The following is a 144,179-nucleotide window of genomic DNA, read 5'->3' as shown; positions in this document are numbered from 1 at the left end:
AATTTTTATGCTTAGAATATATTGTTTGCGCTATACCTCTAAAGGTTCGCAACCCAAATTGGATTGAATGGCTCATCTCATAGGCATTTTTCAAAATTTTAATGTATATATAACTAAATATGTTTAGGGGAAAAACAAAATCAGTTATCTGCATGATGGAAGAGGTACACAATTCAAAAACTATGAAGATAAATTTTTTGTTACGTTAGGTGGTTACATTTTTACTATAAATTGATTTTGTCACATGAATTTATTAAGTGTAATTTGCAACTTCCGGTCAGTTCTGACGATAGATAGCAGCAGCTGCTAAATATAAAGCATAATCGTGTAATAAAATTTGCATAGAGCTGTGTTGGGAAACGCTTTTTAGAGCGAGCCAAAAAACAAAAAAAAACTTTTTGTGGGCCGGACACATTCGGATTTTGATTCGTAATCGGAATTTATATGCTTAGAATATATTGTTTGTGCTATATCTCTAAAGGTTTGCAACCAGAAATACAATGGAATGGTGTCATCTCATAGGCATTTTTCAAAAATCAAATCTAATGACCACACCGGTTTGAACACCTCTTCCGGTCTGGGTATCAGGTTTGATTTCGTAACGAAATTGTTTTACGTTATTATCTCGAGAGGTTCACAAAGGAAATAAAAACCTATGCTATCGTCTGTTAGCTATTTCAAAGGCAAATCCGATGATACTAATTTCATTATGTCAGAACCTACCATGGCACAGAGAACGTATTCACGTCAAATCTTGCGGCCGTGTTTACGTCACAGCCTACCCCAACTTTTTTTTGTTTTATAAGCCTACTTGTTTGTATAAAGCAAAACACTTCAAGAGTAATTTACACAGTAAATTTTACGACTACAACAAAAGAAAAAATCCGATTTTACGACCATATTTTTAAACCAGATAAATCTCAGTTACACGAAACGTGGTAAAACACAGCACAATAAATTCCAAGATTACTTTCAAAATCATAAAAATAAAAAATAATCAAGTTCATAAGAAAAGACAATAATAATGAATATAATATTTATAATACGAACAAAAATGCTCCAATTTCAAAGATTTCACGCAAAAATACGTAATAATCCCATTAACAAAAGAAACACCCTCACATTATGTGACCGTCATTATTTAAAAGCCCCCAGTATAAAAGAAAAAATTCCGCGACTTCCAATTATAAAATTTCACCTCCGAAAGAGAGCGGTACCTTTCTTCTCTCTTCCCGATGTTATTATTATAACCATTTCCAGAGAGGTTATAATCCGATTATGGCGCTCCCATACATTGGAATCGTAAAACCGACAGCTTTTTACACGATTCCGAAACATAACCAAAAAAGAAAGGTTAACGGGAAGAAACCAATAACGGCAATACAACAAACAAATACCACCAGGAAAGTCATTAAACGTCGAGGAAATAAAATAAAATAGTGGCCCTTTTCTATATGATATAGCCCATGTGACACAGCCTCAAACCGAATAATAATAAAGAAAAAAAACCGACTTTTTAAGAAAATATCCAGCCATAAAAAGCATTAGATTAAGGATATATTTATTCAGCGAACGGGGAAATGAGAAATAAGGTTATTGCTATAAGAATTTACGCTTAGTGTTTGTTTGTTGAGGGCTTAAGGGAGAAATTTCACCCTTCGTCCGTGGAAACATTAAATATATAATATATGTAATATTTTGTTTTACGGGTCGAAAGGATTAGCTCCGGGCTGTGCGTGTTTTTTCCGATGAAAATTGAGTTTTTTCGCAGCATTTCGCCTAAAAATTTTCGTTTTAAGGCGGATATAATCTTGTTGATTATTGGCTTGGAATTTTTTTATATTAATTTTTTTGGATAGAAATTTTACTATTGCTATTTTATTGGGTCAGATGCTGCTATGGCCGTTTTTGTGTAAAAATAGTGTGTGTGCGCGCGTGTGCGTGTGTTTTTTTTGAGATTCTGTTAGAACTTCAAACAAGAAACATATGATTTCAAGTATTTTGGGGGAAAAAATACATGATTTTATTTAGTTTAATTTTTAATTTGCATTGAAAAATACTTAAGTAAGCTACTGTGACTTGTATTTTTGAGAAATACGCAAAAACATATTGAATACAGTGAAACCTCGATATAACGAAGGTTTCTAATAGCTGGCTGATGCGAAGATCAATTTAGGAAAGGAAGGATATTCAGCCACCCTTGCGGGGGAATCGAACCCACGTCGTCTCAGTTGCCGGGTGAGTTCATCTTCTCGTCAACCGACTGTTAAAAACCTTCGAATGGATCATAGTTTACCAAGCCTTTTGTGTTCCAACGTCCCCCTTCTTCAGAAATTATTCTCTCTTATCGCCCCCTAACTCAAGCGAACCCATAGGATCCTATGTTATACTTCGCCTTATGGCTATATTGAAATTTACTGCCATTAATGAGATGGGTTAGAAATGAAGGCGCTATCTATCGGTGGTCGGCTCGAACTCGTTTGGGAAATTATCGTATCTATATCCTCCATCGGGTTCGAACCCGGAACCGTGACAGCATCTTACCACCACGCCACTCGGGCACTTTTAACTTCTATCGTCCCCCCCCCTTGACCATTCCATAGCTCATAAGGGAGCGATATTGTCCACTGAGGAACACTAGTATAGATAGCGAAGAGTGACATCATCCTTGGATAACGATACTCTGCGGCAGGGCCGGAACTGGGGGAGGGGGCAAAATTCAGGGGGCGACAGTTTTTGGTTGTAGCAAAGAACACTGTTATAAATTTATCGAATTTTCAAAGTTGTGGGGGGGGGGGAGGGGTGTCGGCAAATATCGTTACGGCCTTGCTCTGCGGACCAAGAAAAAAATATCGTAGTAGAGGGATTATCTTTATATCGAGAGGCAACATTGTAATCACGTGCCGCTGAACTTATGATGTTGCTGAATTTTTTTATAAATCTGCGTTCTTAGTACCACTACTAAACCGCATATGCACCTCGTCCATACTCCTCTGCGGAATCTCTAACGAATTGGTACATTCTGGAATGCGCTCGTACGTGTTATTAACCTGACGTGAAGTTAGTTTCTGTGAAAGCGAATACGGGAAATTCGCGAATAGCCGAAACCATCGTTTGTCTTGTATATCTCGTTTATTGAACAACATGAGAAGAGTAACGCAGACGTATAGAATGTAAAAGAAAGTGCAGAGATTGTTGGCGATGTTTCCTGAAAAAACATCGTGATTTCTGTTTGTCGTTTCTTCTCCATACCATCAAGTATGTCGGAGTATGTTGAGAAGACTTCCTCTACCAATTTTTCTACATGTGAAGAACGCACCATAGAGGGATCTATGGCATGAAAACAATCCGCTATGTTACTCATGGTGAATTTGTCTTTATCTTGATCTTCTTCATCTGGTACCGCTCCAGTTTCAGGAGCAGTTAAAAGCATTAATTCCTCCTTGGACAATGCCTCTGAATTGCCATTAATCAGTTGTTCGACTTCTATATGCATATATCATTGAACCCTTCTCCACCCACCTGTTTCGCTAACGTGACAATGTCTTTTATAGTCTCTTCAGTTGGCTCTGTGGAAATGGTTGTGTCCATTGTGGCCAAAGGTTAATCCAACCCGAGGTGACTGTCTCTCTCTCTTGGGAGGTGCCACAGCTCTAGTGATGACAGTAATGTCATTAGCAAGCCATCTTAAACATGCACAACCCAAATTTTCTAAACAAAACACATGAATGATGATTTCTGAGTGTCGCAAAAAAAAAAAACCCCGTGAATACGGAAACCGCAAATATGGAAACCGCGAATACGGGGGACCGACTGTATATCGAATCATGAACCCATTTTAATGAAAATTAAACATTAGTCCATTTATTCATTTTTCATATGAAAATAATTAAATAGATACCATATTTTAATTATTTTTAAACTACAAAACTAATGATAATTCTCGTTATTAATCTCGTATCGTGTTCTGCAGAGCTTTCTAAATGCATAAACATGCTTTTATGACGGTCCCTTGACGTCTGGAGTGTGTTTTACGCAGTATAAAAAAAAATTAATAAAATTCAAAAAAAAAAAAGTATTAAAAATTTATTTTTGTGGAAATTATCTATCTACGAAATTATCTCCACGTTTTCGGTGCGAAGAAAACAAGCGCAAGTTGTGGGAAAGTCTTCTTCCCCGCTAGTAATTAATTTTCTAATTAATTTTCTCCAGAGTCGGGAAAAGAGTCTCGAGAGATCGTCTCTCTTTTGCACTTAATGAGAGCTAATTTAGGAGCGATAATTAGTGACTTCGAGCCGCTTTTCGCCTTCGGGCCCTCGACTCGATCGAAATACCGTGCCCTGCGCTTGTTTTTCAAGAGGAAAAGAAATTAAAAAAAAAAATAAAAAAATTCTGCCTGTGCCTCGAAGGCATTAAATGGAAGGTTCGAATTGTGTGCTATTAGATTATGGAGGGACCGGGGGATAGGACGGAGTTGCGCGGATCGCATTGGATCGCTCTCTCTTCTCTGCTATTGGTGGGTTAAAAGTGACTGTATAAGGAAGGGTGTAGGGATATAAAGGCGGATATCCGTCGCTTTTATCCCGTGTAAAGCCCAATTTTTGTGTTCGGGAGATGGGAGAATCAATCCGTTTTTACAACCCTCCGGAGAGGAGGAAAGGATACGGGAAAAGATGATGATTTGCGAAAGGGTGGACGAAGAGGAGAGTCCTTATAGTCTTTCTTGATGCACGGGTAGGGTTGTAGTAAGGTTAACAGGATTCTAGAGCCAGTTGCCAAAAAAGGCTTGGCTAGAATTCCTCAGTATCTAGGCAGAATATTCTAACTTCTCCCTAATAGCAATATTGGAAGAAACTGAATCACGGAATCAAGTTTCTTTCCGTAAATTTCGAAGTAGAATTGAATGTATTTGAGAAATTTCATAGTGCAAAATTTAGTAGAATTTATCTAAAAAATTTATATACATTTTTTTCAATAATTTTGGTCATTCCCCATTAACACTAATTAGTATCATTTCAATTTTTGCTTGCAGTTAGGATCAGTTTTTAATCCTTTATGGTCCAGTGTGTATTTGGATATTGTAGTATTGTAGGATATTGTAGTATTGTAGGATATTGTAGTATTGTAGGATATTGTAGTATTAGAAGTATTGTTCGCACAATACTTCTAATGTATTATATACCTTTTTATACTGTAATAACCAATTAAGTATGCAACTTAAAGCAAATTGTAGCTACTCGTCAGCTATGTAGATGCATAATATCGTTTCTTGTTTCCAAAATTCATATTTCTTTCATAATATAGACTTTTTTAACTTCAAAACATGGAACACATTCTTACACCATACATTATTCTTATACAATACAGCCTACTAAATTTATGATGGATCTTCCACCCTTTCGAGAACCGTATTTGCCTCCCATCATCGGTAAAAGAGCACCCACGTGGCAATTTCGGATAGTAGGCTATCGAATAGCATGTGCGCTCGAACTCAAATCAGCAAAATGGTAGCCAAGGTGCTTATAGAGGTATAGGCGGATACGGGAGGTGGAGGGTCGAGGAGGGTGATCGCTCCCTCCCCCCCTGTGAAAAAATTGTATTATTGGCATAGGTGGAGATAGGTGGAAATTTACCCCGCCCCCCCCCGACCTCCGTTTACTATGCACACCCTCGGTGATTTATCCTCCACCCCCCCCCCCCCGCACTTCGAGGAGCCTGTATCCTCTTATGTGTAGATATGTCAATAAATACTTCCGAATACGAAATCGGTAACAAAAATTCGACACTCTCTGGTACTGAAAACCTATTGAGCACCACAGTGCTCGCGAGCAGGTTAAAAATAACTTTCGTATGCATGCTTGATTTCCTTCCGGTTTCAGGTTTCCACCAGACTGCATAATAGCTTTCATCGATTTCATCTACAACATACATTTTAAACTAAATCAAAGAAATTCTCGTGAGAGAACATATTAATTAGAGAATCTCCCTCCCTTCTAATTTTCCATCTAAAAAATTACAAAAATTTTCACTGAATTTTGAATTACAGCAATTTTTTTTTTCTTAATGATAAATAACATGGCATGTAGGCCTATAGCATGTTATTCTTCTAAAACCTTTTAACAATCTCTCACAGAATAGAATGCAATAGAACCTCAGTTTAACGAACTAATAGGGGTTAAAGGTTTCCGTTTTAATGTGTGTGAAAGTCTAGTTTATAACAAATATCTCTTATAGGGAGTGTTGTGCGACAAGGTATACATCAATAAAAGTACAATAGTTTCGTTATAAAAAGTGTTTATAATACATGAAATAAATGAAGTCTCAACCTAGGTTGAATTGGAAAAGATGTGTGCGCATTAATGAGTGGCGAGTGGTACGATTCATGCAGGGCACCCATATTTACGCTAAACAACACAACGATTGGTGTTTAACCGCTTGCTTGGAAATGTAAAACTCGTCGCATCAAAATAAGCATCCTTTTCCATTATTGCAATTTTTCAACTGTTCGTTATAATCAGGGCCGGAACTAGAAAGGGCTGAAACTGCCCCGGATGGCAAAATTTAGGGGCGGCAGTGTTAGGGGGGGAACAAAGAACGCCGTTATAAAATTATCGAATTTTAAAGTTGTGAGGGCGGCAAAAGTCCTAGTTACGGCCCTGGTCGTACTGGGGGGGGGGGGGGGGTTCTAAAGTAGCTTACATGACAAAATTTTAATAACAGCTTGAAAAAATCTTGGATTATTTCCATCATAAATGGAATTTGCCGACACAAATTTGATTCCTTGAAAAATTTCTAATCCAAATTAAAAAGAAAAATCCATTATTTTAATGACTATTGAAATTTACACTTAACGAATGAACTTATGTGTAATGTTTCGACGCGTAACGGGTCAATAACATTTAAACGTCAAGAAGTTCTGCCGTACATTGCATTTCTATAACGCAAAAAAAAAAAAAAAACTCACAAGGGCAGCATGGAATCGGCGCTAAATGCCCCGGAATGGCAACCTCCATCCACGGATGCCCAAGATGACTGAGAGAGAGAAGAGAGGAATTTGCGCAAAACACTCGAGGTTCAACATCAGCACTCAGTTGCCATGACAACGGCGACCAATAGCATCGCCCCGTAGGCGGGACAAATGCTAAATCTCATTCATTCTCGTCTTTCCCCCCCCCCCAACACCCTCAAACACCCATGTCGATTCCCGACATGGCGTACAGCATGGAAAGGAAAGCAATGGAGACCTCGTTCTCGAATCCGGAACCCACAATGGCGTTGAGGCGGAGGGGGAGGGAATAACGGAACAATAGGTACTTGTAAACTGCCTGGCGATTGCTTTGATTAGTAATATTGCCCTGGGGTGCGATGAGTGGCCGCGGCCCCAACATTTGCTCGCGTATTGCCCTCTCTCTCGCTCTAAAGGAGGGCCATTTCACGATGCCTTGTTAATTGAACGTCCAATTGAAGCGGTAGGGGACCCCAACGGAACCAGATAATCGAAGACGGGAAATTGACGGGAATGGGAGCGAGTTAATGGGTTAAAGGAGAACGTTTCCATTCACGGGTTCTTTCCCCCCCCCCCTCTTTTTAATACCTTATTTGAATTGCATTCGCTTAGGCATATATTATGAAGTCTCCAATCAGTATTGTACTAATAATCGCGAATATCGGGTTACGCGAGATGATGTTTGGCCTGAGAGACGTTTTGAAACTTAATTACACAGGGTGTAACGAGGTGGTATGGATATGAAATGTCCCTTCTTGTGTGCATCGGAGGCGTCCCGTTTAAATGTGTTTATCAACTAGCGCTTGGCCTAAATGCTAATAAGCGCGAAATTACTTCTTATTATTCGCGTGGAATTGATCGATGGCTATATCAATGATGTCCGACTTTGCTGGATTGGATGAAATGATCAGAGTTCCCTCTCTGTGTGTACATATAATGGGTTATTATGAATATTTGGAACATTTATAGCTTTAAATCACGAAAACTTACTAAAATTGTCTACATAGGTAAATCTAAGGCCAAACGTTGGTGCGTGTGAACGGTGGGGCTGGAACATCAGGCACTAAAAATATTTTTTAATACACGGACTAGGCACATTAATTTATCATTTGGACTACGAAAATGGCCTGCTTAGAGTTTCCTAACCTTTCTTAGTCCAAGGACCATTAAAATGCCTAAAACCATTGTGACGGATCTACAACTTACATTATGTGTGTGGGTCCAATCTTTTATTTCAACCTGTGTGAATCTTAATAACATTTGTGGCATAATATGAGCAACATTTATTTAATTAAAGTGGACTTTGGAAGACTGTGGGCCAACTCTGGTTCGGGGACCGTAAGTTGAACAACACTCTACAAGTCTTCCGTAAAATTCCATAGATTTGAAGATTATAACACCCCCCCCCCCCATTTCTAGGCCAGAGTTTTACAGCTGATCTCCACACAAGATTTTTAGCAGGTCCTTACACTGATTTTGAAGTAAATTGGTAAATTAATAGAGAGAGAGATAACAAGAGGAAAAACCAAAATAAGGTCGATCAGCGGTCTTTAGGACAGAGCTCTTTCCTTTCCCTCGCAGGTATCGTGCAATACCGCAAAATAATTTCCACGCCAAATTCAGCAAAATAGTTATTCGCACCGAACAAAAGAAATGCCTAAGAACCGCCCTGTATGATTCGATTATGAGTCTCACTGAAATTTTACCCCAATCCAATAGGCCTACCGTATTTCAGTGATTGTCAACCTTTCTAAGTATAAGAATCAGTAAAATGTCTGGAAACAATCCGACGGACTATTCGCTATATGTGTGGATCGTATCCAGTGTTTCTTAAAATGTGCATCTCGAGGCGCCCATGGACATTAGCAAACCTCGTCAAGCCGGGGAAATATTGATACACAACTACATAGTAATCAGTAGAAATTAGATTTCACTCGTTTTATCTGGCCTGCTTTGAGAGCATCGCGTGTATAGATATGGCATATAGGGCAAGGAATCGCGCGTAAATGAGGGCCAGGGAAAGGAGCCCGTGGGTAAATCAGGGTAAGGGAACCACGGGTGATAGATTGCTGTGAAAATAGACCCAAAGTTAGGCCATATGATTCATCGGGCTTAAGGTAAATAAGACTTTAGATAGCAGATTCACACACACACACAAACGTACAGTAGGCCCCGCTTAAACGGAGAAAATCTTGCTGCAAAAAAAATTGAATACGTTGGTGCAAGAACCAGACAGCTCCAGTTTTCCAGTGAAATTAGAAGAATGAAGCTGTCTGACTTTTTCGGATGCGGATTACAATACAAATACAACGCCACAACAGGCAAAATGCCCAACGAGGTGGCTAAAAAAAGATGCCCATAAAAATATGGATGCCATATATTTAAAAAATACAGCGACCCAATTAAAAATGCAATTAACACAAATTATAAACAATATATACACATGATAAAATATTATACAATGCCCATAAAGAATACTTATGGTTGTCTTATTCTAAGAATGGATAGCTTCTCGATTTACCCCAACATGTTTATCGTATTTCTTTTTCAACGTGTCAATTGTGTTACAATTTACTACCTCCGGGGGTAAGCTATTCCATTTATTAACAACCCTATTGGAGAAAAATTCCCTGCGACACCATAACCTTGCATTGTCCCTCACCAATCGATACTGGTGTCCCCTTGTAAAAGCACAAAATTGATTGGCGGTGTGCGTTCGGCGGTAAAAGTTCATGGTCCATCCTATTCATCCCATTGAAAATTTTGAACACTTCGATCATATCTCCTCGACACCTGCGTTCATCCAATGTAAACATATTCAAAAAATGAAGTCTTTCTTCATAACTCAAGCCCTGTGTGCCAATAAGGACACGCGTAGCTCTTCTCTGCACCCCTTCAACCAAGTCTATGTCCCTCTGTAGGTATGGTCTCCAAAACCTTACAGCATACTCCAGTCCAGGACGAACTAAGCCTGGAAAAAGCGGAAGAATGACTTTAGGAGAACGCGAAGAGACCTTTTTAAAAATGAGACCAAGCATTCTATTCACTTTTTTGACCACCGCTGAACAATGTTCAGAAAACCTAAGTCGCTCGTCAATGAGAATTCCCAAATCGGTGACCCTAGTTGCATCAGGGATAGTGACACCATTCAACTCGTAAGAGAACCGTGGGTTGTTCGAACCAAAATGACCGACCATGCATAAGGAAGCCACAAGTAAATATTCTCTACGACTTTGAATAAGGTCAAACTTGTTTATGACTATTAGGGTAACGGGTAAGCGCGGGTAAAATGTTTTTGACGAAGGGAGCCAAAAGTTCCGAGAACTACTTATCTAATATTTTTCTCAGGCGAGGCGTGGATCCAGGGTAATGTGTTCCAGGGTAAGATTCGTAGGATCATCCAGTATTTTAAGGGTCAGACAAATTTTTCTCACATTATTTGACTCTTAGGAGGAGCAACAATAGGCCCCCATCTGCATCGACGCCTCTAACTCATACCTATGTGAATATTATATCTGAGCCATATAATTCAATATAATTTGCACGCAATTACAAGTGAATTTTCAGACTGCATGCGGTCCGCGGATCATACATCAGATCTCGGGAACACCGTCGAATTCATGGAATCAGTAAGAATCACAGGATCGGTGACGGAAAAAATCGGTCTCCTATTTCAAACCCCAACTGAAATGCTGATAATTTTTGCCACGAGGTTAGATCACTGATACGAAATCCATATCTTAAATAGACTCGGTCGAACCAAGGATGACACAAGGGGGAAGAAATCGATGACGATGATGGTGATATAGTTCTAGTGTCACCATCTCCTCTCGATACAATGGGCCAAACGACAGCGGGGTGTAAAAAAGAATACAAAAAGAACGTTCCTCGCAGCTTGCGGTCTGTACTTCCAACAGCGCGGCAACACACAAAATACTCGACGTTTATACACTCTTCAAGAAGTCTCTTTTGAATGGGAAGAGAGAATAGAGTGGAAGAAGATTCCGAACAACCAAAAACCACACATGTATCATCCATTCAAGCACACACACACACAAGAAAAAAGAAGTGCTAGATTCCACAAGTTCTAGTCCATACATAATACAACCCCGGCAAAGTATCGTATGTGGTAAGTAACCTGAAACTGGCTCCAAGAAGTGATTCTTCAACGTCAAATTGGGGTTTCTTTTTTTTTGGGCTCCTCCTTCGATCCATTATAAACTAGAAGAAATAGACTCCAGTGTTTAGAATCTGGAATGAAAGGACTATGGGAGTATGTACATGTACCTCTCCTTATTATGCTCCTCAAAGAAGTATAAAAATTTATAGTCGTTGAAAAGTACGGACTGCGGTCGTGATGTCGCCCCGTGACAAAAGCGACTGACTGCCCGTAGTCACACCGCAAAATTATTGCCGACTCACCTCAACAATGTATTAGCGACGGTCTTTTTTTAGTATTATGTATTATCGGCAATAATTTAGGATTTATTTTATTACCGGGGTATGCATCATGCCGATGTCCAGTTCCGGTTTTGGAAGAGTAGATGGACAATACGCAACGTCCAGCAGAAATACTATAACGATATACGTGTATTAAGCACAGCTGCGATGTTTTATGGCTGCTGTACGCTTGACTCGTTTCCAAAGGACTGTATGAAGACGTTAACTTGCCGTGGTGTATTAAATGCTGACATTATTGGCTGGAAATAGTGAGCTGGTCACTATTGTGAATGCTTTTGTAGCCTGAATAGTCAGTGGTTTTTTTTTTCGAGAACATAATTGAGAGTCAATTTATTATTGAGAACTATCGATAGCTTCGATCTATGATTTTCAGATTCTTTGAGCTCGATGAAACACCAAACTCCTTTCGGGATACCTACCCCCCCCCCCCGTTTCTCAGTTTTCACCAGGGCCGTCTAAACAGCGCCATGGGGCACCATGTAAAGGGTTCCTTACCAGATCGAAGTAGACTAATTTCGGTACAGTAAAATCCATCTTAACGGGAAACCCCCAGATGCGGTCACCCCTCTTTTACTGCCAAATAAAAATTTCCCATTACGTAACACAAAAGTATGCATTTTAAACACCTAATTAACGGTCACCTCTGTTTTTATCATAGACTTAAGATATAAATAGACCGCGCACGCTATTCATAAAACTTGTCGAACGTGAAGAAAAGATGAGCAGTATTGTCGGGGAAAGAACAGGTTCTGCGCTATTACATTTGGCGCGTTTTCGCAGAAGCTACGATGTTGCTGTAACGAAATTTGACTCAATTCGATCAAGTTGATGAAAACTTTCCTTTATTTTTTCAATGAATTTCACTCATTTTTATGTGAAATATTTAGGGAGTATCAGATTTGAAAAAATAAATTCTATAAAATAAACAAATATTGGAAAACCGAATTTTTTTATTTTCCATTAAGGGATAATTCTTAATAATTTCTTAACACATGTTGAAGGAAGTGAATATAAACAGTATAAATTTCATGAAATAAATTTTTTTGGCACAGTTTTTAATAGCTTTCTAAATATCTATACACACACAGGAAACAAAATATTGTATACAACAAATATATAATGTTTATGTTACTGTAAATTTGATACATTATACATAACATGTTGGAGTAAAAATAAATGCTAGAAAATCGTATATGTTGTAAAGCCTAATTCATTTATATTTTTAAATATTCTCTTCATTCACTTTGTCGCTTTTAATTTCGAAAATTTATTTATACTAGGGGTTATTGAAACAAAAATATATCTTTCCAGAACATTACAATTACTCTATATACTCATGATTAATGTATAATTAACTATAATGCATCATATTATGTTATGTAATGTAACACATTCACACTCATGCCATATTCAGTCATGAAATAATATTCAAACAATAAGAAAAAGTTTCATTTCTAACATTCCTGAAAAACCTTTTATAACCTCATCACACAAAACTGTAAACACTTACATAATATTTCAGGATTAAAATAGATTTTACTCAAGAAAATTACAGAATCTCATCATCAATTTCTCTAAATTATAAGAATTAAAATTCCATGTAGAATTAAAATTCCATATATATATATATATACACACTTTAAATTATTACATATATACTCTACATGGAATTTTAATTCTTATAATTTAGAGAAATTGATGATGAGATTCTGTAATTTTATATATATATATATATATAATATTTTAGGATATAATATTTCATATATATAACATAATATTTACACATGCCACACATATATATATATATAAATGTGACATATGTAATCTCTTCGCTCCAAAAGTATGCATATGTTAATCTTAATTTAAGGTATTAAATCGTTTTTAGAATGATTCTTTTTCAAGATAACATCTGAGGTACACAATATATGACTTCAGGTCTTAGTACAGATATTGACTCAAAAAATCAATTGAATAATTAATTTTCTTGTTTGAAGAGGCAATTTCACATACAACAAACATAAATTAATGAATAAAAATATTTCTTTTCTGTAATAGTTTTATCTCAGGTGTGAAGAGGGGTAAAAATACTATTATTTTTAGAGGTTGTTATGCATTTTTATGCCAAACTGCAATTGTCTAGAGGGGGGGGGGGGAAGTTTTCCTCCCATTCTATTTAAATAGAATATTTTTCATAAATTTCTCCTTCTGAAAAGCATATTTTCTTCCAAGTTGAGCAAAACTCGAATGAACTCACTAGCTCGCCAAATCTCGCCAAATCTTGCGGAGACGTATATTTCAGTTAAAACTTCATAAAACTCACAATTTCAATCATTTATTGCCAAAAATTGTATTAAAACATTTAATAATGATTCATGACATTTGAATTTTACCAAAACTTGGAACTTTAATTGAATTAAATCCAAAATGGAGTTGTTAAAAACTGAGATTACGTCAGAAATCCATTGCATCGTCAATTTAATATTCCAATTTTTAATTTATAAGAAGGGGAATAAGCAAAAAAGTATTCCCTTGTGAAAGGATAATGTTCCTCCTTTCCTAAACCGTTCAGAACATCCGAAAGCTGCACACGTGGTGACCATTCTAATGAAAAATAAGACAGCACGTGTAGATCGTCATACGAGTAGCCATAAGGAAAGCATTGCCAGCGAGATTCCCTGACCAGCCTTTCGACCGGAGTCACGTGACTCCGGATCTTTGCTTCACATTGTAACCCCTCGCGCGCACTCTATAGTATTATTACTCTGTGGTTTTTATGGACGAATCCCCCCCCCCCTCCCCGTTGGTGTCCGTAAAAGAGAAGTTCTACTGTACCAACTAAGTAACAACCTATTACTATAGGCTACTTTTCTCCGAAAGTTATTATATCAAAAGACCCGCTCTGGATCATGTCCGAATGGGTCCTACGCCATAAGCGCATAACCCCCCCCCCCCGAAGCAAATTGCTGAAAGCATAGGCCTACATAGTAAACGGGGGGCGAATATCCCCTCCTGGAATATGCATAGGTGTCTAATGATTCCGATATGAAAATAATTTCGACTCGGATGAAAATTTACTCTGATGGAGACACAAAATGGGTCGGGTCATGACCCAAACTTGATTCGCAGGGGCTTCTGAGATGGATCTATCAAATCCACTTACAGTCCTGTTATAAACGCACTTACAGCGTCTCTGGTTACACTAATTCTGATAAACAAGCAGTCCCATGGGTCGCCAAACCGATCGCGTTATTTATTTTTTGGTGGCCTAAACTCCTAATTCACGGATTTTTCAGATTGATCAAAGAGTGTAATGAAAATGATCCAAAAATCATGGGCATGAATGAGAAAAACGAGAAGCGGTGAAAATTTGGCGGTCGAAAATATAAATATGATAGCTTATATCACGAGTAAGGGGGTGGCTCAAAAGTAACATATACACAACCTATCACGATCCTTCGCACCAAGTTCTTTACCAGAAATCGTAAAATATCCCAAGAGTGTGGTCATGGGTCATATATCTGTATTTTCTACAACCGAACCATAATTTAGAATCGCCCCATCTCATTATTACATGCGCTCCAAACCACTCCCGTGTGTGAATTTCTCCGACTACCATTGAAAATGCTATTCCATTTATATATTATATGAATGGGAAGAATGGGGAGTCTTTTCGTATATAAATGGAGGAAAAATACTCCATGATTCTTTTCCGGTTGTAAAAAGGCAAAAAAAAAAAAGAAAAAGAGAGCACCTCATGCACATTCAAACCCGACCAAAAGCGGCAGATGACTGTATTTGATCACCGAAATTGAGGACAATGATACGGCAATGAACCAAGGATCACTATTGGACCCGCAGGAAATGACGTCATTACCCTACGGAATCGGTGGTTATGTGATTGGAGGGGTAAAGGGACATTACAATAGCCACACATATCCGATGTATTAATATTATACGTCATATTTCTGGGAATCATAAATAATTTCTAGCTTCGGATTTATTCGGAATATATACACGGAGTAATATCATTCCCCCCTATCAGAATGCAGGAGAAGCATGATCCATCTTGGGCCAGCGGGGTTTCTTAGCCTTCCCAATGGAGAACCATGGAATCCAAGATAGAACTTCCATTACTCAAGTGTAATCGAGATCTACTTTAAAACACTATAGAACGACGGGAATTTTAAACTCAGAACTACGAAAGCGGTCATTTTGACCGCTATATTCGATAGTCGATTTTCCTTCACCGAACACTGATCAGTATCAACCCTTAAATCAGTATCTATTCAGTCTCTTTGAGTTATTTTTTGCAATAGACCCTTGTTTATATACGTTCTTTTTTATATAGCGCTAAAATGACTAGATAGACCTACTTGCAGGGAAGTTGGAGTTTTTTGAACCTGTAGGTGTTCGTCTTCACTTCCATGTGAAAAATTTTGATCTATGAACAATTTTCAAGAATGTTTGGACCTGTTCTACAGATTTCCGGGGATGTTGGAGCACCTACAGAACTCTCGCACTGCCTACTTAATCATGGTAGTTTCTGAAATTTTGTTAATACGTACTGTTTCAGTGATGGGCAAACTACAGTTCGGGGTAGAACAGATGCGGTCCGCTCCTAAAAAGTTCGCCCATTAGGCCTACTGCACTATTTTATCATTATTATTTCCAGGACAGTGGCGCCGTATTGAGGAGGCTGAAAGTTACTGGTCGTCCAGTTTATACGAGGCTCAAGCGCGCACGTAAGAGAGAGAGAGAGAGGGTGCACTGCATTGTTTTTGTAGAAAGTATTGGTAAGGGAGGGAGGCTCAAATTTTTTTCCTTAGCCTGTAGGTTTCGGCTCCTATGGTACGGGGCGGGGGTTCCTACAAAAAGAGAAGTGGCAAAGACTTTTAAAAGTGTGCAGAATTTCGACTCATTCAAGACTGACTGCTTGAGGAGACAAAATTTTCCAAGGGATGTCGGGCCTATTGCCCCCCCCCCCCCAGGTTGGGGACCTTGTTTGGACCAGGTTATAAGGCTTTAAGCTTCATGTTATGGGGCTTCCCAAGTTTCAGGCTTCCTCCAAATGTGTTTTTTTTTTGGGGGGGGGGGAAGAATAGACTAATTCAATGGTTTCAGAAAAGCACAGAGACAATCTCTCCAAAGAAAAATTTCAAGATTTTGACCTCCAAAAACAGTTTTAAATTCATAGAAATTAATAAAAATTGCAAAAAAAAAATTTTTTTCAATACTTCGACTATTTTCACATTTTTTCCCCAAACTTTCGCCAAACGCCGCATATTATCCCCCTTGTATATGTCTTTTTTAGTGTGGGGCACGGCGGAAAAAGAATGGGAAACACTGCCGTAGAGCAATTTCTGATGTGATTCCGATCTTATGTCACGATACATTGTTAATTATTTAATTTTTTTTCAATAATATATTTACTTTAAAATCAGTTGAAAATCTTAGATATTTGACTAGATTCAGGCCCCAGAGACTGAACTGAAAACGAAAAAATGACGTAAAAACAAAATCATTCAGATTATTATTAATCATTTTCATTGCTGAATATAATGATCAATGAAAAGCTGTCCCATCTGTAAAGAAATTATTATGAATTTTTGCGTTATTTTTTGTGGATAGATGACGCTTTGAATGAAATTCTGGTTTGGAATTTTTATTGTTGCGCAGCTCCGTTGGAAATTTTCTAATTTGCCTAAATGTGTATGGGCTCATTGAAAATAAGCCTAAAATTATGAAGCTGATTAGAAAGTTCAAGATCATTTTTCAATCAATCCAGGTGCATTCGGAAAATGCTGGCGCTGTTTGAAATAAACCGGATTTTTCAATTAGAGAACCACATAGGCTACCGGTATATACAGAATGATCATAATGTACGTCCCTGACCGGGCCCACCCCTGTTTCCAAGTTAGCGAACGACCTCATATTATTGAAAACTAAAATTATCAGTAGAAAATTTTTATTATTTCTGAACTTGTTTCTTTCATTAATTATGAAATTTTTTCCACCAATATAATTGTGAAATTATTTTCATAATTCTAAAAAATGTTCTTTCTCCAATAATTCTGAAATTTTCTTCTCCAATAATTCTGAAATTATTGCTTTCATTAATTTTGAAATTTTATCTTCCAGATAATTCTGAAATTATTTGAAAACCATACCAATGAGCAGGACAGTAACTAGGCAGGTGCACCCGGGGAAGGAGGGGTCCCAGAATGGGTCTAAATGGGCCCAAAATGGGCCAGAAGGGGCCTAAATTTAAATTCCTGCACAGGAATGGCTAGCTACGGCCCTGCCAATGACAGTTAAAACTCCAGATTTCTCACAGCTTCCTATTGAGGAAAGATCCGAACTAGAATTAATTCACCAAAAAAAAAGTGTGAAATTCCCTATAAATTTTTTACGACCGTCCACGAAAACATGTTGAAATCTTCACGCATATCCGCGGTACAAAGGGATTAGAAAAAAAAAAATATGAGGGGCTAAAATGTACACTATTTCCTAAAAATCGTATCTATTTGGGTAAAATTGCCGAGATGAAAGCTTTCAGTTGATATGGCTTTTCCCTCAATAAATATATGAATGAGGCTGTGAAAAAAAGCTGTGAAATATTCATGGGGTTATAGTTCACACACACCAAGATAGCAATGGGAAGTGTACTTTTTTTTATCCGTGGAGTGTTTTGCACAAAGTAGTGAGAGATTGAGCTGTCGATATCAGCACTTCGCCATAATAAAACGTCCCCACCTTCTTCTACCAAAAAATCCCCCCACCAACCAACCAAACAATTTCGACTTAACTCCGACACAAAACGTCCTAGACCCGTCACAATTGGCCTTTGTCCAATTCACAATGGTGTCACAACGGGCGGAACTTGCTTGGTTTATGAGACTACAGTCATTTTTTTTTTTTGGTTGTTGGTGCGCCATCTATAACCCAGACAGAGTCAGGGGCGCAACTCCGAGGGAAACATCTCCATTTTGGCGTTGGTGTAGATTAGAGGTGGACTGTTTTCTCGAGTCGTGAACACTGCCCATGCTTATCATCAAAAAGAGAACCCTTTACGGAAAAGGTGCTCAACCTTAGAAGAGAAAAAGCACCTTTTAAACTATTTCATTGATTTTAGAAGGTGTCGAGGACCAAATAAGGGATTTGTAAATGTGCTGCAGGCCGCTAAAGCGATCTAATATTGATTCGTAGGCCGCTTGAGTGATGTGTAGATGTGCGCTGCGGGTCACTTAAGTAATCTGTAAATATGCCGCTGGTCTAAAGTGATGGAGAACTGCACTACGGATCACTTAAGGGCCGTGTTCACCGACATGGTTTAACTGTCACAATTTTTTCGATAAGAGATAAATATAGATTGGTTAAAAACCTGAATTTCACCAATCCGTGTCGACCTCTTATCAAAAAATTGTGACTATAGTTTAGACTATGTCGGTGAATACCGCCCGAAGTGGCGTAGAACTGTACCGCGGGGTCACTTGAGTGATTTATAAATACACAGCCGCTTAGATCATTTAAAAAAAATTAGGGATTAGGTTACAACATCATATTACTCCGAAGGCCATATCAGGCCCGTGGACCGAGAATTCAGTATGTGTGCCTTTTCGGCAACGTTTGCATATTTATGCTTGAAATCTGCATAATCTTAATATTCGAATGCAATTTCCACAGTGTATTTAGTTGAAGAATTGATGAGAAACGCTCGAAAGCACGAAATCTGACATGAGCATTGAGCACTCTTGGTGCTTCAGGGAGCACCATGGTGCTAGCGAACAACAGGTTGAAGATGACTGGTGTAAAGACCGTAAACAAGGAGTCTTCAACCTTTCAAGTATGCGGCAAACTTTTCAAGAAGCCCGTGGGCCTCCAAGTCATGCCGTGGTTATTAAAAATTATTGAACGCTTTAATTACCTCTGAATTTATTTATTTCATTTACAACTTTCATTGATTAATTAATTCATTAATAAATTCTTTTCAATTGACTATTTCTTTTATTAAATCTGTAATTTGCCCGATAATTCTGAAATTATTTTTCCATTAATTTTTAAATTTGCATTAATTATGAAATTATTTCTTTCAAAAATTCTTGATAATTTTCATGGAAATCATTACTTTTCACAATTCCAAAAATGTTCTTCAACAATTCTGAAACTACTCTCAATAATTCTGAAATTATTTCTATCACTTGTTCCGCAATTATTTTCTTCTGTAGCTATTTTTTCATTAATTATAGTTTTTCATCAATTATTAAGAAGTATTATTTTTTTCAATAATTCTAAAATTATTTCTTTCATTAATGCGTTTTTTTAGTATTTCTGGGAATTCGTAAATTCTGTGATTACGTTCACCTTATGGATGCCGAGTTTGTCCTCTCGAAATATGTTGCTTATATGAAATCACGTGCCTCAAAAACTTGTTTTGGCTCTAGGTCCCTGGACCCGGGCTGTAACGGCCCTTTTGATGTATCAAACATTATTATTCAATCTTTAAAGTATATCACAGTTCTTAAATACAGCAAGGGCAGGTTGCAGGGGGCCACAGATCTCTTAAACGAATTTTAGTTTCGGAATTTTGTCGTTTTTCTATAAAAGTAGCTACTTTCCTAAAATGGTCAGTGGACCACAGCAAAAAGCTCGGAGGACCACATTTCTTCCGTGGAAAATGAGTTGAAGACTCCTTCCGTATACCAAGAGTGCTCAAACATTTTGAGAGTGCAGGCTGCTTCATTGGCTTCGAAAAGTGTTGCGGGCCACTCAAATTATTCGAAATTGTGCCGCGGGCCGGAGAGTGACCTAGAAATGCGCTTCGAGTTACTTAAGTGGTTCTCAACCTTTGGAAGCTCCGTGGCCCGGTGGATTCCTTTTTGTGTGAGTGCAAGGTCCCAGTCATGCACACGACCAATGTGCAACAAATGACAAAAACAAAATGAAACAGTGAATCACTCACGACCCAGTTTGACTAATGTCAGGGCCCGGCGTTTTCTCAACACTAACTTAAATCCTCTGTGAATGCGCCAAGAGTGCAACCTACTGAAATCTATATATATAAAATTGATTTTCTGTGTGTCTGTGTGTCTGTGTGTGTGTATGTTCTCTATACAAATCTACAATTTTAGATCGATCGTCGCCAAATTTTGCATATATACCGAATGGGACCCGACTTGAACGATAGGCTACTTTAAAATTTCGTCAGACCAGGGCAAATGCCCCAAACGGGCAAAAAACTGTAAGCAACAATGGTTTTTGGGCCTCAACAATCACTTTCCGAACGTTTACTTTGGTTACCGTGGTTCCCTAGCGATGAGTTTCAGACGTGTTTATGTCTTTACAATGGTTTGTCACTTCTTTAATGCTGCCAGTTATGTATAATAGTTTATGCCTTTATAATGGTTTGCCACATTTTCAATACTCTCAGTAATGAGGCTTTTTGAATAGACGTCATAATCATCACCATCATCGCTTTTAGGGTCAGGAAAAGGGTGATCCTCATAGAAATCTCTATTAAAATTGCCGATTTAACTGCATAAATACGGAAATTTAGTGGGGGGGGGGGGGTTCCCTGCCACATCAATAATTTTAAAAATTAAATTGAATTCTCGATTTTTGAAATATGGAATTCACTTGGAGATACGAAGCCCAGAAAATTAAAAATATGAATAATTTGCCGGATCTACTTTTGAGTTGGATATCCATGTAATAACATTGATTTCAACTTTTTATTTATATCTTCTCAAGCATGAAAATTAAGTTCTCCGTATTGTCTTTTGATATTTATTTGCATAAATTCATATAGTTTAGGATGTTTTTAAAATTAGTTATGGGCCCCGTAAAGTGCATCGAAAAAATTCCACAGCTTTAATTAAGCATTTTTGGAAGCTCAAACAGGCAGAAATAGATAACTTGAAGTTCAGGGGGAGGGAATCGAAATACCTTACACCCATAAGAAAAAGAGGGGGGGGGGGCTATTCATTTCTACGTTTCTTTAAATTTATATTTATTTCTTTCATGAGTCGCGCAGGACGTCGCCATATTGGTTAACTTAGACACGGTTTGCATGTCCCTCAAAGAAAGAGGGAGATATCGCATGATCCAAAAAGCCTCATTGAAGAAAACCCGGGCAGCGCCGGGTATTGTAGCTAGTGATCTATAAAAATGCTGCAGGCAGCTTAAGCAGGACCGTAACTAGATGCTTAGTCACCTGAGGCAAGGATCAATTTTGGTACCCCGTTGTAATATTCAAGGAAATGTTATGGGTGAACTTCGTGCCCCTCCGGTCTATCGTCCAGACCCCCTCCCCCATCGCTTTTTTGCGGCCGCGCGCTTACGTGGACTGTAAATGTGAGGCGGACCACTCGAGCAGAGCTGATACTAAAAACGAAAATTGACATTGTTGCCCAGGGTTAGCATAAATTTTTGTCCCGTCCCCCGTTATTTTGAACAGTGAAGAGTAAGAGGATGCTCGGCCAGGGCCGTAACTAGGATTTTGCACAACTTTAAAATCCGATGATTTAATAACGGAGTTCTTTGTTCCCACCTAAAACTGCAACCCCCATCCTAAATTTTGCTGCCCAGGGCAGTTGCCCTCCCCCCCTCCCCCCCACCGCCTCTCTCTAGTTCCGGTCCTGAGCTGGTCGCTCTACTGGGTCCAGTGTCCAAGGCACCAGATCCCTCCATTGCTCTCCCCTAGTTGCAGCGCTGCACTCGAATGATCTGAAGTTGTGCTACCAGCCACTTTAGTGAACCAGAGTTTCACCGCGGGTCGCTCAAGTGACCTGAATATGCACCATTAGCAGCTTAAATGATCTGGAAATGGGCGGCCAGGCACTGAAGTACCACGGACTACTTAAGTGATTTGATAATCTTTCGTGTGCCACTTTAGTGGTTTAGTTAATAGTCTTTCGTGTGGTTCACTTGATCTTATAATCTTCCGTGGATCACTTGGGAGGTTTCGTTAATAGTTTTCCTTCGTATATTAAAAGTTTCGTTATTAGGCCATTGGTTTCGTTATTAGTCGCGAGCCTAATAAGATAACTCCGGAGGCCACATTTGGCCAGCGGGTCATAGATTGAGCATGCATGCAGTAAGCAGCACAACACCTTGGCGAAGTGATTCCCACTCCCGCGGAAAGCTTCACCAACAACCCCTGATGGAGGTGTCACAAAAGGTGTTTATTTATCACTGTCGAGAGGACCAGGGGTTAATACACACACACACACACACACATACACATATAGCCTACCCGTGAAAAATGTAGTACGCGGGAGGAGGCGAAACCGACCACAAAAGAAGGGATTTATGGTAGATACAGATTTCACACTGGCGCCAGACGCTAACGAGGAAACCATGAACCCCAGTACAAGGCGGGTACAGATTCGGTCTGATGCGTAACATTGTTGGGTTACAGATCACGGGGGACATACGTACATGCGTACATTTACGGGTGTACGACGCTACGGCCCTTTTTTTTTTATGTCCCCTCTTGTACTCTTGCTAACAGAGCGTTAAAAGCTAGAAAAATGATTTAAAATAGACGTCCTCTCTTTCAAAAATAGATGTCATTTTCCCCCTTAATAAAGCCTATTTTTCTTGCCATTCATGGACCCCCTTTCACGCGGAAGCTTTGCCACCAGATTTTTCACCTCCTCAGCCCCCCCCCCCCCCAGAAAACTCATTCTATGGAACTTATATCCGTTTTTTGAAGAATAAATACGTATATTATGTACGCATTGACTATATCTGAAAAATCGAATTTTGAGCTTTTCTTCCCGAAATCTACACTTGATGTGAATGAATGATCGAAGTGTTCAGTTTCGTACACCAAAATGAGGCCAAACTTCTCATTCGAAACTATGCATGTTGGATATCCAGAGCCAGTTGTTTGATCTGACAATCCAAGTCTGCTATATCCAAGTCTCTAGTCTCGACACGTCTCATGTTATTTGCTTTCGAAGAGCTAGTAGTTGAACTAGCTCTCTAGGCGTTAATTAGGCGTTAATATAGTGCTTCCCAAAATGGGCAATATCGCCCCCGGTGGGCGATAGAATGATCCGGGGTGTGATGGAAGCTAAGAGTATAACATAGAGTCTAATGGGTTTACTTGAGTCGGGGCGATGAGGGGGAAAAGTTTCTGAAGAAGGGGGCGATGGAACAAAAAGTTTGGGAAATTTTTGGAGAAGAGGAGGGAGAGTTGTCATATATATAAATTTTCAATGTTTGATATATCTGCGTCTGTTTGAACAGTTGGCGTGTACTTGAGCTTTTTCGCAGTCACAAAAAATCACACTTTGTATAAAATAAAATTTTTTAAAAATTTCTTGTCGAGTGTGACAACCAAACGCCATATACGGGTCAAGTTATCACTGACCAAGGGGTACGTTGCCACACAACATTAATTAGGCATTCACTCATTATAAAACATTGAAAATGGTAGAACTAAATAAGCTTTATAAAGTTTATCACTAATTCTCTTGTTCAACTCTATTCTATTATCAATCTGCCCATGGGTTAGAACCTCAATTCCCCCCCCCCCCAACGTTTGTGTATGCCAATGCTGATTACCACTTTCGAACAGTAATTTCAGCTATTGTGACAAGCATTGCCACTTGTACACAGTGGTGTGTCTTTTTAACAGAAAGTGGGGGAAGGGCTGGTACAAAACTGGTCCCGTACCACACAGAGTGAAGAGCCTCCATATCATTGAGAATTTTTACTAATACACATACTCAACATTTTAAATAAATAAATTCAAGGGGCTCCAAAAAAAAAGGTACCCCCTGACTCGCTTTTGGCGTCAACGCTGGTGGTATATATCAGAATGTTCTCTGAAATTGTAATTTCTCAGGCTACATTGAAATAAAGTTGATGGATTCACTATAATATAATGTAGTATCATATCTACAAGTGAAGGCAACTAACACACTGTAATTCCCTTAGGGGTAAGTTGTCACATGAGACAACTAACCCCGTTTCGTCTGGGACAACCAGCCCCGGATCCACATTTCTAAAAACTCAATCCAACGGCAATTTTTTTGTTAACAACTAAGTTTGCAACTAAGCAAAACAATAGTTTATATATTACTTCATAATAGACATAATTGATAAAATCGATAAATAAAGGCATGCCATTGAAATAGATCAAAAACTGCGACAATGAAACATTACTAATACGGTTAAAATTAAGAAAAGCCTTTCTAAAAATTTACGAGTATCAGAAGCAGAATAATATTAGTCACTAATTAATAATACTACATTAATTATATATTATTACTGCCCTTAACTGTATAGATCATAGTTTCCCAACCTTTTTCGTCCCGCCGCCCCCTTCTTCAGAAATTTTTTTCTCCCATCACCTCCCAACGCAATCTAACCCATAGGATCCCATGTTAGGGTACGTCCATAGTGAACCGCTTCTCGCTACTCGCTTAATCGCGGCTGAAATAAGATCGTGAAAACTCATTGGGGCGGCCATAGTGCGCCCGCCTACCTGCTTTTACCGGCTCAAACTGCTTTTACCCGCTTTAACCGGAATGAATTATTATTTCTTTTTCTCGCTTGACCGGCTCACCGCTTGCAGTTTAAAACGGATACTTTCCACTAAAACTTGAGTAGTTCGTTTTATAGTGGAATAGTAAATCGACGGAGTTTTTGTAACGACAATTATCGTTATTACTAATCATTGATTAATTATGGCATAATAAAAGCGAAATCGTTAATCATTAAGTAATTAAGGAAAATTAAAAATTACACTAAATCCAATTGGAGTTTTTGTGACGATTAATTATTGTTAATACTTATCGTTAACTAGTTATGGCATAATATAAGCGAAATCGGTTATTAATTAAGGATCATTAATGGTCATACTGAATCCAACGGAGTTTTTATGACGAATAATTATTGTTAATACTAATCGTTAACTTGATATAACATAATAAAAGCGATATCGTTGATTAATCATTAATTAAGGTTAATTAACGATTATACTGAATCCAACGGAGTTTTTGTGATGGATAATTGTTGCTAATACTAATCGTTAATTAGTTATGACGTAATAATAAGCAAAATAGTTAATTAATCGTTAATTAATTAAGGGCCATTAATGATCATACTAAATCCAACGGAGTTTTTATGACGCCTAATTATTGTTAATACTAATCGTTAATTAGTTGACATAATAAAAACGATATCGTTAATTAATCAAAATACCGTTGGATTTCGTTTTATCGTTAATTAGTTAATTAACCAAATTAATTAACTAATTTTCGATTAGAAAAACTAAAATTAATCGTTACAAAATTCCGTTTGATTTAGTTTTGTCGTAATTAACTATTATAATAATCATGATCGATAATTAGTTAATTAACTAATTAACGATAAAAGTAAATCAAACGGAATTTTGTAACAATTAATTTTCGGTTTTCTAATCGAAAATTTGTTGTGGCACTAAAAGCGAAATCGCTGATTTATTATCAATTAATTAATTAACTATAATTAGCGGTTACACTAAACCCATTGCAACTTCAAGGCGAGTCCTATTCATTTCATGTACATTCGTCATTCTTTCATATTTAAATTTTATGATAAATATTTTTTGTTGTCAACAAAAACACACACAATAGATCCCCCACGTGATAGCTCCATGATGCCAACTGCTCATGCAGGCAGACGCTCCCGCGAGCGGTACACTATAACCACCACCGGCTAGAATCGCGCGGGATCATCTCGCCTTCTACAACTGCCGCGGTTTAAGCAATAAAGCGAGAAGCGGGAAGCGGTGCACTATGGACGTACCCTTATACCCGTACCTTCTACCGCCCCCAAGGAGGCGTTAACGACCACGTTGGGAATCACTGATATAGAAGAACAAACTGTACTATTTTGGACAGTGGACACCATCTATGCTCTAACAAATAATGCGTGTGACCAGTTACGCCTACTAACGACTCCTGCGAATGTCTAGGGATACACGAGTCTCCTAAGCATTTCCAGTTGTAGGTCTTTGCAGATACGATAGCTTGCGAAACGTATACTAGGGGTTGAGATTAAGCACACTCCAAGTTGTAAGTAGGACTTTTATTCATTTCTATGGGGGGAGCGCACGCCTGTCACAGGTTTCTACGCAAGCTTACTATGCAACTCTAAGATTGAGTAACAATCTACGCATATATACGGGGTACCCGTGGCTTCGGAACCATGAATGCATTCTAAGTATTTTTATCGGTGCGTACATCTCCTGTATATTTCCAGCAGTGCGAGAACTTACACAACGCATACCTAGAACTGCACATTGCACTGTTCTTACTCGCCAAGCACTGTGGGCATTCGAAAAATAGCGGACTAGTTACTCAAAAAACATTAGACGGGTGACAGAGTTGTTAAATCAGGAAATAATCTCCAAGATTGTCCAGTATAGGTTTTCAGGATATCATTATTTATTTCATACCATACTATATTTTGACGTTATAAGAGATCTAAGTTGATTGGTAGCTGGAAAAGTGAAAGTTATAAGCCCCAAACCTTCTTCCTGTAGAATCCTTAGGGGGGCCTTTCCCTTCAAAGACATTGTCGTTGACGGACATCAGTCCTAATCCACGAGGTCGGTCCTTCAACCTCGTCTTCTTCATGTGTGGTCCCGCCGGTGTCCTATGGTATACTGATCCCTAAAAACTGATGACTCTGTAAGCTTTCTTTCTAAAGAGTGATTAGTATTAACTGGGAATTGAAAGGGGCCCATTGATTGACGTGGGCGTGACAATGTTCAGCACGCTTTTGGCTTAAAAGAAATAGGAGAAAATACACCCTGATGTCACAGAAGTATATGCCTCAACATTGTAAAGAAAAGAGAGCTTATCTTTTTTCTACTGTTCCTTTAGAAAAAAGTTATTACCGACGCTATTTAAAGCAACGTTGTCTAAACGGGTGGGCCAACTAGGCTCGTGCAAATGCCCACAGTCGAACACCCTTTCCCCAGCAGCTTATTGAAGACTTTTTATTAATAAAAGCTCTTCACCAGAGAAAGTCTTACATATAGGGGCCTCCCTTGAAAAATCGACGAAAATTTGTTGTAATCGTACTTTGCTGAAATCGGTGATAGTTGTTAACAATCAAAATATCATAGATAAGCAATACGAAATTCATGGAACACGGAAAAACTTCGTTATATGTAACAATTCGTAATACCGGTGTTCGTTATAAGCAACTATAAATGTGTATATATATATATTCATTCAGTTTCTGTGAATGGTATGATAGTTAGTTATTATATATATATATATATATATATATATATATACAGGGTGATTATAAAAAAACTATCCCGACATATGAGCCCCTAACTATCATACCATTCACAGAAACTGAATGAAATTTTGGAATAAGGTATTTTGAGGTATGCGCTCAAGAATGATATGGAAAACAACAGTGTCACTCTAACAGTTACGGTTACAGTGAGAAAATTTCGAAAATATCAAATGGCAACACCAAGTTTTTTGTATTGGAATGTGATCTCCATTGTGCAAAACCCTAAATAGCGTTCGAACGGCAACTGTAGCATGAAAATTACCGGCGGTAGATAGGCTAAAAGTGAGGACAACCAATAAGGACAGAGAAGCAGCATAAAATAAAGCATTTGATTGTGTTTCCCACATGACCTTGTGGAGGACTAATCAGGCTGGGATCGAAGAAACGGTGTGACGAATGAAACGAACATTAATGCTCTGGTGCACGGCAAAGTCCTTTTCCCTTGCCTAGCTCCGGGGATTTTCGTGCTACAGGTGCCATTCCAACGCTATTTAGTGTTTTTCAGTATGGAGATCACATTCCAATACAAAAAAATTGGTGTTGCCATTTGATATTTTCGAAATTTCCTCACTGTAACCGTAACTGTTAGAGTGACACTATTGTTTTCCATATCATTCTTGAGCGCATACTTCAGAATACCTTATGCCAAAATTTCATTCAGTTTCTGTGAATGGTATGATAGTTAGGGGCCCATATGTCGGGATAGTTTTTTTATAATCACCCCGTATATATATATCATCATATCCAGAAAATTGATTTTTTTTGAGGGCCTTAATTACCAGGCTCAATTGTCATGAATTTTTTTCCACAGATTTTTCAGTTTTCCGTACATTTCACACAATAAGGCCATGTTAGCCCTAACACCGCGTAGCATTACCAATATCTAAAACTTTCTCTCACTTCACTCAGTTGCACAGTTTTATGTATACACTGTTTCTCCTACACATAATCAATACTTAAAACACATATACTGCCCGTCATGTCCTAATATACACATCACAAAATGTAATTTTTATTCGAGCACAAAAAAAAAACAACCCTCCTCCATTATGACTTGACTGGACTCTTCCGTGACAATTCGGCTAGAAATACCCGCCTAACAATTTGCACACTTGAAAATTGTAAACAGATCGCATTATCACGAGGCCCTTTTTGTATTTGAGTCTCCCTGACCGTGCCCGGATCGGCCCATGCGTAAGTACCGCACTGTATTGAAGGTATATAATGCGTGATTCACGTCATTTTTGACAGAAAAATACCAATACTGGTGATCCGCCATCACAGTGAATCCTGTCTGTAAACTAGTGGTGGGATCAGTCCTCTTCAAATCGAGTAAAAGCTGTAGCAAGATTGCTTGCGCACAGGGCCGCAACTACAAACGGAAATTTGTTCTGTCACCCGGGGGCTAGTATCAATTTGGTCCCCCGTTACTTTTAACGTAAGCTTTTTTCAGCGCCCTTCCCAGTCCAGCGCTCGAGACACCAGACCCCCCCCCCCCTCTGCCCTCCCTAAGTTGCAGCCCTGCTAAGCGCACGACCTATAAGAATCCATTCAACACAGTGAAATCTCCAATGTTGATCATTCCTTCCGATAAGGAAAAGCAACAAATGTGTCCATCGAGGCGTATGGTAATTGGATGGAAGTGGGCAAAGTCAAACAAAGAAAAGAGGACGTCAAGGAGTCCCACCCGAAAATCGCCCTCGTATATCCCTTACCGACCACGAAGCATGTGGTCCACATTTTCTTTCGCCGACTGAATATTTCCACAAGACGTACTCAGAAATGACAGCGGACACCTTTTCTGGTGGGTGGTCGGGTCCTAACTTCGAACGGATTACGCCTCCAAACATACCAATTCGATTCTTGCATGGACAGAAAGCCACCGCTTTCAATTTCACGCTTGTTAAGCAGCTACTCAAGGAGTACTTGGATGAACCCTTGAAAGGGCAATCGGCTTAAAGAAAAAAGTAGAGGAGGTGCTTTTTCGTGGGCTCCCTTTTTCCATTTCTTCAAACAACCGAGTTGTTATTACAGTTTTTCCACAACGGAATTGGTCCAAGACGGCAATCTGTTCCTATCCATGTGTCCATCTAATGGATTAAACACCCTAAGATGAGTGGGTCCATGGAATCGGAAAGATCACTTAGCGTGGAATTCTCCGAGGACATTTCAGAATTGGATTTGGATGATTCACGCTTCAAGACCTCGTGGAGTGTGAATCTCAAGCTGAACCACCATGCTTCTTCAGCATCTTGGGATCCCAGGGCCACCCCGATTGAAAATCATTGAGTCGATTGTACGATTCTGTAGAATTATAGAATTAACAAGGTGTTCAACCAATTATATTTTCAGACCCAGTACCATGCAGGAAAGTGTTTCGAGACCTTGGTAAGAACTCGGCCTGGTTAATTTCTTTTCTTTTCCGAATGGAATTCCTGGTTTCAGACTAGGCCTCATTGGTGCACAAAAATATCACTGGAAACACGGGAACCCTAAATTTTTCCCGTTCGTAATTTGGTAATTTCTGTCCTAATTGCAACTTTCATGCCACCCCTATATATAGTATTCATTTACTCAAATTTGGTAACCTGATTTACTTGGGCTCTTTTTCCCTAATAACCATTTCGCATGCATGGAATTCTTTACCCTACTCCTGAAGCATCCCATGGCCCTGACAAACCGGAATCAGGCTCCTAAGCGCTATCTATACGGACTCACCCGCCAGTATTTTTCACTGGTCTTTCTATGAGAAATTTATAGCACAATGCAACAGAAAATAAGATTCGTCCCAGGCTGCACCTCTGTTCTGGGAGAATGGGGGTCTTTAGAAATTTTACCTGAATGATTCTAGTCACTCACTCAATTTCATTTAACTTAGGGTCCTTCAAATCCCACGTCAGTCCCCACCCCGATTTTATTTGCACACACTCTCGCACTCTCTTCTGTAACATTTATTGCAGTCAGTGCTCAAAATTTAGGTACAACAACAAAAACTAAAAATTCTACTGCTTTAATTAGAAATGAAAATAAGCGTCTTAAAACACAGGGATACGGTAAATAATGGGGGTTAAATACATATTTTCAAAGAGTACTCTAGTCACGTTTAAATAACGAAACCACCCCCTCCTTTTGAACTCCCAATTTGGTTTTGGGAAGTCCTCCTCCTCTCTCTCTCTCTCTCCTGAGTTGGGACCGCGAAAATAAGTCGTACTAAGCGGGAGAACGTTCTCAATGGGAATATTATAAGAGATCGACTGTACGTCTAACCTCGCACAAACTTTTTGAAATTGTATCTGAATGGGCATGACTCAAATTCCTGTAGGTCCCACGCCAGGACCATCTGATTTTCTGATTTAATTGTACACAAATCTCGCACTTTTATATATATTACCAAAACATATGTTTATACTTGTATTCGTTACTGTGAATCTCATATTTGATTGCATATTGTCAAAGGATCCTCTGGCAGTCCCAGAATAGCCCCCTCCCCCTGAAATCCTTGTATAACCTAATAATTTTCGTACATGCCTGACCTTGCCATGCTTTTTGAAATTATATCTGAATGCACACGCATGACTTTGGGTACTTTTGGTCCACCGATAGGACCCCAAATTTATTCATTTATTTTATTTTTTTCTGTCTGTAACTCAGAATTTTCTCCACTTATCTCCTTCCAGACCCGAGAATTCGTTTTTTGGAATTTTAAAAATGTTTTTTTTGGGTTTTTGATACTCAAAAAATGCATTAAGCCCGAAGTTGGCCAGTTCGCAAACCGGACCAATTGACCCGGCCAGTGTCCGAAATTCGGGCTTTTACCGACCCCTTACATCCTTATACATTCCTATATATCGATCCCTATGCTTCGTGCTTATCGCCACGTGGGTGTATTTTTTGTGATAATTGTGCATTTATAATTAGCCATAGCTCACCATAATAATTATGGTTAGCTTTGGGAACCTTAATGATCAAAGGAATCTGAATATCGACATCTCAGTGATCCATGCATAGGGATTGACATCATATAGGGGCCTGCGAAATACCTGAAATTCGGCTATTGGCCGTATCAACTGGGCCGGCCAGTCCACGAATTGGCCAACTTCGGGTTTAGGCAACATATATATATATATGTAATATTTATAGAGAGAAATAATAAAATTTCAGCCCAACCTTTACGACAGATATTGTCACTCTTCAGTGACAAGTCGGTGTTGGGTTCGGTTTTCGAAGTTCGAAGTGAGGAAAAGCAATCCACATATTTGCGGTACTTGCCAAATATCTACGGAATGTGGAAGACATGCAAGAAACACCACAAAGTGGCACAACAACATCTTCGGCTCTGCACGCCGGCCTCCCCCAGGAGCCACGATTTACACTTCGAGCAAACACTAAACCCTTTTAGTATGATATCAGAAGCCGATCCCATTCGTATTTTATCGGTCAATACAATCCAGTACCGAAATATTAATCCACTATGGACTATTCCAGGGGAATAATTCAGTTATAAGGAGAGAGAGAGAGAGAGAAGAGATAAAACTAAAAAAAAATTGCTGTTATCATCATAAAATAATTCCGATTTTCCTCTCACACGGAAAAAGAAAAACTATTCCTCTCCTCATTTATAGTCTGGATAATGAACTGGCGGTAATTAACAACTTGATTGCGCCTAATCCTGCCTCTAATGCCTTGGCATTGGAAAATTGTCGCCAGTGTCTCTTGAGAGAGAGCTGTTCAAACAAACGCGTATCAATTAACTTTTTATACCAACAGCTATTTTTACTCGCGACATCTTAATTAAACAAAGCGCTATGTCAACAGATAATTAATTACCGGCATTTAATTAATTGCTGGTGCCATTAACCAGGATTATATTTCCGAGTATAAGGAGAGGAAGACTCTTCTATAATTTTTCTCAATTATCTACGGAGAGAGAGAGGGGGGGAGGGGGGGGGAGGGGGGAATTTTTCCTAAAATACATCAAACCGGGAATTAATTTTCCGCCATTTTTGAAAAATGTTAAATTCGGTTCTGAGTTAATCGCTTTTAATCCCCACGTTAATTGGTTTTTAATCCCGCCTAGGTAATGGCGATGGAATTTTGAAACTGAGAAGGGGCTTTATAAGGTGAGTTTTAAATAGATTCAAGGCGAAAATGATGATGATTGGGGGGGGGGGGGACTGTTCTTGGCTTATTGAAATTTTCACAAACCTGCCTCCGTAATTGCTTCTCCATAAACACTGCGCCTTTTCCCGGATGGAAATTTCTATCCAATTTAGGTCTAAGTGTCTTGGAAATCGCGGCTCCGGAAAATAGACGAGAATATTTTTGATTTGATGCTGAAGAGTTCGGAGTCAAAAACTATGAAGTGATTAAAAATTAGTGGATCTTGTTAATAACGTTCTCCCCTCGGAACATTTCTCGGCTTGATACGATTCATTTTCGTGGTCCTAAATCAGGCATATTTCAAACCGTTGCTCGCGAGCACCACGGTGCTCTATGAAACTCTCATAGTGCTCGATGACAGTGCTCGCGAGCACTTGATCAAAAATCCTTTTCAATATCCTCAAAATCTTCCAAAAACCTCCAACCGATGTCTTCTAGATTTAAGAACAATCCTTGTTGGTGTTTTCAACAATCTCTATAATTGATGTCTTCTATATCTGAGAAAAATCAATGTTTTAAAAATGTCTTCAAGATCTTCCAACATTCCACACACACAATCGATGTCTCTTTGAGATCTTCCAACAGACTCTAACCGATTTTCTTCCAGGGCTTCCTCAATCAATACGTATCTTCCATATTTACGCGAACAACCCTTATTTATTTAATGCTAATTTTCCAAGTTGTCTCGGACCGGCATATATAAGTTTGAGTTCATTATCAATGTTTTTTTTTCCCATCATATAGGCTACTTTACTAACTTTGCCCATGTCGCTATATTTTAATATACTGCTATTAATGAGATAGGTTGGAAGTGAAGGCGGTGTCTATTGGTGGTCGCCTCAAGTTCGTTAGGAGAATATCTTATCCATATCCTCCTCCAGCGGGTTCGAACACAGGACCACGACAGCAACCTTCACGGTGGTAGACGAGCATCTTACCACCACGCCACTCGGACTCATCATATAGGATGGTGCCTTCAGAAGATTTTTCAAGAAGATGCCAACCTGTAGCCGTTAGCAAAACGTTGAGCATTAACACATTCTAACGGCCCTACAATCCGAAAAATGGTCGTTTAATTGACGATTACCGCGGAAGCCTAATCATTCACGATTTAATTACAGCAAAACCCCTCTTAACGGACACCCCTCGGATGCGGTCACCCCTTTTTTACGGTCAGATAATAATTACCACCGTATAATAAAAATATGCATTTCAAACCCCCCTAATTAACGGTCACCCCTCTTTTAGGACGATTTTTTTTTGTCCCGCTGGTGTCCGCAAAAGAGAGGTTTTACTGTATTACTTTCTATGGAATCTAAACCCGCAAAAAAATCCTCTCTAATGTCCTCAAACATCTACGACTTACGATAAATAACATTTAGTGACACATCTATAAGATAATAATCAAATTCGATTGAGATACAATTTTTCCAAAAATTTAATTAAAATTTTAGTTTAAAAAAAAAATATGTAATTACCAAAGCAAAAATAATCATAATCTAATAACTGGAAGCTTCAATTAATTAATTACCAAAAATATAAAAATAAAATACGGAATAATAAATGAATAAATCACGAATAATAATTGTCCTTGGATCTGATTTTAATAGATTTTTCTTTTTTCAAAGAACTTCAAACCGAAGCAATTTCCATTAAAAACTAATGGGAAACATTTCGAAAAAAATATATATATATCGACCATAAATTACAAAATCTTTAAAAGGAGGAAATTTAAAAATTTATCTTGGAAATTTAAAAAAAAAACGCGACTCGCAGGAGAGAAATTTCATCAGGTACAGCCGGAGCACCTAATTATTTTATTACTCGGATATTTTCCAATACGAATCCAAATTAAATCCCTTTAAGAAACAAAAACTTGGGAAAAATAAAATACCCTCCTAAAATTGCTCCAAGGCACAAAAATTTTCCCTCTTTTAGATAATTACGATTTTAGGAAAAATGGAATTACAATTTTATTTATTTAACAATATAATTTTTTTTTTTTTGTTTTCGGGTAAAAACCGGGGAAAAAATCTCATCAGGGATATTATCTCTTTAAGACTCGCAGATACAAAATCCCTTCCGGGCGGGAAAAATTATATTTAAAAAAAAAATAATAATAAAATTTAAATTGGAGGGGGGAAAATTTTTCTCTTTTCTTATAGAAAAACCTTAATCATCCCTTTATTAAAAGCAATAAACGGGAATTTTATTTATTTATTTTAGGGATTTTTTTTTTGTTTTTTTAAACGATTTTTAAATCATGTTTTAGTAATGTAAAAGACTCATCGCCGCAAGCCTTAAGCTCTCATTGTACTTTGAGAAAATTTTTCCAGAAAACTCATCAAAAATCGACGAAAAATTAATATGGGTTTGTAAATATTTCTCTTGGAAATGTTTTGTTGTTTGGTTGTTTTGTTTTTTTTTCCCGAGGAATTTCTGGAATTCGCCGGAATTGTTATTCTCAATGAATGTTTCAATTAATAATTTTTTCTTCTGTTTTCGGGAAAATATTTGAAAATACTTTTGCGGTTTTCAATGATAATGTGTGAATTGTATAAATTGTTGTTTTTTGTTTGTGCGTGTGTTTGTTTATATCGTGCGATGCGTAACATCTGTTTTTAGTGTTTGGAACATCGGCGGTAGTATTAAAGCGAATTTATATCGCGAATATTTTTCGTGATATAAGTAATAATTTTCTTTTTTTTTGTTGTTTTTCGGAAATTTCACGCAAAAGTGGTTGAAGGTTGGTAAACAATATCAACTGTTTGTTTGATGATGTATCAAATCTTTGCTTCCGTTCGCGTTGAAAAATATTATGAAAATTTGGAAATTTTATGTTTTAGTCCAAAAAAGTGTAGGACTACGTATGGTGAGTAAAATAAATTTCCGAAGGATGACTGATCATGCCCGTATGCGATAGAATATTTAGGGGGCGGGGGCATTAGAGGGCCTTGCCCATTGCGGCAAGTTAAGAGAGGTGGCAAATTCAGGAATGATTTGCCAAGAAAAGTAGTAGAATGGGAGAATGGCGGCAAAATTTGCATAACCCTGAATAAATCCACCTCTGCCCAGACAGGTAGAGGGCTAGGTCGGTGAGTAACAAAGAAAGTGGCCTAGGGAGTTTGCAAGCACGTGAGTGAGCAAAAGAGTGACCTAGAGAGGGTACAAGCTTGTAAATGACCAAAGCAGTGACCTAGAATTCGTGTAAACAAGTGAGTGACCAAAAGAGTGACGTAGATAGCGTGAAAGCATGTCGATGACCCAGAGAGTGATCTAAAGCGTGTGAAAGCTTGTGAGGGGCCAAAAAAGTAATCTAGAATTACTTTTTGGCCCCCTTACTTTGAGATCTAGTGCAAACATATGAATGACCATAAGAATGGTCTAGAGCATGTGTAAACGTGTAAATGATCAAAAGAGTGACCCATCAAGGAACCATATCAGTGAGCAATCAAAAGAGTGACCCATCAAGGAACCATATCAGTGAGCAATCAAAAGAGTGACCTATAGCGTGTGCAAACACGTGAATGACTAAAAGAGTGACTTAAGGAGTGTCTGAGCATGGGAGTGACCAAAATAATGACTCAGCAATACAATGTACTTGAAGGAGTGGAGGGAGGCCGAGGAGAGTTATAGGGCGGTGAATTCGAGGAAAGAGTAGGGCTAGTCAAGAGACTAGAATGGAGGAAGCGCGACTCTGCTCGTATTTAGGCTAAGTTTCAGATGAATTCTTCAAAATCGTTGTGACGGGTCGAGACGAATGGACTATTTTGACATTCTTGATAATGTACCCATTAGACATGTTGCAATATATGCTTATCCCAGGGGTTCTTAACCTTTTCCAGCCGTAGCCAAAAACCAACTACACTATCAACTTCGCGACCAACCGGCCTATTTTATGTTTAAGAACTGTGTTACTAAAGGAGGAGCTTATTTTTCCACTAAAAGGAAGATTGTTTTTCCACTTTCACTAAATTTAGAGTGGAAGTAAAAAACGTATTCCCTCCGGAATGAACTGCTTTGAAAAAAGTGGGAAATACTCCAACAGGTAGCAAACATACGGGAGAGTTGTATAAGAACATTTAAATATTATGTTTCTCTTGATCACCATTCAACGGAGTTCTCTACATTTAAATTTTGGAAATGTCCCGTTTTGAAAGGAAATTAGTGAAAATGTTACTTTTCGATTAAAATTAGAGGTGGTCAAGTCCGAAGAAGTGGAAATTTCTACGGCACCTGTTGGTTCCAGAAGGCTTCACCTAACCAAAGAATGCACCCTTATTACGCCTGCTCTCTCGGGAATAACATAAGAAACACGATCATTCCACACCAGAACTTCCCATAACGGACACTCCCATTAGCGGACACCTCCACAAACGGACGCTTTTTTGAATTACGTCGAAAGGACTCAATGTACATACAGCATAAGTCCGTATAACGACGGCTCGCAATCACGGGAAAAATACTGGTTATAACGGATTTCTCGTTATGTTTTTTTGTTACATTAGCTCTGACAATCACCTGCAGATCACTCGTTATATCGAAATTGCCTTCACAAGCCATACTCGTTATAACAGACTTTTACTGTATTTTAGTATCCCTTAACAGATACTCCCTGACGGGACTCAATATACTTTACTATTGATTAACAGACAGTCCTCGTTAGCGGGCAAAATTTTCGGTCCCATAAGGTGCCCGTTATCGAGAGGTTCTACTGTAGAATGCGACTTTGAAAGCGATTACGAAAAATGCGTTTTGAAAAAAAAAATCCCTCAACTTCAATAGGATAACCGCTGTGTTATTTTCCCTTTTGAATGAAAATGTACAATATATATATATGCATATATATGTATATGTGAATTGACATCATCGTCATCGTGCCCCCCAGACTTCCAAGTCTATCTCCACCTATGGATAGCCCCCTTTTGAACGTATACATCCCCCCTATCATGCTCCCCCCCTTTTCTTGCTATGAACGACTAACTTTGCATTGTAATTTCTACGAAAAAGGTTCCCGTTTGAATAACCCTGTTGCATAACCTGACAGATCTCATCTCAAAGATTCAGAAACCATTGAAAAGTGCATTTCGAAAAAAAGTGGAACTGTTCCCTTACGAAAATAAGCTCCTCAAATATTCTTGATTATTATAATGTGCAGTTTTCGAAGTTAGTAATACCAGTCCGTGGATTCTTAACAGGTGGCCCAACGTACCCTGAGCCCCAGAGCCTCGTTTGCGTCAAATTATCGAAATTTTTCACTAATTCTAAAATGAATACCTTTCATATAAATTCTGAATTTTCTACGATTGTGCATCTGAATTTTCAATTATTTTTCATTATCGGGAAATCTTAATGAGAATATGTTAGGATTAGGACCACGAAAATAAGTCGTACTAAACGGGAAAACGTTCTAAGCGGGAACGTTATAAGTGGGATCGACTGCATTTATCAGAAAGCGTAAAATTTCGGGAATTAGAAATTCTGTGATTTTTTTTTAATTGCAAAACAACACACATTTTGTAAATTATTATGATTAGAAGGATAAATAATTGATAATAATAATAAATGAATTAATGATAATAATAATAGGTGAGTGTTTTCATTTTGAGGATTATGCTCAATTATGAAATTTTGAGGGTAATATGAAGTTATTAAATTGCAAAATGTTAGAAAAATTATAACATTTTCAAGAATATGTTAAATTACTAAACAACGAAATATTAAAAGAATTATGTAATTTTTAAGATTACGAGAGATTATTAAATTTTAAAATATTGAAATAGTTACTTGAAGAGTTGGGGGATTATGTAAAATTATTAAAAACTGCAAAATATAAGAATGATTATGACATTTTCTTGACTAGGCCTGCTCTTTCTCCGAATTCGCCGCCCTGTGCTATAACTCTCCGCGGCCTCCCTACACTCCTTCAAGAACATTTGAATTGCTGAGTCACTCTCTCTTTTGGTCACTCCCATGCTCAGACACTCTTTAAGTCACTCTTTTAGTCATTCACGTGTTCGCACACGCTATTGGTCACTCTTTTGATTGCTCACTGACATGGTTCCTTGCTGGGCAACTCTTTTGATCATTTAGACGTTTACGCATGCTCTAGGCCAGCGGTTCTCAACCTTTTTTGACTCGCGGAGCTCTTTTTAGTAAAAAAATTCTATGGCGGATCCCCGTAGGCCCATTTCTTAATTATTCATCAAAGTTACTGATTTATTTTTACTATTTAAAAATATTTATATATATATATTTTTTAATTTTACTCTTTCTTTTATTTTCCTCAAGTGGGGGCTCCGCGGACCACCGGTTGAGAACCACTGCTCTAGGCCACGTCTTTCTTCTCCATACTTATTTCAATTTTGGTACACAATTTCGCAGCTGTGAATGGCCTACAAACCTACTGCTCTCGGGATAAATCAAAAACAATTTCACATATTTGCATGAAATTTAGCAGGCTGATGGGGGATAAATAAGGGAAACAAGCGTTGTTGTTCTTTCCCAATTTTTCTCAATTTTTTTAGTTCAAATTTCTCTGCGAATATTTAAAACGTGAATTTTTCTTTTTCGTTGAACTATGCCTAAGGGGAGACAGAGCAACAACTTGCTTATTGTGTTTCTGAGGGCAGGGTGTCCTTATAAAAAGTGAATTTTTATTTTATTTTAATAACTATACAACCCTGTGCAATAATGAATGACGTATCGGAGTCCTATACACGTTATTTGGATAATTTTTCCAATAGGAAGTACGGCTCTAGGACCAACGGTTCGCCAGTAAAATGCGGCAAAGGGGAATTATAACGGCTGTTGTAATTAGAAATACCACGGCATTTAAACGATTCTCAAGAGATTTTCCCAAAACCTCGCGTACCAATGTATTCGCAGCTAGAAAATTTCAGGAACTATCCCCACACGATTTTTAATAAATAGCTGTTCCGTGTAGACATGACTGCCTCGAAATAGCGGCTGTTATTCAATGCAAACACGGGAATAAAAATTAAATAAATAACGTCCGGAAAACGTGCGTTTGCATAAATAGCCATGGATGTCTCGTTTTTTTTTCTTCCCCAAACGGAAGTCTAGGCTGCTCTAGCAAATAGAGTGAGAATGATGTCTGATAATGATAATTCGTTATTTACATCTCCGAATATCCATAATCACGAGACATAACCAAGCGTGTATCGGCATATTGCGAGACACAATCAAATACGTATTACGGTTATAAATTTATTTTACTTAAGCACACAATTTTACGTGAAGGCCGGGAAAATCCTATAAAAAATGGATGTCAGTGGTTTTTCTGAGAAAAATAGAAAATCAGAGACACGCGTAGGTATTTTCTGCTCTCTCTAACTGTGTTTTTTTTTTTTCCCATAAAAAAAAGTGATCCCTCAATTTCACGCGGAACAGCAAAAATACACGAGCCTGGACACATTCCTGAGCATTCCACGGGGGGGACCACCCCCCCCCCTTCCCCCGCAATCATTTCTTACTTGTTTTTTTTTTTTGTCTTGACATCCACCCAGAAAGGGAAAAGGGGGGGGGCGTTCGGATCTTGATCGCGGGGGTCGTCGCGAGGGTCGTGAATGATTTGGGCCCTCCCCTTTTCAGTGACCCTTGTCAGCTATTATTGTTTTTTTTTTACTGCTAAAGCTTGGAGAGCTCGTGCGTGTGTGTATGTCGTGGGAGGTTAACTAGCTCAAAAAATAACTCGCAAATGTAGTCCCCCCCCCCCCCCCACTATTTTTTCCATCGCACGAAATACGAGAGATATTTGAGAAACACAGATCATCCCACTTGTAACGTTTTTCGAAAAACCGCCAAGGAGAAACGCTGTAAACGGGGAAAACGCTTTCAACGGGAAATGTTAATGAGGATTACTTAGAGTTGAGACAACAGAAATAAGTCGCACCAAGTGGAAAAATGTTATAAGTGGGAACGTTGTAACCGGGATTGACTGTATTTCGGAAAAAAATATTCAACCCTTTTAATGATGATGATGAATTGAGCGGTCCTGGATTATTTGGATTTGGTTACACTGAGCCATAAAAAAACAGCCGTATTTTCTTTTAATGATAACCTATATCCGTTGGCGTACGCAAAGCCGTGGCCCCCGAGCCAAGATTATAGTGTTATTTTGCACGAAAAAACGTAACCCCCCTCAGAAGGAAAGAAATCTGAACCCCCCCCCCCCTCCTGAGAAAATTCTGCGTACGCCTATGCCAAAATCGTATTTTTGCTAAAAATTTGATTTTTGCCCCTTCATATAGCATTTTATATGACATGTATCTGCGCTGGGCCTCATTTCTATGTAAGGAAAGTGGGCTCTTTTCCAGGGCCCACGTAGCATTTTGGCTTTAAACGTGTTCTCGGTAATATTCATTTTCTCATCATGTTTTTCGCATCCGGTAACCTCATGGATATGGACGACCTACATCGGTGTTTCCCAAAATGTTCGTCGCGGCTCTTGGGGAATTATGGAAGCATGTGAATGAAAAAAAAAAGACTCACAGCAGTGTTTCTCAACCACCGGGCCGCGGCCACATCAGTCAAGCCGGGCCATGAGTGATTCCGTTTCATTTGCCCGCATTTATTACTCAATAGTTGTGTGTATAATCGGGCCTTCCACTCGCAAGAAAGCAATCTACCTTGCTGCAGGCATTCTAAGGTTGAAAAACCACCCATCTAGAAATTGTGCAAGCATGAGAATGACCAAACAGTGACCTAGAAGTTGCGCAATCATATGAAGGACAAAAGAGTGACCTAGAGATCGCGCAAGTATGACAGTGGCCGAAACAGTGTGCAAGCTTTGCAAAAGAATGACTAAAACAGTGAACCAGAGATTCTGCAAGCATGTGAGTGGCTAATCAGAATGACATAGAGCAGTGTTTCTCAACCGCCGGGCCGTGACATCATTCATACCGGGCCCCGACTGATCTGCCGTTTCATTTTCCATTAGTCGTGTGTTTGACCGAGCCTTGCACTTATAAAAATAATTGAAACCGGGCCGTGGGCTTCCAAAGGTTGAGAACCACTGACATAGAGAGTATGCGAGTTTATGAGTGATTTACAGAGTTTGCAAGGGAATGAATTATTTAAAGATTGTACAAACAGGAGTGAACAAACCAGTGTGCAAGCATGTGAATGACGAAAGAGTAACCTAGCAAGTGAGGGACTAGGTCAGTGAGCGACCAAGAGATTGACCTAGGGAGGGTTAAACCACACGAGTGACCAAAACAATGTGCAAGCACGTGAATGACCAAAAGAGACCTAGATAGTGAGGAACTTTGCAAGTGTCCAAAAGATTGCCTTAAAAAGTATGCGAGCAGAAAGAATAACTCAGGGACAGAGGCGTATTTACAGAATGGTGGACGACAAGCGAGTCCTGGGTGGCAAATTCAGAAGGGTGGCTAATATGAGGAATGAATGGTGAAAAAAAATAGACTGGGAAATGGCAGAAGGGTGGCAAAATTCGCACAAGCAGGAAAGCCATAAACCCTCCTTTGATCATGGGTTGAAAAGTGTATGAATCAGGAGAGCACAACCATTTGAGTCCGCGGGCCAAATATGCGGTAATTCTGCCGTTCGCGGGCCAGAGACTTGTATCTATAGAGTGACCATATAACCGGTATTTTTACAGAACGTTCCCATGATTTTTGTTGTCTAAACTTTTTCATTAAAAATATGTCCCGTTTTTTCCCCTCATTTTCAACGATACTTGAATTTTTCAAATCGAATCTAGACTCGAGATAATTTTCTTGACATAATAAAAACTTTTGACAATTTTTTGGCTGTAATTGGCAGCTTTACTTACCTTCGATTATTCTTTTGGCTGTAACTGGCAACCTTTCTTGACCTGGACAGTTTTTTTTTTCGCTGTAATCGGTTACTTAACTTGCCTTTGACAAATCTTTGGCAATAATTTGCAAAGAAATGGAAATACTTCCAGAATTGATGAAAATTCAAAATTCCATAATGGATGAAAATTCAAAATTCCATAATGGATGAAAATTCAGAATTTATGAAAGAAATTATTATTACCATAAGTGCGGTGAAACACAACTGTCACACACTCCTAAGGGCGGCTCTGCGGTCAGCCTAGACTCATAGTTTCCCATAAGGGTGGCGCTAACAGGGCTCCAGCCCAGGGGGCCACGGGACAATAATTGTTTTTTTTTCACGCTATAAATTCACTGCAGATGTGCCCGTGAAAACTCTCGCTCACGGGCATGCAAAAGATCCCGGCCCAGTGGCCCTGATCCGGAATGTGGGAGCCATGCCTAGACGGAACCCCTTGGCAGGCCGCACTTATCCCACAGGCCGGAGGTCGTTGCACACCCCTGGTTTAATTTTCCTCACAAAGAAATTGAATTTGAAAAAAAAAAAAGTTTAGTAATAAATCGATTTTTGATTTATTTCGATCAAAAAACTCTCATCGTTAAGGTCTTTCCATCGGGGGGGAAAAAAACGTGGCCAGTGATCTCCACCATCCCTCAACATCATCCCATCCAACGAGAGAGAGAGGCGAAATCAGCGATCCCGCCAGAGGCCGCCACCATTCGACGGACTTCGGCTCTCTTGCTCCTCCCGTTTCTCTCCGAATCTCCTCCCAGATCTATTGTTGTACTAATACGCGCGCAAACCACTTCACAGAGACGTCAATCCCAACAACAACAGCAACAAAAAAAATATTTCTACGCCAAGTATAAGTAGTACCTCTTTTTCGTGTGTGTGTGTGTCCTATCTCTATTTATTTCTTTTTTTGCGTATTCCTTTTCTTTGCGTCCTCATCCGAACACACACACATACACTGAGGACACTTATCGCTACGTGGGGAGTGGATGGGAGGGTAGATATATCAAGCTGCCGGCCAATCAGCGGAAAGTTTTCACGCGCTTAGTCGCCAATAACATGCTTAGACCTTCAATTACACTTTTGACTGGTGCCAACCTCTATTTTTCCTCTATATCTATTTATTTATTATTTTTTCCTCTCCTTTTTCCTCTCTCGATATATTCTTTTTATATATATAATATTATTGTACGCCTAAACCTAACAGTTTAGGCACTTTTTATCAGTGCGAGGAAGGTCTTTTGATAACGCGGTCGCAGAATATCGTGTACTTTTTTTGTTTTGCGTTTTTTGTATTCAGGCACATTCCTGATGACAGCGATCAATTTCATTAATTTGTGAGTCATCACTTTGAGGTTTTCGACTCGACCAGCAGCCCTCTAGTGATGATGATGGCCAACCAACGTGGATAATACCCTCGCCGGGAGTCGCAGCAACAGGTCGCTCTCGTACGGTCCATGTGGTTTTAGCACCTTAAAATGAAGCGGTGAGTTCGAAAAAAAAAAGAAGAGGGGAATAGGGAAAATTCGAATAGAAGATTTTTGATCCGGTTCACCACAGCATGATGCCTCTGGCTCCAGTCCCGGTAGTCGCGGTACCGACGAAGCCCAAGTTAGGTTTCAGCATCGAGTCCATAGTCGGGAAAGCGAGTCCCGACGCGGACAATCGTTGTGCGAGCCCGCCGAATTGCAAAGACAATGCCGGTTCGCCGGACAGTAACAATTCCGGTAAGAGAATCCCGAATCCGGAACCTGTTGCGCCGGTGCCGACGTTCCCGGTGCAGGCTTCGATGGGGCTTTCGGCTGGAGGCGCGAGTTTCCTCGAGGCCGTGAGGCCCGGGTACTACCCGCAGCAGGCGCCGCCGCCGACGCACCCTCACCACTTGACCGGACAGCACGAGCACGGGCCCGTCGGGCCGGTGTACGCCGGGCTTCCGCCTCAGTGTGGGCCGCATGTGCCTCCGTTCTTCTTGGGTAGAGAGGCTTATCCTTTGTATCCGTGGCTTCTGACCCGGCATCCGAGATTCCTGACGCATAGGCTGCCCGGTAAGTAACAATCACGTTTGTTTTTTTTGTTGGTGATTATCACATAAAATGATAATCGTTAGGCTGCTAAAATTTCAGAAACTGTAATTATCGGGGAATAACATAATTTTTTAATTATTTTACCAATTTTAATTTTTTTAAATTTCAAAATTCTCTAGTTTTTGTTTTGTATTTTCGTCTTATATATAATAGCCTATTATAATTCCACAAAATCCTAAAAATGTCAAATATTTTAATAGTTTGCAATTCAATAATTTTTGCATTATCCTCAAAATGTAATAATTCCAATATTTTGCAATTAAAAATTTCAATTCGCCCAATTAATTTGCAATTCTAAAAACTTCACACAATCCTCAAAATTCCGTTGTTCTTTTCAACAGAATTTAGAAATTTCGTAATTTTACAATATTCTCAAAATGCCATAACAGTAATATTTTGCGAAATTTTACGTAATTCCCAAAATGTCATAATTCTACTAATATTTTGCTTTTTAAATAATTTTTACATATTCTTAAGAATATCATGCAATATTTTAAAATCTCATAACTCTTCTAATATTTGACATTTTATAATTTCACGGAATGCTAAAAATTTAATAACTATTCAAAAAATTTGAAATTTCATAATTCTTCTGATATTTCGCAATTTCCTAATCCTTGTAACATTTCGAAATTTCATAATTTTAAGTAATCCTGAAAATTTCTTAATTCTAATATTTTGCAATTTAATAATCTTACGTAATCCTTAAAATGTCATAATTGTTATTGCAAATATTTTAATGCTTAATAAATTCATTATTTCGTAATCCTCAAAATTTCATAACAGTGATATATACACTGAAGTGCCAAAAGTCAGGGGATACCTCGTAACATTGCTGCACTTCGCCAGGTAAAAGGAAGTCCCGCACGATATTAAGAGGTATCCCATGACTTCAATGCTAAAGTGCCAAAAAATCATGGGATACCTTTCAATATCGTGTGGGACCCCCCTTTTACCCGGGGAAGTGCAACAATATTAGGAGGTACCCTATGACTTTTGGCACTTCAGTGTGTATTTCTACTTATTAATTTCACATAATCTCCTTAAAGTTTCATATTTCCTTATATTTTACCGTTTAATAATTTTACACGTATTTTCAAAAATGTCATAATTATTCTTATATTTTTGCAGCTTTTAATAATTTTGCATAATTCCCGAACTCTTTAAGTAACTATTTCAATATTTTAAAGTTTAATAACTTCATTTTACCCTCAAAATTTCATAATTGAGCATAAACCTCAAAATTAAAACCCTAACCTATTATTATTATTATTATTATTGTAATTAATTAATTATTATCATTAGTTATTCATCTTTCTAATAATAATAATTTACAAAATGTGTGTTGTTTTGCAATTTAAAAAAAATCACTGAATTTCTAATTCTTTGAAATTTCGAAACTTCTTTGTTTAAAAAAAAAATTATTACAGGCTTACTGTGTATAAAGGCGATTTCTTTTACAGAATTTCACTGAAAAAAAAATCGTGGAAAAACAATTCGATTGTTATTCTAATTATTAATTAGAATAACAATATATACAGGGTGTCCTGTAAGTGCTAGTACGGCCAGTTTAAGTTTGGGTCATATCCAATTAGTCAAGAATCCCTGCCCATAAGTAGATTCGTATGACCCATCTCTGAAGCCTCTGTGACCCAAGTTTGGGGCGTGACCCATTATTGAAAAATCCCTACTTTAACTGATTCTTCTACACCACACGGGGCGCCGAAATGAGTGCTTGCTCCGACTGATAAAGTATCTAGTTGCGGCCCTGCCCGATCATACACTCAACTAATGAGAAATAAATAGGAAAAATGAAACGGTGAGAATCACCCGTGGCCCAGTCTGACTATGTCAGGACCCGCTATCAGGCTGCGGCCCGGTGGTTGGGAAACACTGACCTAGGACCATAGGTTGAGGAACGTTGATATAGCATATAGTAGGCCTACATAATATTGCACTCTAACTATATAGCAGTGTAGAAATTGTATTATACACTAATTCTATATATTCCCTGTATACACTAATTCTATAGTGTATACAGGGTGTCCTGTAAGTGCTAGTGCGGCCTTTATATTATGAACCGCCCGTCGTATAGAGGTATATATATGATTCCAGTTTAAAAAATGTCCAACAAAAATTACCCTGTAGCACTTTTGAGAGTGAAAATACAGTGTGTAACAAAATAAAAAAAAAATCTAAATCTCCATAAAGTCCCCCTGTGCTCTAAATCCAATTAGAAAGTTGTTGCCCTGCCTCTTCTGATTAAAAAAAAAAATCATCTTTCCAAGTGCACAGAGAGAGCCACTGAAAACGGAAGAGATTTGGGAAAGAGCGACGTTGAATGCAGAAAAAAGCGTTTCACTCGCATTCAACGCTGTTTTTTCCCGAATCTCCTCGGTTTTTCGAATATCTCTGTGAATATTACATTTAGAAACGTGAAACTTTTTTGTGTTGGCATCAGGAGATGCAGGGCAACAATTTTCTTATTGGAATTTAGAGCACGGGGATAGATTTTTTTTATTTTGTTACACACTGTATGTTCACTCTCAAAACTGGTACAGGGTAATTTTTGAACGCCTGTTGAGAGCATTTTATAAACTGGAATCATACCTCTATACGACGGACGGTTGATAATATAAAGGCCGCACTAGCACTTACAGGATACCCTGGTATACAATATGGAATAAGTGTATATAGGAAATATATAGAATTAGTGTATACTACAATATGCACTACATGCTATATAATTGGAAAGCAATACTTTATTATACACTACAGTGTTTCTCTACCGCCGGGCCCTGACATCAGTCAAACTAGGCTATGGGTGATTCACCCCGTTTCAACATTTTTCCTATTTATTTCTCATTAGTTGAGTGTATGACCAGGCAGGGCCGCAACTAGATGCTTTGTCAGTCGGAACAAGAACTCATTATGGCACCCCGTGTAATGTAGAAGAATAAGTTAAAGTAAGGATTCTTAAATTATGGGTTGCGACACAAACTTTGGTCACAGGGGCTTCAGAGATGGGTCGTACGAATCTACTTATGGCCAGGGATTCTTGAGCTATTGGCCATGACCCAAACTTGATTCACAGTGGCTTCCGAGATGGGTCGTACAAAACCATTTACAGCCAGGGATTCTGGAGCCGTGGGTCACGACCAAAACTTGATTTTCATGGGTCTCTGAAAGGGGTCGTACAAAACCCACTTACAGCCAGGGATTCTCGAGCTAAGGGTCACAACCAAAACTTGATTCGCATTGGCCTCCGCTGTACAAATTCACAATGCGTCGCTGGTTTCACTACTTTGAAAAACGAACGGTTTCATGGATCACGACCTGGTCTTGTTGATTTTGGGTCGCAGTTGAAAAAGTTTAAGAACCCCTGAGTTAAAGGGTGAATTCGGACCCCCCCCCCACTTTGGTCCAGCGCCGGAGGCATTAGACCCACCGGTTTCAGTCTAGTTGTAGGCCGGTGACCGGCCTTCTACTCACAAGAAAAAATCAACCGGACCGCGGGCTTCTAAAGGTTAAGAACCACTGATGTACTGTATAATATTGCGTGTATCCCATTATATAATACTAATTACATGTTACAGCAGTGGCTCTCAACAATTTTTGACCCATAAGCCCTTTGCGCTCCGCAGCACCGGTTGAGCACCCCTTAGAGAATAGGCTTATTTATTTATTCATTCAGCAATAGGTGCATAGCATCTTCGACTGAAGAAATGCTTAAAATGCATAAGTATTATTTTGTTTTTAAGTAAATAATTTTTTATTTTGCAAATGTCTGAAATTAATGTACTGTAATTTGTGAGTAATCTGTAAATATAATCCGGTAAAGAAAAAGATCTAATTTTTTGCAATGCAAATTATTTACCGTTGTAAATCATCTAGTTTTTTCCTTCGGGAAGTTTTGAGAAAAATGAATATTTAAAAAAATTAATTCGTAAAATTTTATTATTTAAAAAGTTATAGATGGCGCGCTCAGGCAAGTCAAAAAGTCAGAGGCGTAATTAATAAAAAATTCATAATAGTGAGTAATATTTCATTGTTGGTAAATGAAATTCGCATATGCGGATTATCCACCGCTACGGATTATATGATGGTATATCTTTTTTTCCTTCAAAATTATTAAAATTTCTTCCGTAGATTATACGTGGGAAATACTTCAAGTTTATGTGTAAATAAGAAGAATCAGGGCCGCAACTATGGGAGGGGTAGATGAGCCTGTTCTTCCGGGCGCCGGACAAGAGTGGGCACAAGTTCCGCCTTTAATTCTACATTACAAGGGGATGCTAAATTACGTGCTTACGCAATGTCTGACCAAGAAGCATCTAGTTGCGGCACTGAGAATAATGCTTTTCGCCTTTGAATTGGTTTCGAAATGAATGAGAGTGATAATGACGAAATGTCCTCCAAAACATACGGAATGATGGTCAGTCGTTGAAACTCCTTCAAAACGATTTCTTTTCTGACGTATCATTACAGCGACCGTCAGTCTTTTTCGAATAACGAGCACTGCCTATCGCAGTGTTGCTTAATCTTTGGTTCGCGACCCAAACTTGGGTCGAAGGGGGCTCCTGAGATGGGTCGTACAAATCGACTTACAATCCGGTTACAGATCCAGTTTTTCACTCACAACTGGTTTTGGGGGGAGGGGGGGGGGATTCATTTTTCGGGCCCTCTTGAGCCATGATGGGAGGAAGTCTGCATCCCAAAAAGACTTAGAATTATTACAGAAAGCACAGGAATCCTGAAAATTATCGACACAAGAATACGAACACTAGACAAATTAATGAAAATTTAGAATTGATAAAAATCTGAAATTAATGAAACTAATAGATGATTCCAGAAAATGAAAAACTTTTCCAGAATAAATAGAAAAATAATTCCACATTTCGTGAGAATAAAATAATTTTAGAAATGATGGAAATTCAGTATTTATGAGAGAAATAAAATTATCGAAGCAGTGAAAACTTTCAATAATTTGGGGCCCCTTATTTGAATCAGGACCCTGTTATCAAACATGTTAAATTACTGTTAATTGCTGAAAACAATAGAAAATTAATAAGGTAAATAATTCCAGAAGAGTAAAGAAAATATAGAATTTATGAAAGTAATAAATTCAAAATCAGTGGAGGCTTTCAATAATTGGGGATGGAGGGAGGCTGTTTGATTCATGGACTCCTTAAGAGCATCATAGGGACCCAGGGCAAGTGATTTTTCCCTCTCCTACATGGCTAGAAACGCCTGTGACTACGAATTTTCATGTTTTACTCTCAAAAGTTTTAATTGGATCTCATTTTCATGAAGCCCTCTCTGCATATGGGGACCCCGGTCCTTGTCCGGTTGAGCCTATGCGTTAAAACGGCACTACCTGGGCTCGGCCCCTGTTGATAACTGTAAAGAAGCCACTGAGTAATCTCTCTCTTTTACGGATTTCATAAACTAAACATTTTTTGACGTGAGATTTTTGCGAAATAAAAATGGAAGAATGGGTCGTGTTATTTATATTGGATCACGTCTAGAAAAGGTTAAGGACCCCTGGCCTATCCCCCAGAGGTGGATTTATGTCTCTGCTACGTTGGGCTACTCGAATTTTGCCGTCCTTTTATCATTCTACTCCTATTTTCTTGACCCTCATTCCTCAAATACTCTGCCCCGTACTGTAATCCGCTTGGTCAAACTCAGTAAATAAGCCTCGGAATCCAAGTCATTGTTTTGGTCACTCACATGTTTGCGTAGGGTTTTGGTCACTCCAATGCTCACACATTCTTTTGCATATTCGCATGATTGCACACGCTCTGTATCACTCTTTCGATCAGTTCTATGTTCACACATTCTGTGGGTCACTCTTTGTCACTCGTTGACTTGTTTTCACGCTTTCTAGGGCCCCTCTTTTGAGCATTCTCATACTTGCACATGGTCTTGGTCACTCTTTTGTCATTCACATGCTTGCTCACACTCTAGGTCATTCTTTTTTGTCAATCACGGACGTGGTTCCAGGCTTTTTAAGTCACTCTTTTGATCATTCTCATGCTTGCACACACTCTGGTTCACTTTTCATTCACATGCTTGCACACACTCTAGTTCACTTTTCATTCACATGCTTGCACACACTCTAGTTCACTTTTCATTCACATGCTTGCACACACTCTAGTTCACTTTTCATTCACATGCTTGCACACACTCTAGTTCACTTTTCATTCACATGCTTGCACACACTCTAGTTCACTTTTCATTCACATGCTTGCACACACTCTAGTTCACTTTTCATTCACATGCTTGCACACACTCTAGTTCACTTTTCATTCACATGCTTGCACACACTCTAGTTCACTTTTCATTCACATGCTTGCACACACTCTAGTTCACTTTTCATTCACATGCTTGCACACACTCTAGTTCACTTTTCATTCACATGCTTGCACACACTCTAGTTCACTTTTCATTCACATGCTTGCACACACTCTAGTTCACTTTTCATTCACATGCTTGCACCCACTCTGGGTCACACTTTTCGACAATCACATACTTGCTAAGATTAATTAATCTTAATTAATCTACATTCATGTAATAATGTAAAATAGCAAGAAATTTATACTAAACTATATATTAATATCAAATCGATAATATAGGAAAACAAGCTATGACCTGTGGTATTTTCGTTCGGTTTCGAAATATAGAAAAATAATATATAATTGGATTACTTTCAAAACTGCGTAGAGAAATTAGTAGAAAAATGGGAGGAGAAAAATCACAAAGTCACATTAATTTTCATATTCTCGGTGAAGAGATGGAGAGTTTAATTTTTCTTAAATTTTAAAATTCTAATATTAGCGAAAGTTCGCTCATAGGAAATACTGTAAATGAAGCAAAGATAATAAAACATTTAGGCTTTATGAAGTCTTTGTAAAATTATGTAATTATGGCAATTTGATTTCACATAAATTCCAAAAAACCTATAATTATTTAACGGTTCCATGGTGTAAGAAACGAAAATTTTCTCAAAAAAGAAAGTTTTCAAAATTTATTGTTAATTTTGAAATAAAAAGAACTTTATTAAAATTTTCCATTTTTTCATAATTTTTTATGTATAAATTTATGATTTTATGGACATATTAAGAAATTTTAATTTCTTCGAAATAGTTCGAAATATTAAGACTTTTTTTTTTTCTCAAAAGTTCGATAATTTCTTTTTCATTATTTCTTGAGAGTAAAATTAAATTCGAAGAATAAATTTGAAAGAAAAAGTATGAATAGTTCAGTGTTAAATATGTTGTGGCACAAAATAAATTATTGTAAATAATTTCGTCTTCCCTTGGAAACTCTCAAAGTTTGCATTAATGCATTTTTAAAATATAAACAAATTTAGAATAATCTCAATTTTAAAACGCCTGAAAATAATCTGAAAAATATATTATTTTACTTCTTAAAAATTAAATATTTAAATAGTATTTAACTATTTATTTATAAATATTACTTATTAACTACAAATTATTCTTAATATATGTTATAAAAAATTTCCAGAAAAGTTTGAAAATTTCACAAAAATCGCATTTCCGTATTTAGTTAGCAAAAAAATCATATACTGTGACAAAATTGTATTAAAACTCTACACTAAAATTTCATTTTTTTATGAAAATTATAAACCTTAAAAAATTTTTTAAAATTTATATGTACAGTGGAACCACGATATAACGATCCTCTGAGGATCAAGAAAAAAAATCGTTGCAGAGGGATTATCGTTGTACCGAGAGTTAGCATTATCATCAGGCGCCACCAAATTTATATTATTATTGGCATCTCTTGTCAAAAATGGCGTTATTAACACCACGATAAAATGTATTTGTTAGTATTTATTCGCTGCAAAAAAAAAAAACTCGATTACTTGACGAATAAAATTCAGTTAGTTTTCAACCCTTTAAAGTTGTTTCCCACATAACACTTTTGTGTACTACACAGAAAGTAGCTTCACGAAAACTTCATTAACACTTTCGAAGTGTTAATACCAATAGTGTTAAATACCAATGTTATTCAAAAACTCTCGAAAGTAAAAACACTGGTGAGGAATTTTAAAATATATTGAAGGTGATTTCAAGTGAATATAAAAAAATATTGTTGCAGCGGTTTCGAAATATTCTCATAAAATATCGTTGTATCGGGATTTGTAGTAGTTAAGGATATCGTTGTATCGAGAGGAGCTTAACATTAGACTTTTGGCAATTCCAAACAAGATCCGAAATTAGATATTTAATCAAATATTCATGCTATGTTTGATCGAACTTTAAAGGTGCTTTATTAAATCTTTCAGCAATGTTTATTCGAATGCAGTGAAACCTCGATATAATGATGCTTTGCGGACCAAGAAAAAACAACGCTGTAGAGGAGTTATCGTTATATCGAGAGGTAACATTATCATCAGTCACCGCCGCATTTATGCTGTCATTGGCAACTCTTCTTAATTGGCATTGTTATTACATCACAGAATGACTTCATATATAAGCATTCATTCGCAACAAAAAATTCTACTAGATTAGTTGATTAATAAAATTCATTTAGTGGTTTCACACGCTAAAGTGGTTTACTGTGCAATACTTTTGTGTGCTGCATAGAAAGTAGTTTCGCGGCGATTTAATCAATGTACCCACGATATTATGAAACTTCCACAGAAGAACAAAAACTGGTGTGGAATGTGAAAATATATTAAATGTGATTTGTAGCGAAATCACAAAAAAATATCGTTGTAGGGCAGCGTTTCTCAACCTTTCTGAAACCAAAGGCCAGTAAAATGTCTGAAACAATTCCATGGACCACTTGTGTCCCGTATTACGGGACATTCTTGCATTTTTAGTTATTCCGAATTGTTTTATTCATCTGTCCCGTTTTTTTTCAACGATGCTTACTTGAATTTGTAATGTTTACTAAACTCGTGAATGTGAAAGGTGTTTTCATAACTTATTATGATAATTATAACTGTAAATACAAATATTAATCTTCCACATTTGTCAGGTTCAAAGTTTTCCCTCAATTTTTCAGCAATTTTAACTACGATAGAGGATTTGGTCGAATTATGTCTTTTATGGCAATTTGCGACGTCTCATAGGTTCTATACCAGTGTTTCTCAACCACCGGGCCGCGGCCCGGTACTGGGCTCTGACATCAGTCAAACAGGACCGTGAGTGGTTCAATGTTTCAATTATACCTACTTATTTCCCATTGGACGTGCGTATGATGGGGCCTACCTCTCACAAAAAAACTGGACCGTGGGCTTTCAAAGCTTGAGAGCCACTGTTCCAGAGCAATGTTTCTCAACTACTATTATTAAACCACACATGTACCTCGTCCTCTACGGAACTTCTAACGAATTGGTACATGTTGGAATGTGCGTGTCCGTGTTGTGAAACTAACGTGAAGCTTGTTTCTGTGTAATATTTCAGTGCTGTAGTGGTGGGTTGGTAAGATACGGGGTTAGAGATGGGAAGAGTTCAGGGTACATGGGTTCAAACCCACCCACCTCCAAATAATTACACTTTTTGCCGCTGTGGTGGTCGAGTGGTTATAGTGACGGACTCGCGATGCGAGGATCCGGGTTCGAACCCCACAGTGGTGGTCGGCTGAAGTTGGTTTTCTGTGGTTCCCAACTTCAAGGCGCAAATGCGAGCCGATCTCCCCGTTAAAAAGTCTCGCCACAGAGAGCAACAGTCCTACAACGATAAATCATTCAATCATAACACTTCACTCATAGTTAGAAAAACTGGTGGCAGATGGCAGCACTACACATAACAAACATTACACAGAAACAAACTTTACGTCAGGTTGCACTACACACACACGCACATTCCCGCATGTACCGATTCGTTGGGGGGTTCCGTTCCGCGGGGGGGGGGTGCATTTGTGGTGTAGCAGTAGTAGGTAGGGCCTCCAAAAAACATGGCTCGGGGATCCATGATGTTCTTAGGTCAGCCACCTCGTTGGGCAATTTGCCTGTTGTGGCGTTGTATTTGTCTTTGTAATGCTTCTTATAGTGCTGCCATCTATCACATATTTTTCGAACTGTGAGTGAAGTGGAATGTTTGATGATTTTAGCGTTGTAGGCCTGTTGCTCTCTGCGGCGAAGACTTTTTAATGGGAAGATCGGCTTGCATTCGCACCTCGAAGTTGGGAGCCACAACTTCTCAACTGCCGGGCCAAGGATCAGTACTGGGCCCAGACATCATTCATTCCGGGCCGCGAGTAATTGGCCGTTTCCCTTTTCCCCCATTCATGCGTCGTTGGTCGGATGTGTGATCGGGCCTGTGATCTGGTGACATAGAAAAATAAATGAAACTGGACCGCGGGCTTCCAAAGGTTGAGAACCTCTGTTCTATACCACCGCATTTAAATGATCCCAGTACCACAGTTATTTTTCTCAATGAAATTTGGTAATCTAGTCATTCGAATGGTTTTTTTTTCGTCAAATAAATTTTCGTTTACGGTGATTTGTAGCCACAGCCTATCATTTCCTCCACCCTTCATCCATTTTTGCAGTAATTAGCCAACTTGTTGTAAATTGCGTCTTTTGGGTGATATCCCGTATTTAGGATCGCAATTCCTCGTGTTTTCCTTGGTGATGTATGGTGAACCTAAATATGAAGGTACAATTCTTATTTGAACCCATATGGATATAATTAATATCAATTACAACAATTGAATAATTTTTTCATTCAGTTATAATCGAATTATCAAGCCTGCCTGTCGACCACCTATGCCATCGTTGCGGACCGGAGGTGGGGAAACGCTGTTGTAGAGCAATTTCAAAACCTCCTCATAAAATATCGTTATATAGCAAGGTATTTTAACTTGTGGGTCGCAGGAGCACCAGAGATGGATCGCTCAAATCCCTTAACAGAGAGCGGCACTTGAGCTATGGGTCCCGACTCAGACTCGATTCGTAGGGTTTCCGAAATGGGTTGTACAAATCCACTTACAGGAAGGGGTTTTATGGGTCACGACCAATGCTTGATTCGCAGGCCTCTCTCAGTCACGGGCTCTTGCGCCATGGGTCGCGACCCAGACTTGATTTGTAAGAGCTTCCGAGATTAGTTGTACAAATCCCCATCAGTTCTGTTATAAATGCACTTTTGAAGTCACTAGTTTCACTAATTTCGAAAAAAAAAACCAGTCTAATGGGTCGCGAAACTGATTTTGTTGGTGATTTTGGGTCGCGGTCGAAAAGGTTCAGAACCCCTGTTATAAAGTTAGTATTTATAGTATTGTTGTATCGAGAGAAAGAGATAAAGAAGGAGTATATAACATTAGATTTCTGGCAATTCCGAAAACAAGATCTGAAAAAATACCGTTGTAGAGAGATCAGGGCCGGAACTAGTGGGGGGGGGGCGGACGGTGAGAGGAACAACAGCCCCGGGCGGCAAAATTTAGGGGGGCGACAGTTTTTTGGTGAGAACAAAGAACATCATTGCAAAATTATCGAATTTTAAAGCTGTGGGGGCGGCGGTGAAATATCGTTTGCCCTGGGTGGCTGAATTATGTTTGCCCCGGGCGGCGAAACTCCTAGCTACTTCCCCGAGAGAGATTTACCGTTGTATAGAGTATTGTTGTAGCGGGATTTCACTCTGGCATCCCGAATTCGATGACTTCCAAACATTTAAAACAAACTTCATATCAAAAAATCCAAAAAAACTCATATTAAAAACAAAATCAGAACCTGATAAAGAATACCGACAAAACAAATATTATTATTATTATTCTGAAATTGAAGGGAAAATTAACAAAATGCCGAAATACGGGAAAAGAAGCATTAGTTTTATTGATACGGTATTCATTGTGGAGGGGATTGAACACGGAGTGGGAAGAAAAATGGCAGTTTTGGTGAAGCAGGTGAAAGATTCCAGATTAGAAAATAATTTACTTTTTTTGGCAACAAAACACGTGCCTGATACTAATAATCACACCATCGTATGTATGTATGTATGTATTTATTATTATTTTCCTTTCCTAGCCCTTGAAGCATTTCCGGGATTTCATCCATTATAACACAAGGCCATTCATTACAGCTCTAATTACTTTACGAACCGTTATATCGGGCTTTTAGAGCAAAGCACCTGTCTCCAAAACCGATAAGATAACTATCCCTTCCACCTTTTTTTATTATTAATTTAGAGCAAGTGTTTTTCTGTAACAACGTTCTTATTTTTTACAGCGTTATTTGTGGTTGAGCAGATGCTCAATAGACGGCTTGAAAAACGATATAATGAACTTCCTAGACTTATAAAAAAAATTTAACGATTTTTTTAGGAAATTTTTGAGTTTAAATTTCGTGGTTGCGACACGCAGTTTACTTCCGAGATTTTTAGATTATTTGTTTTTAAGCCAGCGAGTTCGGTTTGTACGAGACTAGTTTGTGCCTTTCCGGTTTGTACGAGACCAGTTTGTGCCTTTTCGGTTTGTACGATACTAGTTTGTGCCTTTCTGGTTTGTACGAGACTAGTTTGTGCCTTTCCGGTTTGTACGAGACTAGTTTGTGCCCATGGCCCCCACATCCTGAAGCAGGGCCCCTAGGCTGGATCTTTTACGGGCCCCCCGACCAGACTTTCATGGGGCCCCCTTTATGATAAATTTATAGCGTGAAGAAACAAAAAAATGATTAAAATCCTCCCGGGCCTCAGGGCTGGAGCCTTGTCAGCCCACCCCTTGTGGGGGCCATGTTTGTGCCTTTTCGGTTTGTACGAGACTAGTTTGTGCCTTTCTGGTTTGTACGAGACTAGTTTGTGCCTTTCTGGTTTGTACGAGACTAGTTTGTGCCTTTCCGGTTTGTACGAGACTAGTTTGTGCTTTATCCCGCAATAGACATTCATGGGTTATCCCGACTTCATTTCATACCGTGCACCGCCCAGGCTCTATCGACCATTGTCAATTTTAGCCATTGCCCCGGATGAGGGGGGCTGGGTGATGTCGGGTGTTTTATTATATGCATGTATATAATACATTACATGGATATAAAAACATTATTAAAAAACTTATGTAGATTTAAATATTTATATTATACAAATTTACATCGATGAGCTCTTATGATGTCTTTGTGGCTCTATTGAGCCCTTTGTTGTTTGTTCTCTGTGGCCGGGCACCAGGTTCTGAACCACGTCTGCCCTCGTTGGCTTGTTGGCTCGGGTGAGCTCTCCTCCGTGGTCCGGCCAAGTCCTGGACCGCGCGTCTTCCCTCGTTGGGGTTATCCCGACTGTTATCGTTCATGGGGGGTCATCTGGATGAGCTCTGAGGCCCGCATCTTAAATAAAATAAAAAAAATAAATTGTCGGTAATAATCATGACTCCCACCCCCCCGAAAACGGTGGGGCTGCTCTAGCCCTGGGGGCCCGGGACAATTCTCATCATTATTTGCTTTTTCACGTTATAAATTAACTATAGAAGGGCCCGTGAAAAGTCTGACCGGGGAGGAGGACGCAAAAGATTTCAGGCTTGGTTGCTCCAGCTTGTGGGTGGGGGGGGGGGCATGACCATAATTCCAGAGACTCTATCTTAATCGGGGGTGCAGGAGAGCATTTTTGGGGGTGCGAGATGGAAAAAAAATTACATGTCGACTGATTATATTCAGGAAATTCCAATTGTGATAAAAAGTGAATTTTTCGATTCTTTGAAAAAATGTGAATCACACCAATGTTTCCACACCTCATCTTTTGGCTTTCGCTTGCAGAAATATGCAATTGCGAAATTTTGCGTTGTAAAAAATTTATTTTTTCTATTAGAGATCCTATTTGTTTTTTCCTTTTCGGATGAGGAAAAACTACCATTATTTTCTTAGCCACCTCGTTCGACATTTTGCCTGTCGTGACCTTGTATTTGAATTTAACTAAGCCAGGAGTTTTCAAACTGTGCGCCGCGGAGCGGTGGCCCTCACAAAGGGCCGCATTTGTTGTTTGTTTACATTGGTGCTTCGTGTTATTAGCACGTTGCGCTTAGATTTGATGCTGTCGTGAACGTGACTCAGGAAAAACGTCAAAAACTTTAGCCATGTGTCAAAAAAACACTAATTTATAGTTATTGCGGCTGAAATCACTAAGTGAAGAGCTATTCGTTGTATATACATGTAGTAATATATTCAATTATCCTTTTTTTCCGAAATCTCAGAAAAAGTTAAAATATACTAATAACCTTTATTTTTAGTTTCGTTTTTGAATAAATTTTCAAATAATAATAATAATTAAATAAAACCAAAATTAAATATTAGCCATAGCCGAAAAGGGTATTAAATAAAATAATTTATAGAAATTAATTAATGAACGATTAATGTAATTGATTACAGAAAAATTCTGAATTTTATATTATTAAGAAAAATGCATTATCTAAGGGAACGTAAAGTGGCATTGCACTTGGGGTGCGGGAAGGAAAAAAGGTTAAGAACCACTGCTCAAGGGCACTAAACCTTTTGGATAGGCTGGGCCACTTCGTTGGTTCCGAAAGGTGTCGCGGGCCACTTCAGTTTTCTGGAAATATGCTTGAGTTACTTGGAAATCTGCCGCGAGTCACTTAGGTGATCTGAAAATGTGCCGTGGGCTGCTTGAGTGAGCTGAAAATGTCGCAGGCACTTTAAGTTACCTGGAAATGTGTCACGAGCCACTTACATGAGTGATCTATTAAAATGCGGTGGGCCGTTTAGGTGAACTGTAAATGTGTCGCGGCCCGCTAAAGTTACGATGACTCAGATGACTCCGAGAGCCACATATGGCCCGCGGACTATGGGTTGACCATACGCTGTCTAGATTAGCTATTCCAGCCTTTCAGCTATTATTCAGGTTATCTGTATGAGCTCGTGGTTCGGGAGCCCAAATATTTTTTGTGAATCAAGATGTCAAAGATATTATATCATCGGTTTCCAGCCATTCAGCCATTTTGTTTATACGAGATTTGTCTGTGCCCCGGAGCCAGAATATTTTTTGGAAGGTTCCTCATTTTTACCTTCTTTTAAAATACCTTTTTTTATTGGCAAAATACTGAATCACGCTTACAACATAACGAACAGAAATTTTGCAATCATTTGGGTACCTCTGTGTGACACTCCCTGAACCACGGCCCCACATACTACAGCAGGTCCTTTTGGGTCGAATCTTTGGTGACTCTGATCATATTTTTCACGGGCCCTATTATAGTGAGCTTATAGTGTGCAAAAAAGAATCGTCTTAGCGTCTGCAGACTGGAACCCTGTCAGCTTCCCCCTCCCACTGTGGAATGTGGAAGCAATGCCGTTGGTCCCACTGAGCAATTTAGGGCTGTGAAATAATACTATAGATCTGAAAAATCCAAACACCTTTTATCGAGATCTGATAAAAATTGAGTCTTCCCATTCTGAAGCCGGGACTCCTGGCCAAGCCCCCCCCCCCCCACACACACACACACGATCCTCAATCATTATTTACAGTCCCACTGGGCTCTTCATATTGGAACCATTCTTTGCAGGACATCCGCCATTAAGTGACCATTTAATTTTCTGATTCTTGATGGAAATTTTTGAAGGAACACTTTCACAAAAGTGACTCCTTCTGTGGAGTTCAAAGGCGCATTATTCAGGATCATAATAATATTTGAGTGCTATTGAGGACAATTTGAGTTTCCAAAAAGGGACTCGGTTGGCGGAGTGACGTATTTTCCGGGTGATCCGCTAAAGCGGTTTGACTTGACTAAGGGAAGGACTTCCATCCGGAACATATTGAAGAACCATCAGGCCGAACTTGAGATGGTCACCCCTGGTTCAGCAGAAAGGTAATTTATCTATAGGGGCTGCTCGACCTTTTCGAGAGATCAGTCCACTTCATGGTTTGGAAACGTATCACGGTTTACTTAAGTGAAATATAACCGTGCCGCGAGTTGTCAAAGTGATCTGAACGTGCCACGGGTCGTTAAAGTAATCTGGAACTGTGCTGCGTATGATTTATGTGATCTGTAAATGGACTGCAGATCGCTTAAATAATCTGTAAATGTGCCACGGCGGGTAACTAAAGTGGTATGCAAATGTGCTACGGGCCACTTAAGTAACCTCGAACTGTGCTGCTGATCGCTTATTGATCAATGTATATTTGCCGGGGGTCACCCAAGTGACCTGGGAATGTTCTGTGGGCTGATAAAGTGGTCTCAACTGGCATTCATAGCAAAAGGCCAACAACATACTTGTGGCGGCCATGGGGCAGTTGCATTTCATGCTGCGGTCCGCCATAGTCTTATACACCAAGTGTTTGGTGTCGCGAGTAAAAATCTAACTCACGCATCGAGGACTATTAAAGGCATCGGCGAGGGTCACGGTGCTCGCGAGCAACGAGTTCGTAGATGCCCGATCTAAAATAATCAAAGATTTATATCATATCGGGAAGCCCACCACGCTTTATAATATCGAAGCAATATTTTACCCGGCCTCACATGGATGTCATAACCCTAAAGGTGTCACCAACATCTTCTATAAGTCGATTACATGTCTTTGACACCGTTTCCTCGTAATACGCAATTTAATGTAATGGGGAAATACATACCACATATAAATATGTCTATGACACCTGTACCACCATGGCTGCTTTATCTTGATATTATCATTTTGCGTGAGGCCCCTTCCTTCTAGAAGAGGCCCTTTTTTTCCTTTACCGCCGTAAGACAGGTGTATGAGGGACAGGTGACATCCGAGTCGTGTTCCATCGCCCCAAGGTGGCCGCCGTTTCTTTCCATTTGAACCGAATAAACGGCGCAAAAATGAAATCCGACAACATCTGGCTCCAAAATATACGGATAATATATACAATTACGGAGCCAAATTTCAATTTGGATTAAGAGAAAACCCCTTTCGGGTGCCAATTATTTCGGGCCATCGATGACTGAATCCGTTTCTAGAGACGCAGGTGTTGAGTTCGAGTCTTAGTTGTGGAAGGCCAGTTATTTGGAATTAGTCTCGAACCCGAATTCTAATTTATTAAATTTAAATCGGTAGTCGTTTGAGGTCAGCTTTAAACCAGGCGTCTTAAATTTTTTGATTACGAGCACCCGATAATGATCGAAGCTTGTAACAAAAATTTCGTCTTATTCAAATTCGACCACACCAATATGGCAGTGTTGCTATAGGGGTGCTCTTCTCTTGGTGATGAGCACAGTCCAGGGGTTCTTAACTTTTCTCAGTACGACCCAAAACCAAAAACACGATCAACTTTGCGACCCATTGGTCTATTTCCAATTTGAAAAATGTTTATTAAATATTTTTGATTAACAAAATGTTTAGTTTTCGAACTTAGTGGAACCAGTCCACGCTTCTTAATAAGCGAGCAGATGAGTATTTACGGGGGGGGGGGGGTGCTTAGCGTGATGTAGCCCAAAGCGGAAAATTGGAAGGGGCGGTAAATTTTAGGAATTGAGTGGGTTAAGAAAATTATTGGAACGTGAAGAGAGAGCGTGGTAAAAAGTTTTATAGCTTTTATAGCCCATATATAGCAGTGATACTATAAGTCTGCTTCTGTCTAGAGAGTGAGGAACTGGGTCAGTGAGCAACCAAACGAAAGCATGCGAGTAAACAAAAAAGTACGCTAGCTCGAGAGGGATTAAAAGAGTGACCAGGAAAGCGAAGAACCTGCCATTGGGTGACCAAAAGAGTGACATACAGTGTGGGTGAGTGTCTGAGCGTGAGAGTGACCTGTAGATCAAGGAACTAAGTCAGTGAGTGACCAAAACAGTGTGTAAGCATGTGAATGAACAAAAGAGTGACCTAGAGAGCGAGTGGTCGAGTAAGGGTTAGACGAGTGATTATAAGAGTGACTAAGAAAGTGTGCAAGCATGTGAGAGACCAAGAGAGTAGCCTAGAGAGTGAGGTACTATGTCGGTGAATGACCCAGAGAGCGAAGGATTAGGTCAGTGAACGACCAAAATAATGATCCATGGAGTGTAGTAGCATGGGAGTTGACCTAGGATCAAGGGACCAGGATAGTGAGAGACTAAAATAGTGGTACGTACAGGCAGTGTTGTCTTAACGGGGTTTGATTAACTTGACACTATGATTAGCAGGGGCGCGCATCTGAATTGTTGAAGACTTTCATTAATTCGTGATTATCATTATATTCAGAAATGATTTTTTTTCAATTAATTTTGATTTTCAATTCTGAAATTATTTATTAAATTTATTCGGGATTTTTAAAAATCCTGAAATTATTTCTCTTCATTTTCACTTAGTTCTGAAATTACATCTTCCATTAATTCTTGAGAATTCTGAAATTATTTCCTTTAACTTTCGAAATTGATTTTGCAACCATTTCTTTCATTTTTTCCTAAAAAATTTCTTCCATCAATTTCGAAATCATTCCGTTCGTTACAATTTCTAAATTTCATCAATTTTTCTATCTCGTTAATTTTAGTTTAGTGCGTGCTCGGGCATTTTGCCTTGTATTTTTCTATGCCGAATTCCCTCCCATACATATATATTTTTTTCCGATTTGGGTACCAAGAGGGCCTACGAAGTCATTTAAACGACCCTGGGCAATTTGTGGTTGGGGCTCTTGGATTAGGACTCTTTATTAAACAGACTTGAATCTAACTTGAACAAAACTACTACAAGCCGTTTCGCCCATACCATTGCCAGGTCTGAAATTTACCAAGCCCCTAATGGGACGATGCCCCCACTTCCTTCATCTCGGGACCTAACAACGACATCAGTGCTTCGCGGCTTCCAGATTTCAGTGGATTTATTTCCCACAGCCAGATAATAAAAAACATTGAATCTACAAGGCTCATCTTACGGCCGGGCTACAGTCGGGCCGCTGAAGACCCTGCCCTTGACTCAAGATCACGAGAAAACGCCCACAAACTCTTCGGGAACCTAATAACAGCATCAGTCAGCTGCAGCTTCCAGATTCGAGAGGATTTTACGCATGGATTTTCCTAAAGCCAGTTGAGAATAAACATTTGAAGCTACATGGATTCATCTCAATAGCTCTTACACACCACGTAAAAAGAAATTACTACGGCGCGAGAGGCAAAATAATAGAACTGTATCATCGCTATAAAAATAATGGGCCCCGATACCCCCGCGAGAGTATCTCGAGCATGGTGTTTTGACGAAAAGCGTTATCTTCCCCGCGAAAGTGTCGGCCATAATTTTCATTCCTCCCTGTTCTAGTCACTAGGATCTAGTCCTTTTTAGAAGATTAGAGAGAGAAAGGCTTCCCATTTTTTTTCCTCAAAGGAAAAGGGCCAATTTATGTGCCTTAAGGCCTTCTTTTAGTGAATCTTATTACACACGTATCATGAGCTTGACTGATAAGCGCCAAAGTGGCTAAGAGAAAATCTCGCTCATGTGAGAGAGCTTTCGTCGAAATATATATATTACTGTACATATTCCGTCTGTGGTAATATATATATGAGTATATTTTACTCCACACACGATGGAGACTGAATTATGGATAATACACACTCCTGGCCGTAAGAGCCGATTACCGCGAGCCCGATTCCATCCCCCCCCCCCTTCAGTGAAGCCTTTGAAAGCAATATCGTGTTTAAGGGCTTCAAAGTAAACTACTTGACGAAATCTTCCCTGGGTTTATACGCTTAAGATGTAGTGCAAACGGAGTTTTGTGATGGATGTGCTACCGCGATATTTCATTTCTCTTCAGATATTCCGAGTTCTGTCGCTTGGAATTACGTTAATTCGAAGCTAATTAGGCATGTTAATCTCAATTAATGAATTCGGGATTCTTTTTTTTGGCCGGGAACGTTAATTTAGTGACGGAAAGATCGAGGGTTTCTTCTGGTGGAAATTAGTTTTCTTGGGTCTATTTCTGGAAGGAGTAGGCTGTCCGAATCAGGGGTATTTCAACCTTTCAGGAGAGTGCGTGTCACTTCATTGGTTTGAAAACGTGTCGCGGGTCACTCAAGTGTTCTAGAAATGCGCCGCAGGTCACTCAAGTGCTCTAGAAATGCGCCACAGGTCACTCAAGTGCTCTAAAAATGTGCCTCGGGCCAATCAAGTGCTCTAAAAATGTGCCGCAGGTCAATCAGGTACTCTAGAAATGTGACGTAGGTCACTCAAGTGCTGTAGAAATGTGTCGCAGGTCACTCAAGTGCTATACAAATGTGCCGCAGGTCACTCAAGTGCTCTAGAAATGCGCCGCAGGTCAATCAGGTACTCTAGAAATGCACCGCAGGTCAATCAGGTACTCTAGAAATGCACCGCAGGTCATTCAAGTGCTATAAAAATGTGTCGCAGGTCACTCAAGTGCTATAAAAATGTGCCGCAGGTCACTCAAGTGCTCCAGAAATGCACCGCAGGTCACTCAAGTTATCTGTAAATATGCCGAGTCACTTAAGAGTGATCTGTAAATATGCAGCAGGCAACGTCAGATATGCGGGAATGTGTCGTGGGCTGTGAGTCGCGAATGATCTGTAATTGTGCTGCAGATAACTCAAGTAATAAGGAATTGTGTCAAGGGTAACTCAAAATGGCGTGGAAATACACCACGGGTGGAAGTGGTCTGGAATCAGGTCGCGGGTCACTTAAGTGATCTGCAAATGCACCGTTGGTGCTTAAATGATCTAAAACACTAAAGTGATCTGTATTTATGCCGCACGCTGCTGTAGAGTGAAATGAAATTGAGCCACGGGTTACTTAAATTGAAGCGACGTTACGGAGTTCAGCGTCTACACCACGGGTCGCTTAAAAGCTCTGGAACTTTGACGCAGATCGCAAATATGTCGCGTGTCACTTAATCAATTTGAAAATGTGCCGCCGGTCACTTAACGTGATCTGTAAAAATTACGCTCAAGGGTTCTGGAGCTGTGTCGCAGGTTACTCAAGTGATCTGGAAATATATACTGCTTAATTTATTTTTTGAAAAATTAAGTTTGAGGTGCAAGGCTACACAGATGATTCCGAGGACCATTGATTGAGAATGTAAGGACTGAATAATAACCGTATCCAGGTGAGATTGGGGAAATTCCTTCCGTAGCGTTTGAAGTAGCGTACCGTATCCAGGGCCGTCTTAATGCATCATGAGGCCTCCACGAGGCGCATTTTCCTGAGGACCCCTCTTGTCTTGATGCCCCCGGGCCCATTCATTGAGACGGCCGGCACTGACTACATGAATAATAAAAATATTGGTAAATAGCTGCTATTTCCATGACCTGGTAGAACGAGGGTCCTCGCTGAATGTAGGCTCAGCCGATGGCCTCTTCAGCACATCTATGCCGATTCGAAAATTGGTACGCTAAGCATCTAATAGAGTATAGGCCTACAGTAGAAAATACTTAAAATATTCAGGCTCCATGTTGGGCTACAAAAATACAATGGATCCAGTAAAATCAAGTTAGAGTCTAACTAACTGTTAGACTGTATGGGAGGACCAGGTATAACACGATCATAGGTTATTATCAGGGGTTCTTAACCTTTTTCAGCCGCGACCCCAAAATCAACAAGATCCCCCTTTGCGGGACCCCTTTGTTCCTCGAAATTAGTGAAACCAGCAACACCATAAGTGCATTTATAATAGGGTGTAAGTGGATTCGTACGACTCATCTGGGAAGCCCCCTGCGAAACAAGTTTGGGTCTTGATCCATAGCTAATGAAACCAGGTTATAAGTGTATTCGTACCCGTTGGAAACTCGTGCGAATCAAGTTTGGATCATGACCCATAGCTCAAGTAACAACGCCCGAGTGGCGTGGTGGTAAGATGCTCGTCTACCACCGTGAAGGTTACTGTCGTGGTTCGAATCCAAGGGAGGATATATAGATGAAATATTTTCCCCAACGAATTTGAGGTGACCACCGATAGATAGCGACTTCATTCCCATCTCATTAATGGCAGTAAATTGCAATATAGCGATATGGCCGGAGTTGGTGTTTGGTGAAGTAGTAGCTCAAGTAACACTGGCTATTAGTGGATTTGAACGGCCTATTTCGGAAGTCCCTGTGACCCGAGCTTGGAGTCGTGACGCATAGGTTAAGAACTCTGGGTTATGAAATAAGATGAATGAAGATGATATGGGATCAAGGTGAAAATATTGTCTGATAATATTGTGAAAATGAGATAGGATCGATAAGAAATACAGTCAAACCTCGTTAATGAGTCACTCTTGGGAGAGCAAAAATATAACTTGATAAGCGGAGTGACTCGTTAAACGGAGTAAGCCATAGCTGTGCCAATTCCTGCCTGAGGACATCTGGGACTTGCAAAAAAGTGACCCGAAAAGCGGAGTGACGTGTTAACAAATTCACCAATTACGCTATAGGATATTATTCATAATCTCCGGTAAAAGTGATATTCTTAGTATTTATCAACTTTACCAACGATGCTTGGTTATTATGCATAAGCACCGCTAAAAGTGATAATGTTTTCAGTATTTATCAAATTTACTACCATTTTTACCGGAGATTATGCATAATATCCAAACGTCGTTGATATTATTATTATATAAATTTATCAAACTTACCAAGACGATTGGTAAGTAGGCTTATGCATAATAATCGATTTATCACACATTTACTGTAATAAATATACATTTCTGGCCTGCGAGCGGTGGAAATACCGCATACCTAGCCTATGGACTTAGTAGAGAGCTGTGCATTCTGATCTAATCCGATCTCGCCTCTAAAATCCCGTTTCTTGGTTCTCTTCCAGGTCCAGACGGTGCCGGATTCCTATTACATCCATTCCGCAAACCAAAGAGGATCCGAACAGCGTTCTCGCCATCTCAGCTGCTGAAACTCGAGCACGCGTTCGAGAAGAACCACTACGTAGTCGGTGCCGAGAGGAAACAATTGGCCCAGAGCCTGAGCCTAACGGAAACACAGGTCAGAGGAATGCATTTTATACTCCATTATTATTCATACAATTATATCGTTTCCCAACCAGACCTCCCCCAAGGTTCCTTACAAGCACCAACTTCCAAAGCATCGAGTCATTATCCGGTAGCGCGAAATAACCAGCTGGATAGGTCTCGTAATAACTGATATTAACTAATAATTTTTTTTTTCTGCTTGGCTCCTTATTAACTAACTAACTAACTAAGCAATGATTGAATTAGAAAATGTAGGACATGTAGCCGCTATTGACGGCAGGTGAATCGATTTTCGAGCGGAAACACTAACGAGCGTATCATCAACCCCGGCCGCCGGCGGGATTCTTACCAGCAGGTGAACCAGATACGCGTCAAGGTACCAGATATGCTTACGCGTACCAAAAATAGAAATTCAATTAGAAATGGGGAGGAAAAATAATAATAATAAAACAACGAAATTCCCAATAAATTGCTCGTTTCTTCACGTGGAATTATTAATGATCAATATGCGTAATTTTGGTAACTTTTTCTTTTTCTTAACCTGTTACGGCTGGTGATATTTCCGGTCGGTATCTACCAATGCGTTGTGATTTGTAACATTTGGTTACGATTTCCGTCAACTAATGTGTTGGGTCGGGATTATATTATAAAAGTTTGATGAAAGATCTTTACAAAACTTGGGGAAATGCAACCGATAAGCGTCGGATTCGAGTGAATTTAACCAATAGGTTTATTGGTTGTTTTTTTTTTTCAAGTTTTGTAAAATATCTTTTACTAAACTTTTGTAGTGTAATCTCCGCCTTAAATATTTTTTTGGGTCTTATGAAATGTGTTTAAAGCCGGGATTATATTATAAAAGTTTGACAGAAGATATTTTACAAAACTTGAAAAAAAAACCCCAACAATTGTATTGGCTGCATTTTACAGGTTTTATCAAATAACCTTCATAAAATTTTTATAATGTAAGGCTGAGATTACGCTATAAAAGTTTCATAAAAAATTATTTTATAAAACTTGAAGAATGCCACCAATAAGGTTATTCATTACATTTTAGAAAATGCAACCGTTCATCTTATTGGCAGCATTTTCAAATTTTATAAAAGGAGTTTTATCAAACGTTTATAGTGTAATCCTGGCCTAATCCCGACTTTCATGCACTTCAAAGCTTCTTCCTTTAGGACGCGATTGCACTTAGAAAGTTTTAAAAATTCTTTTACAAAACTTGATAAAAAAACCCCAATAAATTATATTGGTTACATTCGGTCGAACGTAACCGATATTAGTTTCGTTTAAAAATTAAAAAAAAACGCGTGCCTAGGTGGGGTCAACACATGTGCCCACCTAGGCACGGCCCGGAGGCCTCGAGCACATTAAGACTATCATACGAAACAAGATGTGTCACGCGTTTAACACGAACACACAGGGGTCTCGTCACCAGAGGCATGGGGAGGGGGAATAGGGAAAGCCAGTGCCCCCTCCCCAAACCAATATACAGTGAAAAATATATTTTTAATTATAAAATTAATATAAAAAAATATTTAAAAAATCCTTTATATGCTACTATTTTATTCAATGGCTATCGGTTTGAAACATTTTTTGAAGATTAGCAATGGTAAATAACAATGGTCAAAATCTCTCTGGGGACTAGTCCGCGTGCCCTCCTCTCGAACTCAGTGTTCCCCCTGCACATGTCGATCCTGCGTACGGCCCATTGCTGGTCGCAATGAGATTTATTAATACGATTTTCGAGAGCAAGTACTAAAATTGGTAGGCAGGTACTTCTCGAACTAGGCCCATGGTGCTGTGTGTTAAGATGGCACTGAGTGTACTTAGGCCAATTAAAATTCGAGTTAAGATTTTGGTGTCGTACTCTCGGGATTCAAGTGTTGGGATTTTTTCTTATTGTGCCCGGAATCCCGACAGCCGAAATCGTTGTACATGTATAACGGAATACAGTGGAACCTCTTGATAACGAACACCATGGGATCAGAGACACACATGGGGCCGAAAGTTTGGTCCGCTAACGGTGAATGTCCGTTAGCATATAGCGAAATACATCGAGGTACTTTTTCACTTCCAAAGTGCCTGTTAACGGGAGATGTCCGCTAACGGGGAATGCCAGTTGTGAAGGTTCCACCGTAAATATGAATCGTTTTGAGATGAGTTTTCAGTATTGTCATAATTTCAGGCACCGGGTTAGAGTTTTGCGTGTGTCGTATTTGACTCAAAATCCCGACACTAACAGGTAAACACTGCGTATCTTTCAAGTCCCTTTAAACTGATAACATTCAAATTTCGTGCGATACCTTTCTGCAAGCGAAAGCTAAAACATGAGATGTCAAAGTGTCGGTATAGTTCATATTTTTCAAAAAATTTAAAAATTTGATTTTTCTCATTCTTTCAATCCTCAAAAACAGTCAACATGGTATTTTCCCCCCACATTTGCACACCCAAAAATGCTTTAAATCAGATCTAAGCAATCACGTGGATGTTTGCAAAGCCCTGTGAGAGATCTAATACAAAATTTTATTGGAAAATGTCATAAATTTGATCTATATAAATATGGTACACACAGCTGATTTCATAAAAATTTCTTAAAACACAATGAATATGCTTATTGTGACCGTTCGAAGGGTTCTTTAAAAAGGATCTAATATCTACCCAAGGCCCCCCCCCCCCCCGATCATAAATAAACCCCACGACCAATTTACTCTCCACCCAAGCAAAAATGAAATTGCTGCTTTTTTTAATGAGTTTCGTTCCGGATGGAACCAATTCGAGATCTCTAATTATTCCAAGGCTTCCTCCTACCTGTGTGTGTTGTTGTAACCTACACATGGCCGATCAAAACCCGCCTCCAATTAGAGGCGCAAGTGGCTTGGCTACTCTATCTGATAGGGGTCAGTTAATTTGCATAACTTGATGGTGCAAAAAACATCTGCGAGATGCGAACAACTCTGTAGAGATAGCCATCTTCCTCATTTTGGTTAACATTACAGAGACGGGGGAGAGATACAAAACAACACAAACGAGTCATTACGCATATGAATGGTATCGAGGACGATGAGGATCACTTTTTATAATAATAACACTATTATGTGTGGATAATTCTTTATTTTTTCCCCCCGCTCAATAGAATTTCTCATGAATATTTTATAGGTGATGAATCTTCCTTATATAAAACAAAATTTGTACGGCCGGTATTACACTATAAAAGTTTGATAAAATCCCTTTTATAAAACTTGAAAAATCTAACCAATAAGGTTATTGGTTACATTCTAAAAAATGTAACCGTTGACCTTATTGGCTGCATTTTTCAAGTTTTATAATAGAACTTTTATCAAAATTTTTATAGTGTAATCCCGGCCTAAGAAATATTCTCTTCCAAAATCTAACCTATATGAGGCCGGGATTACACTATAAAAGTTTGATGAAAGTCCTTTAATAAAACTTGAAAAATGCTCTTAATAAGATCATTGGTTACATTTTCTAGAAATTATAAAAGGTATAATCCCGGCCTTGGACCGATATTACACTATAAAAGTTTGATAAAATCCCTTATATAAAACTTGAAAAATGCTCTTATTGCCGGGATTACACTATAAAATTTTGATAAAAGATCTTTTATAAAACTGAAAAAAATTCACCCATAAGCGCATCGGTTACATTCGAGAAAATTCAACCGGTGATCTTATTGGTTGAATTTCTCGTGTTTTATCAAAGAGCTTTTACAAAACTTTTATAGTGTAATCCCGGCCTAATAAGATCATTGGTTACATTTTCTAGAAATTATAAAAGGAGTAATCCCGGCCTTGGGCCGATATTACACTATAAAAGTTTGATAAAAAATCCCTTTTATAAAACTTGAAAAATCCAGTCAATAAAGCTCAATAGGTTACATTCGAGCAAATGAAACACATAATCTTACTGGCTGAATTTTTCAAATTTTATAAAAGAACCTTTAAAAAACTTTTATAGTGCAATTACTTTTTTCACTTTTTATCGCTGAATTTGATCAGGGTATCGATGGAATTGTTAGCAAATTCTGCAGATGGCGTGAAGCTAATGGGGAGAGTCAGGAATCAAAACGGTAGGGAGTTGCTCCAGAAACAAACTAAACGGGATTGGAAAAGCGTTGGGAAATGAATGGAGCGTGTCTTTTAGCGTTGACAAGTGCATGGTCTCTCATTTTTGGTTCGAACAACTCACGTTTCGCTTACGAGTTGGTGTTTTTATTCCATATGTAGTTAGGATCACCGATCTGGGTATTCTTATGATGAGCGGCGGCCTAGCCTTTCTGAACATTGTTCAGCGGTGGTCAAAAATTGGAATAGAATGCTTGGTTTTGTTCTCAAAAGGGTCTCTTCGTGCTCTCCTAAAGTGATCCTTCCACTTTTCCGGGGCTTAGTTCGTCTTGGATTGATGCCGTCAGGTTTCAGAACTTGAAAAATGCAACCAATAAGCGTATCGGTTACATTCGTGCAAACGCAACCGACAAGCTTGTTGGTTGCATTTCTTAAGCTTGATAAAATAATTTTTGTAAAACTTTTATAGTATAAAAATTAATTAATGTTTTTAAAACTATTATTATCAGTGAGAAAAATCCACAAAACAAAGTGCAAGTCCGGGATTACACTATAAAAGTTTAATAAAAGATCTTTTACATAACTTGAAAAAAGAAAAACAATCAATAAGCCTATTTATTACATTCGCTCATATGTAAACGTCACTCTTATTGGCTGGATTTTTCATGTTTTATGAATGAAATTTTGCGAAACTCTTGGGCCGGGATTACACTATAAAAGTTTTGTTAAACCTCTTTAATAAAACTTGAAAAATGCAACCAATAAGCCTGTTTGTTACTTTCGCTGGAACGCAACCGATACGCGTATTGGCTGCATTTTTCAAGTTTTATAAAATAATTTTTATCGAAATTTTATAATGTTATCCCAGCCTTAGGCCAGTATTACACTATAAAACTTTGATAAAATCCCTTTTATAAAACTCGAAAAATCCAACCAATAAACCTCATAGGTTACATTCGAGCAAATGCAAACGATAATCTTATTGGTTGAATATTTCAAGTTTTATAAAAGGATTTTTAGAAAACTTTTATACTGTAATACCAGCCTTAAACCTAAAATTACAGTATTCAGTCTTTTTCAGCTATAAACCACTGGAAAATGTAGTTGCTAACCAAGGACAAAAATTGCGTTACATATGATGTAATAATAAAAACCCAGCCATCACTTTTTGATCATTCCCATTGATGGAACTCTGCCCCTGTATCGAATAAATCAGAACTTGATCAGACATACGAGCATATTTAATTGCAACTATAATAATAATAATAACAATAAAATAAAATAAAATAATAATAACTCAAACACGGTGCAAAATGATAAATTCAATTTCCTTCTATAAGGAGAGCGGCATTGGAACGTTCTCAATTGAATATAAGATAAGAAAAACAAAAAGTTAATTATAATATTTACATTTAAACCGTAAAAATCAAAACTGGACATGGTTCGGACTTTGAGCTTGTCAACGCTGTACGGCACGTACGCGCACGTGTTAAAAGAGAGATCGCTTTTTACACGAGTAATTTAGGGGTTACTAACATGGTGTTGTGCGTGTGTGTGTGTCTTTAGCCGGTGATAAAAGTTTATACGCCACTGAGTTTGTGTAAATGTTTCTGCTGTCGTTAACTGATCGTCTCGAAGACCGAGAAACTGATAAAAGGAAAAGCCCTCAATTTATTGCAAGTGATGAAAAAGTTTCTCTCGAGATCAAAGGAACAGAACGAGATCCATAAACTAACGTTTCGAAACCCCGAACTCGTGATAAGAGAGAATTCGTCTCTTCTCTGCCTTGTTTTTTCATTAATTGACCTCTACCAGAGATTATCGAAAGAATAATAATAATCATTCTCCAGAAATATATCAGTCACATCTCGATTGAAGAAAAAAAAATATATATATATATTCGATTATTTCGGTCACGTATGACATTTGTCGATCACTACTGCTGACGCTGAACTAATTGAACCGATGGTACTCAACATTTTAATGAGCGCGGGCAGCTTATTGATTTTTTTTGAAAATGTACTGCAAGGGCCACATAATTAATTTGTAAACGTGCCGCGAGTCACTGAAGTCATCTAAAACAGCGCTTTAGGTCACTTAAGGGGGTCTCATAACTTTCAACGAAGTGAAATGTATACTCTAGTAGAGTGTTCCTCAACCGCTAGCACGCGTCACGGGACCACCAACACCAAGCATAGCCCCCCGTTCTGTCCCTTGCGGGATATAAGGGGCCGTTCAAGTACTACGTAAGCAAATTTTTAGCCATTTCTGAACCCCCCCCCTTGTCAGCAAAATTTCGTCATCAGCTCTGCCCCTCTGAATCTTAACTCATGTTTTCATAAAGGGTGGTTGATGACGTAAGCATTATCCCCCCGCTCCCCCCTTGTCATCAAAAGTCAGCAAATCGGAAGATTTGCCCATCCCCCATCGATGATGACGTAATACTTGAACGGCCCCTAAGCAGTTTACCTTGTGCAGCTGGGCCATGCTGGAAAACAAGAATACCGACAGCAATTGAAGATGCTGGAAGTCAAAGCGTCTCTGCTACAAAATCGAGCCGTATTATGAACGATGGGAGAGTGGAAAACCAAAGTCCCAAAAGTTACAGCGAGCCGGGCGATGGAAATTCACAAGATGAAAAATTTACAATATATGCAGGAATTGGACTTTTGATCATGTATAGAGAAACATATTCACATTATACGATTAAAAATAGAATATACAAAGGTTACAGAATGTTATTGAATGAAATACGAAGTTACGTTGCAATTGTGCAAAGTATATCAAAGGAAAGTCTCTCTCAAGAAACATCACTGGTACGTATAGCGGCCCGGTACCGGACCCTGGCATCAGTCAAACCGGGCCGTCAGTGATTCATCTCTTAATTCTTACCCATTTATTTCCCATTAGTCGTGTTTGTGACCGGGTCTTCCACTCAAAAAAAAAAAAAAAAAAAAAAAATACTCAACCGGGCCGGGGGTTTCCAAAGGTTGAGAACCATTGCTCTAGTACATAGTTTCCCAAACTTTTTGTTCCATCGCCCCCTTCTTCAGAATTGTTTTTCTCTCATCGCCCTCTAACTCAAGCAAACCCATAGGATCCCATGTTACACTCGTAGCTTCTATCCCCCCCCCCCCCAGGACCATTCCATCGCCCCCGAGGAGGTGACATTACCCACTTTGGGACACACTGCTCTAGTAGAAATATAATTAAAGATACTATATATATATATAAATCGATTTATTGTATTTAAAATTTTTCATACGTATTTTTGATTGTATATACTATCCTATGCCAGTGTAAAGTTTTACGTATCTCTAATGCTCAATTTTTCACAAATTAAAAGAAAAATACATTAAAACTGCCTGCGCACTTGGTAAGATAGCATGAAATAGTGAAATTGAATAAAAATGGATTCAAAATATAAAGGACACTGTTCAGTTCATGAAATGAAGCAAAAGCAGTGCCGTCTTAATGGATGGGCCCACCAGGGCACGGTCCGGGGACTTAAAGAGCAGAGGGGGGGGGGGGGATGGACTCACAAAAAACAAGAACTGGTTGAAATTTTCGAGAACTTTCTATGTAGGGCCTCAGAAAAACCACTTTGCCCGAGGGCTCAAGATGCTCTTATGACGACCCTCAGCAAAAGATTGAGATTTCATTGAAAATCAATCTTATTTGAAATTAAATTTTTAAATTTCATTTATTTTTGAATTCCAAAATTTAAAAAAAAATTAATTTTAAATAATATTGATTTTCAATAAAGTTTTAATCTTCCGCTATATTTCACGAACTGAACAAAGTGTCCTTTATATTTTAAATGAATTTTTGTTCAATTACATTGTGATGTCATGCTATTTGATCATGCGCGCAATCTGAAATGAAAATGTTCAAAAATTAAGTATAAGAGATATATAAAACTTTATACGGGTATATATATAGGATGACATATACAGGGTGCTCTGTTAATGGACCGGCAAACTCACAGGGTTGTTAGTAGACATTAAGAGGAACAAAAATTGCAATGGAACATGGTGTCGCAAACCACGTTGAGAGGGTGAAAAACGCATGCAGGAACGCTGGAACGACAAAAAGTATGATAATAATAATAATAACAACAACAAAAAGATTTATTTAATTAATTATTACAAGAGTTGTTGTGGAAGTGGCGGCCGCTGACGTCATTACACAGTCTACAGCGACGTGTAATGATTCCCGGACGCGCTCGAAGATACCACGTATGCTTTCGATGCCTGCCGCAGCGACGACGACAATCCGCGCTATGAGATACTCCGGTATGTGCACAGGCGTCGCATAAACGAGTGATTTAAAGGTGACCCAGATATGGTGAGCGAACCCGTGAACGCATTCAGCAATCAACTGACATCCACTTTTCGTCTCCTCTGGACTCGGAGCCTGCATGCGTTTTTCGCGATTTTCCACCCTTTCATCGTGGTTTGCGACACGATGTGTTCCATTGCTGTTTTTGTTCTTTTTGATGCCTACTGACAAGCCTTTGTTGGTCCAGTAACAGAACACCCTGTATAATCGTGAACCGTGATCCGTGAATGTGCCGCGGATCACTTAAGCGATCTCAAAATATGCCATGGGTCACTTAAGTGATCTGAAAATGTGTCCTGGGTCACTTAACCCTTTTAGCGGCACAGAAGAAAAATCACTGAATCCCTTTCAAAATACATATCGTTTCTTGATTAAGTAGGCTTTCTTCCGATTTTAAGAAGGCGCAAAGCAAGGAGGGGGGGGGGTTAGGCCAAATTTTATTGATTTTAGTAATGTTCGTAAGGGTTGAAATATATATTAAACTTTCACACTTATAGGGTAACCATATCTATCGTATTTTAGCATGTGTAAGGAACCCCTTTTTGCCAAAAATTGGGTCCCCGAAATAGACGGAGGTTTCTTATACATGAATGGTATTGTAGATATATATCATTTTTAACTTTCTTCACAAATTAAAGTTCAAAAAATCAGGGGTGTTCCTTATACACGTTAAATTACGGTAATTGATTGTTCATCTTAAGACCAATTATGGATTAAATTTGTAGCCAAAAAATGCAATTTACGACAAATTTGCTGATTATTTGCTGAGTTAGGGGTGCGAGAAGAGCTGCAGCAAATTGCAGTTAACCAAAATGTATTCCATGAAAAGGCATTCATCATAATTCTGGACCATTTCCATTCAGAAAAATACCAGAAATTGTGATCTGAAACGCGGCAAAATACGGAAAACTGTGATATGAAATATGCCAATTATTTTCTTAAACATTGCCACAAGTTGAGGGCCGTTCAAGTATTACGTCAGTAAATTTTTAGCCATTTTTGACCCCCCTCCCCTTCCGCCTTGTCAGCAAAATTTCGTCAGCACTGCCCCCCCCCCATCTCCTAACGCATATTGGTGGGATCAGAAACGTGCGCGCGGGAGGGCGGGGCGTGCGCGCCTCCCCCCTCCAGACGAAACCTTTTTTTTAAATGCCTAAAAAAAACCCTTTTTTGTGTAAAGAACATTTCTAAAAAAAATTAAAATTTCGAAAAAAATACCTTTATACGTTATTATAATAAATTTCTGTTCATTTCAATGCTATAAGAAGGGTAAGAACTCAAAATTTATCTTTAAGAAATTCATTGCGACCCACCCTTTAAGGCATAGTCTCCCAAACTTCGCCCCCCCATTCCATCGCCCCCCAACTCAAGTAAACCCATAGGATCCTATGTTAAATCAGTAGGTTTTATCGCCCCCTTGGACCATTCCATCGCCCACCAGGGGGCGATATTGCCCACTTTGGGAAACACTGCTTTAAGCCATACATGGTAGACCCTTGACACGCAGACCAAATGTGGCCCTGAAGGTTATCTGATGTGGCTTGCCCCCTCAAACCCAATTTTGTAAAAATGAACTCAGTGGCACATTTTTACAGATCGCTTAGGTGATACATGGCACAGTTCCAGAACATTTAAGTGGCCCGTGGCACATTTTCAGATCACTGAAGTAGGTCCGTGGCGAAAAGTAATTTTGATAGCCCTCCCCCTCCCCCCACCCGCATGTGCGTCTCTGATCCCAATATACGTTATGGGGGGGGGGGCAGAGCTGACGAAATTTTGCTGTCGGGTGCAAGAGGTCAAAAACTGCTAAAAATTCTGCTGAGGTAATACTTGAACGGCCCTTAAGGTAGATTGGAAGTTGATATTATCATTAATTAATAAGAATTGACCATGACAGAAGTGCTTGAAGTGAACCTCACAGGTTTCACTCTTAGGGGCCGTTCAGGTATTATGTCATCATCGATGTGGGGGGGAGGAGGGGGTTTCCGATTTGCTGACTTTTGATGACAAGGGGGGAGGGGAGTTTTGATAATGCTTACGTCATCAACCACCCTTTATGGAAATATGAGTTAGGATTCAGAGCTGATGACGAAATTTTGCTGACAGGGGGCGGGGAGGGGGGTCAAAAATGGCTAAAAAATTTGCTTACGTAATACTTGAACGGCCCCTTATACAAGTTCACGAACTCTCTGGAGTTGGCTTTCATCGCAAATGGTAATTGGAACTTTTGTGAAACTCACTCATCAGCTAAACTTCGTGTTACAAAGGTATTCAACTCTAAAAAAAGAAGTGGGTGTTACGTAAGAATGAATGGTAATGAGACGAAACTATGAAATCGAATAACCATAACGGAAGGTGGTAGCCATCGTAATTGTGGTGAAATTATCGCCACCAGAAGCAGCTGCCGCGGCCCCCTTTTTTTTCCCGCGCTCCAGGTCACAATCAGCCGTGAGAAATGATTGCCATCAAATAAGTAACGAGTGACAGTGAAAAGAAAAACGATCCACGGATCGCTTTTAATGGGGAAGTGGTCACAAGTCGGTATGTATGTAATATTAAAATAAAAGAACGGCCAAAAAACTTATTGAGGCACGTCACAGGCCACTTATTCAATAGGTAAAAAAAAAAAAACACATTACTAATTTTAACCGCCAAACCGACCATTAATGCCAGTAATCTCGGCTCCAGATTGGTCTGTGAGCATCCGTTTAAAGGAGGGGGATGCACCCGTCACGCCGCGGTTGCATCCTCGAAACAGCAACAACGGCCACAGGACATCCGAACAAAGGCCTATCTAATTGGCCCGGCATCTCTCGCTCATTAGCAGGTTTAGATTAAGCCTAAATGAGGGAAAAGACTACGCCATCTTGAAATATATATATATATGAGTCTAACAACAAAGACTCGTCTACTATCACACATACACAAAAGCGGCCAATTAGCGGAGAGGACATGTGCCACGCATGCGCAAAATGGTCTCGGGGGGGGGGGGGGGCTTTCTCTTGCAGAGATAATTAAGGCCTAGGAAAAATAGAATTATAGCTTTGGACTCTTTGTGAAGGATGTGATGGCTGGAATGGAAGGGTAGGCCACAGTGAGGGAGGAAGTACACATGCAGTATCCTCGTGGTATAAAAATAGGATCGGTTTTGTGTCGGTTTTTTAATTAGCTTTATATTGGTAGGCATTCAATAGGAATCTCTCTCGCTTTGTTTCGGATTAGATGACTTTTTTGTTGCCACCCCTGTCTCTGAAGCATCTAGATCGTGCCTATCTATAGATATTATCATTGATTCGCGACACATCCAGCTGTCGGTTGAGCGCCATCCGTCTTTGATTGCTAATAGGCTCGACTATTAATGATCCTCTACAGCAGTGTTTCCCAACCTTTCTTGACCCATCACCCCCTTCTTCAGAATTTTTTTTTCCCATCGCCCCCTCCCCCCACCAACGCTATCTCACCCATAGGATCCTATGTTATACCCGTAGCTTCTACCGCCCCCCCCCCCGGAACATTCCATCGCCCCCCACGTTGGGAATCACTGGTCTACAGCTCTGCATCAAGTGTGCTCAACGTTTAGCAGAGTGCGGGTTTGAAAACGTGTCTTGGGTCACTTAATAAAGTGATCTGGAGAAGTGCCGCAGTTAATTTAAGTAATCTCTAAATCTGCCGCGAGTCACTTAAGTGACCTGTAACTTTGTCTCGGGTCACTCAAGTGACCCGTGAACTTGCTGCAGGTCACCTAAGTGATCTGTAACTGCACCACAGGTCACTTAAGTGCTCTGGGACTGCATCCGCGAGTCACTCAAGTGATTCGTAAATATATCGCGGGCAAAGCCGCGATAAGAGCATCATGGGTCCCCGGGCCAAGTGATTTTTCTGAGGCCCCACCTTAGAAATTCTCGAAAAATTTAACTACTTTTCGTCTTTCTGAGTCCCTCTCCTCGTGAGACCCCCGGGCCGTGCCCGGGTGTGCCAATGCGTTAAGACGACACTGATCGAGGGCCACTTAAACGATTTAAAACTGCACCGCAGATCACTTAAGAAAGACCGCAACTGGATGTTCGGTCAGCCGGGACAACCCCGCATTTTGGGGCCAACATGCGGTGTCGAAGGAGAGTTTGAAGGGTTAAATTTAAGCCCTCTGGTTCGGCGAACGGGGCATCAAACTTACCTGCTTTCCCTAGTAGTGGCCCTTGTACTGTAGTGATCTGTAAATGTGCTGTGGGACACTTCACTGATCTGGAATAGCACTAAAAATTACTTAAGTGACCTGGAAATGTACAGCGGGTCACTTAAACGATCTGAAAATGGACAGCGGGCAGCCCAAGTGCTCTGGAACTGTTCCACGCGTTAATCAAGTGATATGTGTATGGCCCGCTGGCCATTCAAGTGATCTGGGAATGTCGTGGCCACATCAAATTACTGTAGCCGTATCTGGGCCAGGCGCCATTGGTTGACCAAATGTAGGTATATATACCTACGTAATTTATCTACGTAGGTATATATACAGGGTGTCCTATAAGTGCTAGCACGATCCCCCCACCCCGAGCTCTAACTTCCAATAAGAAAGTTGTTGCTCTGTCTATCCTGAGGCCAACATAAAAAAATTCCAAATTTCTAGGTGCGATATTCACTGATATATTTGAATTCAAATGGCGAAGAAAATTTGGGAAAGGACAGGATAAATGAGGGAAAGTTGAGTGCTATTTTTTAAATAACATTTTTCCGATTTTTGAATTAAAATATCTTAGATTTATATATAGATATTAAAATATCTATTTTCTGAAAATGATCGATGGGCCACGACAAAAAGACTCAAGGGCCAAATGTTGTCCGCGGGGCACGCGATGAAGACCCTTGGTGGTTTGTTATTAGTGCCCGTTGAAATTGATTCTCACTTGGTTTATTTGATTTTTCGATTCAAATAGTTTTCATTACGATGCAGACACGTCAATCAATTCTGGTTTTGCCGGAGGTGCCCGAGGTAGCCGAGGTGCTTCTTGCGACAGAGCCTGGGTGTCTCGCTCTTTATCCAGTTTCTCCAGTTCTCCGGTATACGGTCATGAAACTGATTTAAACGATGCATTCCGTCAAAAATGTTTTAAATATCCTAGGAAATGGCAATAGATTTTCCTATTTGTCTATCAAATAACTTTTGACTTAGAACATATTCAACCATAGTTTTGTTGCATTAAGTAAAAAACGTACCATACGAAAAAGTCACCAAAATTTCACTTTTATCCCAAAAACACAGAAATCTGATTGCCATCACCTCAGGATCCACCACCACCACAACACGTTTTCCCAGTCCGGTTAAAACCCCTAAAAACATACTTAAAACCCACGAAAGTCACTCATTAATTCATCATGAATAAAAACAAAATTCACCAAAGCAATTGATGAAAGAAATCGAATATAATAAAGTGTTACTCACGTCATATCGATCTATCATTAGCTGATACCAAGAGAGAACAAAGAAGAAACTTACATAATATTATATTAGCTTCTTTTAAGGGCATTAGATGATCGATTCCTGTTCTTCGTAAGAAGGAAGGGGAGAGAATGTATTTTCTTATTTATTTATTTATTTAATATTTTGGCGTGAAATCTGCTAATAGCCTCCATTTTTCTACGAGATCATTACCGGCTGCTGTTCATTAGTAGACACGCACACACGTCCTTCTTTCACCATCACACAAACCCCCTTTCTCTGTTTCTCCCACATCAATCCAGAGTCCTTATAATTAGCAAGAACACGCTTTAATGAACTCTTCCAAAAGAAAATAATAATAAATATTAATAACAAAAAGAAGAAGCAAAAAAAAAACCATCTTTTCTCATTAACTATCACTTCCGACCTTTTGTCCAAATAACACAAAAGCCTCTTAGAAAAGCCCTAAAAAAACCGATTTTTTTTTTAGCCAGGCTGCTGTTGCCACCACACGGGGCTTATTATTATTATCATCATTATTATCATTATTTTGTTTGATTTCCTTCCCGTCGCCTTAAAAGTTCATAATAATAAAAAAAAAAATAATTACTCTCATAAACGAGTTAAAGCTCCTTTTTTTAGATATGGGAATAATAATAATAACGTTGCTGTTTTTTTGGTTGTTGTTTTTGGCTTTGGCATTATGAATGGCAAAAGCTTTCTCGCGATATTCTCGCTGTCTTTCAATTTATTAGTTACTTGTCGGGTTTTGCAATAACATCAGCTCGAAGTATTTATTACTGTTATAATAACGTGAATCTCTGATCGGTTTTTTTTTGTATCGATGATTATGATAGAATATTGTGTCTTTTAAACCTGATAATGATTATTGGATGAAAAGAAAGGCCGGTTATACGACTAAATCGTGTTAGGGATGAGATTTCGGAAGATTACGTTCTCTCTCGTAATGATTATGAAATATTAATTTGTATCGATTTGAATTATAATGGTCTGTAGATACGTTATCGATACCAACGCTGGAGCTCTATGCAGTCAGTAGCAAGAAAATAGGTACCATTTCATCCTTTCCCCGATTCATCTTAAAGTCAAAATAGTGCCTCTTCATAAAAAAGTATCTTGCTCGGTTCCTCGTTTGTTCAGTCCTTTTTTCCTTCTGTTCCAATCATTGCAAAGGCCGAATTTCAGGAATTAAGCTTTGCACGAATTTCTAATCCACTAAATCCTACGGATGAGCCGTGACTTTTATCCTGCCTTCAGTATTAAAAGAAACACTGGTGGACGACACTGTCCCCCAAGGTGGGACGGTAGAGAGAGACCAGGGCCGTAACTAGGATGGGGCGACCGTGGCGCTGCCCCAGGTCCCCGAGCTAAATGGGGTCCTCCAGAGAAATATACACTTATTTTGCAAAATAATAACCTTTGCTTCCGAGGAAAAGTTTGTCCCGGGGTCCGAGAAGGCACGCCAAGGCACCGAGATAGACGCTCGTCTACCATCGTGAAGGTTGTTGTCAGGGTCCCGGGTTCGAACCCAAGGGAGGATATTGATAAGATATTTTCCCCAACGAACTCGATGCGACCACCGATAGACAGCGCCTTCACTTCCAACCCATCTCACTAATGGCAGTAAATTGCACTGTAGCGATATGGCCAGAGTTGGTGTTTGGTGAAGTAGTTCTAGAGCACTTAAGCATTCCGCGGCACTGTTGCAAATCACTTAAGTAACCTACGATGCTGTTCCAGATAACTTGAGTGACCCACGGCACATTTACAGATCACTTGAACGGCCAGCTGCATATTTACAGATTACTTGAGTGACCTGCAGTGCTGTTCCAGATCAGTAAAGTGTTCGACGGCACAGTTCCAGATCACTCAAGCGGCCAACGGAACACTTAAACATCACTTAGTGACCTGCAACGTTGTGCCAGATTACTTAATCAAGTGGCCCAAGACCCGTTTCAAATAAATGAAGTGGTCCCTCCAATATCCTAAAGGTTGAGCACGCTTAGATGTTACAGTAATTTATATGTGATATAAATCGGGTATAATAACCGGTTATTATGCATACTTACGAATCGTTTTGGTAAGTTTGATAAATTTATCCCTTTTACCGGCGCATATGCATAATACCCAAACGTCGTTGGTAAATTTAATAAATGCTAAAAAAATGATCACTTTCACTGGTAATTATGCATAATAACCAAGAGACATTATTAAATTTAATAAATACTTGAAATTTATTGCCTTAATCTGTAACTACGCATAACACCTTAGTGTAATTGGTGAATTTGATAAATATGAAAACAAATTCCAAATGACTCTAGTAAATGTGATGAATGTAGGCGAACCTCGATATAATAGTAGCTCATTGATCATTTGTCATTTTTGCCACGGTCATTTTTTGCACACGGGGGCTAATTAGACCAGGACCTACAATTTATTGCAGATTCCGAACGGCAGGCTTGTTTTTTATACTCATCCAGAGGTTGTTGCGCTCCACAATCCCTCAATGGGGGACTCCCTGCGGTAGCAATTTTTTTCTGTGGTCATGTCGCCGTTTTTGTTGTACTCCCTGTGTCATGAAGGTTTTCTGACAAGGACTAACCGGGTAACGAACTCGCGACACCTCTAAACATCCTTTGGTACTTCAGGCGAGTATCTTATCGACCTGGGCTACTGCGCCCGATATAATGGTAGCAAATTCTACGATCGTACCCCAATATTATACAATACATGCATGAATTATCATGTATGGTATATCATTTAGTACGATTTATCATGTTTACCAACGACGCTGCGCTTGGGTATTACGTATAATCGCCGGTAAAAGTGATTAATTTATGCAAATTTATCAAATTTGCCTAATCGCCTTCATAGAGGTACGCAGATAGATAGAACCGCTCACAACCCCGGACTGATGCAAAGCACCTTAGTTCAGTTACCTCAAAAGAGGCAGAGTTGTGTCGAAAAAAGTTGGCAAAGAGATCTATAAGTTGCACCCTTAACCCGTGCTCGCAAGTATCGAGTCACTTGCGTCGTTCTCCCCATGAAGACGACCATTAACTCGATGCAACGCACAAGCCATTTCACTAAAATTAATAGCTAAACCCAATGACTAGGGAGAAAAATTGCACGTGCGCCGAGTGGCACACAAGGCCCGAAATTCGAGGTGCGAATGCAAGCCGACCTTCCCATTAAAAAGTCTTCGCCGTAGAGATCAACAGTCCCACAACGGTGAAATCACTAAACATTACACTTCGCTCATAGTTCGAAAAATATGTGGTAGATGGCAGCACTATAACAAGCATTCCATAGAAACAAGCTTCATATTAGGTCCACAACACGGACACGCACATTCCAACATATACCAATTCGTTAGAAGTTTCGTAGAGGAATATGGATGAGGTACATGTGTGGTTTAGTAGTAGTAGTAGTAGTGGTACATAAGGGCCGGAGACCGGAGCCTGGAATTTCGAAAGAAGTGTGGAAAAGACTTGTGGAGCAAGTAAGAAGAAGTTGCCATGTTGAAGTGGGAGAGATTTGAGAATGGTCTAAATCATAGTCTCCCAAACTTTTTGTTTTATCGCCCCCTTCTTCAATTTTTTTTTTCTCTCATCGCCCCCCAACTCAAATAAACCCATAGGATCCTATGTTAAATCAGTTGGTTCTATCGCCCCCTTGTACCATTCCATCGCCCACTTTGGGAAACACTGGTCTAAATACATAATGTATACAAATTACATATATACAGCGCCTCCACTGTGACGGGAAACAAAGAAACAAAGCCTCCGTCCCCAGTGCTGGGCAGTTTTGTTCCCTTTCCTTTTACGGAATATGCAACACACACACACACATACACACACACACACACACACACACACACACAGAGAGAAAGCACACAGAGCCTCCACTGTAATGGGAATAATCAAATAGAGCCTTCGTTGACAATGCTGGGCATTCCCATTTTGAATTACTCACATATATTATTTACATTACAAAAATTTCCCTTTTTTTGTACTATTGGGAATGCACATAGACATTACTATCTGCAATGCATATTGGGTAGAAATGTCATTATGAGCTCATGCAAATATTCAAGGTTAGGAGGTACGCATAACTTTCTCGAGCGGTAGGCGGGGGGGGGGGGGTTCAAAAAAATTCATTTTTGGGGGAGAACTTACGTTTTTTCCTGCAAAATAACACTATAATCTCAACTTGGAGGGGGGGGTTAGAACCCTTTGCGTATGCCAATGATCGCCGGTAAAAGTGATTAATTTAGCTAAATTTATCAAATTTACCAACCACGATTGGGTTGATTATTATGCATAATCGCCGGTAAAAGTGATTAAATTTAGATAAATTTATCAAATTTACCAACGACGCTTTGGTGCTGTGAAATAAAGTGATAAATTTAGGGAACTTCATCAACCTTACCTAAATTCTGCATAGGCTAATAAACCAAATTTAACACATTCACCTTAACATAGATATTTCACGTAGCGTCTCAGAAATAAGTGGGAAAAATGTATAATATTGTTATATAGTAACAATAATATCATAACTCTGGTGTTCTTAACCTCCTCCCCGCCTCTTATATATATATATACATTTAATATCGAGAGCCTCTCCCTTCAATTCCAGAGCAATTAAGGACCAGTTGCGCCTAGAAATATGATTTACGACCAGTTGTTACTTCTTTTTTTTTTTAAGAGAGAGAGAGAGAGCGACCAGCCGCACCCCTTGAGCAATAAAGCACTGGCGTATGTAATATGTGTGCGTATGATTATTATCATTATACACTCCGAGTTTCTTACTTACTTACTTACCAAAGACGCAAACAAAAGCGTCTATTTCGAGTTCGTACTGGTATTACTGGTATTACACGCGCTATTTTTTTTTTTTTTTTTTTTGAAATAATTATCATTTATGCGTCCGATCTTCATACGGAAGCCCCTGGCTTTAAACCTTTAAATTACATTATAATACTTAATGGTAATAATAAATCTCGTACCCAGTCCAGTCACGTCCCAATTTAAGAGGTGGTCTCTGGTCATCTCATTTTTTTTTTTTTTTGGGGCCAACGACTGTTATTATTTTCCGGATGGTTCTGTGAAGGCTTGTACTGTATGTGTGTGTTATCTTCATAGCTTCTGTGTAATGTGATTATTATTATTATTGTAATTGAATAATCCTCAATTGATAACTTGAAATGGGTGTATTTTTTTCATTCTCTTCAATATGGTGTAATTAACCTATTTTTTTTTCTCGCGGTTTTTACTCTCATTATGCTAATATTTCCGTGTCCAGCCCATGGTCTTTTTGTTGTTTAAGGTGGATGATAAATAGGGTAGTTTCGTTCTTCAATGAAGTTATAATCGGGAATTGGAATTTGCACCGTTTAAATTGCAATTGTATGGGGTTGTGATCATGGTCCCCGATATACCACGATTCCGAAAAGTCGAAATTCCAGCACGAAAATCATGGCGTTTAAAAATATTCAACTTATTTATTATAATAGGATGTGGCAGCGCAAAATGTGTTACGATCAAATAAATTTTTCAATTTTAAAATTTCGTGCAATCGCAAATCGCGATCAAAAATACATTTAATAATTTAATTTCAAAAGTTCAGAAAATAATATATTTACTGTGAGAGATAAATTTTCAAATTTAGTTTAATAATTTCGTAAAATAGTGAACTAGGATTAAATAAATTTCAAATATTTTTTTTTTTAAAGTTTTGTGAAATATTTAATTATGATCAAATAAACTTTTACAAATTTAATTTTAAAATTTCGTAGGATAATGAATTACGATCAAACCATCCAGAATCATATTCCTTATCGCAACTGATCGCTAATTCCTCCGGAATTGAAGGGAGAGACTCTTGATAAAACATAACGTGATTAAAGGTAACATAACATTGATAATAACATATATCAAATGTACGGCCAAAGCCCGAAATCGGCCAGTTCCGTTGACCCGGTCAACGTCCGATATTCTGTGGACATCAGTCGAAAGTAGCTGGAGGTTCCCTTATACAGTCAAACCTCGTTAATGAGTCACTCTTGGGAGAGCAGAAATATGACTTAGTAAGCGGAGTGACTCATTAAACGGAGTAAGCCCTAGCTGTGCCAATTCCTGCACGAGAACAATTGGGACTTCCAAAAAGTGACCCGGTAAGCGGAGTGACGTGTTAACCGGGTGACGCACTAACGAGGTTTGACTGTACCGATATCAATCCCCCCTAAGCGATTCTTACGATCGTTAGGGTCGCCATAGTTAACCGTAATTACAAATGACCATAATTATATCACAAGAAATCACAAGACGCCAACTTAGCAAAAACCCTTACTCATGCCTTTTCTTTGGCCAGGGATCTATCTCCAGCCACTTTACTAACTGCTAGCCAAAGCCCAAATTTTGGACATCGGCTGAGTCAACTAGACAATCAGTTCGGACACTGACAGATTTCGTGCTTTGGCCGTGACATAAAGAGGTTAGCGTGGCGGTAGAAACATCAGCGTTACGTTATTATGGTCTTGTGTACCTTTTCTGAGTCATTACCATGTATTCTTTTCAAAATACCTATATTTTGAAAAGAGTATGATTTTTGTAAATTTTTTTTTACATATTGTACATTGAAAATGCGAGAAATGGATTATAATTTTTGTGAAGAGGGGCGCCATCTAACGAGATACTTAAAAAAAAGTGCTAATTTTGCAATATTTTTCTCTGTAATTTTGATTTGCAGTTAGTACGATTTGAAGTCGATTATATGCTGAGAAATGAAATTACTTTTAGAAAAATACTTTCCAAATAGATCATTTTATCCTATCACGCTTTTTTAATAAAATAATTTACAAATATTAAAAGACTTGAAATTTATATAAATTTTATGTATCAACTTCTCAATACGTTACCTGGAGGGCAGGCCCTCGGGTCTGGATAGCATAAGGAGAGTATCAATAATGATTAAAGCTTCAAATTTATATCAATTTCAACCTTAAAATAACCTGATAAATCAGTGCAAGCTCTCGAACGGGGGAATTTCCATTTTTCGTGAAATGATAAATTTTTACACTAACGGAATTTTCGAAATTCCGTAAAATGATGAATTGCGGTGGAATAAATTTCACAAATTTCATTTCAAAATGGCGTAGAATAATAAATTACAATCAAATTTTGAGATTTTTATTCTAAGACTTCGTAAAACAGAAAAAAAATTTACGATCAATTCTCAAATTCCTTGAAATATTGGATCGTACGATCAATATTAGACTGCAATCATCATACTCATGCGTCTGCTTAATACGATCAAATGAGTTTCAAAAATTTAATTCAACGCCCCAACCATACCCTTGATGATCATGCGCTGAAAATAAAAATAAATAACACATTCTACGAAAAAGCAAAAAAATGGGGATTATATAAATTATACTTTTAAAATTTAAAAATAAATTTTATCTCATAATGCGTTCATTTATTTTTTGCCGCCGCATAGGCTTTCTGTTGATAAATTATAGTTAAAAATTTATAAATAAATTTGATCTGATAATGCGTTCATTTATTTTTTTTTCCCGTCGCATAGGCTCTCTGTTGATAAATTATCGAAGTCACTTCGTAAGTTTTTGTAAAATTTCGAAATTTTGGTATTGTTTGGATTTTGGCTTTATGGACTCAAATCAAGTTTTAAGAGCTTTAAAACTATATAAGCTACGTTTAAAACTACGGTATGTTAGTTAGGTTCAGTTTCACACGTGTCACATCAATTGATGTCTCATTCGCATACAGTGGCGTAATGCCACCTGGAATGGCTGATTGCCCCCGTGGGAAATAAAGCTATCTCCAATGTACTGTCTGCGAATGCAGTGTCCACAGAGAAGCGTGACTCGAACGACATCCGTCGAATAATGTCTCGAACCAGTGACATCCGAAAAAAATAAATAAGCCAACAACTAATCTTTCATCATAAACGCGTTTGAATAGGGGAAAATAAAGAACGAGTTGTGACGTGTTGATTCTGGTAGTGTCTGGAATTATGCTCGTAATCGGAATTCAGACAGTTTCAGCGTGAATAGTGTCTGAGTATCGTGACTCGATCTCCCCAGAGAGTCTGACTACGACGCGTGTTTATTTATTTATTAATCACGCTTTCCGAACGTCCAGGTGTTGCGAAACGCGTCAAAATATCCACCTGCGGTAGTGTAGGCGAACTTTGATAATTCGAAAATTTTAGAAATTTCCTATATAATTTAGGGTTGAAAAATGACCTGTTCGAGTTTTTTTTCCTCTCCGAGATGCAGCGTTTCTCAAACGTTTTGAACCCGAGGACCCAGGGCCGCCCTTACCGGACGTGGGGGGGACCCCCTTAGCCACGATTTTTCTCTTCTGTGAGAGACAGGAACCGAAAAATTTCAGAAAATGAAAATCGTGGAAATTTTCAGAATAATGCAAGAAATAATTCCAGCACAACCCTACGAAAATTCAGAATTGATAAAAATTCCAAATAGATGAAAGAAGTAATTTCGGAATAAATGAAAGAAATAGTTTCAGAATTATTGATGAAAATTGAAAATTCCAACAATGATGAAAGTTCAGAATTCCAGAATGGATAAAAATTGAAAAATTTATTTTTAAAAAATATACAAGATATTGTGAAAATTAAGAATTCATAAAAGAAATAATTCCAGAATTACCGAGATGAAAATGCAAAATTGCAGAATTTTTCTTTTTAAATGAAAATGAAGATTTCTGGAACTGATGGAAATTCAAAATTTATGAACGTAAGTGCGGGGCTCGATGCTTCTGCACTTGTGGCACACTCACTAAGGGTGGCTCTGCAAGGACCAGTAAAATGTCTGTTGCAATGCGGCGGACCAGTAATTCAAAATCAAGAGTGGTGTGACATCTGTCATATTCAACATTTTTTTCCGTGAACTACATTTTTGTCCACTGTGATTTCTAGTAGTAGTCCTTGATTTTTAGTAGCCACAGCTGGTGATTTTGCTGACTTATGGCTACGTTTTGGCGACAATTGATGTCCCGTTTTATGCTTTTTACACACACACACGCACGGCGCGATCCCAATTTTTCTCATTTCTTTGAATGAAATGGTCACTTGAGTCATAGTGAACGTTCTTTTTAGAGGAAAAAAATTTTTATTTACTGAGTATCAGCCCGTTATTTCTCTTCCCTCAATCAATTTTTAGCAATAATTAGTAAATTTGTCCAAAATAACCTTTTCGACTGCAAGTAAGTGATATATCCCGTATTTCTCTCGATGAGACATGGTTATCGTAAATTACGAAGGTCCATCCAATTTTAACCCAATCATTTATTATCAATTACAACAATTGAATATTTTTTCATTCAATTAGAACTGAACTTTGGACCACCTGTGCCATCGTCGAAGTCCACAATTGGTCCGTGAACCATATAGGTTGAGAAACGCTGCTCCAATGTTTTAGACCAGCGGTTCTCAACCTTTTTTTGACGCACGGAGCCCTTTTTAGTAAAAAAGTTCTATGGCGGAGCCCCGTAGGCCCATTTTTTAATTATTCATCAAAGTTACTGATTTATTTTTACTATTTAAAAATATTTATAACTATTTTTTAAATTTTACTGTTTTTTCTTTTTTATTTCCTCGAGCGGCCGCGGAGCCCCTGGAGAGTGCACAAGGAGCCCCAAGGGCTCCGCGGAGCACCGGTTGAGAACCGCTGTTGAGAACCGTCACATTACACGCTACACATTGGCTTTTGTGTTTCCGCGGTCAGCTGAAGTTTCACCGGACTTCATTAGCACATGTCAATGTCAGATGCAAGGGTTACTACTCAAGAGATACGAAAGTTAGTGCGCGTGTTTGCGAATCTGCCCATAGACTTAATGTTTAAATGGTTTAGGGCGGTATTCACCGACATGGTTTAAACAATAGTCACAATTGTTTGATAAGAAATCTCGATACGGATATTGGTTAAATTCAGGTTTTTAACCAATCTATGTTGATTTCTTATCGAAAAATTGTGACTAGAGTTTAAACGATGATACTGAATACGGCCCTTAAGGAAACTTGACACCAAACATTTCGCTTCTAACACGTTTCGTCCCCGGTAAATTTCGCCCTAGGAAATTTGGCCCCGAACATTTTTTCTGCCCTGACCGTATGAGCGACAAAGTGAGTGACCAAGAGAGTGAAACCATGAGTGATCAAGTGAATTTGAGAAGAGTTAGTTATCAAGTGAGAAAACCCTGACATTTTGTCACTCACTTGATCACGCATATTGTCACTCATACAGTCACGCACTTGTTTAATCTTATGGTCACTCATACAGTCACGCACTTGTTTAATCTTATGGTCACTCATACAGTCACGCACTTGTTTAATCTTATGGTCACTCATACAGTCACGCACTTGTTTAATCTTATGGTCACTCATACAGTCACGCACTTGTTTAATCTTATGGTCACTCATACTGTAACTATCATGATCACTCATATAGTCACGCACTTTATCAATCATATGGTCACTCCGTCAGTCATATAGTCACGCACTTTATCAATCATATGGTCACTCCGTCAGTCATATTGTCACTCACTCCGTCAATAATATGGTCACTCACGCGGCCATTCATACGATTACTCACTCACCCATACAGTCAATCGCACACTCACTTGACCACTCATACAGTCAATTGATCTTTATGCAAACAGCAGTTGCAACAACGAGGAAACTGCTATAGTTAATGATAGCCTTCATAATGCATTTTTAACTTTATCAAGCGTTCTTGATGTTTTTCAGCGAGAAATCTCTGGTACTATCCATTGATGAATTATAATTAAATAATTCGTATTTTGGATAATTCGAATTTTTTCCCCCCAAGTTTTACTGCATATATAGGAAAGATTTAAACTCGTAGAAAAATTCAATTCCTATGAGAAAAGTTTCACAAGTCCGAGATTTCATGATTGGAAACTCAATCGAATTGATCGAGTCGTTGCTCGATCCTCCTAAAGCTTTTGAAAATTTTCCATTGGATGGCGATTGAGAGAACATTCTCGTGGGGGGGGGGGGATCTATATCTCTGCAGCACTTTAGTGGGCATCAGCTAGAAGCAGAGAGAGAGAGAGAGAGATGACTAGACAACATAACACGTAAATACGAAGAGTAGAGCCGGGCTTTATACAATTATAATTTCTAGAATATGATGGAGATGATGGTGGTGGTGGTGATGAGAGGCCGGAATCGTGAGAGAAACGCGGAAAATATCTCTCGTAGAAATTATACATTACGTCGGCCAGATAACGCGCGGGAAATTTTTACTCTCGGATATTTATCAGATGCTGTTCACCTCTGAGGCATCTACCGGAATGGCCAGAGATAGGAAAGACCATCCTTACGAAAACAGACTTTTAATCCTACTTTCCGTGGTGGGATTTTCCTCCCCGTTTCCCGGATTATGTTTCCCGTACGTTGAATATATTGAAAATATTCCAGTAAGGATCGGGACGTGCGGGAAGGTAAAGGCACTTTGCATTATTTCTATATTAGCCTTTTGAATATCGGAATTCGGACCCGCAATAGAATACAATAGATGTCCAGTTAGAATTCAATTTCCGATCATCACCTATTTCTTCCCCCATAGCGACACGTTAAAGGCCTAATATTTAAATTATTCCCAGAGGAATCGTCCAACTTGAGGCCGCCTATAAAGAAGAGTGGGCTTGCCATCTATGGTAATAATGACGGAGCGGGCTAGTAATAATGACCATTTGTTATAGCGACTGTTCCCTTAGATAATAACCGGTACCATAAGTTTCAATGTCTATTCGTCCCACGCTGGTTTTCATCTAATACAGACAGACAGGCATGACCACTACTAAACCAGACACGCACCTCGTCCATATTCCTCTGCGGAACTTCTAACGAATTGGTACATGTTGGAATGTGCGTGTACGTGTAGAGTGAAACCTGACGTGAAGTTTGCTTCTGTGTAATGCTTGTTATGCGTAGTGCTGCCATCTGCCACCAGTTTTTCTAACTATGACTGAAGTGTAATGATTGAATGATTTATCGTTGTTAGGCCTGTTGCTGTCTGTGGCGAGACTTTTTAATGGGGAGATCGGCTCGCATTTGCCCCTCGAAGTTTGGGAACCACAGGAAACCAACTTCAGCCGACCACCACTGTGCTCCCTAAAGAACCCAGAGTGCTCGATGCTGTTGTCCGATTTCGTGCTCACGAGATTCAATCTACAGTTTAACCTCGCTACAGCCGACACTCGATATAACGATAAACACTTCTACAACGATTTTTTTTTTACATTTTATTTGGAATTTCCTGCAGTCTAATGTTAAAAAAAAAAAAACTCCCCTCTATAACAATACTCTTTACTTCAATAAATCCCTTTACAACGATATTTTTCGAGGATATTTTTAAAACCACTATAAAATATATTTCTATTTTATATATATTTCGCTCAAAATCACCTTCAATACCATATTTTGAGATTTCTCACCAGTTTTTTGTTCTTCTCAGGACATATTATAATATCGATATATTTTGGATGACCTGTGTGTGTGATCACCAAGAGTGTAAACTAGTGTTTCTCAACCACCGGGCCCTGATATCATTCATACCGGGCCGCGAGTGATTAGCCGTTTCATTTTTCCTCATTCATTTCCCGTTGGTCGTGTGTTTAGCCGGGCCTTCGACTCACAACAATGAATGAAACCGGGCCGCGGGGCTTCAAAAGGTTGAGAACCACTAATGTAAACGATATTTCTGCTATCTGTGTAGTACATAAAAGTGGCAGAAATTTCTTTCGGGGGCGGACCACTTTCATTCCGGAGGGGGGGGGGGAACCCAGACCCCCCAAGTCCCCCCCCCGCGCTACGCCCTTGAAAAGTGGTGTACGGTAAACTACTTGACAAAGTGAAGCAACGCATTAATTAAAATGAATGAAATGAACATCACCTGTGGACCTGAAAGGCCAGTTAGCTTTGCCAGATAACTGTTATCACCATTACGTGGTGTAATCTATAATATTATGATTTTGGGAAATATCTGAATTATTTTCTTAATTAAAATATTACTGAGAAATAACTTATCGAGAAGTATTCAATCAATTCAGAAGAGATGCTAGCTACAGCATCATTTTGGCGGCACAAGATGGCAATGCTACCCCTCAATATAACGATAGCCACTCTACAAAGATATTTTTCCTTGGTCCATAAAGTATCGTTATATCGAGGTTTCACTGAGCTCCGCTTATTTTTTTGCAATGAAATTAGTAAAATCCGTGTTATTCGTTTGCCAGAACTGTGTTTGAAATTTACCCTCGATATTAGATATGTAGTTTAGTAAACAGGTGTGTGTGAGTGCAATTACTCATTAAAATGTGATTATAATTTTCTAACCTGATTTAATTGTACAGTCCCAAGTACAGTCGAATCCCGTTATATCGAACTCCAAGAGACCCGAGAAATCACTTGGTTATAACGAAATTTCGTTGTAAAAGAATTCCAGGTTTTTGCATTGTTCCGATGTAAACTTATCTAGGGGATTAGAAAAGTGTTCGTTAAAACGAGATTTTCGGGTATAACGGTATACGTCTTCATAGAGTTCTCTTAAAAAAAGCTGATCTTTTTCCAAAATTTCAATATAACGTCCATTTTCCGTGAAACGATGGAGTCATTATAACGAGTGTCGACTATAATAGCATGCGTTTGTGCGCTCCAAGTGATTGATCGGAATTGCTGGAAAAGAAAGCAGGATAAGGAACAGCGATTGGTTATGTTATAGCGATTACGCTGACATCACAATTTTGCCCAAAGACTGGCCATTGGTCTGCCTGATATTTCCACAGTAGCTGTAACTTAAAAAAGGATCTTTTATACGCCTTCAATATATTTTCAATATTTGTCATATAAATTTGATGAACGTAATACAGAATGAACCGGGCACTTCCAGGCTCTATCGCTACTGGAATTTAAGCAGGGCCGCCATTTTAACTTTTTCCGGGGAGGGGGGGGGGCAAAGAACATGTACTCAGTATATATATATATACCATTTTTAGTGTATTTTCGAAAGTATGACGGGCCTGAATTTAAGCACAGTGGTCAGAAGACCGCGGATGTTCTGGGAAAACCCACCGGTGTATCAGCCACCCCAGGGCGCCCCTCGCCAACATGCCTCCATCCCATTCCCGACCCAACAATAGCCCAGCATCACCAGGACGTGCGTACGTGATACAGTCGAATCCCGTTTTAACGAGGCCGCTGTGGTGGTCGAGTGGTTATAGTGACGGACTCGCGATGCAAGGATCCGGGTTCGAACCCCACAGTGGTGGTCGACTGAAGTTGGTTTTCTGTGGTTCCCAACTTCAAGGCGCAAATGCGAGCCGATCTCCCCGTTAAAAAGTCTCGCCACAGAGAGCAACAGTCCGACAACGATAAATCATTCAATCATAACACTTCACTCATAGTTAGAAAAACTGGTGGCAGATGGCAGCACTACACATAACAAGCATTACAGAGAAACAAAAAACTTCACGTCAGGTTTCACTACACGTACACGCACATTCCCGCATGTACCGATTCGTTGGGGGGTGGGCGGGGTGCATGTGCGGTATAGCAGTAGTAGGTAGGGCCTCCAAAAAATGGCTCAGGGATCCATGATGTTCTTAAGTCAGCCACCTCGTTGGGCAATTTGCCTGTTGTGGCGTTGTATTTGTATAACGAGCGTTTTTCTAACCCCCAGATAAATTCACATATGTGAACAACGTCATAACGTGAAATTCCGTTACAACGAACCGAATAATTTAGGAACAAGAAGCCACATAATGGAATGACTTCACGTAGTAATGCCACTGCTACGAAGTATTCGAAGTCACATTTCGAAGAATATATTTCATAGAAAATTATTCTGTTAATAAAATTTGATTGATATTATTATGCATAAGCAAAGAGATTTAATAACATATAATTTGATTATATAAATTGCGTCACTCAGATAATAAAATATTTTTTTCAATCATAATTTATAAAATTTCAAGACTTATAACAGACAGATGACGCTGAATCGCTATGAAATTCGCTTTAATACTTGACGGTTTTTATCCGGAGTTGTTAACTCGTTCGTGCTCCGATTGATTTACCCAGGGCCACAACTAGATGCTTGGTCACCCGGGCACACACACACAAACGTGCGCATTTCCCTCCCCCTTGTAATGTTGAAGGAGTGGTAAGAGAATAAAATTTGGCTCCCTCTGGGGTCCAGCGCTCGGGGCCACGAGACCCGCCTGCTCCCCCCCCCAGTTGCGGCCCTGGATTTACCTGAGCTATAACTACTGCTCTCATTATGAAAAAGTGAATTAACACAATTTTTATTCCGTTCAAATATAGAATGCTATTAGAAAACTGATATTTACGGAGGGGTAAAATTAAATTTTGATTGAATTGATTGATGACTGACGCGCGCGCATCTAGATCCCGCGTCTAGGTGCGTATTGTTGAACACGTCTACTTTGCCACTCCAAGTGATCGGAATCGTTGACAAAGAAATCAGGATAAGGAACAGCGATTGGTTGAAGTGATAGATAGCACTGATATCATACTTTTGCTCAAAAGATTATCGGCCTGGTATTTCCAGTGATAATCACTCTCAAGATCAAAGCATCCTGTATGTTTTCTATTGTTGTTAAATTTGATGAGATTAATGAATAATTTGCGAATTTATAATTAAGGGGGTATCCGACTACTTTTCTGTTGACTTTCCTTTAAAATGCTACCGGATTGAACTTTAACATCATTTCTTGATAGAAAGTGTCCCGAAATGATGAAAGTAATAATAAATTTTGGACTACCAATGGCATTTTTCTATGAAAAAGTCATTCTTACGGCAAATTTTAAGCAAAATTCTTGTGATATTCCAAACACGATTCCAAAAAACTCTATAAATGAAGTGTTTTGTTATTTTTGCAGTATATTCAACGAGTAATGGTGAGGTTATGAACAAAAAGTTAAAGGATTATATGATGTTCATAAGTTACACTCTCAAATCTGTTAATGTACGCGTGAATTTCGATAGAACCGCGGACTGATGCAAAGCAACTTACTTCCGTTACCTCAAAAGAGGCAGAGTTGTGTCGGAAAAAGTTATCAAAGATCTATAGTGGTGGCTCCCCTTGCTCGAAAGTATCGAATTACTCGCGTCGGTCTCCCCATGAAGACAGCCATCAAGTCGATGTAACGTACAAGCCATTTGACTAAAATGGATAGATGAACCCAATGAGTAGGGAGAAAAATTAGGCACATAAGGGCCGGAGACCGCAGCCTGGGATTTCAAAATAAGTGTGGAAAAGACTTGTGGGCAAGTAAGAAGAAGTGTCACAATAGGTTCCTATATGTTACTGTGTGTAAAAGTGATACAACGGTTGTTATGCATAACTATGAATCGTCTCGATATAAAGAGTTTAATTAAATTTCAGTGCATTTATCACTTTTACCAGTGATTATGCATAATTCCCAAATAAAGGTGGAAAGTCTGATAAAAATATAAAAAAAGTATGACCTTTCTTCTCTTCATTAAACCAATTAATTATTTTTACCCGTACATAATACGTGCACTACACATATTTTTCAATGAAAATTCAATTAAAATAGGTATGAAGAAGATATAAAAACATTTTTTCATCAATATCAGTCTTGTAATGTTTGCTTTCTTCACACGTAACCAACATGTGCAAACAAAACCAACATTACCATTCGGAATAAGCATCCTGGAGCATAGTTATGTTCAGTTGATCTATTAATTAATTGACGGAATATCATATATATGATAAATTCTCGATTTATGAACAAAAATTCACAAATTAGAGCTTGCCTGATTTTACTGTCCGCTATCGAGAGTGTCCGCTAACGTGGAGTGAAATACATTAAAGCCCCATTCCACGGGACCGAGGATCAGAAAAGTGTCCGTTAAGTAAAGTTCCGCTGTATAAACAAAACAAGGCCTGTTTTGGAATCACAAAGAATATACAGGGCTTTCATAAATAAAAATATTTCCTCCCAGAATGACGTTTTCTACGCATTCGGATACAATCGATGGGTCGCAACAGGCGTTTTGTTTTACAGATCCCATGTATTTTCTGTACTGCAACCCAATATTTGTCACGGTGCTCGACACGAAACCTATCATGTGCAATAGCTCCATATTAACTTCATTGACTTGCAAACACTTTCAATAATGTAAAAAAAGTAATTTACAAGTAATTGACAAGTAATTTAATTTTCTTGTCAATAAAATTAAATTGATTTCACTATGCACCATTTTCAGCAATAACTTGATAATATGTGATTTTATTTGATAATATACCTTACTAATATGCTGAAATATCTCTTTCCGATCAAAATTTTTTCAAGATTTATAGACACATAACAGAAAGATGGCGCTAAATCACTTGTAAAACTCGCTTGCGAATACTCAACAGTTTTTATCCGGAGTTTTATACTCGGTTAAGGCCGGTATTACACTATAAAAGTTTGATAAAATTTCGTTTATAGAACTTGAAAAACGCAACCAATAGGTGAATCAGATAAGTTCATTCAAATGTAACAGATGTGCTTATTGGTTATATTTTTTAAGTTTTATAAAATAATTGATATCAAACTTTTATAGTGTAATACCGCTAGGGAGTATACACTGAGCCTCAAGGGTTCCGCGGAGCAACGGTTGAGAACCGCAGACTAATCAGTCGGAGCACGAACGCGTCAACTGAGAATATAACTCCGAATAATCTGCTGGGAAGGGGTGTCGAACCTCTGTCCCGCGGGGTCAAACATTCAAACCCTTGGCATTCCGCCAAGGGTTTGAATCTTGTGAAAAGTGTTCCGGTAGAAAAGTATCTAAAAAACACACGATAAAATACATAGGGTGACCATATGTCTCCTTCATAAAATTACGGACAATCGGATTCATATGGTATATCTCTAATTTTCGCCGAAATTTGTCAAATGTAAGGAATGTTGCCAAATTTAGCCGGAAGAATTGTCAAAATCAAGTAGTTCACAAAAAAGTATATGTTTGACAAAATATGTGATATGACTATATATAATTGATTATGAAGCAGTCATAACTGATATTATTTTTATGAGATCAAAATGATTCAACTAAAAAGCCTCGTTGAGAATAAGGGGAAAACGGGACATTTTATGGGAAAAGTTGGGACGGTGGTGGGGAAATTACGGAAATGTCCGATAAATTACAGAAAATATGGTCACTCTTTTTATAAAAGTTTTTGGCCCGTGGGCTGAAAAGGTTGCGCGGCAATCCCTGCTGTTGAGCATTTAGGGATATTTTACAATGATTTAGCGTCATCTATTGGTCAAAAAGTTTTTAGTCTTGAAATTTTTGATATATGAAATATTATAGAACAATTGTTAGCAATCTAGGTAAATACATTACATTTAATTAAACAATTACTGAAAAATTGAACTTTGACATGAATTGATAATTTATAAATGAATAATTTTATATAAAATTTGCTTATTTAGTAAAATTTGGTTTTCTTCCCTTGCTGAAAATTGAACGGATTTCGATCTCAGGATAGAATCTGTTTCCTTCCCATATTTATTGGGGCAAACGTGGATTTGTCCCACTGTGACTACTCTTTGAGGGGAGGGGGCTCCCCCGGCTCATTTGGACTTCAAATATCGGATTCGAACACATAATAATTATGTGGTCTTAATCTTTTTTGTACTATAATACAAAAAATACATAAGATTTCAAAAAAAAAAAAGAAACACGCCAAATGTGGCCATTTCACTCGTGCAGCTTCACAAATGAACTCCAAAATGAAGGCTTCGGGCGAATAACGGTCTATGTCGTTTTTTTTCAAACTTTACAGGAGGCGAGCGATTCAAGTTATCGCTGGAAAAAAGGTAATTTTTTTTTTTTTTCGCCTGAGAGTTACATAGACTGTTTTTCCGTCTGGGAAGGTAACTGAGACGCAATGGTACGGCGTACACCGTTGTTCGTTCGTGTGGGTATTTACAGGCTTAGCGGGCTATAGCCAACAGCGGCAGATTTGAAGGAATGAGTGGGTCAAGAAAATTATTGGGATGGGAGAAGGAGACGTCAAAATTGTGACGGACAGTTAGTGAGTGGCCAAACGGGTGACCTGTAGAGTTTGGAAGCATGTGAATGACCAAAAGAGTAACACAGAGCGTGTGTAAACGTGTAAGTGACCTAGAGCGTGTGTAAACGTGTAAGTGACCTAGAGCGTGTGTAAACGTGTAAGTGACCTAGAGCGTGTGCAACCATGTAAATGATTGAAAGAGTGACCTAGAGGTCAAGGTATCAGTTTGGTGAGTGACCAAAAGAAAAGTGGCATAGAACATGTGTAAGCATGTAAATGACCTCAAGAGGGCAAGGTATCAGTTCGGTGAATGACCAACAGAAAGTGGCATAGAACGTATGTAAGCATTTAAATGACCAAAAGAGACCTAGAGCGTGTGCAAGCATGTGAATGATTAAAGAGTGACCTAGAGGGAAGGTGAGCGACCAAAAGAGTGACCTGGAGAGTGAAGGACAAAAAAAAGTGACCTACAGTGAGTGCCCATGCCCCTCCTGGAGACAAGGAATTTTTTTCGGACTCCCAAGCCAGACTTTCACTATAGTGAATTTATAAAAAAAAAATGATGGTCATTGTTCCAGTAGTGGAGTCCTGTCAGCCCCACTCTTGTAAATTCCATGCGAGAGCCTAAAACAGTAAGCAAGTATACATGGGTGGGGCTGGTAGGGCTCCAGCCCTGGGACCCGGGATAATTACCATAATTTTTGTTTCTTCCATGCTATTCACTATATAGAAGGGTTTGTGAAAGTGAGGAGTTACTCACCTAAAATCCCAACGGGGTATGTCAGGATGTGGGAAGGGGGGGGGGGGTCATGCCATCATGTGAGTGACCAAAAGAGTGACTTAGAAATATAGGCGTAGTAACGAGGGTTGGGGGGGGGGGGGCAAACGGATTTCTGCGAAGGGAGGTGAAATCGAGAAATGTAGTGGAGTGGTCAAGAAAATCTGACTGGAATGAGAAAATTGTGGCAAAAATTCGTGTGGCAAACAGGCGGAAAAACCATAAATGCGCCTCTGGTTCCAATTATATAACTCACGATTGCAGCCGTTTAAAAATGGCATAGCAATAAAATATTGTTGCGGATAATTTTCCACAAGACTTCGAGATTGCAAATCAAGAAGCGGTTCGACGGACAAACACAGATTTATTTACAGAACAGCAATTTACACGTATTTACAGGCTAATCAGGGAGCTAACAACTTTCTCTCAACGTTCAAACACAACTGACTGAATCTCCTTGTGCCTGTCTAGCCTGTCTAGTCTGCCATCTTGTGAGCGCCGCACTATTTATAACCCCGACAGAAACTTCGAGAAATAGAACATTCCACAAAATTCTATCTTACAGTTTCCTAGTCGGCGGCACTACTGTACGGAGGGGTTGGACCACTGTCTGGAGATTCGGGGCTTTCTAGAATGTTCCCGCCAATCGCATGCCTATGCGTAGACCGAAACCGGTATCAACTGATTTCGACATTTTGAAAGCCATCAGAAGAAATCGCGCCATCTATCGTCGATAGTTCGTAACAATATGTAAATTTCTGCCGGAACTTAAATATAAGGACGTAAAACATAACTAACTGTACCTGTAATCTACACGGGATCATTATTCAGTCAAAAAATCGATTTCACAAAAATGCAACACAGAGGAGGCCGTTATTCGTCCGAACCCCCCCCCCCCCCCCACCTTCAATTATTGCGGCAAAAAATACGAAATGCCCCAAATATTTAACAGCGACTGAAAACACTCAAAATGCTTACAACAGATCCTTTAAATTTGAGCACATTCCCCCGTACTTGAAGTATCCCATCGCCAATTTTCGACTCGACTCTCTCTCTCTCTCAGCATTGTTTCCCAAAGTGTAGGAGTCTAATCAGTCTAATCGAGAAACCCGGGTTTCTTTTAAGAGTGAGGTCGAGGAGGTAAAGTACTACTTTAAAGAGGACCCCCCTTTGAAAGTTTCGGCTGAATCATGTTCCGAAACGAATCGACCGACTCATATCACAGACTCGGATCACAAAAAAGAACACAAGGCAAAATTGTATCCAAGGTATTTTACGCGCCGGAATAGATTATCTGCTAAAAGTGGCACGCAAAAGCGTTTCGGGCCTTAGATGATTGGGTGGCTTTTCTGAGTGCCTCTCTATAACTTAAACGATATCGTTTACCTCGTAGGTTGCTGCTGAATGTTTACTTGCACTACCAAAAAAAAAAGCGGAGCGGAATATCGCCAAGAGGCTGTCGAGAATCCCCCAATGCTTGCCGAAATTCGGCTTTTCAATCAGATCTGGCTGAATGGTGATCCATTTCTCAACCTAAGGCCGGGATTACACTTTAGAAGTTTTGTAAAAGTGCTTTTATAAAACTTGTAAAATATGTAACCAATAAGCACATCTATTACATTCTAGTGAACTTGACCGATCTACCTATTGGTTGCATTTTTCAGGTTTTAGAAACAAACTTTTATCAAACATTCATAGTGTAATGCCGGCCTAAGACCCGTTTGTAAAAATTAACAGTATCAAATTTTAGCTTTCGTAGCTCCCATGTAAAAAGATGATCCTGGCTTTTCGTTTTGAAATTCCCCTTATTGCCACATGTGAAAAAATTTTAGGTTGGGACCCACGACCGATTATCAAACTAACTCGAGTGGCTCCTTGAAAGATTCTTCTCCTTCTTGGCACATTTCCAAATCACTTAAATGACACAAGGCACATTTACACATCACGTAAGTGACGAGAAACACATTTATAAATTATTCAAGTGGCTCTAAATGCATTTCGAGATCATTTATTTATCCCAAAACACATATTCAGATAATTAAAGGAACTCGCAGTAGTTTTTCAGACCTAAAAGATCACTCTCAACGCATTTGTAGATCCCGTAACCTGCTTGCGACACATTTCCAGATCCCTTAAAAGACCTCCAAACACATTTCCAAATTTCTGGAGGGGCTCGCGGCATATTTCCAAATTTCTAAAGGGAATCGCAGTACGTTTTTAGATCACTAAAGGGTCTCGCGGTACATTGTCAGACCACTGAACGTCACTCGTAGCCCCTTTCTAGATCACTTAAGCTGCCCGCGGCACATTTTCAGGTAACTTAAACGTCCCCAAGCACATTTTCAGGTCACTTAAACGTCCCCAAGCACATTTGCAGGTCACTTAAACGTCCCCAAGCACATTTGCAGGTCACTAAAGGGACTAACGGAGCACTGACTTCCAAATTACTAAATATCACTAGCGGCACGTTTCCAGATCACTTCACAGGGCTTGAACTAGAGTGGGGGGAGGGGACAAAAGAGACAACTGCCTCGTGTGGCAATCTTTGGGGGGGTGATGAATTCTATGAATGAATAAAAAATATATACTGTTATAAGATAATCGAACTTTGCAGTGATGGGGACAGCATACAGTCCTCACTCAGCAAACTCGGCCCGAGTGGCATGGTGGTAAGATGCTCGTCTACCATCGTGAAGGTTGTTGTCAGGGTCCCGGGTTCGAACCCAAGGGAGGAAGGATATAGACAAGATATTTTCCCAACTCGAGGCGACCACCGTCAGACAGCACCTTCACTTCCAACCCATCTCACTAATGGCAGTAAATTGCAATATAGCGATATGGCCAGAGTTGGTGTTTGGTGAAGTAGCAAACAGTCCTGACTTTAAGTGACCCAAATCACATTCCCAGAACACCTAAAATAACCTGCGACACACATTTCAAATGCACCTTTCGGATACTTTTCCAAAAAAATGCCCGCACTAAAGGTTGAACAGTGTGAGCACCCTCTTGCGATACAAAGTAACTCTTGGCCAACTCGGCGCTGCATGATCCGAACCAGCAACCCCGCGTCAATTTCGTTGGTAAAGTGTTCAGTTTTCACCCGATATGTATCGAGTCAATCGTCGGCGTGACGCGCTTAGATTCTAATTGCCTTCGAACCAGAAGCACGCTCCCATTTATCGATACGAGGGCCTCCAGGGACGGTGAAGGTGTTGCTGGTAGGCAATCAAATAGGCCTCCTTCCCTTCCCCCCCCCCTCCCCTTCAACAAGCCTAATCGTGTTTTACACGTCGGTGCTCGATTTTCTCGTGATGATGGGAATCAAAGGGCCTCAAAAAATCTCTATACGTATGTGTGTGTCCATGTCCCGCTATTAGCTGGGGTATGGAGAAGGAAATAGGCTGTGCGGTTTTTTTTTTCTCGTGCCTGAGATGCTCAGATATCTGATTTCCCGGGTCAGGCCTATACATGGGGGCCTACCTCGTTCGTTCATCAGATATCTGTGTTTGTATAAGGGATGCGGGAAATTGTCCTCTTCAGTGTTGTTATTACCTCCTGAAAGTGTTGGGATCTCAACTTACCAGTTCCGCCATACGATATTTTTATTGAGGTAATTTGTTATAGATTTACATCGCTTGCTTCCCCCCCCCCCACCCTTCACATCTTTTCTTTATACTGGTAGTTTAGCAGTGACTTCTCGTTTCACTAGTATAACCTTTTTCTTTTGAGTTGAAGTTGCCAAGTCTCTTAAACAGCCGAAGATGCAGAAGTTGAATTGACTGAAGTAATGTAGTCCTATTTTTCAGGTTAAGACCTAATATAAGATCAATGGACTCAATAAAACTAGCGAGGAAATGTATCCTCTTGTGCTTCTTAAAAGTCGTTGATAGCCCACACAATATTACGAAAAGTCACAGATAGCTTTCACAATATTGCTAAAAGTCACAGATGGCTTTCACAACATTGCTTGAGAAGCATAGTTTCCCAACCTTTTTTATCCCACCACATCGCCCCCTTCTTCAAAAAAATTGTTTACCCCATCACCCCCGAACGCAATATAACCCACAAGATCCTATGTTATACTTGTAGCTTCTGCCGCTCCCCTGGAACTTTCAATCGCCTCCAAGGGGGAATCAATGGCTTAAAGTAATTAATAGCTTTTGCAAAAGTTAATAATAGCTTTTGCTGAAAGTCACGATTGCTTTCACAATATTGCTTAAAGTAAGTAACAGCTTTCACAATATTGCTTATAGTCACTGTTACAATTTATTTTGACAGCTTTAACAATATTGCTAATAGTCACTGTTACAATTTATTGACAGCTTTCACAATATTGCTAATAGTCACTGTTACAATTTATTTTGACAGCTTTCACAATATTGCTAATAGTCACTGTTACAATTTATTTTGACAGCTTTCACAATATTGCTAATAGTCACTGTTACAATTTATTGACAGCTTTCACAATATTGCTAATAGTCACTGTTACAATTTATTGACAGCTTTCACAATATTGCTAATAGTCACTGTTACAATTTATTGATAGCTTTCACAATGCATACTGGTAAAATTCAATGACAGCCTTCACAATGCATACTGCTAAAAGTCATTGACAGATTTCACAATATTTCTAAAAAAAACCATTGTCATGTAGCTTTCAGACTATAGTCTCCTAGTGGCCCAGCGGCTAACACCCTTTTCTAATGATTTATTATTATTATTGTCATTATTGATTTATTATTATTATTGTCATTATTGATTTATTATTATTATTGTCATTATTGATTTATTATTATTATTGTCATTATTGATTTATTATTATTATTATTATTATTATTATTAGGAATTATTATTGTCTATAGAAGGCATCTGATTAGCCTTTAGACTACACAGAGTCATGCTTCTCACGAAAATTTTTCCGATAACTACTTTGGAATCACCAATTGATAATTTGGAATCATCAGTAGAGGTAAATAGCAGAAACTCGTTCGTTGCGCACAGAAGTAGTGAATGCGCGAGTGAGCACATAGGAGTGAATAAATGAGCGAATCAGCGAATGAGTAAGCGTAGGAGTGGCGATTTAAAAAATAAGTGAGCATAGGAATGTGTGTGAGCAAATTAGTGAGCAAGGGAGCGTAAGAATGAGCGATTGAGCAAACCAGTCAGCAAATTAGCACTCATTGACTTGCTCATGACCCCACTCGCTGGCTATAGTCGTTCGTTGAATTTCTTATTGGTAAATTGCGTGAAGGTGACTGGTATCTGACCGACACTGAACTGATGTGTGTGAACAGCCCACACTGTAACGGGTCGGATGCGTCGGCGTCTGAATAAAGATGGTACGGCGACTGCACTGACGTTGTGTGAATAGACCTTTATGTAGCAACCAAACTAGAGTCCTTCCGAAGAAAGCTCGCGAGCACCTCTCAGTGCTTACCGAAACACCCAAGAGTGCCCGATGCAAATATGCAGCACTTGATCTCAAAGGTATCGATCTCAACACCCAAACTAATTCCAGAATCAACAGCACGATATCTGAACCTTGGTTTGAAGACGTGTCAGATTTGATACATGGGTGCTGATGCTTGGCATAAGCGGTGCTCGTAAATCGAAAAAAAAAAAAAAAACCTTTCCATGCAGGGGATATAAGCCATGTCAACTTACCCTAAAGAAAAAATGCTTTAGGCGGGAAATATGCCATAAAAGAATCCCTCCAAGACAAGTCTGAAATTCCTCTCAACACGTCAATGTATTGAATCGCCCCATGGAATGAGTTCACGGGACTTTATCATCACAATACTCATATATTTTTTAAATGTACATACATACACACATCACCCCTACTTTGGGATTCGAACCTATGACCTTTATACAGACCCTTTAACAAGGTCCCTTCGATTCTTTTTGCCCTTGCCTTCTCGGAATATCCAGTTACAAAGTCTCGGAATGTTTACTCGTATTTTCCGGAAAGGAATTTAGTACCTAGGGGTAATTTTATTCTTTTTCACTTTCGAACTTACTTCCTAATGTTAGGGCCGAAGGGGGGTGGGGGGCTTTGGGGCCTCCCCCTTTTCCCATCCGAGCCATGAAATTTCTTAAACCTGTCAGAAATAATAGATGGGCATATGTATTAGAGGGTGGCAACTAGAAAAGGATATTAGCCATGACACTGTGATTTTCCTCCATTTTTTTTTTCCTTCTGGTGAAACGTTTGACGTTAACTGCGTTGAGACGGGGGCCCCCGGAATCTGACAGAACGATTAGTGACTCACGAAGTCTGAAACCACCAACAACGAAGAGTTCACGGTCATCAATTACTCTAAACTGCTCTAAATCGGACATCTGCTTCTGCTGTTCCTACTAGAGGAGAAACTGCTAAATATCGTGTCGAATTCCACGCCGCGAATCCTGTCGTTATCGTCCTCACCACGATCAGTGTTGTTTTAGACCAGGATCGAAATCATTTTAGGCCATTCCGAAAAGCTCAGACGAGATATTACCTATTGGTATTGGAGAGCTCTTTCGGTTGGTTGTCAATGTCTAGTTGGAGCGCAAGAAATCACGAAACAGTCATAACTCGGTTATAACGACATAAAGAGATTCAATGAAATTTTGTTGTTAAAACCGAGGTTGAGATTTTCAGGTCCTTCTTCGACGAAAAATATTCAGAGGTAATCAAAAATACTGTTAATTTCTTTATGACTAGGGGTGACCATATCTGATCGAGAAAAATACGGGAAATTGTGTGATAATTGATACGGGACACCGCGATTCTCACAAAGCATGTTGCCAAATGTCAGCGAAATTGCCAAATATTGATTATTAATATCCCTTGGTGAGAAATACAGAGCTACAGCAAGTCTGTTAAAATGTACTTCACGGGGAAAAATTAACTTGGCAAATATGTAAGATGAATATTTATAATCATATAGGCTACGGCCAAATGCCCACACTTGGGACAATTTTGAACTAAGCACCGAAAAATCAAGCCCTCAATGAAACGTTAAAATAAAAAAAAATAATAATGATACCTACAAAATTCTGACTGGTGTCTAGGCCCTTTGTACTGATAATTTAAAAAGTTTTAAGTGTACACACATTTAGTACCTAAATCAAAATAAAATGGTGTTTGCTCCTGGTTAGACACGGGTACCCTAACTTGTTGTAGTATAGTTTCTGTGTATTGTGTTTCCTGTTTGAGTGTCTTAACTTCAATAGAGCCTTGCGGGGAATCGAACCTACCTACGTCCTATCACTTGTGGGCTGAACGCCCTAGACCAGTGGTTCTCAACCTTTGGAAGTCCGCACCCCGGTAGAATTACATTTTTGTGTTGAAGGTCCGGTCATAAACTCGACTAACGGAAAATAAATGGGAAAAAATGAAATGAGACGGATCACTCATGGCCCGGCGGTTGAGAAACACTGCCCTAGACCAATGCAAGTAGTGAAGAGCCGCGCTCAACCGGCAAGTGAGATGACGTGGGTTCGATTTCCTGCAAGGCCAGTTGAGTTTTCTTTACTGGATTTTATCTTTGCATCAGCCAGCTGTCAAAACCTTCGTGGTAATAGCGGAGAGAGTAAATACCATCTTTGTATAATGAGAAATAAGTGGTGAGAGATGAAAGAAGACGAATCACTCACGAGTCGGTTTGACTGTTGCCAGGGCCCGTCCACGACCCAGCGGTTGAGAAACACTGCCTTAGACGACGCTAAGAGGTTTCACGATTCTTTTTACCTCATTTATTAAAACTTCATCAATGTAATCAACATCAGGAAATGAGAACACAAGTGTTTTACTCATGTAAGTTGTCATAAAATGGATCGTAAACAGCTGCTCATCTGAACACCAGCATCTAATTAATTTGCAATTCCATATCATATGCCTAACAGTGTCCCAAGTTTAGACTAACTTTTCTTCCACTCAAGCCGGGCTGTAACTAACAACAATCGCGATAAAGAAAAGATTAAACCGGCATTTCAAAGAGGGAGGCATTACCTAGCATTGCCCTCAATCACAGAAACCATCATGTCTAAACGCAACTGTGGTGGACAAAAAGAGACTTGCCGATATTTTTAGGACAGTAATTTTTAGGAAAATAATTCCCCCCAGCACCTATTAAAATTCAGAATCAATGAAAGAAATAATCCCATAACTAATGGAACCCTTAAATAATTTGAGGGCTCCTATTCGATTCGGGGCTCTAAGTCTCTCTGGCTCACAACGAGAAGCATTAAATGCATCAAGCCACCCGGAACAAACATTTGTTTCCGATTTTGGATGAGAGAAAAGATGGATTTGGCACCCTCGAGCATATTTACTGAGGCCCAGTAAAAATTACTCTTACTCTTGCCTGAAGGGTCTGTCAAATCCAGGGCCGTGTCTTGTGATACATGGAAGTTAAAAATTTAAATTTTATTCGAGGCATGAAAAAATGAATTCTCAATAGTTGCGATCACATTATTCCCCGATTTACGATTTTTATCGCCATCTGCCTTAGAAAAAAAAATAGAGGATGACACAGTTTTTAAAATTTTTCATCACCGTTTATGCATAATTTCATCACAAAATCAGTCAATTTCCAAAAGAATTTCATCTGCAGTTTATTTTTGAGGAAGAAAGAATTAATGACTAATTGGATATGATGGATTTAAAAAAAACAATTTTATAGAATTTGCTCCAAAAATATAGTATACATATCATCATCTCAAGAGGAAATGCCATTGCAATGGCTTCTAGAATATCTAAGAGGGCAGTATACACAAGTTATCACCCTTCGAATAGCATTTAAATTGGCATAAATTGGTTTATGTAACACTTAAAGAATGACTTTCGATATTTCAATTTTTTTTTCACTGAATTATTAATATTTTTCCTAGTTTTTGATCGGCTTGAGGAGGGGCGGGGAACGGCACCCACAAAGATTTGACTGACAGCGATACAGCCGTGGGGACCCGAGGCGATTACCATAATTTTTTCCCCCATGATATAAATTCATTATAGAAGGTGAAAAGTCTGGCTTGGTTGGCCCGCCAAAGATCCCAGCCTAGGGGGCCCTGCTCCAGGATGTAGAGCCCATGCATACCATTATTAAAAAAGTGAACATAACAGTTTTAGTACTAGTTCAATGCATATCAAAGTAATGCTCAATGCATGTCAATGCAATGCTCAATGCAATTCAAAGTATGCTCAGCGCAATTCAAAGTATGCTCAGCGCAATTCAAAATATGCTCAATGAAATTAAAAATATGCTCAACGCAATTAAAAATATGCTCAGCACAATTCAAAGTATGCGCAATACAATTCAACATATACTCAATGCTGTTCCACTTATGCTCAATACGATTTAACAAAGTGAATGTTGCAAAACCCATTAGCTAAATGACGCTAACCAACCAATGATCGTTCCAAGGCTCCAGCGTCCGATCGTCGCCAAGAATCCCGCCAAATGCTTACACTACAGACCGCGAAAGGGTTAAATTTAGAATATCAATGACAAAATTAAATGTTCGGGCGGATAGGCATCGCTGGCAAAGACCATCAAAAAGGACGGTAAGAAAAGATTGGCCATGAATAATCCGTACAACGGACCAAATACGCAAATTCGATACATTCACACGTCCATACTTATCTCTTTCACTGACAACACGACCCCGATGGTACTGGATAATAATATAATCATATATGTACGTATAAACGAAATGGGAATAGGGCTGGAAATGGCTTGTGTTAAAGTGGTCCCTAGAGGGGAATGAAGCCTTCCCCCCCCCCCCATAGCAATGTACAAGCTTCTTACCCTACGATTTCGGGGGATTCTGATGGGATTCGGGCTTTCAATATTCTCTGTGGGGAGAATTGCGACTTTCCCCACTTGTATTCCCCTCCTCAGAGAATGGGTGTTGTGTTATATATATGGGAAGTTTGTACAAATATCCTTCTGTGTGTTGTGTGAAGCCTCCCCCCCCCCCTAAAACTCTGGGAGTGTTATGTTTGTACAACTTACCCTGTATACCCTCTTATTTTTTATGAAGATGTATCCATCCGCGGTGTGGATGTACATATAATCTAGTTGTGACGAGGGGTAGGTAGGTCTCTCCCCTGCAACTTTCATTGATACAGCGACTTATCCCCTCAAGTACTTCAAGTTCGGTCTTTTTTTTTTCTGTATCAGCTGTCGACCATGGTTCACGCCTTCTTTCCGCCATTATTGCTGAGTATTATATGCGTGTACGCATGCGTACTGATGTACGGTTATTGTACTCCTTGGTCTTGCAACAGGGATTGAACTTGGTACTGTACTTGTGGAGTCAAATATGAATGGCGGAATTCACTGATGGAAGACGCTCGAAAAAAAGTGTTTATTGAACGTTTGGGTGTGTGTTTTCAGTATGGCAATTTTTAAACATAGAAAAAATTTCGCAATGCTTGACAATTTCGTCTGAACCGGGGGTCCCGCGGGTGCTTGAACACCCACAAAATTTTCAAGCACGGTTCTCAGCGCACCCGGAACTATTTCAGGAAGCAAAATTTCGTTCATAAAGCCCAAAACGAGCACACACAGGTCTTATTCCGACGCATTTCCTCACAAGGGCAAACTGACAGGGCTCTATCCCGAGCAGGGGCTTTCAACTCGGAGTCAGTCCGTGAGCTTGTATGAGAGAAAAATTGCCCCATAGTTATTACATTGCTTTATAATGAACATTATTTTGTAAAGGGCTATTCCATGGCTTTCATTTTATTGGTACAGAAGGTCCGTGATATCCATTTGGTACAAAGGGTCAATTAGCACAAAAGTTCAAAAATCACTAATGCTGAGAAACTGGTGTCCAAATCACCTTACAATACAGATAAATTTACAATTTGCTTAATTGCTCACTTTCACCTGCGATTTTACACAATTCCTAAGTGAAGTTGGTAAATTTTATAGACATGCGAAAATTTTCTTATGTTCACCACTATCGATTACGCATTCGAGAAATAATCAGCGCATAAAAATTATCATTAAATTTAGAAAAAAATGAGTGAATAGTTTTTAAATTCATTAAAAAAATACATATTTTGAAAAAAAAAGAATAAATTGGTAAAAATTAAAAAAAAACAATCAAAATGTAAAAAACTACGAAAATATTTAAAAATATTTGGATTTTGAAGATTAAAGAAAAGAAAGTAGAATTTAGTAGTTTTTTTTATCTCTGTATTGTATTTTATAAACCTATTCATTGTAACAATCACTATGGGACATTCGTCTCCTTGGTAGCCAATAACATCATATAACATGTATTCACACAAATTGTAAAATAAATTTGAAATTGAAAATTAAATTAAAAAAGAAAAATATATATAAAAAATACATAGAGAAAAATTTGACTCGAAGATATAAAAAGTCGAAAAGTTAAAAAAACTAAAAAATTCCACAATTAATGTATAAAAAAATTGAATAAATATGAAAAATATCAAGGAAAAGGAATGTGAAAAATGTAAAAGAAGCAGAAATACCACAAAAAAGTAGAGATAAAAATTTTAATGATCGAAAAAAAATTTAGCAAAAAAAAAATATTAAAAACAATAAATTTTAAAAAAATGGAAATAAAAAAAATTAAAAAAAAATTAGAATGCAAAATAATGCAAATAGTAAAAAATTGAAAGAGTGCAAGCATAAAAAAAAAATGTAATAAATAACAAAAATTTGAATTACTGAACAATTACCAACTTAAAAATTGCAAATAATCATTAACCAAATATTGTTTTCAGAATTCACACAATTGCATCTCTCTAATACCATTCCTATCAAGCTTAGAGTAAATTTATTTTAACATTAGAAATAAAACTATTTTAGATTTTCTTATGTATTAAAAAGAAAATGAAATTATAAAATTTCCAACGTGGAAGAAATATTAAGTTCATGAACGTCCATGATTTTCACTCCTATTTATTTTACTTAAAGAAACAAACAACTCCAAATAAAACTTTAAATCGCAATAAAAAGAAGAAATTTATTCAAAATTGGAAGATTTAGATGTTTTTATGAAAAGATCAAATTTCCGCGAAAATCGGATCATTTCACAAAAGTACATTTTTTTTTTTTTATTCTCGCCTTATAATAAAAGAAGTGAAAATTGCAAATTGAAATCACGAAAGTGCTTCATTTCCCTTTTTATCAAGGAAATTCGTTTTTAAATTTTCCGTCAAAATGCAATTTTTTCTACCCGTTTTTATATCGTGAAGTGAAAGAATATTTCTTTACCCGAAGCCATCTCTTATATCGAGAGAGAAAATCGATTTTACTGTTATTTAGAGAAAGTGGGAAATTACTTTTTAGGTAAAAAAAAAATGAAAAATGTAATTTATTCGCAACTAATTTTCTGGAAATTTCATTTTTGTAACAGAAAAAGTATTTTCCTCTCTGAATACCTACTACAAAATATAATCGGTATAGACTTTGGAGAAATAGGAAATAATTTTCCTATTTACGAAATAGATGCGATAAATGCAAAATTTGCCATTTTTGATGAATAAATGCGAAAACTTTATTTCTACCACTTTTATCGCAAAATCTTTATAATTTACACTTTTTGAAGCGAAAATAGTTGGTAATTTCGCTGAGCACTTAAATTCTGGAACTTTCAACTTGTTGGCCTCCAGCATTTAATACTACATATTTTAATACTTGTCTATATAATTAAACTATTAAAAAAATATCGTGTCCTTAAGTTTATACTTTCCCAAATTTTTGTTCCATCGCCCCCTTCAGAAATTTTGTTCTCTTATCGCCCCCTCCCCCAACTCAAGTGGGCCCATAGAATCCCATGTTAAATCCGTAGCTTCTGCCGCCCTCCATACTATTTCATCACCCACGAGGGGGCGATATTGTTTACTTTGGGTAACACTAGTTTAGATTGTGAATGAATGCAAAATTTCTCATTTGAAAAATATTTTGCGAATGAATGCAGAATGTTTGATTTGGGAGATTTTTTTTTTCCCGTGAATGAATGCAAAATTTTCTATTTGAGATATATTTTTGCGGATAACTGCAAAATTTTCTATTTGAGATCAGGGCCGGCTTAAGAGCATCGTGGGCCCCCGGGCCAAGTGACTTTTCTGAGGCCCTACCTGGCGAATTCCAGAAAATTTCAAACAGATCTCATTTTTGTCAGGCCCCTCTTCTCTTGAAGCCCCCGGGCCGTGCCCATGCATTAAGACGGCACTGTATGAGATATATTTTTGCGCATGAATGCAAACTTTTCGATTTCGGATATATTTTTGCGGATGAGTGCAAAATTTTCGATTTCAGATATATTTTTGCGGATGAATGCAAAATTTTCGATTTCGGATATATTTTTGCGGATGAATGCAAAATGTTTTTCATTTGGGTTTTTGACGAGTAAGTTGATAAGTTTGATAATTTTTGATTTGAAATATATTTTCTCAGGTGAATGCAATTTTTTTTTTTTTTCAATTTTTGCGAATGAATGAGCGAAAATTTCAGATTTGTTTTTTTTTTGAGAAAATCATTTGGCGATTGTTTTTGTCGCCAGGTACTGATAAACCCATTTACTAGTTCCCAAGTTCTCTTCCTTGTCTCTCCTGATTGGCTCAGTTACAGCTCGAAGAGGTTGCCGTCTTTCGGCACCGATAGGATTAACCACGAGCATTCCGCGGTAAATACATAATAATGAGATAATATAAAACCGAGTTACCAATCAATAGCATGGCGGTGATAGTGATCCGGGAGGGGGGACGGTATGTCCTGGCATATGTTGTACTCGCAAAATAGATTATGCCCCGTCCCATGATATCTCAACGTCCATTGTCCAAATAATCCGTAACCCAAACCGTACCATTGTCAAAAATTTCAATGACATCGGGTTTTCTTTTCTGATTTTTACACAATGGGTTTTTCGGGATACGACGGGTGCAGGGGGCTTCGGAGGGAATGTACTTCAGTTCCCCCACTCCCCTCCCGTTCACAACCCATGTTCGTCAGGCTTTCCCTAAATTTTGTTCGACAACCCCGTATCAATGAATACTAATTTGGTGAACTATTGCTTGTTGGGGGGGGGGGGGGAAATGTATGATCCGCCACAGCAGAATGGCTCAATGTGTCACTGATAAAATGACTTCATTTTGCTTTTGCTTCATGCATTCATGACAAAGAATCTTTATTTGAGGAACCGAGAGAGAGATTCACAGAAAAAAAGGTGGAATTTGATAATCTCCTACATTGGTGGTTTCTGAAACGATATCGTTCTGAATGAAAATGGCTAAATTTGGAACATCTGTCATGTATGATTATGACGAGTCGTGTCACCGACGGCTGAATGATTTGACTGGAGAACTGGAGAAACTCTTCGGTTCAAATATTCTTCATGTTGATACAAAAACAATGTTTATGCCACGTCATTTGACTTCAACTTGAGAGAGGGCCCTGCGCAAAGCATTCATTAGGGGTCCATCGGAACGAAGGTTAAATCTAATTTTCTTGACCACTCATTCCTCGAATCAGCAGCTCTGCCCCCCCCCCCCTCCGCAGGAAATATGCTCGATCTCCAAGTCGGTGTCTTGGTCGGTCGATCGTGCTTTCACATAATTCACACTAAGTCAAATCAGTGTTTTTCACATTGTCGTCCGTGAGTAGCTACTTTGTAAGGGGCCCGCGGGACCTTTTTCATTTACTGCCATTGTATGAATGACGCATTTAGTGCTGTGAAATTGTAATTTAGCACTTACATTTTTTTATGATATCCAAATTATAGAAAGCAATACTCTTTGGATTTTACGGGGGGGGGGGCGGGGGGTTGCTCTGCTCCAAATTGACCTTCGTTACAGGTAAGGCATTGATTTTCACTATAGGGGGTCCGCGACATCAAAATTGTTGGGAAACACTGTTCTAGGTCACTCTTTTCGTCCCTCTATTTATCATTAGCTCCCTCTTTTCGTCACTTGCTCACTCCATGCTTACACACTCTCAACATCACTTCCTGAACTGGCCTTCACTTTCATCACACTACTCCGCATTTGCCGAGCATAAATTGAAACGAACGTACATTTAGCTACTGCAAATGCTTATAAATCAACATGAAATTATCAATTACCTACTATATTCAGAACAATTCAACAGTTAATACATTATATAGTTTTTTCTGTGTTTTAATTATTCTAAAATTATATTAAAGCAATCATGAAATAATAATTATGAAATTTCAAAATCCAAATGCGAGACAAAAAGTTTTCTGAGAATTATTGTTGGTCAGAAAATTTGACTGGAGTTCACTTGGTTGTGTCTTCGAAAGCTGGTGCTACTTTTTACAATGACGAATTTCCATCATTCTTCCAGTACTACCATTATTTGTTTTATTCGTATCATAATTATTACATAATAATTACAGGCGAAAACAGTCATCAGAAAAGTGCGACATTTTGTGGAGGACTTTTATGAAGTTATGGAGATTTGTTTCAAAAGAGGGGGGGGGGGAGAAATTAGTTGAACATGTCGCCACCTGCCGAATTTGGGAACCAGAAAACCCGCTTGCTATCTTAGAGGTTACATTTACCAAAAGTGACGGTATGCTGTGGATTTACTGCATCATTTAATGTGTGTTAAGAATGTTCTTAAAATGCATTTTACAGAAGAACGTGTCATCAGCCGGCACTTCCCTAATCTATGGCTTCCTCGACCTCTGGACCTTAATCCATGCGATTTTTATCTTTCGGGGCATTTGAAACGTCTGGTAAGTCGTGACAATCCAAGAACTTTACCTGACCTTAAAGGCAGCATTTCACGCCACGTGCTGAACATTTCTCCGCACACACTTCGGTCAGTTGTGGAACATGTCATCTTGCTATTTCGCATGATATCTGAAAATGATGGCCATCATGTGGAATATATTTTGTTGCAGTAACAATTGTAAAAGTGTTTAACATTTGTTAAAATTGTAAACGTTTGCCTAAATGTGCCATTTCTTAATAAAACGCCCTCCAGTGGTGACATGTGCAACTAATTTTTTTCCTCCCTGAAACACCAACTCCCATCCACTTCATGAAGTCTTCCACAAAATTTCCCAATTTTCTGATGACTCGTTTCGCATGTAGGCTACTTCAAAATAGGGTCTTTTAATTATGGACGCCCTGTAAATGTACATATATTCAGGGCATTGGCATACGCAAATAGGGGGATTCTAACCTCCACCAAGCCGAAATAATAGTGTTACTTTCCTGGAAAAAACGTAATCCTCCTTCCCCCCCCCCCGAAGAAAAAAATTAACCCCCACCCGGAGAAAACTTTGCGCACGCCTATGATGCAGGGTGTCCTGTAAGTACTGATGCGGCCTTTATCTCATAAACCGTTCCTCGTAGAGGTATGATTTCCATTTAAAAAATGGTATTTGGTATAAATACCAATTTGTAAAATTGGTATTCTTCCGGTAATTCCTGGTAGTTTTGGTAGTTTTTAGAGTTTTGAAAACGACGAATTATAGGCTACACAGTCCTCGACCCCTCTAGTTTCATCTGTCTATTCGGAACCCCAGCTATCCAAAATCATCATTATTATCATCATCATGTCCCCTAAAAAACCGGAAAACAAGGTCCACGGCCGACAGAAAAGCCACTAATAAAACGTATTCCCTGGAATTCGGTCCCGGAGAGTAAAAACCTCTCCTCATCCGGTCGGCGAGACTCAGTGTCGACTTCCGTAAGCTCCTTCCTCAAAAAAGAAGGGAGTAAAGGATAGACGTATCCGGGTTTTACTCTCCGTCCCGGATCGATTGAAGAGCCCATTCGGAATTATACACATAAAAAAAAATATATATAGAGGAAATTAGAAAGGGAAGGAAATTGTTCTCCTCTTCTCTGTGTCCGTCCTCTTTTAATTCGTTCCTCTTGTTCCAATGGTTATGGATGGACATTGAATGTGTGCGTGGCTTGTCTTCATTCCACAATCACGGCAACAACAGCGTAGTATGGCCATTAATGGATCATGTAATGGATGGATATGAAAGATCCCATACAATCATGTTGATTTATGGATATCGGGAGAGTTTCGGAGGGTAAAATGTATCTCTTGGAGTTGAAAAATACTTTTAGTAATGCCAGCTTGGGAGTTTTGAGCATAGATTTATGGGGAAAAATTCATAGCTTTCTTTTAACCTTGTAAGCGGCAATTAGAAATCACTAACCCCTCTTCAAAATGTCAAATATTTATCAATGAAGTAGTCTTTTTTTTTATTTTCAGCAAACTATGGGGTATATGGCAAAGTTTTCCATCGAGAAATCAACTTTGCAAAACATCTGGGCTTGTCAATTCTGAAATAAGAGGCTTTTATGGAGGCGAGATATCTCGTCATTGCCGCTTAAAGGGCTAAATTTGATTCATTTTTGGATTTTTCATTGTTAAGGGCTTTCAATCCCATAAATTGCAAAATAAAAATTACCCTTCAGACTCCAGTAGTTAATAAATATATAGCCTAAGTTGAAATCATAATTTATAAAATGCAATTTCTAAATATTTGATAATTCTCTGCTTTAGAAATGACTAAAATTGGAAAATAATTACCAGAAATTAAAAGCAAAAAACTACACTAAATTATTTTAGAGTAAAAACAAAATTTATTTTATATAGGCTTTTTTATTTCCTCTATTTTAAAACTACCAAAAACTATTTTAAAAATAATTTTTTACCCTATTTTTCATGCGGAAGATGAAAACTATCTATACTACGATAAATTATCTCAAACGAGAGAGGAGTTTGAGATAATTTTTGCACTGGAATTTGAGAATTTTGCCTGGGTGTCAATTCTGTGGTGTTTGGTCAGAACATGATATCTCCAAAAAATGGCTTTTTGATCTAAATGTATAAGTTTTGCTAATTATAACTAATTAGAAGTGAGATAAATGCACAAATACGTGTGTACGGCTAAACAATATGCCGATGTGTCAATTATTCATAAGGGGGAAGGGAGGCTTCATAGAAAATGTATAATGTAAAAAACGAAAATTATAAAATTACTTAGGTTGATCGAAGTTTCCGAGACCTATCAGCCTCTCCCAAGTGATGGCCGTGGATGCGATTGTCTTCCTATGCCGATATTGGCTCGTGCTATATCGGACGAGGGTCAGTTGCACTGCTTGCGAAAGCTGTGGATAATTCGAGGGTCAATTGCACTGGACTCTCCTCTTGTCAGATGGGTTATAGTTCCTTCAGGAATGGGATAGATAGGAGAGATTCACCGAACCTTATCTCATAATCTTATCTAAAGTAGATCAAAGCTGTTCAAATAGAGTGTACGAAAATCACAAATTTCATAAAATGTAGGCCTATTTATGAAGCTCAAGATGGCTGGAAGTGGAAATGCGTTGAACGCCATTGCAATGCTAAGACGTATTTGGATAAAAATTCGACTGCAGTTTCGAAGCTTGATTTACACCAAAATCACTAGCCTGAGAAGAATTCGAATAGGAAAATTATTTCTAACAGTTGTGAAACTGACAGCTGTTAGTGATTTCAGAGAGCGATCCAAGAAGTTAATAAGGAAAGAAAATTAGTGGTGAGTTCTCAGGTTATATTCCGAACAGAAAATTGAACGTGGAAAGACACTTCCATGTTTAACGCAAGCAAGCCTCATCCCAATATCTATGCGTTTATAGAAGTCAACTTCAAGTCGATGCATTGAAAAACAGTGGTCATGTCGTGAAGATGATGACAAACAAGACATTTGGAAAGTCGATGGAAATCATGGAAGAAAAATTAAACAGAAATATCAAAACGGAGAACTCATGAGATTCCAATACGTGAAAGATATTTCATATTATAGTTCAATAAGAGAACCCAAAGAAATTAATGTTAAATGTTGTAAGTCAAAATGGGGGAATTTCATCCCGATAATAAGGCAAGGGATTTCAATTTTTTCAAACACGTCGGTGATTTTACGCCACTGTCAGTCCTATGCTATCAACATTTATGCTTTTAATGGTCTTGCGGCGATTTGAAATCGATGGCCAGTGCTGTTGGGGTATCATGTCGACATTAATTACCTACAATGGTCTCTTCATATTCAAATTTATCTCGGGATATGAATATTTTGTCGCCCGGGGAGGTAAAAAAATAATTAACTGCGCTTCTCTGCAATGTCTGTAGGATCTACGCATAACCGGTACAACTTATACCGTACAAGACAGATACTGATAAAGTTCTTGTCTAAAGATACAGGGATCGGCCTTTTTTATATACAGGGTGGGCAAAAAGTTCCGTAGAAACTTCAAAAATTCATAAAAACTGGAAAATGGTTTTCACATCGCTGTCACGGAAATTTTTTTGACAGGAAAAAAAAAGAAACAGCCAATAGGTAGCGCTGACGTACACAAGTCAGACAAGATACGCAAATTAACGAACACAATGCTTCCAAATCGTTTATTACAGCAGCTTGCGTTCCACATGACTACCACCACAGGGGGATCACACATTGCAGGCGAGTCACGAATCCAGAAAGAGCAGAGTGCAGCAGGTCCACATGCACGGTTTACAACGGTGAACTGCTTGTGGATTAGAAGCGTAAGTTCTTATAACTGTCTTATTTGCGCATTTTCGCCGGTCTTTCGTACTAGTGTCATCTATCGGCTGTTTATTGTGGGTTTTTTTTTCCCCTGTCAAAAAATTTTCCGTGACCTAGCGATGCTAACCCTGCAAACCGTTTTTTATTTCGGTTATTTTTCTGGTTTTTATTCATTTTAAAGTTTCTACGGACTTTTTGCCCACCCTGTATTTTTTGTTGTATACATTCACTTGAAAATTAAGGAAGGAAAGCTCTTTAAAAGTCCAAAAGTAAAATTTTTATTTGCAGAGGCAGTGTCTTTTGAATCGCCGGGTCCTGGCATCACCCAAAGCCGGGCCGTGAGTAATAGAGTAACATTATGATGTCAATTACAGGGTCGTATGTTTGTATGTTGTTTTTTTCCCCCCTCTTTCCATTAACTTGCAAACACTTCACATTTACACAAACACGCACAAACTTGTCTTTAACCCTCTTCATAGCCAGCAAGGGCAGTCCCCTCGGCAGCGGCAAGAAAAATTAAATTCGCTGTTCCACTATCCCTTATTAATTTCCTATCGGTCGTATGTACGACCGGGCTTTCCACTCACAAATAGAAATTAACTGGCAGCGGGCTTCCAAAGGTTGAGAACCACTGCAGCAGGGTTGCTGTTTTTGTGTGCCCGTAAATATAGCGTACAACTATTTGCTTCTTAGACGGTTGGCAAACGGGACCGTGTAAAGTGCCCCGAATAAAACAGTCGAACGTAATTAATTTATCATTTTCCATCCCATTTTACCGCCACTAGTACTATGCGGCCACATATTGTATTGTTTCTCAACGGATGGGTCACAGCCTGGTACCGGGCCTTGGCATGACTCAAATCGGGCCGTGAATGATTCACTGTCTCGTTTCCCCCCATTTATTTCCCATTAGTCGTGTGTGTGACTTTGCCCTTCCCCTCATTGAAACGGGATCAACCGGGCCGCGGGCTTCTAAATGTTGAGAACCACTGTTATAGTGGAGCGAAGAGGTAAGCGGTACGAGAATTGCGACTATAGGAAGGGAAATATGCATGGGGTGGAGGAAGAGACGTTCGCGCATAGTAAAAGAGAAGGAGCATAGAGAAAATAATTCATACCCAGTTTTCATTGAGCAGGATTAAGTACATGTATCGCATTGCCCATATGGCTCCATGAACTGCCCAACTCCCCACTCTCCCACATTATTGAAGCCAATTGAGTAAGTCTATAAAAACGGTCTTTAAAGTTAACGCGTGCATTAATGCCTATATTATTCTGAATACGAAATTTTCAGAAAGAAAAAAAAATCACCTTTAAGATTTCGCTCAAATGGCAAAATTTCAAAACTATATAGGCCAATTTTTTAATTATTCATCAAAGTTACTGATTTATTTTTACTATTTAAAAGTATTTAGAATTCTTATTTTTTTAATTTTACTGATATTTTTTTTATTTCCCTCGAGCGGCCGCGGAGCCCCTGGAGAGTGCACAAGGAGCCCCCAAGGGTTCCGCGGAGCACTGGTTGAGAACCGCTGGTATAGGATCAGGTTCATCTATGTCAGAGGGATGCACAGCTTTCTTTCTCCCGCGGGGTCAGATATGCGGTATTTCTGTCGCTCGCTGGCCAAAATCTTGTGTATTAAGTTAAATTAAGGGTATTTCAAATTGAGCGTAAAAGGAAATCAATTAATGGTAACGTGGAAAATACTACTTTTATTTTTCGATTACTTCAATTCAGAACACGATAGAGAGAGCGGAAAACATCACAAGAATCACAAAATGTAATCTTCCTTCTCTGCCCCCCAAAACAGTCAAGGTTAGCACCGCTGGGGTGGTTGAGTGGTCATGATGACGGAGTCGCATTTGGTTTTCTGTGGTTCCCGATTTCGAGACGCGAATGCGAGCCGAGATCTCCCTGTTTAAAAAAATCTCGCCAGAAAGAGCAACAGGCCCACAACCATACAATTTATCAATCATTACGCTTCACTCAGTTAGAAAAATTAATGGCAGCACTGAAAATCAGACACGGTATATGCACTCAGACTTTTAGGCCCACGCACTCACACTTCCGGTATAGGTTGCTCAGTAGTAAATTACCCATGGCGATAGACCGGAGTAGTGTTCGGTTTGAAAGAAGGAAAGTCAAGGTGAGCCCACAGAGAACAGGACGGGGCAGATCGTAAATATCTCTCGGGAATACGTGCTGATTACATTATTATACGTGATCACATTATTATTATTATTATACGTGTTGATCACATTTTATATTTGAAGACCTTTCCTCTTCTATCTTACTATAAACAGTTTATAGTAAGATAGAAGAGGAAAGGTCTTGGAGAATAAGAAAGGCACAAAGTTTACTGTACAAAGTTTATAATAAACTTTCTAACTCGAAGAAATATTCCAGCCCGACTTGGGTAATAGACCTACTTATAGAGTATTCCATATAACTCGACACACCATCAGAGGAGTACGCAGGAATAAGGAGTGCTCAGGAAAACCTGTGTCCTCCCCCTTCCTCCAAAGCCGACCAAAACCGTATAAATATATATTTCAGTGAAAAAAAATTGAAATGTCGAAAGAAAATACCCCCTTTGTATGCCATGGTTACCGGTTTCTATTGATTTAAATGCTTTTCGAAGGGTGGCAACTCAAAATTTCTCAGGAAGACAATTTTTGTGCTCCTCCAAGCCTCCTGTGCCCTCTTCGAAGGTCGATACTGCGTACGCCCCAGCACACCATCTGGAAAAAATGGTGTGTGCCATGTACCACCGGAGAGGCTCGCTATCTAAAAATGAGCACATCACAATAAAATACAACGCTTTGCTTAATTTCAAATCATTGGGCACGTTTACAATAATAGGTAAAAACTTTTGAAAAACTTGCCTCAGTAAAGTTCCGGAAGTGAAAAAACAAATATTCCCACTAAAGCAGCCGTCATGATGGTTACAACCGAGTGACATTCACTCTACATATAACATCACGTCACGGGGGCATTTTGAAATTGTTTATCACTCTTCCATTTGGGTGGGTGGGGGGAGGGGGCATGCCTGAAGACGGAGAATACCCGGTATTACATATTACAGGACTATTCCATAATGTACCCGCACTTCCTATATACACAAATGTTGAATTACTTTTTTTTTTGGTCTGTCTTCAGTAGGCTATGCCATATTCATAAGACTGCTCAACACTGATTTTGTTCTCAAAAGGTATTTCAGTGAGTTTAGGATGACTTTGGGACACTGATTCCAAATCTGGCATTGGATTTGTCAGTTCAGGAGGGTTGGTCAGTTAGAGTCAGTTAAATCTGGCTCTAGTTTTTGAGATGAAGTGAAAATTAAATTTCACTAGCACTACATAAGCAGCGTACAGATCACATTGAAATTGTACGTTAGAAATAAATACAGTAAATCATTGGAAAAGGAATTTCAATGGTTTCAGAGTCATATTTCAGTGATTTCGAGTCATTGGGGCGCTGATTCTGAATCTATCATTAGTTGTGCCGAATTGAATCTAGTTTTGTGGAGATAATGCGTAATCTCAATAATGTGATTTGTATGTTGCTTATGTATTGCCATTGAAATTTAATTTCCACTTTATCTATAAAACTAGAGGCAATTTGACAAAACCAATGCCAGATTCGGAATCACCACCCCAATATATTCTAAATCCGTTAAAATTTCCTTAAGAACATTATTATTATTGTTATTATTAGCTGTGTAATACATGATGCAATGTATTCAATTTCTAGATTTGCATTCAATGCATTTCCTGCACAATTCCACTAAAACTACATTTTTCCTTGACCATTCCAGGTGAAGGTCTGGTTCCAGAACCGACGGACGAAACACAAGCGCCAGAAACAGGAGGAGGAGCAGAATTCCCGTCAGGGTAGCGACGGCAAATCCTCGACCATAACATCCTCATCATCGCCGAACGCAAGCGAATCAAAAATGTCTTCGGGCCACCATCACCACAACCACCACCATCGCCAGAACTCATCAACGAACTATAGCAGCAACAGGAACGGCGGCGACGAGTGGCCACCGAACGACGACGACGACGTCATGTCGCCCATCTCCGACGACGATTCCATGGTCGAAATCGACAGTTCGCCGAACTCGCCGATGATGTCTCCGAACTGCACTTGAGACGTCGCGTTGGACCACACACAAGTCGACGCTGAAGTGGACTCTAGATATCAGTTATAACTGACTGCAAATGTGAAACATAACCAAAGAGACATATGAGTAGATATGACGGGATGCAAAATCTTTTTAAACATGGACTAATTGGAAAAACAGAGATTTCCTGAAATCGCTGTTTTTCATGTAGAAAGAAAAGCAAAAAAAAAACTGGATGCACGATCGATTCTTTTCCGGTGCAGATCGTTTCTATTAATGGAAAAAACACCATTTGTACATAATTAACAACGAAACTCATCATGTCGCACGTAAAAACATTGTGTAACTTGCACTAAATATTATGATGGTCAGATAAAAAAACAACATTCATCATCAAATTCTCTCTGCTTTTATGTTTTAACTCGTGATTCATGTTTAGATATCTCAGTGATCAGACGAGTCATTGCTCGTGGTGATGTCCCGATTCGTCCATTCCCGTTTCATCCTCAGGTGATAAATGCAGTCGAATCCGTTATAACGAACTCCAAGAGACCGGAGAAATCACTTCGTTATAACGAAATTTCGTTATAAAGGAATTCGAGGTATTTGCATTTCTCCTACGTAAACTTATTTGGGTAATTAGAAAAGTGTTCGTTAAAACGAGATTTTCGTTGTAACGGTATTCGTTAAAATGGGGTTCGACTGTACTAGTTCGGTTCCATCCACTCCATTCCCCTCCCATTCGTATGTTGACATCCTAAAAATGGGATTTGCAGTGAACTTAAGTATTTTTTGAGTCAAGAGCACCAGTCCATGCCCATCATTGGAACAGGAGCACCTATGTAAAGGGTGTTCATATAAAAGGGTGCCTATATAAGAGTATGGATCACTTCATTCGTTTGAAAAAACATGTCGCGGGCCACTTTAGTTCTCTGGAACTGTGCCGCGGGTCACTTGAGTCATGTGAGAATGTGACGCAATCCGCTCGGGTGATGTGGAACTGTGGACGCCGGTCAGTTAAGTCATCTGCAATTATATCGCGAGTCGTTGGATATATATCCATATACCTGTGACTTGGAGATGAATCGGAAAAGGATGAAATGGTACCTAGCCATTACTCATAAATTTCATGATTTAAACACCTTTAGCTTTTTCAGTACCTTAAACCGGGGTAACATTAGGACAAGAATTGAACATTTTTGATATGGTATCCGTAGTGTGAGTGTAAGCAACATAATTTCTGAGGGGGAGGGGGGGGGATTTAGCTACACCCTCAGCTTGCTTACCTCATGCTCGATTATTTAAAAATAATAATAAATAGGGAGAGACACATAAAATTCTGTTGTCCTGAAGTTACCTCAGGTACATAAAAATGGCAACATGAATGAAATATGAAATGAAAGATATTTGGAAAATTTTTTTTATTATATTAAAATGAATTAATTAATTTTTATTGAGTCTTTAACGTTTATAACAATCGATTGAGAATTTACGTACAACAATAAAAACTACAAATTCCACTTCACAAAAGAAAGGACGATGAGGACAATGGTTAATAATGGGTTAAAAACGTTTTTCTCTCAGTTCTTCTTCTTATTATTATTATTATTATTTTAATTTTAAGAAAAATTAGAAATTTTATTTTCATGCAACTTTTAACAACTATAGTCCGTTTCAAGTTAACTTTGCAGTAAAGGGGAAGCTACGAGGGAACCGCATCACACGTTGCTATGACAACGGAAGCCTTTCAACCAATGTATGGATGCGCGGTCTCCGTAAGGTATGGCTGATTATCGTCAATCTCACTGAGAAAAACCTTTTTTTTACGTATAGTGGTAACCAATATGTTTCTAATTTAAAAATTTTAAACGAATAAAGATCGGTTCAGAACGATATTTTCTCAGTATTTTTTTTCAATCGTTCAAAAAATTGAAATATTCTGCATAAATTATCATCGTAAGCCTCCGATACATGGGAACTATATTTTGCGGCGAAGGAATACGTTCTCTACCTTTCTCTGCACTGCAAATTTAACCTGAAACAGACTATAAGTAAGAAAATTAAATGAACCTGAATAAAAAAATATATAACAACAAGTCAACTTTTAGCAGGGCCGCAACTAGATGCTTGGTCACCCGGGGCAAGCACGCATTTTGACGCACCCTTGTAATGTTGAAGGAGAGGTTTCAGAATGAAATTTGCGCCATCTCGGGTGCAGCTCCCGGGGCACAAGACCCGCCTTGATCCCCCCTAGTTTCGGCCCGAGTTTTAGGTCTACTTTTTCTTGAGATAAAAGTGATGAGAAAAGATTATAAAAGATTGAAAATCCTTCACTTATTTACAACGTTTTATTGAAACACAAAGATAGTTGAAAATTGCACAAATATTAATTAATTAAGATTAAATTAAACGTTTTTCTTCGTGTCGACTAGAAATAAATAAACTTTAATTTTTTTGGGCATGGGAAATTTCTTTTATCAAATTTGTAGCGGGAAAAGTTTATCGTCTTCGTTTGGCCGTTTCCAATATTTCCCTGCCTCTTCTGCATACAATTAGCTTTAGATTCAAAGGTCATAACAAACGAAAGAAGATCACAACAAATGAAAAAAAAAAAAATTCTAAAATTATCAAAATTTGTAAAGCTATGTCCTAATGTTACCCTGTCAAATTGACATACAGAAACAATTTAAACAGCAAATTAATCATCATAAAATCTCAAATCGAATTATTCCCTACTATAGCACACGCTGCTTAATGTGATCACATTTGGAATCAGGGGTTTCTGATAACAATAATCGAACTATAATTGTATCTGAAAAGTCCAGTTTGCATGTATGCTTGCGTTACGTTTGCATTACGTTTGATCGCACGGGACGTATTGTAAACGAGTATTGGTAAAATGGGACAACATTTTTTGTTTCCCACATAATTGGTTACAAATTATTACTATTTTTGGTTAAAAATCATTAAAAATTGGTTTAAATCATTACCATTTTTTTTATTCTACTCTAAAACGGGACCTCTTTTTCTTTCCTTTAAAGCTAAATTCCCGCATTTTTGTTATTTAGCCATTGTGATGGGTTAGAATGGAACTGTCTAATCACAAATTACGATATTCTTTCTATAATGTACACAATACGTTTCATAGACCCCTCGAGAAAGTCTCTCAGAAAAAGAAACTTGAATCTTCCCTTAAGGAAAGCGATTTTTTCATCATACATTTGCCTTCACTACAGGAAGGCAATTTTAAAAGCCGCTCCACACGTAAATGGATCATAGCAAATGCTACGGACTGATTACGACATCAAATACGAAAACTCATCCCTCTACATAATTTCAAGTATCAAAATAACGTTTGTCGGGCAAAGATTTTTCGAAAATATTCTTTGTTAAACAGCTCTGGGGAGCCAGCGGAGCTCGCAGATAAGCATTGAGAAGGCAAAAGGGGCGCCGCGGGTGAGAAAAGTGTGTGAACCCCTGGGTTAAGCTAGAGTAATGCCAACTTCACTATGTGTATTTGCCAGAGTTATCAATCCTCTACTTATGATGTGCAGAGTGTTGCTCAGGGCCGCAATCGAAAACGAAAATTTTCTCTGTCGCCCGAGGCCAGTATACATTTTTGCGCCCGGGGCACCAGACCCCCCCCCCACTCCCCCTAGTTGCGACTCTGGTGGTGCTCACAATTCGAAAATATCAATAAACTAAGTGATTTGTCAATAAACAACAGTTTTCGACGAACAACCTTTGGAAAATCTAGTTGTCTGTGAGCAACCTACGAAAGCTTTAGTTCTTTTAGCTCTTGTTTCCGCTGAACAACAGCTGGAAAGTCTTGTTTTTTAGTGAACTTCTGGAAGCTTAATTTGTCTGTGAACAAGCTATACAAGCTCTAGTTGTCAGTGAACAACTCTTGTAATTGTCGGTGAACAATCTATGCAGTTCTCTTTGAACAACCACTAGAGGCTCTACTTATTTTTGAGCAACCTATAGAAGCTCTAGATCTCAGTGAACAACTTCTGGGAGCTCTATTTTGTACATTGTGTAGCGGTGATAATGATACGGCATCGCTCTGAAGGTTAAATAGGATGACTGATAAGTTGGACTTGACTTCAACATAAGAAAATTTAGCAAACATATACACGTTGATTCACGAACTATCTTTCACCTCAGTCATAGAGCTCACAAAATGCCTGCTTTATTTAACGTCATGAAATTAAGACTTATTGCTTCCGACATTCTTCTATGGTGAAGGTCTTCATTAATGTTTTGCGAGTACCGTCTGTCTATATATAGTCATCATCAAAAGAAGCTCATCCAAATACCCAAACTAGAATAAGCTTGATGATAAATTTTGATTCAGATACGTGGGTGTTTCATCCAATGTAGCCAACGTCCATCTAGAAATACTGCTTAAGGATTCCACTGGAATCGAATGCGGCTGTTGAGCATGGTCCAAGGAAAATCTGAATAAGTACCGCGAATGAAGACCGAATCACATGGTAGACACGATGATCTTCTAATTGAAATCGGACCAGCAGGCAGACGTAATTTCTACTGTAATTTTCGACCACGAGAGTATTATATCGGCACAATCTGACGACCAATATACTCTCTTTTAGAAATGCTTTTCATCGTTTCTACAGATTTAATCCGACGATAACACAATGAGGATAATAAGATCGATCCGCCAAATAGTTAGCCAACCAGAAAAACTAATAAACTGCTTAGATTTCATTATGACTTCTTTTTATGGTCGGGCTGGCCGTGTGTAACGCTCGAGTAAATGCATTCAATTTCCAACTCGGAAATATATAAGGTATACAGAGTGCAATCCCTTTTCTGCGCACATTCCAACAAATAAGCGCTAAAAGTTCTCGTTGTGTTCTGTAATTGCTTTCTGCGTGATGGTCTTCCAAAGCTATTCTTCGACCAATAAGGGAGAGCCACTCGAGCATCTCAATCACAAATGAGAGATCTCTTACCAGGACATTAAGCCTTAAAAACGATTAAAAAGCCTAAAAAAAGATAATTGATCGCCATATGATCTCTTTTCCAGTCCATCGGCTTCTGTTCGAAACCTCATCCGCCATTTTCATTCTCGATGTCCTCATTCTTTTCTCACATAAGGGCCAATTTTGGTGCGATCGGTAAGCAGAATATTAGCCCCCTCCCCGCAACTGTATTTTATATAATTAGATTGATTAATTATTAAATTTTTCTTTAAAGTTATAGCTTGAAATTCTCCAGTTCTGACATCGAAAAATACAGTAGGTCTATGTGTGGCTCATGCTTTACTGACGAATACACATATGGAAGCGAGCCCATAGTGTACTCTTAGTGTGTATAATAGTGTAACTCTTCACCCTTAAATAGACGGACTTGAATTTTTGGCATAAAATAGACGTAGCGCTGGCTACGTTTTTATAGAGTGGTTCTATATTCACGGGAGAAACTTTAAAATCATTTTTGATCATAGAATGTGCGGTCGAATCGCAATATCAAAAGGCCATAGAGGGTGTTTTTTGAGAGTGCTCAACAGACACTTCACCAAATATTATAATTTTCTGAGGGATTTGTTGCAATAAGAGTGCAATCAACGATTCGAGGCTGCAGGGTATTGTAATGTTGTAGGTCATGTCATGGTGCAACTGGATGACGCAAATTCTATCACAAAAGTCATTGTACCACTAGATCACTGTTTGGTGCAGCATAACTTTGATGGTCCTTGTACCAATAAAAAACAAACTCCAATCTAATCCGAAGGTGCATATGCAACCCTCGCATGGTTGATATCACACATCGCAGCAAATCCGTCAGAAAAATACATTTGCATTTGGTGAAATGCCGTTGAGCACTCTAAAAACACCCTCTACCGCCTTTGCCATTGAGACTCGCCCACACATTCTATGAACATGTTTAGGAGTCTTTTATCACCTTTAAAGTTTATCCCGTGAATTTGAAATCACCCTGTATGGGAAAAATATGTCAGTGTAAACTACGGAACGATCCAACGAACCTACACAATATATAGGTAGGTAGGTTATATAACTGGAAGGTCTTATATATATTTCCCTGGACTATAGAGTTTAGTGAGCTTTTTCTTCTGGAGGTTTTATGCACGGCTGTCTCAACATCATGGGTCCCCGGGTGAATTGATGTTTTGGTGGCTCCGGAAGTAACAGCTCTCATATTTACACTCTCACAGTCGAAAATCATAGTACCAAATCTCATCATGCAAACCCCTGTGGATATAACACCAATAGGGCCCAAATCATCACAGGACTGAACTTGTTAGGTACAGTGTATTTAACTTCAGAATAGTCTGCAACTATAAGTTCATTTTTTCTGTTGTTTTGTTCTAAACCGTGATTATTAGGTTCGTAATGCGAAAAATTATAACATAGATGATGATGTTTAATAGGCTTTTTCTTAACACCTCCCTGTTCTCCAAAATTTTCGCTTATCCGACGTTCTGCCTTCCCGTTTATGTCGGATAAGCGAGACTCTACTGTATGTGCATTGATATGCAGGTACAAAAAAAATATGGAGGTCAGTCATTTAACGAAGAGAATTAGATTATAAAATGAGTTCGAGGTTCTCTTCCCTATTTTAGGGTACCTTGAGGGCGCTTAGACAATATGCATTCAAATATATGGTTTAAAGTAATGGTTCTAGGGACAGCTTTGCTGGATTCTGAAGTACCACATTTTTCGTGCCATATTCCACTTGAAAACTCCATTTCTCCAAAGCTCTCCGTGCCCCGCTCCTTCACCGCTATGTTTCCCTTTCATCTGATTGCCAATCATGACCCCCCCCCCCCCATCCTTTATTAGATTATATCCCAGTACCACAAGGGAGGCCATATTACCCCAGGTTGAGAACCACTGGTGTAAACGGCATTGCCTAGCGTCTCTACAGAACCACCATTTAAATTGCATCGCATACAACAAATATAAGATCAAGATCCCACGATAGGGAATGAAACGATGAAATACAGCTGTCCGTTGACTTGTCGCGGTATCCTTCACCCGTGTCGGTCCTGGACAGTTCCCACGGTGTCAAGACGCTGACGCGACACTCAAAGAATCAATGGGTTGAGGTTCCACTTTCTTCATCTTCGGTCAACCTCGTCCCTTCACTGATTTACAAGCTCTTAAATACGGACATAATCAAGTGGACCGTGTAAACTTCAAGAAAGCAAATTGGTGGACACCGATGCCGGACAGGACAAATACTAAAGAGAATCATACACCTACCCAACTGTCCTTGGACACAGATTCGATTTGACGGCCATCCTCGAAGTGTCAGGAAGAGGAGGAGTGTGTCAGTCAAAAATATATCATTGAATAAAAGACTCCACATTGACAAAGGTGAGGCGGATCGGCATTGTTGCGGAGTCACTGAAGATCTTTATCCTATCGGTGCTTTTTTCATGAACTAAGAGTTGTTTGAATGGCCATTGTTGAGCTTTTCCATGTGTACACAAACACAGCCCCAAGTCAACCATCCAACAGAAGTTTCACTTTCGGAATATGCAGATATTTTTTTACTTCCACCTAAAGTCGAACTCGGTTATAACGGCATTGAGACCACAATATATATTTGTTTTAACCAAAATATCATATATATATGACTACAATAGTCAAAATAATTAGAAAATCAATGTAAATAATGGAATAGTGCGAAGTTTTATTTTTTACCTGTATGGAAAAGTAATTCTACGCTTACTTTTTTTGTGTCGCCCACCAGGTGACGCTCAGCAGTCATTGGCAAAATTTGCACACATGCAATTATTAGGATTTTTATGCTCTTAAAAAACTGTAAATATACCCTATAAAACCAAAAATATGTCCCAAAAATTTTTTCATTCCTATCTGAAATAACATTAGTTTTAGCAAAATAATATCATAATGTGTGTTTGTACTGTCTAAACCAGTGGTTCTCAACCGGTGCTCCGTGTGCACTTCTCAGAGGCTCCACGGCCACTCGAGGATAATGAAATAAATCATTAAATTTGATAACAAACAAAAAAAGAGGCCTAAAGGGTACCGCCATATAAATACTATACTAAAAAGGGCTCCGCCATAGAAATCATACACTGAAAAGGCGAGTCAGAAAAGGTTGAGAACCGCTGGTCTAAACTATTTTCAACTGCTGTATGAACAGAAATTCTTTGTTTTGCTACCTAATCTCAAAGCGCTTGAAGAGAAGCGCTCTCTGCAAGCGCTTTGCCTAATCTCATCGAGCCAAAATTTTTCTTTTCCTACAAAATTCAGAATTAATGTACCGCCATCTATAGGCAAAAATACGTAGCCGAGTAATGTATTTAGTTTTAGAGAAGCGCAAAATTAAAATTAAAAAATAAATAAAATTAATTATTTCTATTTGATAAAAAACTCTCAAAATTTCCCACAAACGCTAAAAAATTTCCCCATTTACCAATTTTTCCCACGAGTTACCATCACCGATTCAGATGTTTAATCTATTTACAGCCACACACCACTGTAGTCGAAGGGCTAGTTTTTTTATGCTCTAACAATTCAATGCCATTGCTGATTGGTTTTGAAAAACCTGAATTTCAGGATTTATGAAATATGCAAAATATGCTATATCACGTAAAAATAGCGAAATATGCAAAGACATGGAAATCCGAGCCCTAGTGATTACAACAGGCTGAAGTGGTTCATCTGTGACGTCATGAGAGTAGTCTGGCAAGACTACCTAGAAAGTTTGTCACATTTGGAACCACAGCATCCTATATCGTTTCTTCTTATTTTGTCGTAGAATCTTTCGGGATGGCTCACGAATACCGCAGGGCGATTGGATTTTGTGGGGCAGAGAAATCGCCAACCCTCTGCACGATCGTTTCTTTTCCCGCGCAACCTTTGACACTAGCACGTGCAGCGGAGTAAGGATGGACTACTTGCGTGACGTCACGAGCAGCCTGAGAAGGCCTTCTATCTCTAGGAGGTGCTGGGCGAGCACTCATTTTGGCGCTCTCCGTTAAACGTAAAAGCAGCAGTTAGGGTGAATTCGTCGTCGCTTCTAGTCCAGCGCCCGGGGCAAGACAAATGGAAGTGCTGAATTCCATCTCTAACCGCTCCTTCATACTTGCCCCGGGTAATTCATACTTGCATATAGAAATGTCCTCTCCACTTGTCAATACAAGATTCATTGAAAGACTGGCCATTTGTGGAGATGAAGAGCCATAGCTTAGATGGTAGAGCACTCGTCCGGCAAGCGAGAGACCGGGGTTCGAGTCCCCGTGGGGGCAGTGATGAATTTTCTTCCTTGCAATCTCTGTATTTGATTGTTCCCGCCGCACTTTTTAGTATGATAGTAATTTGTAACCTTGAATATATATTTGTATGAGTTTATGGTGATATTTGTACCCAATACTACCTTCTTACAGTAATGTTTGTGCATTCCCAATGGTATAAAAAAAAGGGAAATTTTTGTAAAGTAAATAATATATGCATGTAATTCAAATGTGAATGCCCAGCACTGTCAACGGAGGCTCTGTTTGATTATTCCCGTTGCAGTGCAGGCTCTGTGTGAATTCTGTGTGTGTGTGTGTGTGTATATTGCATATTCTGCAATAGGTCAGGCAAAACTGCTCAGCACTGTGGACGGAGGCTTTGTTTCTTCGTTTCCCGTCACAGTCGAGGCGCGGTATATATGTAATTTGTATACATTGTGTATTGTGTATTTTGATCATTCTCAAAGCTCTCCCACTTCAACTTGCCAGCTTCTTCCTCTTCTTTCTTGCCCACAAGTCTTTTCCACATTTCTTTCGGAATCCCAGGCTGCGGTCTCCGGCCCTTATGTGCCACTGGGCGCACGTGCAATTTTTCTCCCTAGTCATTGGATTCAGTCACCCATTTTTGTCAAATGGCTCGTATGTTGCATTGGTTGATGGCTGTCTTCCTGGGGAGAACGACGCGAGTAATTCGAAACTTGCGAGCACGGGGCAAGGGAAGCCACCACTATAAATCTTTGCTTACTTTTCCGACACAACTCTGCCTCTTTTGAGGGAACGGAAGTAAGGTGCTTTGCATCAGTCCGGGGTTGTGAGCGGTTCTATCTATCTATCTATCCTTGCAATCTTCATTTCCACAAATGGCCAGTCTTTCAATGAATCTTGTAATTGATACTTGCCCCTCACTAATTATATAGGTTTGCAGTATCGTCCCGTGTTTTACGGGGAAGACTAATTTTTCCAGTAATAAACTGCTCTTGGGAGGGGCGATAGTCTCTCCCCCCCCCCCCCCCGGATCCGTACTGAAGTTTCAAGTCATGATCCTGTTCATAGTTAATTGATAATATATATCGGATAAATACCACAGAAGCGCAGAAAAAGTCGGTATAACCGCGTTCATTGCGCGATTTTGATCAAAATTTGTCATGTGGTTAAATGGGCCGGGATTACCATTACAGTTGAGATTTCCGTATAATCGGATTTGACCGTTTTTTTCAAGTAGATCGTAGCAATGTTTTGAGGGGACATAAAAATAACTTCCTTCGAAGTTAATGTGCTGCCATCTAGGAACGAAATGTTCAGTAATCAGCACGAATATATTCAAAAATGCCAATACAAATATTCGTAGCGTCGAAATATCATTGTACTCGTGTCCAGCATTAGGTTTTTTCCATTCAGCAATTGATAATTATTGATATATTATAGAAGTTGATCATTTGTTTCTAAAAGAAAATTAATTTATGAGTTTGAAATTGTAATAATTTTCATCTTCGTGATTCTGTTATCGTCTTTAAAGAGTTGGATTAAATTTAATAACAATTTAATCTCAAGGTCTAAGCTTCTAACTCACACCTTGAGGTGGAATGAAATCGTTGTCGAATGTGAGAGACGGATATCCTTCCGAGTTCCAACTAGATTGGCACATGCCTAGTAAGGCACTTCCTGTGGGGGCCCCCCCGGTGGAAATCACGGCGCTAATTGGATGCTCATAACGCATTTTTATTGGCAGTTGTGCATCGTTTATTCCGATGGTGGGGGGGTTAGGTAGAATTGATGGAGCTTCTATGTATAATTGGATGCCAACCGACAAAATGATTTTCATTCCCCCCCATCGCAACACCTCGTAAAGAAGAATATTCCGTTGGCGTATTTTTACATCGAATAAGTTGCAATAATTGGCAAATTTTTCCCACACGGAGCCAAAATGAATATAGCTGGCTCATACTCTCTTACTGTAAAAATGTATTTCTGGCTATCAAAAGGAATATAATACAGGTTGCGTGTTGTTTAGGATTCATTTTACAGGCGATTTCACGCCAATTTCTAACAAGCATCGCTTTTTTCGTATTGCTGTCTTGTTGTTTTTTTTTCCAGAAAGGTAAATATCCCGCAGTTAAAATGCAGGTAATGAGCCTATGATTTCACGCTCTAGCCTCTGAGATTCATTTGATGATGCAGGGATACATTTCATGACGCTTCTCATGCCCGGATGTGGGAACTGGAACTTGTTTATTTTTTTGTTTACTGAATATTGGTGTGAGCTTTTTTTTGTGTGTTAGGAAAAGCCTTATAAACTTCATATCAAGGTATAAATATTGAATAGAAATAGACTTTAATATAGTCACAACTCCGTAGATATCCGTACAATAACTGTCCTAATCGGTGGGTGACGGTGCCTAGAGATTCCGGGCTAAAGTGGAACTCAGTCTAAAACTGACAAATCTAGATTTGATCACCCATGAATAAGATTCACGTGACTTATACACCGAAAATTGGTAATCTAGGAGACATTAAATTTTGCATCCTTGTTGAGACATTTTTGCCCATAGGCATCAGAAATCTTGGAAACATCCCGGCCCATAGGGGTATGGTCCCCCACATACAAACCATACTACTAAACCATACACGAACCTCGTCCATATTCCTCTGCGGAACTTACAACGAATTGGTACGTGCGTTCTGCGCACTTAAGGCGGTAAGTTTGTTTCTGTGCAATGCTTGTTATTGTGCTGCCATCTACTATCTATTTTTCGAACTGTGAGTGAACTGTAATGATTGAAGAGAATTTTTATTTTAACGAAGAGATATCGGCTCGCATTCACCCCTCGAAGTTGTGCCCCCACATAGTCTACTGCAGCCCCCCCTCCCCAAGCTGGGATCTTCGGCTGTCCCCGATCAGATTTTTTGTGTTTCACCAGTGCCAAAAACAAGTGAAATGATAAAAATCGTCTCAGGCACCCTGTCAACCCCCTACCCTTGTAGAAACAATGCTTACTGCCACTGGGAGCACACAGACCGTCTGCGTGCTTCCAATATCTCTGACAGACATCGGAAATCGTTAAGATATCCCTGCACACAGACATCGCAAACCATACATGCAAACATTACCAAGCACAGATCCAGGGCAATACATCAGATGGGGCTAATTAGCGGGAAAAAATGCGTACGGTGAATATACGGATCGTATTTTATGGAACAGAACCTCTGGGTCTGGAAATGGGAGATCGCCGCCTCCCCGGAACAGCGTTTTGTCCTCATTTCATACCAAAGGATAATATTAATTTTGATAATTCAATCGCTCCACCCAGTTCCTTTTTTTAAGCGTAATCTTTTTCAAAGTCTCTTACGCACTTCATAATAGTAGCAAGACAGTATCAGCATCTACAAGTCCCGAATTTTACGCTATCAAAAGTTACGTTCTGAATCCGTCCGTTCGGGACTTCAGGAGGCTCAAGTCTGGAAAGTTAATAATCAAGAATGAATTATGTTGAGCATAAAAACACTCGGAAAAAAAAAAAAAAAATAGGCGTCTAAATTTCCAAACATGGCGATCCTCAAACTGTCAAGTAATACACCTTCCGAAAAAACACACATACCAGTGTCATACATACCCTTCTTATCAAGATGTGGAAGGGAAAGGTATGGATGACCTCCACCCCATCTCAAAAAAAAACTGGATTTCTAGCTAGTAAAAGTGGCCAGAGCCCAAATACCAGCCACTAAGCGAGAGACAGAGACGAGGGTTATATAGTCAATAGAGAAAAGAAGACTATCATAGAAATCCATTTGTTATCCAAACAGGTTATTTTCTGATCCTCGCAGAAAGGTGATGGAACATTGGTGTCCCGCTGTGATGGGCAATAAGTTCCCCCATCACAGCGGGCCACCGAGACAAAACTGGCCCCAGAGCGGGACACATCCGGTTTCTTAGGTCCGCCCTGTTTGTCTTTGATTCTCAAGTAAGATATGAGATTGTTTCTTCTCTCTCTCTTCCATACTTGTCTCTTCTTTTTCTTATTATGCATTTTGTGTAACTGTTGGGATAAGAGAGAGAGAGAGAGAATTCGTTCTCGTTGATATTAATTGGAGAGAGTGCGAGGGAACAACGATGTTAGACAGATTATCATTATGTGTAAAAAGACACGTTTCTTATGGCCTGTATAAGGAATGCCTTTAAATCATTCATTCTTGACGTTTTGTGGAAGCCATTTCTTCCTCCCCCTCCCTTTCCTACCTAGTACGTAGGAGGAGGTGGAGAATCGTATAATGACCGTCGGAAAAACAAATTTTTCTTGAAGATGAGTGATGGACAATTGTATCTTCATTAAAAAACTCGTGTCGGGGGGTACCACGGACGTGAGGATATAAATGACCGTTGCTGTTCGACCCGTGGAATGGCCAGCCTTTCTTTTTATAACGGTCATAATATGCGACAGTATTCTTACAGCCGTCGCCAATTCGAGTTTGTTAGTTGGGGGGGGGGGCAATGGGCCGGGTGAACGTTTAAACCACGGGTGCTCAACATTTTGGAGACCGCGTTCCACTTCATTGCTTTGGAAAGGGTGTTGCGGGCCACGTCATTGGTTCGGAAAGGGTGTTGTGGGCCACTTGTGAATGAACTGTAAATGCACTACGGGCTGCTTGAGGGATCTGTAAAACCGCCCCAGGTCATTCAAGTAAAAAGTACATCAGTCAAATGGTAATGTAACGTGGCTCATCTAAGTTATCAAGGTACGTGTCGCGGCGCGCTTGAGTGATATGGAAACGTGCCACTTGGTACATTTTTGACAAAATAAGTTTTGGGATCGAGGCCACATCACATGACTCCAAGGGCCACATTTGGCAGCAGGCCATGGGTTCAGCATACCAAACATCTTCAGCCCGTTGCTCGCGAGCAGTGCTGCCTGAAGTACCCAGAGTGCTCGATGCTCGTGTCCGATTTCGTGCTCGCGAGTACTTCATCAGCGTTCCAACTAAAACATGTAAAAATTTTGCATCCAAGCATTGAAATCATCCAAAAGCATTCCACGCTATGTTAAAAATGCCATAAGGGTGCTCTTCTTATGACGACGGCTGCAGTCTCAATCAGGGCCTTAACTAGGATTTTTGCCGCCCGGGGGCAAACATTATTGTGCCGTCCCCACAACTTTAAAATTCTATAATTTTATAACGGTGTTCTTTGTTCCAACCTAATGTACGTTTAGCATCATCACAATGTGTTCATGTTATGAATTAGAATACTTTATTGCACCAAACTAAGCCGGGAAACCATAAGTGAGTGTTGGTAACGTCGTGTCGAGCAAAATTTCAATTTTGAATAAAGTTTTTTCACACATCCCAAAATGTGCTGCCATCTACCAGAAAAAATACTTAGTCGAGTAATTTGACACTAGAAAAGCATTTTGTAGGCCCCTACCAAACACCCCCCTATAAATAAGATCTTATCTATAAGGGGTGTTTCCAAAAAATTATTTTGTTTGATGAACTCTCAAATTTGTCATTCAATCGTTTCGAGAGTGTGCGGACCACTTCATTAATTGCGAAATATATCGCGGGCTATTTAAATGATTTGGAGCTTTGCTGTGAGCCACTCAAGTGATCTGAATATGTGCCGCGGACCAATTGAGTGATCTATACATGTGCTGCGCGGATCACTTAAGTTAGTGATGGGTGAATAGAATTATTGAAATTGAAGTATATTTTCAGAATTAATGAAGATTCATGAAAAAAAATAATTTTAGAGCATTTTGATGGAAATTCATATATAATGAAAAAATAATCTCAAGAAGAAACAAAATGCTCCAATAATATAAGGCCCCGCTGTTTAGGTCTAACGGGGACTTGTTGGCCCTCGGGCTTCACGGAAACTTATTTTTGGCCCGCAATGCCCAAAATTTTGAGTTTTAAGTTTCGAAGTGCAGTATTTCTCCTCCTTTTTTGTCAATTCTAGCAAAGAATTATTCTCCGGGACACACAATTCCAGATTCGTTACACGGATGAATATATCTTATTATTTTGCTATTTTTTGTAAGTATATTTCCACTCGTTACCATCTATTGACGGTATCTGAATGCCATCCTCAAATTCTATAGACGCTATTCCAACAAAACACCAAAGCTCCTCCCTCCTGTTTGGAAAATTTTCCAGGAGAAAGAGAGAGAGGCATAGCAAATAGAGATGCTGAATTTTGTATAGTACAAATACAAATACAACGCCACAACAGGCAGAATGGCCAACCAGGTGGCTGAGAATAAGATGCTCATAAAAATATGGATGTCATATATTTCAAAAATACAGCAACCCAGTTAAAAATGCAATTAATAAAAATTATAAACAATATCTACACGTGATAAAATACGTATTATACAATGCCCATAAAGAATACTTATGGTTGTCTTATTCTAAGTATGTAATAGCTTCTCGATTTACCCCAAGGCTTTAACCTGTTTGGACCTAATTGAGCCCCACAAAGCAATGGGGTGCGTTGGGCCCACTCGTTTAGACATGGATATTTGAAACTAGAATCACAGTACGACGTTGGCCTACGGCCTGCACGGAAATATTTTGCTTTTCTGGCCCGCAATGCCAAAATTTTGAAGCTTCCCTATAGATTCGATTCTGAAACGAAACTGTTCCGAAATGTACAAAAATAACAGAGACACAGAAACAAGTACACAAAAAATTGAAGGTATCGAGTATTTCTCCTCTTCCTCTGTCAATTCCAACAAAGAATTATCCTCCGGGACGCACAATTCCGGATCCGTCAACCCGGATGTACGTACATATATCTTATCTCTTTTCCGTATTTTTTTTTTCCCCCACTCTTTGCTCAATCGTTACCACCCACACTGACGGTATCTCTCAACACCATCCTTTCGAACTCTATAGGCGTATTCTAACAAAACAGCAAAGCTCCTCCCGTTGGAAAATTCTCCAGGACACACACACACACACACAGATAGGAATGGTGGTGAAGACGGAATGAGAGAGAGGGAGAGATGGTGGTGTTGTGGGGATCAAGAACAATTCCGGTATTTGTGAGAGATGATCGCCGGGAGAGGATAAAGATTCGGTCCGTGGGAAAAGTAGAGTGAGAGAGAGAGAGTTGGTTCGAAAGGCGTTTGGGCAAATGGAACGGGCCCCGGAGACTCTGGAAGAGATTGTGGATCACGTTCCATCATGATGTCTTCCGCCCCCCCCCCACTCCGCGAGTGGATTACGGATCAGTTTCCCCGTGTCCTGGATCAAATTCTCCTCGTCACCTCAAGGGGGCTGTTAGACTAAATGGAAGGCAACGGAGGGTATTTCGTGCAAAAGTGAAGCGCAAGCTGTATCTTTTCGCACATCAGTTTAGGTGTTTTCGCAGCAGATGATGATTCGTCGAGAAATTCCTATTACCTCTCTTTTATGTATTTGATCCTTCGCTCAATTTGTTTCCTTGCCGCCCCTCCACGTGTAATTCCTCTATCCGTTTCTGCCGGTGACGTGACATCATCGCAACGTGTAATCGAGTGAACTGAGATTTAACCAATTTTCTGTCATTGTCGGGAAAAAAAACCGAACTTTTTCTAAAGATTGTGATTTCTCGTAATAACTGATTGAATTGAATAGGAGAAAATTATATTCCCACTAATATTTGTGTATAAGGAGCTACGCTGTTGTACCAATATCCAAGTGAAGAGGTATTGAAAGTTGCAGGACACAAAATATATATACTACTCATGTAAGAAGGCAGAGGCGGATTTATTCTTATACATGCAGTCCTTTTACCTCATTTTGGTCTAATATTTTGACCACCCATTCCTTAAATTTGCCGCTCTTATCAACGTGCTATCCTATTAAAGATCCCAGCCTAAGGGACCTCAGAATTTTGACGCCATGGGTCCCCGTGCCGTTCCCGGATGGGACTAGATGGCCCTTGGGTATGACGTAAATTACACGTAAAAGTTTGCAATCAAAGAATCCTCACTTCTGGTTGGGTTAAAAATTTCTAAAAAAAACATTCTTTTTACAACTTATTTATACCACCAATGAGAGGATCTAAAAATGACAAAAATTCCAATTTATAAAGAGAAATGAGTGTGTTTTTTTCCCCTTTTTTTTAATTCGCAGTTTTTGCGTTTAAGGGAGCAATTTACGGGTTTGGTAATGTTCTGCCATCTGTAAGAATTTAAACGAAATATTTTTTAAGATTATTTTTCCTTTTGTCTTTTGAAATGGGGAGGGGATTTTCAATATTTTGTAGAGTGATAAGCGAGGAATCCCGATGCTTTCCCAAACGCATTGCCTCACCCGAGGGTCTCTGACGCATAGGAGGGTGTCATGATTATTCGAGATCCAAAGGTATGATTTTCGAGAGAAAGTATGTAAACTAGTAGGGGTTATGAATTTCAACCGAGCACGGGCACCTTAAAACCACTTGTCCGGGATGTCCATGATGCCTTTAAGATTGCAAGTCGATGCGTAACAATGCCTGGAAATAATCATATTTCTCGGATTCAAATTTCAAATCAGATAACAATTTGCATGTTTTTAGCATGAAATATTTTTTCCAGAGTAAGTGCATTTCATGCCTTCTGGGTTATTGTAAATAAAAAATATATATATTTATATATATATATAAGTGATACTGGAGCCCCGTGAGCATATTGGGGAAGGCATATTCACGAATCAAGAGCGTTGATTGTGACCAAGATAAAAAAAGCAATCTTACAACAACTCTGACTGAAACTGAAATAATCATGATGAGAATCATTGAATCACATGATGTGAATCATTGAATCACATGATGTTCATCGGAGTTATCGATGAATATCTCCTGAGTATGAAATCAAGTATATCCATTCTCTATGATTTTTGAGTGAGCACCACGACAACCCATCCCCCAAGGGTAGGCCTCGCAAGGCTCCAGCAAGTGGACCCAGGACAAATTTTATTTTGTTACTATTTTTTACACTATAAATTAACTATAGAGGAGGCCCACTAGAGATCTCTGGTGTAGGCCAATATAAAAGGAAAATGTTATTTCCTACACGAATTGTTCCAGCATCTCCTGGAGATAGAAGGCCTTCGCATGGTGTTCGTTACGTCAGCAATTGGTCCAGTTTTCTCTCAGAATATTCCGCGCCAGTATCATCGTCGTGTGGAAAAGAAATGATGGCCCAGAACTGGCGATTTCTATGTCCCACATCCAATCATCATGCGATGCGGTATTTGTGAGCCAACTAGTAAGATTCTACGCCAAAATAAGAAGAAACGAAATAGGATGCTGTGGTTCAAAATGTTGCAAACTTGTTAAGTAGTCTTAATGACGTCACAGATGAACTTGGCAACTCGTGCGGAGCCTTTCTATCTCTAGGAGGTGCTGAGTGTGCCCTCTAACTTTTTTTTCCCCCTTCAGATACTTGGTATTTTGTCTTTTTCTTTTCCACCTGCGCAGACGTATTGTTTCTCTGCGCGCAGAATTTTGATAATTAAATAGGTAAACCTTAGTTATTTTTGTCCATAACCAATAAATGGGTAAAACAAATATCAGTAAAAATATGCCTTCTAGAACCGCGGTTCCCAACGTTTTTGGAAACCCCGCGGCCCGGTTTATTTATTTTTTGTGATTGGAAGGCACGATCATGCACACGACTATTGTAGCAAAATGAAACATTGAATCACTCACGGCCCGGTTTGACTGATGTGAGGGGCCCGGCGGTTGAGATACACTGTTCTGGAAAATACCGAAAATATCTAGACAGTGCAGTATTATATTATATGTAAAGAAACACCATTGA

General features: G+C 39.0%; 1 protein-coding gene across 1 annotated transcript; it reads left to right on the top strand.

Annotated features, from left to right (window-relative positions):
• The first annotated feature begins 43,993 nt into the window (after positions 1 to 43,993).
• LOC149078114 (homeotic protein empty spiracles-like) lies at positions 43,994 to 125,536 on the top strand. The gene is made up of 3 exons (XM_089241442.1): positions 43,994 to 44,835; positions 67,521 to 67,693; positions 124,833 to 125,536. Exons 1-3 carry the CDS (start codon positions 44,352 to 44,354, stop codon positions 125,166 to 125,168), a joined length of 993 nt encoding a protein of 330 aa, XP_089097568.1. The 5' UTR covers positions 43,994 to 44,351; the 3' UTR covers positions 125,169 to 125,536.
• Positions 125,537 to 144,179: the final 18,643 nt, after the last annotated feature.

Source organism: Pholcus phalangioides, unplaced genomic scaffold (assembly GCF_987345545.1).
Source record: "Pholcus phalangioides strain wild (caught in Gottingen) unplaced genomic scaffold, Ppha-v1.0 ptg000014l_1, whole genome shotgun sequence".
NCBI classification, from domain to species: domain Eukaryota; kingdom Metazoa; phylum Arthropoda; class Arachnida; order Araneae; family Pholcidae; genus Pholcus; species Pholcus phalangioides.
Note: the sequence above shows the minus strand (reverse complement) of the source record. Positions and strands in the feature narration are given on the sequence as shown.

Excerpts from the sequence above, each read along its gene's own strand:
- LOC149078114 (XM_089241442.1), top strand. The coding sequence starts at position 44,352 with ATGATGCCTCTGGCTCCAGTCCCGGTAGTCGCGGTACCGACGAAGCCC. Across the intron at positions 44,836-67,520 it reads CCTGACGCATAGGCTGCCCG|GTCCAGACGGTGCCGGATTC; the intron begins GTAAGTAACAAT and ends GTTCTCTTCCAG. Across the intron at positions 67,694-124,832 it reads TGAGCCTAACGGAAACACAG|GTGAAGGTCTGGTTCCAGAA; the intron begins GTCAGAGGAATG and ends TGACCATTCCAG.